Source organism: Neofelis nebulosa, chromosome 6 (assembly GCF_028018385.1).
Source record: "Neofelis nebulosa isolate mNeoNeb1 chromosome 6, mNeoNeb1.pri, whole genome shotgun sequence".
NCBI classification, from domain to species: domain Eukaryota; kingdom Metazoa; phylum Chordata; class Mammalia; order Carnivora; family Felidae; genus Neofelis; species Neofelis nebulosa.
Window position 1 is genome coordinate 25201291 of NC_080787.1, and position 133505 is coordinate 25334795.

Below are 133505 nucleotides of genomic sequence, written 5' to 3' on the forward strand. Positions count from 1 at the left end.
CTTGATTTGGGCTCAGGTCATGATCTCACGGCTTGTGGGTTCGAGGCTCACGTTGGGCTCTGAGCTGGCAGTGTGGACAGAGCCTGCTTTGGATTCTCTCTTCTTCTCTGTCTGCCCCTCCTCTGCGTGTACTCTCTCTCTCTCTCAAAATAAATAAACATGAAAAAAAAAAGCATCGGTTCATAATTTTGAATTTGTTTTTCTTTTTCTTTTTTTGGAACCAGATTCATTCACCCAGCCACATTTAACAGCTTCTGCTGCTGTGTGTCAGGCATTCTGCTAGTTGCTGGCATAGAGTGATGGAGAAAGTAAACATAGTGCCTGGTCTCAGGGGCTCCCAGACCAGCAGGGCAGGCTGACAGATACACATTTGCTCACACCTGACTACTACGCAGGGGCAACATGCAGAGGCCCATGAAGGAGGCGTTGGGCTGGAGCTGGGGCTCCGGGTGTGACTTGGCCCCTGCCTTTTGTCCGGACTGGATGACTCAGGGCAGCCAGGCCGGAGAAGCAGAAGGAAGCAAGGAGACTGATGGAGGAAATGCTTCAGAGAAGAGGAAATATGCAGAATGTCCCTTTTTCATCCCACGTGGCTCAGGTAGCTTTCTCTCCTATTATTCTAAGCTCTGCCTTGCTCATTCTGTTCCCCTTCCCTGCAGAGTTTAACCCTGTCTTTATTTTCTGTACTCTCATGCAGGCACAGAAACGTGCATGTGAACACACACACACACACACACACACACACACACACACACACACACACCACTATGGCCTCTGCTCCAGTTTTCGGAACGTCTGTTTCAGGGAGGGAGTGGGCTCACTTGCCTTTCTGATCTCAACTGTTGCTTTCACGGCAGCTGGCCTGCCTAGTGACGTTTTGTTCCTATTGAGACAGTAGAAACCAAATAGAGGCAAGCAAAACATGGAGTTCAAGGAAACAGAAGGAAGGGAGAGAGCTAAGCTGTTTTGCCCTTGTAGATAGGAAACCAAGTGCTTTGCTAACGATTACCTGGGGTAGGGCGGGGCGGGGGCGGGGTGGGGATCTGCCCTGCCTGATGGTTACATTCTATTTTCAAACCGAACAAGTTGGTATAAAAAATGAAACTCTCATAAAAGTTAAAATGGCAAATGTCGATTTCCTTGTTTTCCGGATTTCACAACTCAGGCAGAAGAGGAGTTAAATTGTAGTAGTGCAAGGAAATAGCAGAGCAAAAGTCACTGTGCTGTTTCTTGGAACAATTTCTGCCCAACCAGTTATCATTTCTCAAGCCCTCTGAAAGCGTGCCAAAAGCTGTCTGCATAAGTAGCGACAGGCTGAGCAGCCAGCACTGGGTGTTCTAGTCTTTGGGCGTAATGCTCAGCAGCTTTTACAGTTATCTCTTTAATTGGCCTCTGATTTGCTTTTATTTTAAGCAGTGCCTTTTGGTGGAAAGTGCACTGAACTAGGAGTCAGAATATCTGGGGTCTAGTCTTACCAGGCCATAGCAAACGACTGCCTTTGGGAAGCATCGTATTTTTTACCCATGAGAGAAGAAGCAATTAAAGCAGAGGTCTTTAAGGCTTCTTCCTACCTCCAAGAGCCTTTGTTCTAGGTCAGGGGTTGGCAAACGATAGCCCTACTGCCTGTTTGTGTTCTGTCCATAGGCTAAGAGTGGTTCTTCCATTTTTAATGGTTGAATGAAATCAAAAGAAGAATAATATTTTGTGATCTATCAAGATGATCTGACTTCTAATTCAATGTCCATAAATAAAGTCTTATTGGCAATGGGCCTCTTCACTTGTCTATTGTCTACGGCGGCTTTTTTATTGCGGTGGTAGAGCTGAGTGGTTGCAGAGACCGCATGGCCTAAGATGTTTGCTATCTGGTCCTTTACAGAAAAAGTTTGCTGATACCTGTTGACCACAGTGAAACATATATTCTTACTTTCTGCATTCGTGAAAATGATATACCTCAGTGAGTTACTGTAAGAAGTAAATGAGCTAGGGGCACCTGGGTGGCTCAGTTGGTTAAGCATCCAATTTCGACTCAGGTCATTATCTCACAGCTCGTGAGTTCAAGCCCCACATCGGGCTCTGTGCTGACAGCTCAGAGCCTGGAGCCTGCTTCAGATTCTCTGTCTCTGTATCTCTCGATGCCCCTCCCCGGCTCGTGCTCTGTCTCTCTCTCTCTCAAAAATAAATAAACATTAAAAAAATTTAAAAAAGGAAGTAAATGAGCTAATGATGTGTATTGAAAAAGGATGTCATGTACATAAATACCTCAGCACCTGCGGGTTTCTGGATGGAGAAGGAAGAAACCCTCATTAGTAGTTTGTACAAAAACAAGCTATATTTCTCATTCAGCAGGGTTGAAAATGTATAGGATTGCAGTTGTGTGAAATTATGTGTACATCTGTAAGGGAAAATAACAAGAACTTACTTGCTAGGTTGGTATGATTCTAGACGAAGGGGTGTGTGTGTGTGTGTGTGTGCCTCAATTATTTAAACTACTGCTAAAACTGTTTTCAAATAAATAAGAAAAAGGGGAAAGTATCCAGTCACCTTTACTTTGATATTAATGTTGAAAAAAAAGGTTTTGTTTTTTTTTTTTAATTTCCGGGTGAATGTTGAGCTTTAACAGAAGAGATTTAGTTATCTGTGTGTTCCATACTAAGTTGTCTGTAGGCGGCTCTCTCCTAAACAATTGAAAGATATGAAGAGTTAAATATTGGAAACAATATATTTTTTATTTTTATATGATTTTTTAAAGTTGATTTATTTTGAGAGAGAGAGAGAGAGAGAGAGAGCAGCATGAGCAAGGGAGGGGCAGAGAGAGGAGACAGAGAATCCAAAGCATGCTCTGCACTGTCAGCACACAGAACCTGACATGGGGGCTTGATCTAATGAGCCGTGAGACCATGACCTGAGCCAAAATCAGGAATCTGACACTTAACCAACTTACCCACCGAGGCTACCCAACACTATGATTTTAGAAAAATTACAACAGCCATGATTTATGGGTTTTGTTATAATACTATTAGAATAACCCCTCACCTGTTAAATAGGTCATCTTTTACTTAAGTGTTTAGCAAGAAAAACAAAGTTCTACTTGTTTAAAATTTAACTAACTCAGAAAGCTGAGAGGAAAACCGAACATTTTCAATGGAGATTGGGTCAGTTTCAGGTTTGGCAAAATACACAAAGATCAAAGTCTTTCATGAAAGGTTCAGAGCTTGAGTGTGCCAAAGAATAACCTAGAGATAGTAGAACTTGGATTTCACATCCTATTTTCTAATAGTCACTGTCTAGGGAGCTTCCAGATCCACTCAGTTAATTTCATTTGTCATTGGTATATAAATAGTGATGTCCTTTCTCCACGAAAGTGACCAGCAGTTTGGTTGAACTGGTGGAGTTCTCTGTGGACACAGCCTTACAGTGAGCTGTGTGCAAGCTTCACACAGAAAGTGGGATTGCCCCTCTCTCTTTCCTGAGGTGCAGAATGAAATTTCAGAAGGCTGGGGCACCCAATTCCCTGGGCTGGCAATGCAGCTTCTCTTGGTAGTAGCAGTGGGACCTTGGGCAAGCCACCTAATCCCGCTGAACCATGACTTCTTCATCTTATTTTTTAAATTTCATTTTAAGTGTATTTGTTTATTTTGAGAGAGAGTGAGCAAGCAAGCAGGGGAGGGCAGAGAGTGAGAATCCCAAGCATGAGCCCGCCATGGGGCTTGAACTCATGAACCATGAGATCATGACCCCAGCTGAAACCAGGAATCCAAGGCTTAACTGACTGAACCACCCAGGTGCCCCCACTTCTTCATCTTAAAAGAGGATGATAATAGAAGTCACTTCATAGATTGGTGAATACTAAGAAAATTTGTGGAAAAGGGCTTTCAATGAATGTTAGCCATCGTTATTATCATGGGTGGTCAGGGTAGCTAAAAAGCAAAAATGAATCAAATAGTTGCAGGGGGGAGGTTCAAGCAAATGCCTTTTCATTTTCTGCTAGCCCTGAGTCACGTGATAAATGTAGACTGTCCAGCTCACTGGTTTCTAAAGGATGGAAATGTCTGGCAGAATTTGTTATCAACTTTAAGTCTGTAGAATGCCTTAGGCAGAAGTTCTTTAGCTCTTGATGAGTGATTTTTTTTTTTTTTACATTAATATCCATCCAACAGAATGATGAAGTACATGCCGGCCATTGGATGTGTCAGGAATGGTCAATAAACAATGACAAAGGATCTTTCACATTCTCTCAATAAACACTGCTGCTCCTTCTCACCATCTTCCTTGATAAACACCAGCTGGAGTGAAGCTTTCACCCGAGAGGCAGCTCATTGCCATGATGGAGGATAAAGTCAGTGGCTGCCTGAATTTATCATTGCCCCTCTTTTTTTTTTTAAAGGCATGGTAACTGGTGGGGGCTGCCTGGTTTTGGACCCTGGATTCTAGTGGCTTCCTTCCTCACGTGGCAGACATTAAGTGTGATGACTTATTTATCTTTTTCTTTAACTCTGTCATCCCAGCCTCTTGCTGGGGTGGAGTGAGGAGGAAAGAGACTTCAGGGCAGTTGAGTGTGAGAGTGGCCAATAGGGGAGGGGAGAAAGAGGATTTGAAGAGTGTGTTGTACATAAGGAATGGGCGTTCCCCTCTTTGCTGTTTTCACGAGAAACAACAGAAAGGAACTAAATGTATTTTTGGATGTTGAACTAGTGTTTAATTGAATGCTATACTGGACCAAGATGGGGCCACCACTCTCAGCTCCTAGCTTACTCCCTGTGTCTAGGACAGTGCCTGATGATGGTAAGCACTTAATACATATTCGTTGAATGAAATACCAGCATTCTGGTTCCAGGTATATATCTCATGAATCCAATGCCATAGATCTCCAAATGTATACATTAAAGATAAACATCCTCTAAATCTCCTTTTTATGGAAGGATCCAGTTATTATAACTCTTCTTTTGACATTTCCCTGTCCTCCTCTAGAGGAAGATAGATGTGTGGTAATACCCCATGAACAAGCTATGATATAGAAGGGAAAGTGATCTAATATAGGGGAGAAATGGCCCCAGGTCACAATCATGAGTGGGTGAGGAAAAGAAGAGGCAGAGACACACAGAGGTTGGTCATGTGATTCCTGATATAAGCTTGGGCATAGGGTTGAGGGACATCCTCTTATATTTTGTGCATGTAGGGCAGATGGAAGGGGGCTACTCTCTTACCCTGGACTTTTACTCCTGATTCTGACTCATTCAGTAGAGGAGAGGGGCAGGTGTATGTTTGTGTGTATATGTGTGTGTGTATGTGTGTGTGTGTATGTGTGTGTGTGTTTGTGTGTGTGTGTTTGTGTGTGTGTAGCCTTGAGCCCTGTTTATAAGTTGAGCTTGAGGTCTGTACATGGGTCACAACTGTGCCCTAGTGGGCCCCTTCTCATGAGAGTGGGGGTTGGGAGGGCTTTAAAGGAACCAGTGACTTTGGGAATAGTCATTCATGTAAGAACATAAATCCCACCAGATGATCATCATAAATTCAAACGTATTTAATTGAGTAAACATGTATTGTGCTCCTATCATGTCTCAAGTGCTAGGGCTAAAAAGATGAACAAGAAACAAAATCTATTCCCAGGTGTCCCACAGCTCAGTGAGAGAATATAAAAGTGTAATCAGTATCATAATGAAGTACGCAGAAGGTGCTGTGGGAGGGGGGAGCAATCAATCTTCGGCTGTAAGCTAGAGACAGCAGGCCATTTGAGTTGAGCCATAAAGGATGGTTAGAAGGTTGTCACATGGATGATGTGGGGGAGGGGAAGGAAAGGACATTTTATGCGGAGAGAATAGCAAAGAACCAAAGAGGGGCCATGCAGAAATGCATGATCTTTTGTTGGCACAACAAAAGGGCAGAGATTCTAAAGTGTGTAGTTCTAAGGAGAAAGAAGGTAGAGGAGAAAATGGAAGGATACATCCTATCCCAAGGCCAGTCTGTTGCAGGTTGGGTTTTCCAGATGCTGAGATAGAGTTTGGAAGCATGATGTTTCTTAACCACCAAGGCTAATGAAAGAAGAGGAAACAGGATTGGGCAGAGAGAGAAATTGAATCCCAACATACACTCCACAAAACTTCAGCCACCCCAGTGGGAAGTCCTGTTCACCTCCTAGCTTTGGGCATCACTAGAAGAGTGGACCATTTAATGGCATACTTAGGAAGTCAGTCCCTGCCAGCCCATGTGTCTGCTCAAAGTTCTTAAAGGACCCTAGTTGGGGTAGTGGCATCCAATGAAGGGTTGGCTTTTATTAACTCCTCAGTGATAGTGAACACAGGTCCTACACCTAGACCAAGACCCAATTGTGGCCAAGAGAACCACCTTGAGAAATCTAAAAGCCAATTCATGGCTAAATGTGCTGTAATTATTGACCAGTCGTTGTGGGTTGCTATTAATACCTTGAGGGCAAGCTTTTCTAAGAAGATAGTAGTCAACAGCCACAGACCTCTCGGTTTGGTGGTGAACATATCCTTGAACTCCATGCTTCTTTCCCTCTGTTGAATGATGAGACAGGCTGTCATACTTGACATTGCCAATAACCCTTCAGGAGGTCTGTGAACATCAAATAAAGGGAACACCAGGTTGTGTTCCAGCTCCAGTATGAGCTGGAATAATGAAAAAATATGGCTGAGGGCTCTTTGTTTTGTAGGCTGGGTAAGGCTAGAGAATGGCAGGGAGAGTGGAACAGAGTTGTGGCCCATTTGTCTTATTACTTGGTCCTCCAAAGACTCATCCTTGTCTTTTTAAAAAAAAAATATTTGAGAGAGAGAGAGAGAGAGAGAGAGAGAGAGAGAGAGAGAGAAAACATGAGCAGGGGAGGGGCAGAGAGAGAGAAACATAGAATCTGAAGCAGGCTTCAGGCTCTGAGCTGTCAGCACAGAGCCCAACGCAAGCTTGAACTCTTGCACCGCGAGATCGTGACCTGAGACGATGTCCGACGCTTAACCAACTGAGCCACCCAGGCACCCTGACTCATCCTTGTTTTTAACACCACTCTGCCTTCGTTTAAATCCTGGTGCAGGCACTTCTAGCTGTGTGACTCTGATCAAGTTACTTAACTTCTCTGTGCTGCAATTTCTTCATACATAAAATGGCAACAATAAAGACAATAATTACATAGGGTCATGGAAATTGTTATGAAGATTAAATGCCTTGATGAGGCTGAAGAGCTTAGAACAATGTCTAATGTATAGTAAGTGTTCTGTAAGAGTTAGCTCTTACTATGATTATTGAAAGCCACTTAAAATCTATAACCCCAAACATTTGAGACCCTGGAGACCTTTGAAAAAGAAGAAGAAAAGAGGAAAACAATGTGGAGATGGGCATGACACTTCCTTCCTTCACTTACTTAACTAATATTTTGGCAATAAATATCCAGTGCCAGGTAACTATGTGAAGACATGGGGTAGCCTAAAGAAAGAAGACACAGTTTCTGCTCCTGAGGACTCACAGTTTAGCTGGGGTGGAGTGGGGGAGGCTTATACACTTAAGTAAAATATCAGAATATGACGTCCTATGTGCTTGATTAGAGGTATAGAGAGATGGCTATGGGAAGCGGCCAAGGCTTTGGAGAAGGAATGTCATGGGGTGAGGAGGAACTCAGTGGGTGCAGGTGCCACGGGAGGAGGATTTTGCTGGTGGAGGTCGGAGCAGAATAAAAGTGAGAAGGTGTGGAGGGGCTCAATGCTCCATGCAGGGAGAGCTGAGCGCAGCCATTGCAGGGAGAGGTGCAGGCTGATGACGGGGCAGGTGAGCCGATGCCAGGCTGCCAACGGTCTTGAACCACCCAGCTGGGGGTTTGAACTTCACTCTGACAGCCGAGTGCAGGGGTGAGATGTGATCAGAATCTGTGTCTCAGAAGTCTTGTCTGGCTTCACAGCCATCCAGAGTCCCTTATACTTCCTCCTGAGATCCTTGGTGCTTAGAGTGAGCTTTGGGGACCAGCAGGGCCCGTCAGCCATGCAGAATCTCAAGTCTTCCTCAGACCGACCCCCCTCTAAACTCACCAGACCATTACAGTCTGGGCTACACTGTGTATTTGGGTTCAGAGAGTTTGCCTTACAAATGTTGCTTTCTCCCTCATTCTGTTGCTGGAAGGCTGAGCTCCATGAGCAGCAAGAAGCTGGGGTTTTGGGGCTGAGGACTGCTCAGGTAAGGTGTCCTCTGGAAGGCTGTGGTTCCTATATCGCTGCCGGGGCTCCTCATCCGTGTCTGTCTCGTATGGCTTTTCTCAGTCAGAGTGTTTGCACTCAGCAGCAGGGACACAGACATGTTTCAAGACGTTTCTGCTCATCAAGGGCTTAAAAATTGTCATTATCAGATTTTCATGTCCAGCCCTTGAAAGTAATAATCTGTTCCCATAGTTGTCTGCCCTGTCAGGCTTTCTCCTCCATTACATTAACAGCCCCATTTGTGATATTTATTTTCCAAGTTTCTCTACCCTTCTAGAAGTTTCCAAAGTTGCCTCTGGGTCTCTCTCTCTCTCTCTTTTTTTTTTTTTTTTTGCAGAATAGGGTGTTTTTTCAAACATTATTTAATCTACCAGCATCCCTTCAGTGGTAAGCACCATGAGAAGGAAGCCTTCCTCCTTTTCCAGGATGTATTAACCTCAAAGAAATAAGAATGTGGATCTGGGGAGAAGGAACAGCCACATCCCAATATCTAGGTGCTGCCTGTCACCGGCTCATACCCAAAGGCAAATGCATATGAGTTGGATGCTGTATTGCCCCAAGTAGATGAGCCTCTATTCATCAAAGACTTTCTTTGAAAGCTTAAAGTATATCTTTTCAGTGCTGCTCCCTATTTTTCTCAAGCTACTGTAGGGTTGGTATGCTAGTTCAAAGTACAGGAAAAGCCAGGGAAATTGTGAGAGAATTCTTTTTTGCCTTTCAACCTCATGTGGTTACTGGAAAAAAAAAAAATCCGCAGACCTGCCTGGATGTATCTTACCGAATCAACTCTGGGAGCAGATAGCCCATAGCAGAACAGCTGAATTGGACATTCTGTTCTCACAGAATGAATGGTCTGCTGAGCAGTTAATCAGCTCTTCATTCCAACTCAGGCAAGAGAAAGAGACGAAGGAAGCTGGTGGGGAAGAACAGAACTTCACCTTGTGTATCAAGAGTAACTCTGAAAGGGATACTATTAGAATCTATTCCAACAAAGACATCCTACCAGATCCGAAGACGTGAAAACAAACAGAAAAGGATTCGAGTCCTGTCATATAGCACAGTGGTCAGACCAAGTTTGCTCAGCCTTGGCCCTATTAACATGCTGGGTTGGATAGTCTTCTGTGCAGGGCTGTCCTGTGCTTCATAGGGTGTTCAGCAGCATCCCTGGACACATTCCCTTGGTCGTAACAAGCAAAAAGTATCTCCAGACATTGCCACATGTCCCCTGGGGTTAACAACACTCCTGGCCAAGAAAAACTAGGCTAAAGAAAGGGCTAACTGGATTCATGACCCAACTCTGCCACCTACTAGCTCCATGATCTTGGATAAGTCTCTTAGTCTCTTGAGCTCAATTTCCTCATCTGTAAAAATGGGGCTACCTCACAGGATTACTATAGGATTAGGCACTTAAATATGCATAATCTAGCACATAGTACATGTTCAATAAACATCAACTATTTTTGTGATGATAATCACGTCCTCTCACCTGAGGTAAAATACTGTAACCTGTAAACTGGAACGACTCATGGATAAGAAGATTAAGGACAAAGACCACATCTTAGATTATCACATGGGGACAAGGTCTGCTGTAGTGGACAAAAGCACTGGTTCGCCCTACATTTGTGTTCGGCTAAAAGAAAAGCACTACACACATCGGATTAGCAGGGAAGCTCTGGAAATTCTGAAGGACTCAAACAGTGTTAATAGGGGTGCCGGATTTAACCTTGGAAATCTGGAAAACAACAGGGCACAGTGTAAACAGAGTAAAAAAAGAACAGAGGGCCTTTTAGAAGAGCTGTAAGGCTTAACCAAAATCCTTCCCCCTCCCTGTGCAACACCCACTGTCTCACTTAAGTGCCTCCCTTAGAAAAGTCCTTTGAGGTCTGAAGTAACCAGCAGTCCTTGCTGAGGAACATGGCAACTTCGCCTTCCACTGTAAGTTGCTCATGGTTCCTGAAGCCCGAAGCTGAAGCATCTGGTGTTCTCTGAGATGCTGAACCAACTCTAAGCAGAGCCTGGGGCTGGGGGTGCAGGACGGGGAGTCCCAAAGAATGGAGTTAAAATTGACTGAAAGGCCATTGCTTTTGATGGATTTTATGATGGATGCATAAAATCAAGCAAGATGTGAACTTTAAATTGATTGCAACATGTTACCTTATCACTGTGTTCCCTGATTAATTTCTGGTCTGATCTTATCTTGTATTTCCCAAGATGCTTCTGAAGGCTTTCATGTCCAGCTTAAATCACACTTTTCTTTTCTCCTGCCAGTATTCCATGTTCCCAGGGTGCTAGTAGATGGGGAAGCATTTTCTATAGGACAAGTTAGTGCTTTTGGGGGCCTCTCCCTTGCCTATAGCAAATTTCTCAGGGTGTGAAAGAAAAATCAGACTCCATGGAGTTCTTTTTGCTTTTTTTGGTATATCTTTAATCTGCAATCATTTCAAGGCCTTGGTTTATTTTTATATGTTACTCATCCACTTTTTTGCTTTATATTTCATTTTATCCTGTATTTAAATCTTCAAATTTCAATATCACCTTGAGTGTTATCAGGGTTATTCCTCATGCCAAAAGCTCAGAAATACTGGTGTATTTATGTAGGTTTATCTGCTCTTTTTTTTTTTCCTTGAGGTACTGTTATTAGTCAGAATCCTGGTAGAAAGAAGGTGGCTGAGTTGAAAAGAACATTAATGAAGCTCTTTGGGCAGAGTTAAAGGAAACAACTCCGGATGGCAAGGCACCTGGGAACCAGGAACAGCAAGGACCTGTGACCTCCCTGAAGCCTGAGGGGCCATGAGGGGTGGGGATAGGGTTGTCCGAGCCTGATAAGAAATGTACTGGAAGGGGCTCTCACAGGACGATAGCCACGTGGGAATACAACCACCAATAGCCCTTTGGAGAGACATGAAGGAAGCAGAGAGAATAAACACTCCAACAGAGAGAATAAACACTCCAACTGTCTTTTCTCCCACTTTTTGGTTTCCTAGTGGTGCCTCTGATTGGCCAATCTGGATAACCCAGTCCACAGAGATTCGCGTCCCTGACACAGAGAAGGGTAGTGAATAGATCTGGATTGAGGTGGGAATAAAGCACAAACAATAACCAACATCAACTTCTTCTTCACTTTTGGCTGTTGAAATTCTCATTAGGGTATCAATAGATGAGCAACTCTCAGTAGATTATCAATGGTGATGAGTACACATGAATGCATGCCAATTCTATTCTTGTTATGATGAAATCAATTTTTGCTCTTCCTAGAGATACGTATATAGTTTTGTTTGTTTTAGGAAGCTTCTCTTTCTCCTGCTTGATCAGTCTGGTGTCCCTGTACAGAGTGGACAACTGTCTTTAAAAACCTAAATGCCCACACAAAGAATATATTGGAAATGTTAATTCTCAGCCCCCACATGACATCTACTGAACCAGAAACCTGGTGGGGAGGGTGCCCACTGATTTATGTTAACAAGCCCTCCAGGGAGTCTGACGCATGCTCGCGTTTGAGAAGCATGGGGCAAGATGTTGTGCAGAACATCTCTGATACTTCTCTCACACCACACCTTTTTGTTCTGGGTGTTGCTGTGGCAACCAGCAGTGCATAGGTATAGCCTGACCACACCTCGCTTCAGCTGCACCACATATATCTTCTCTGCCTCTGGGCTTCTCTTCCACTGTGGTGTGGTATAACTGGGGGGAGCATGCTCAACTCTTCCTAGGCATGTGCAAACCTGGAAATGCTAAAGTGTTCATTAATAGTCCTGGGGAAGCCTTGTGGACCAATGGAGGTTGGGAGCCAGTAGATATATATCTCTCCCATGGTCCTGGGGTGAAGGCGCATTCGACATGGCTCCTCAGTAGTTTCCAGTGGAACTGAGCTCCATTTGCCCAAAGTACTAACAAGCTCAGTAATACTCCTTTGGATTGGCTTTCTGTCTTCCCAATCACTTTCTAAAATTAACCACTACATGCAAACCCTTGTCTCATGCTCTGCTTCTTGGAGGAGTCCAAGCTGAGACAAATCTTCTTTCCTCATCCTTTAGCAATATTTTACTCAATAGTGCTTATTTTTACCATCCTAGCAGTGGCTATAATCTCTCTGGCAATATGGTTCCATAGTTCTCTGTCTCCCCAGTAGGTTAGTATTCTTGAGGTCAGGGACCTTATTCAAGGAATTAATACTCTTCATTCAAGGAATACTCCCCACCCACCCTTGTCCTGGCAGGTTTTTGTATAGTGCTGAGCACAATAAGTGTTGAATTTAACAGACTGTCAGCCATGTCTGATGACTTGTAAAGTCACATTGTAATATTCTCAGTGTGTCTGACTTTGGATACTGTTCTCCTTTATTGTTACAATCTTGAAGTTATGGTCTTTCTCTTTGAGCTATTTTCAATCAAGTTGTTGCTCAAAAATGAGGTTGGATTGCTTGTGGATTCAGTACAGCCAGGCCCCACTTCATGGACATTGAGCTGTGAAGTTGTAGAAGGTCCTATGTTCAGGGGTGCCTGGGTGGCTCAGTCGGTTAAGCGTCTGACTTCAGCTCAGGTCATGATCTCGCGGTCCATGAGTTTGAGCCCCGCGTCAGGCTCTGGGCTGATGGCTCAGAGCCTGGAGCCTGCTTCTGATTCTGTGTCTCCCTCTCTCTCTGCCCCTCCCCCGTTCATGCTCTCTCTCTGTCTCAAAAATAAATAAACGTTAAAAAAAAATTAAAAAAAAAAAAAAGAAGGTCCTATGTTCAGAAGCGTCCCACCCTTGGATAATGCTTGGCTCTTGCTAGTTGGAACAACTTCTTCTCCTCCTCCTCCTCCTCCTCCTCCTCCTTCTTCAATGTTTACTTATTTTTGAAAGAGAGAGAACACGTAAGGAGGGGAGGGGAAGAGAGAGAGGGAGACACAGAATCTGAAGCAGGCTTCAGGCTCTGAGCTGTCAACACAGAGCTTGATGTGGGGCTGGAACTTACAAACCATGAGATCATGATCTGAGCTGAAGTTGGTCACTGAACCGACTGAGCCACCCAGGCGCCCTGCCATCTTGATCTTCTTAATAATTTTATCTTTGTGGTTGTGTTTTGTGAGTGAAGTTCAAAGGACGTTGGAATATACATGTGAGCAGAGGAGATAGACATAACATATGCATCTATCCTTCCCTACTCCCCAGTGTAGTTTTTCATGATGTTCCATGAGCACAGAGTCCCAAGCCGAACCACACGCAGGAAGCCAGCAACACTTAAAATGAATACTAGGCAAGTGTGTAATGTTCATGACTGAGTAATCTGAGAAGGGGAAGGTAAGTAAGGAAGGAAGTGGGGAGAGAGGGTAAGAGGCCATGCTTTCCAGGTGGAACCAGAACATGCTTCCAAAGAAAGAAGGCAACGGTGTTCCAAGAAACACTGGAGACCAGGGAACCCTATCATATCCTTTCTCGCTCATTTTACTTCCCTGTATTAGCTCACCACTTCTTCTGAAAATGATGATATAGAAGAATAGGAAAAGGTAAGGTAACTCCATTCTTTTCTTTTGGTCTTCCTTACCTATCAATAAGCTGAAGAAAGAAAGTGTTGGTAGAATGGGCATATAACAAGAGGTGCAATAAACACAGTTTGGTTAATTTTGTTCAGTGTCTCCATTGTTCTGATAAGAATAAAATGGATATATGAGCTATAAAATTCCAGTTGTTTAATTTCAGTGATTCTGCATATCAGCTGAATGCTGTTATGTTCGCACGTAAAATGATCATTGTATGAGATAAAGATGAATGGGAAGATTTAAATATATTCACATGTGAAAAGAAATATTCATAAAAAAGAAAAATAAAAAATACATTAAAATTTGTGTATAATGAGCCACACTGTATGTGTGTGTCTCAAGCATGTAAAATAAAATGCTTTAATAAATAAGAAATAATAAGACTAAGGTGAGCTGCTTCTATTCCCAGTTAGAATGTGCCAGGCTTTGGGAATAAAAAGATAAAAGCCATCGTCCTTGCCCAAGGACTTCACAGATTAGCAGGGGATTCAGACAATCAACTCAACAATCAGAGAAGAGGGTGGTGAGAGCTCTGAACATCTAGCTGCTTGGGGATCAGGAGCAAAGACGGCAGGCATGTCAGTGGGGGTCTGGATGCTGGCTCACGTAGCCCTGGTCACTGGTCACACACACACTCTAGCACGGCGCTTGGCACACAGTAGGCACGCAATCATCAGAGGAATGAATCTGATTCAGGGTAGCTTTCTGGAGGAGGTGATTTTTTTTTATGTTTTAATTTTATTTTTGAGAGGGGGAGAGAGAGAGAGAGAGAAGGAGAGACATTGCACGAGTGGGGGAGGGGCAGAGAGAGAGGGAGACACAGGATCTGAAGCAGGTTCCAGGCTCTGAGCTATTAGCACAGACCCCGACGTGGGGCTTGAACTCATGGACTGCAAGATCAGGACCTGAGCTGAAGTTGGCGCTCAACCAACTGAGCCACCCAGGCGCCTCTGGAGGAGGTGACTTCTTAACTGGAAGTTCAGTACCCTGAGCTTGCGGACACCCCAGTTGCTCCATTAACCTCCAAACATCATGTGAGTGATGAATATTTCTTTTCACGTGCAAATATATTATAAGTTGTGGTTGAAGTTACTGAAGAGAAGCCTAGGTGAAACGGTATTTCCAAGAGTCCCTTCTAGGATGATGACCTTTGTGTCCAACGTCAGGAGGGAAAGGAAACATTGGGGCTCTCATTCCTGCCTTAGGTGTTATTCTTAATTACAAGGACAGGGTTTAATTTTGCATTATACATTTTATGGTTAAGAATTAGAGAAGTCTTTGTGTATTCCTTATCCAGATGCAATGCTTTCATTTCATAAATCCATCCATATAACCTATTCTTTTTGCCTATGTACTTCATATTTCTTTGCAAGACACTCAACAGCCTTCATCCCTGAGAGAAAGAGTTGTTCCACAAGGCCCTCCTCAGGCAGCCCCAGAACCTCCGGAAGGTGACATGTGGCAATAACCATCATCCACAGAGCTTCTGAAGCATCTCACCTGCCCAACCTTATGGCTCTTCTGCTTGGTGTCACCGTTGTTCATGTATTAATTAGGCCAGGAGTTTCTTGAGAGTGGCTTTGTGTCTAAGTCACTCCTGGAATCCAGTACAATGTCTGGTCCATAGAAGGAGCACAAAAAAATGGGGTTGGTTGAATGAATGACCTAATATCATCTGACTGCTCCCAAGCTTCTTTAACTATGGTCTTAGGTGTCTCACCTCTTTATCTTATTTATCACTCTTTTCCTGACACTTTTTAAATATAGAACACACACACATTTGCACAGGCTCACCTCCCTCCCTCCATATACACACACTAGCTTTGGAAATGCACAGTGAACTTGACTGAAAGATTTTGTCAGGGCACTTACACTTGTTAGGACAGTTCACAGAAACATAAAAAGTGATGGATTGCTTCGTCCTGGCTCTTACACATCTTAGCTCGATGGAATGTCTTGGTGGTATCTGATTTCAGAGCACACCTGTAGACCTAGTGACAGCCTGTGCTCCTGAGTGGGTTTAGGAAAGCACTTATTTATTATAAAGTTAAAATTAAACTACACGTTTTTACATGTTGTTTAGTGGCAGGAGCTGATGCAAAACTTTGTCAACACAGAACTTTTCACACCTCTGGTTCCAACTTCAGTAAGTGGATTGCCGTGTAAGACTGGTGTTGGTTTTCGGCACTGAAAATGAATGAACTAACTTGGGAAAACCCAAAGGCATGGCCCTTTGCCTTTCTTTGAGTTAAAATCCTTTGATTTTAAAAGAATCTGGGTCACTTCTCTCTTTTGATACACTTCAGAGCTTCTTGGTTCTACTTCCGGATAAAAGTAGGAACTCCCAAGTGCCGTGGCAGTGAGGTGACCCGTCTTTCCAGGAAGTGCCCTCATCTGGTATGTGAGGGCAAGCTCCCATCTGTGGTGCTAGATGTAACCGTCTTCGCTTCCTAGCCGAGAGCTCTGCTGCCCACGGGGTTGTGCGGCCTGTGTGTCCCTTTGTCTGCTAGCCATGTCTCATTTCTTTCTTCACGACAAAACGTCCTACTCACAGTGAAGGGCCCCAGATGTGCCCGTGTGAAACTGCTCACCACACCGGGTTCTTCCCACCGCCACACTCCCATTGATGACAGTTCTCTGCATGCAATTTCTCCTAAAACTATCCACTTTTGCAGGGCCAAAGAAATCTCTCAGCATTTAGCATTACAGAGGCAGCTATGGTCTCAAAAATAAGATGGAAACTAGGATGTAGAGCAAGAGAAAGAAACAAAATGCTAATTGAAATTGAAAGCTAAAAGCTAATGAGACACTCACACCGTGGATGGGATGAGTTCCCTACAGGAAAGCCACCAATGGTAACATGGCCTGTATGATGTTATGATTTATGGTTATTATGATTATTACTTTATAATCCTTTAGGCCTTTAGATATTATAAGGTATTTTTTATACATGATTGTTGGTGTTTTTATTATTACTTTAAATGTTTATTTATTTTTTGAGAGGCAGTGTGAGTAGGGGAGGGGCAGACAGAGGGGAGACACAGAATCCAAAGCAAGCTCCAAGCTGTCAGCATGGAGCCCATTGCAGGGCTCAAACCCATAAACTGTGAGATCATGACCTGAGCTGAAGTCGGAAGCTTAACTGGACTGAGCCACCCAGGTGCCCCGATTGTTGATCTTTAACCATAAGTAGGTATTGTAATTTTTTTACAAATGAGGAAATTGAGGCTTATAGAAGGTAAGTAAGTGATCCTGTACCAGGACACCTGCCTAGCACCCAGAAATCAACACTTTCAAGGTGGCTGGGGGTCATGGAAACTGACACCACCTTTTGGGAGGCCACGTCTCAGTTTATTCTCAGGACAATGCTACCTTACTATAGAATGGCTAAGTATGATATATCTATATTATGGAATATGGGCTTGCAGTTTTAAAATGAAGTGGAGTCTACTTATTGTTTTGAAAGGATCCCTAAGAAGTACTTTCAATTAATAAAGTTGCAGAATAACACTTAAGGTATGATCATGTTAATATATACGGATAAATATCTGCATGTCTATCTATCTATCTATCTATCTATCCATCTACCTATCATCTATTTTTACGTATATATGAACATATAAAAACACAGAAAAATATACACATAACTACCAATATTCCTCTGCTCTGGGAGGAGAATGAAATAGGGCATGGAAAGGTGGGGACATAAATGTCGACTTTTGCTTTTAATTCATTATTCCTCAGGGTTGATTGTTTTAATTAAATGTGTCACTGTATTGCTTGTGTGATTAAAATCTAGTAATACAAATGGTACTGTAGTAAATAAACTTGGTTATCCTGTGCTAGTCATGTCAAAATCAGCTCCTTAACTAGAAGTACAACTGTAGTTGAAAAAACAAGTGGAGGAAAAAACTGGCTCAGTCGGTTAAGTGTCCGACTGTTGGTTTTGGCTCAGGTCAAGATCTCATGGTTTTTGAGTTCGAGCCTCACGTTGGGCTCTGCACTGAGTGTGGAGCCTGCTTGGGATTTTCTTCCTTTCTCTCTCTCTGCCCTTCACTCCCTCATGCTCCATCTCTCTCTCAAAAAAAAAAAAGGAATTTTAGAACCGCCATGGAGGAGGAAGAAGGAAGATTTTCATGAACTCCTCCCATTTTGGCACAGCACACACTCTCTGGCTTTCCGTGTCTAGTGCTGAGCTTCCTAGTAAAAGGGAGAGAGAGAAACAGGGACTGAATTCAAGAGTTCAAAGATGATTAAAGAAAGAGCTAGAAATTAAGACACGGTAAGAGCAGAATACAGCCATTCCAGTAGACAAAGAAGAGATCTTAGGATATTACAGACCCTCAGGGGCTCCTGGGTGGCTCAGTCGGTTAAGTGTCTGACTTCAGCTCAGGTCATGATCTCACAATTCGTGGGTTAAAGCCCCACGTTGGGCTCTGTGCTGACAGCTCAGAGCCTGGAGCCTGCTTCGGAGTCTGTGTCTCCCTCTCTCTCTGCTCCTTCCTGACTCGCACTCTGTCTTTCAAAAATGAATAAACGTTAAAAAAAATAATATTACAGACCCTCAGTGACGACATCCAAGGAATACCTACCATGGGTTCTCAAAGTGTGGTTCTCAGTCGAGCAGCATTATCATCGCGAGGGAACCTGGTAGGCATGCAAATTATCCAAGCTCGTTCCAGACCTACCAAATGTGAAACTGCAGGTGGGGCTAGCCGTGTTTTGACAAGCTTTCCAGGGAATTCGAATGTGTGCTAAAGTTTGACAACCACTGCTTTCCACCAGTGCTTCTCAAAATTGAAAATACATCTGCATGGCCTGGGGATCTGGTTATGCAGCACATTCTGACTTAGCAGGGATGGAATGGAGCCCCGAGACCCTGTACTTCTCACAAGATCCCTGGTGAGCCCCTGGTGCTGTGGCTCAGACCACATGGAGTCACTTCAGAAGGCAGATTGAGTGTGTATTCAATGACGAGAGTGTTTCCTAAGGAAATAATGCAAATCTTGTCAGCGTTTTATTTCATTTTTATTTCAAGGCCATGGGCGAGACTAATGCCGCTCTCTTTGAAGAACTTGCTCTCTGGGGTTCTGGGGACGCATTCAGGAACAGTGCCGTATTTGTGTATCTGTAGCTTTGCCTCCTGAAAGCTCCAAAACATTCGCTGCCACTCCTGACTTTTTGTGAACAGTTCCTCTTTCCAGTTGGAGAAGCTGAGGCTGGCCCCCAGAGCTATTTGTGTTCCAAGGTCAGAGAGACCTGGGACAGCCTGGGCTGGCGAAGCCCTCCTGACCTGGCTGGAAGCTCTTCCCACCCGCCCCTTGCGCCTCTCTCAGCAGCCTGCGGGAAGTGGTGATGGAGCTCAGAAGATTAGCACGGCCGCAGCTCAGTAGTAAAACCCAGAGCAGCTCACTCTCCAGGCTCGCTGGTGAATAAACAGGGATCTTTATCATCCTTTCCGTCAGAAAGCATTTATTTAAAACCCCTTGGCTAACTCACAGGGTGAGCTGGCCTGTCACACACCATCACATGGGATGGAAACTGGTAATTAAATTTAGCAACCCACCTCGGCAAACCCAGACGGAGATGTTTACAGGCCAGCACGAAAGGAGCCAGGAGTTTTCACTCCTAAATCAAGAGGTTTCCAGAGAAAGTGAAGTAAGGCTCGGTGGGTTATGCTGAATTATGGGCACCTGTTCCCATCAATAACTTGATGGCAAGACTCAGAGGCCAAGAATGTCCGCTCTGCACACAGCCTGATGGAGGGCTGTCGGCCTCATTGTTGAGCTGTGTGGCTCAGCAGCGGGGAGATGCCGAGAGGGAGGCGTTTGCTCCAAGGACAGCTTGTTTGTTTACCGACTCTGGGGGCTGAGGCAGACAGCAGTAACCAAAGAATAAATGTCATTTTCCCTACACACCCGGCATTAAGCACTGCAGTTGCAACATGGAGCAGCTTAAGTAGATTTTCGTGATGGCAAAGAGCAAGGTGGGCATATCGAGTCGGGAGTTTTGCTAGTTTGCAGGGTGCTGTCGGAATTCTAGCCTGGATGCCTGATGCAGCCCCTGCCTGCAGTCCAGGAAGCTTTTCTGTTATAAGACTCTACTTTCTGGAAAAGCCCTTGGGTTGAAAAGTGAGCAAAAGTGGAATTTTGTGTATTTCTGGATTTGGTGGCCTGTGTCGGGCTGTCTAAAGTAGAAAGGACTTCTCTCATTTTAGCCAAAGACTCGGCCAGAATCCCCTGCTTTTGTGTGCCTGGGAGCATGACTGTCAGAGGGAGGGGAGTAGCAGGCCTGTGCACAAGCTAGGCTCCAGTTACACCTTCTCCAGTGCTTGACGTGCCTGGTCAATTACACCTGCCCAGCTTCTGTAAGAGCTTGTCTTTGACAGGAGCCCAGATATGTGGGTGGGACGAAGAGGACCCTGGCAATCCTCAAGGAAGGTGGCGGGTGCCACTCCATCTGTGTGAAAGCATTCCACCGTCCAGGTGCAGATAAACATGTTTGAGCTTCAGCAACACCCACATGAGTATCTGTTCTCCCACCTTACACAATAGCACCTTACAGAAAAGGGAACAGGACTTCGAGTGTCGTCAACTGGGCCCTGCAGGGAGGAAAAGGCCAGCTGATAATGGAAGCCACCCCAGATTAGTGCGAGGGGGACTGGCTTCTTATTCAAGCAACCCCGGTGAATTTCCAGTCCCAGCGAGTGATGCTGGGAGGCATCGAAGCCTTCAGGGCTGGTAAGACCCTCACAAGCTGTAGTAAAGAGTCAGGGCAGAGTGATTTCCTAAGCTGCGTGTTCTTATCTACCTTTTCTATCCTAGCAGAGCTCCTTTCCTTATCTCTGCTTTCTCTCTGTTCCTTTTTCCTTGCCTCCCTTGTTTTCCTTTCACTTGTTTCTCCTCTCCTTTCTAGGCCTAATGACAAAAGCACGTCACCTACAGATGTTCCTGAATGGCACCGGGGCCCTTGGGCTTAGGAGGTAAGTGGTTCTCTGTGGCTCAGTTGAAGCAGGTCAAGGCTGACACCCCTGAGGCCTTGAATCCGATGCCAGCTTGACCCACTGTGCTGGTCGCTGTATACTTTCAGTGCCTGGGTTTCTCTCTCTGTAAAGTGCAGATAAAAGTCCCTCCCCTTCCTTCACAAGAGGATGGTCTGTATGACTAGGTTGGATATAAGATCATGACTCAGGAAGGGCATGGTGTGAATGCTGGGCATTGCCCTCATTGTACATTTATGTGCACAATGGTTACCTTTCAGTGTGCTTCTCCTGGCGTTCCTCATCATGTCTTCCTGGTCTTGTAGGGCAGGTTGTAGCAGAAGAATTGTGCTTGGCACAAGGTCACACAAGGTTGGGTGCCTCAGCTGAATCTAAACAAAGAGCAATTGAGTTCCTAACCTATGCTCAGCTCATTGGACCACAGTGACCTCTGCTCTCTGTACCTGGAAACCCAGCCCTGGTGGAGGCAATAATGCTCCTGCTTCCCCAGGTGGAATGGAAACCTGTTACACTGCCTCCTCCGCCCCATGGCTGGGTCAAATCCAGCTCTGTTTGCAACTGGTCCACATCTTACACCTACCCAGCACAGCCTGCTCCTTGCCGAGAGAAAGCATGGGGCAGGGCTGTTTGTCAGGGGATGCTCAGTCTGGCAAGGGGATAACCAGCGGACACAGATCCACTTTTGGGGTTCATAAGTGATGGGGTGGCCTGGAAAGTGTGAGCTTTACAGCTTAAAGTGTTTCCATTGTGTCCAACTTTAACTCAATTCCTTTACATATAAGGCACCTAAAGCAGAAATGGCAGGACAGGACAAAAAAAAAGTGAAAAAATCCACTCTAAGTCTGGGATGGTTGCAACATCCATGGCTGGATTGCCGGTCTTTTGCCTGGATTCCCTTGCCCTACTTTGGATTGCAACAGTCTGTCTTACAAACTACATCTCCCAGGCTCCCTTGCTGCCTGGTTTCCAGCTGGGTTCAGCCCAAGGGGGTTCAGTGAACAAGGATAAATCAGAGGGCCAGAGGAAGGGAAAGGCTGAGGTGTTTCCCTCTGTCTCTCTCTGAGCTGCCCAGGGTTCCATCTCCACCAAATGGTCCAGAGTTCAGGTGCTAACAACAGTCTCTCTCCAAACCTAGGGTTCTGGGATCCTGTTATTTCTGCCTGGGATTGGCTTTTTGGCTCTTCCAGCATCTGTAACCAGTCCCCCGACATTACATTTCCTCTATTTCCTGGCTAGGCACTGTTTCCCTAACTGATAAATGGATGGAATTTCTAGAGGTGCCTGGTCCCCTTTACAGATGAGGACCCTAGGGCCCAGGGGAGCCGTGGGCCTGCCTGTGGAACCTGGGGCAGAGGTGAAGCTGGAGCCCAGCCCTGCCCCTCACCCTCCAGTGTTGTGTACAGACAGGGTGGGTGAGCCTCCTCACGCAGGGGGCCCTTGAGGTCTGAGCCCAAAGTTGGCCACGCTTTACTGATCAGGAGAAACCTAGAAATAAAGCTGTAATTGCTAGCTGATGCACAGAAATGGACCAGATATTCTAATCAGCCAGAAAGTCCCTTCCTTTATAAGAAACTTGGTGTCAAGGTATTAAAGAGGGATCTTCTTATTTCTCCTTTCTATTTGCCTCTTTAGATTTTGAGGAGGAGCCATGGTCTGGGGAATCTTTCTTTCTTTTTTAAAAAAGTTTTATTTATTTACTTTGAGAGGTGGGTAGGGGCAGAGAGAGGAGAGACAGAATCCCAAGCAGGCTCCGAACTGACAGCGTGGAGCCTGACGTGGGGCTCAATCTCACGAACTGTGAGATCATGACCTGAGCCGAAATCAAGAGACAGATGCTTAACCGACTGAACCACCCAGGCACCCCGGGGATTTCTCTTTTGAAGAGAAACAGAGGCCCTTCAGCTCTTCTCTGGGAGGTCTGGGTGCTGCTGGGGGGCACCATGGCTCTGTCTAGAGCACCTTTTTCTTTGAGTATAGCTGACACACACCTTCCATTAGTTTCAGGTACAACATAGTGATTTGATAAGTTTATATGCTATGCTGTGCTCTCCACAAGGGTAGCTCCCATCTGTCACCATACAACGCGATAACCGTACCATTGACTATATTCCCTATGCTGTGCTCTTTATCCCCATGACTTATTCATTCCATAACGGGATGCCTGTATCTCTCAGTCCACTGCACCCACTTTGCCCACCCCCAATCCCCTCCATGTCCAGAGCATCTTGTAATGACTCCTCGGGGCGTGTCTAGAAGCCTGACCCTTGTTACCAACCAGGCCCCAGCTCCAGGCAGCCGGCGTTGCCATTAGATTGGAGCCCAGCACCTGTTCCAGCCATCCCCCCTCCCCCAACCAGCCCTCCCTGCAGGGCACTCCGCGGTCAGCAGGGCCAGCAGAGCCCTAGAGGGGGCCCTCCCTGACAACCGCTCTTTGACTCATGCATTATTCAGAGGTCCCTGCCTGCCGCCTGCATAGCTCCTGGAAAGGTTCAGCTCCAGCAGCCCAGGCAGATCCAAAGGGATTTGTGACTGGAGAAGTTTCTCTTTTAACTTTCTTTTTAATTGGAATAAAATATACATCACATAAAAGTTACCATCTTCGCGGGTTTTGAGTGTAAAGTTCACTGGCGTTGAGCACAGTCACATTGTTGTAGAGCTGCCTCTGCCATCCATCGCCAGAACTTCTTCATCTTCCCAAGCTGAAGCCTGCACCCATTAAACACTAACCCCTCCTTCTCCTCCCCTCCCCACCCCCCAGTCCCGGGCAATCCCCACTCTACTCTCTGTCTCCGTGAATTTCACCACCCCAGGAACCTCATTTAAGTGGACTCATCCAGTATGTGTCCTTTGTGTCTGGCTTAGTTTCACTGAGCATAATGTCCTCAAGGTTCACCCATGTTGTGACCTGTGTCATAAGTTCTTTCCTTTTTGAAGCTAAAGAATATTCCACTGCACATAGAGGCCACTTTTGTTTATCCATTCATCCATCGATGGCCACTTCTACCTTCTACCTTCCAGCTACTGTGAATAATGCTGCTATGAACATGGGGTACAAATATCTGTTTGAGACCCTGCTTTCAATTCTTCTGTGTGTATACCCAGAAGTGAAATCACTGGATCATATGGTACCTCTGGTTTTAATTTCTTGAGGAACTGGTATTTGGTTTCCCATAGCTGTGTGATTTTACATTCCACCAACAGAGCACAAGGGTTCCCTTTTCTCCACATCCTTGTCAACACTTGTTGTTTTCTGTTTTTTTTTTTTGACAATAGCCATCCTAATGGGTATGAAGCATCTTTTACCTTTATAATTTAATATTTAAAAAATGTGTTCTGTGTGTGAAATAAAAATTTCAACATCAATTTTTTTTCCTTTTCCCAACCTCTGTGTCTCTGTTTCTAGAGACAACCACTGTTTCCACCCAAAAGAATGCTTCTGGAGATGGTCTATGCATAGCTTATGTGTATATACTTCTTTTTTTAAATTTTTTAAATGTTTATTCATTTTTGAGGGACAGAGCGTGAGCAGGGGAGGGGCAGAAAGAAAGGGAGACACAGAATCTGAAGCAGGCTCCAAACTCTGAGCTGTCAGCACAGAGCCTGACATGGGGCTCGAACTCACAAACCATGAGATCGTGACCTGAGCCAAAGTCAGATGCTCAACTGACTGAGCCACCCAGGTGACCCTATACTTCTTTTTAAAGCAAATAAGACTATAGAATACACATTATTTTATGTTACCTTTTTTTTTTTTTGCCTTTTAAAAAGTTTATTTATTTTGAGAGAGAGAGGGAGAGAGAGAGAGAGAGAGAAGGGGCAGAGAGAGAGCAAGAGAGAGAGAATCCCAAGCAGGCTCTGCACTGTCAGTGTGGAGCCCAGTGCGGGGCTTGAACTCATGAGTGGTGAGATCATGACCTGAGCCAAAACCAAGAGTTGGACGCTTAACCAACTGAGCCACCCAGGTGCCCCAGGTTACTTTTTTGTTTAGCTAAACATGGCATTTTTCATGTAATAGATTATTCATATATATATATATATATATATATATATATATATATATATATATTCCTATATCTATAGGTGACAAGAGATTTAAATCTGTATAGGACATTGAAACTATAATTAGAATCCTAGAGTCCTCATCCTTCCAACTTAATACAGGAAGTTTGGACTTTGGGAAAATAACACACTCCCAGCCTGTCATCAAACACATTAATATTTCTGTAGCAAAACATAAAGATAAATTACACGAAGTGGGATAAAGATTCTAAATAGCTATGCACTGGTCATAGTCAGGTTTTGCCACCAAATGAGTTTAAAAAGCTTTCAGTTTTCAGAGCTCGTTGGATTTCACACTTGCAGATAAGAGATTACAGGCTTGTAGTATTTACAGAGTGCCAGATCCTGGATTGGGAGCTTTTTTTTCATCTTATGTTTGCTTCTTGAAATAATCTCATGAGATAGAAACTTTACTGGTGGGGAAACTGAGGCCCAGAGACAGAAAGTAATTTGCCCAAGCAAGTGCGTAAGCTGGTACTGGAACCTAGGTCTGCCTGATTCCCAAGCCCAGGCTCTTCCCGTTATGTCCCAGGAGATGACATAACCTTGTCTGCCACTGATCAATAGTGCCGCTTCACTCTCAAAAGAACTGAGTCTTGGGATATAAATTACAGGGTCATAGGGCGTCAGGGTGGCTCAGGAGGTTAAGCATCCGACCTTGGCTCAGATCATGATCTTGTGGTTCATGAGTTCAAGCCTTGCGTCGGGTTCTCTGCTGTCAGCTCAGAGCCCACTTCGGATCGTCTGTCCTCCCCACCCCTTTCTGCCCCTCCCCTACTGGTTCTCTGTCTCTCTCTCCCAAAATAAATAAAAGCTTTAAAAAAAATTACAGGGTCACACCCACCATACCTTTGGTGACTGAGCTTTTCGGCAGGTGAGACCTGGCTCTTGATTCCTGTAGACATTGTTGGAGTTTAAGACAGCCTTTCTACTTCCTTGGCCTGGACTGTCCATTTTTCCAGCACTTTATAGTTTATAAGAAAGGGGTGGACAACCAGACAAGCTCTTCCTCTTCCATGAAGACTTCCCTGAATTCTGAAACCTCAGAGGAGCTCATGGTCCATACCACACTGTTTACTTCTTATTTTGTGGGATTATTTGTTCTAATTTATTTTTAAAAATTGCGGTAAAATACACATTAGTAAAATTTACCATTTTAACCGGTTTTAAGTGTGCAGGTCAGTGGCATTAAGTACATTCACACTGTTATGCAACCATCACCGCCATCTGTCTCCAGAACTTTTTCATCCTGCAAAACTGAAACTACACCCATTAAAACACTGACTCTCCCTCCCCTGCCCCCGTTCCCCCCCTGCCCGCCCCCCCCCCAACAGTCCCTGGCAACCACCCTTCTACTTCCTGTCTCTATGAATTTGATGACTCTAGGGACCTAGTACAAATGGAATCATCCAGTATCTGTCTTGTCGTGACTGGTTAAATTCACTTAGCAGCATGTGCTCAAGGTTCCTCCACGTTGTAGGAGGAATGTCCTTCCTTGTTAAGCTGTTCCCTCTGCTTAAGTTTTATGTAAATGCTCTGAGGACAAGGGCATCCTCGAAGGCTACTGGGTCTCACACAATATGGCCATGATTTGACGGCTCAGTCAGTATCAATGGGTGCACGATGGGCAGATTGGAAACTTTTAGGATTGTGACTGCCCTGGGAGTGAGGCCAGAGGGGGCCCCAGGCGGGCTGTGGCTTGCTCTCTGGTGGCATTTGAGCTTTCGACCACACCTGTGCTTTAGTTTTGCCATAGATTAATGATTGACTTATTATGTGGAATCAAGGGGTAGATGTTACTACTGTGTCTCATCAGTTCAGCAGCATCGCCCTTCAATCAGGGTGTGTGAGTGTGAGGGTGTGAGTACATGCCAGTGAGTGCTTGTGTGAGCGTGAACATGTGCGAGCACGAATGTGTGTGAACTTAGGTGAGTGTGAATATGTGTAAGCGTGTGAGGAACGTGTGCAATTGTGAATAACTAGGAGAAAGTGTGTGCGTGTGGGTGTGGGCATGCGTGTGGGAGTGTGAATGTGCATGTGTGTGTGAGAACATGTGTGAGTGTGTGAATGCATGAGAAAGTGTAGGAGGTGGGCTGCCTGGGTGGCTCAGTCGGTTAAGCGTTGGACTTTGGCTCAGGTCATGATCTCATGGTTCGTTGGCTCTGTGCTGACAGCTCAGAGCCTGGAACCTGCTTCGGATTCTGTGTCTCCCTCTCTCTGCCCCTCCCCTGCTCACGCTTTGTCTTTATCTCTCTCTCAAAAATAAATAAACATTAAAAAAATTAAAAGAAAAAAAGCAAGTGTGGGGGGGGTCACTCTGCAGTTATAGGGTGGAATGGGGACAGTGGATGATCTGTCTTCCCATTCACCCGGCCTTAACAGGAGCACTGGGCTTAGAGAAATTATGGATAAGCTAAATTCTAGATTTGAGATTCTAATGGGGCTTCAGTGGTTCTAAATGGAAAGAGGAAACAGTTTTGAGTTTCTTTCCCTCACTCTTTATGTGAAGGTGTGTTCTCTTCAAAGGACAGGAAGGAAGGTGCTAGATCTGGGTCTGTGAGGTCTTTTGTCTTTTATGGCCAAGAGAGTCCTCATACCCTGGATGATGGATGGGTGGGTGGGGGGACGAGCTAGGTGGGTGATGGGGATTAAGGAGGGCACTTGTTGGGATGAGCACTGGGTGTTGTATGTAAGAGATGAATCACTGAATTCTACTCCTGAAACCAATACTACACAATATGTTAATTAACTTGAGTCTGAATAAAAAAAAAACAGAGAGTCTTCATACCCTGATCCTTCCTTCCTGTGGGACAGCCACTGTCCCATGTGCTTACGTCAAAACATTCAGGTGAGGGCTTTTATCATCCTGCTTTACTGTTCTGGAAAAGGAGGCACAGACAGGTTAAATGATGTGCACGTGATCACAAAGCTAATTCAAAGAAAAGCAGTCTTGCGTTGTGGGTGAGGTTTGATTAGGACCTAGTGTGGGGTTGAGTTTGGGCTTTTCAGCCTGGGAGGTATCCTGGTACGTCTGGTTCAAACTGCATCTGACTATAAGGAAGTGGCTGTAAAATGTCTGCTCTGGCAGAAGCCCAGGTCTGGCACAAGCCCACGTCTGGCACCTTGACCCTGCCACTTTCAGACAGAGGCCTGGTTCTGGCCATTCAGCTTGTTTTTCTCTCACTTAGCGAGAGGGCACCTACAGAAGGAGCTCTGCAAGATGGTCTTGCCAGCCTGCATATGCAGGGTCTCAGCGTCACCTGGCCGCGTGTCAGGGAGCTGGTTTGCTCTGAGTTTGACCTGGAGTTCTAGCTGGGCCTGGTGACCCTGACACTGTCCCAGCCCTTGTGTGGCATCAGTTCAAGTCCTGATATCCACCTGGTGTTGCTACAGCTTCTCAGAGGCCCACAGCTATGCTCAGCACTAGGAACACTGCCCATTCCAGAAGCTTCCCCTCATGCATGGTAAACACATTTTCCCGGGTGGAGGAGGGGAAGGTGGTGGCCATGGTCTGGGGTCATCATTTGGTGGTATTCTCTTCTTGTTACTGAGCTCTTGTGAGTTACTGAAAACCAACAGGAAGCCGGCAGAGTTTGAGCAAGGAGAACAGAGCCCCGTGCTAGGGCACTGCTGCCTCTAAGATGCCATGTTCTAAAAGGTGCATGATGCCCCTGGAGCTTTGTGACACAGGGGTCTGCAGAGGCTTCTCTGTGGAAATGCATGCAGGGCCTTGATCGATCACCCCAAACCAGTCAGAGGTGGGCACAAGATCAGAGCTAGAAGAGTTCATGTGTGTATGTATTTATGTATGTGTGCGTGTGCATGTGTGTGTGTATGAATGCGTGTCTGTTTGTGTGTCTACGTGTATATATGTATATGTGTATGTGTATATGTGTGTATGCATGCATGCATGTATTGTGTAAGTCTGTGCATGCATGTGTGTATGTATGTGTATATGTATGTGTGTATGTGTATATGCATGTATATGTGTATGTATTGTGTGTCTGTGCATGCATGTATGTGTGTATGTGTGTGTATTGTGTGTGTCTGTATGTGTATGTATATATGTGTATGTATACATGTATGTGTGCTTGTATTGTGTGTGTGTCTGTATGTTTGCGTGTGTGTGTGTGTGTGTGTGTGTGTGTGTGTGTGTAGCAGTAAGGTGTAGGTTCCAACCTTTCCTCAGATGTCGGGAAGAAGCCCTGCCTGCCTGTATCTGCTCCCAGCCTTTCAGGAGCCCCACAGATCCGGCCTGTAGCACAGGCTGGATGATACAGGAGGCCTCTGGCTGTCAGGCCTGGAGCTTGTGTGCAGGTAGAGGAGCCCTGGGCCTGCTGCTGTGCAGCCTGAGTGTGCAGGAGGAGGAGGAGGATGGGCGGTGGAGGGGGAGGAGAAGGGGAGGAGGAGGAGGAGGAAGAGGAGGAGGGCGGGGGAGTGAGCAGAGGCTAGGGTGGGGTGGGCCTGGCAGTAGCTTTCAACCTGCTGCCCTGAGGGCGGGGCTTGGGCAGATGGCCCCTTGGGTCCCAATCCAAGTTCCTTTTTGAACAGCACAAAATGGTTCTGAGACAGGCAGAGAGTCTGGTTTTACTCCTTCTGTCGCTATGTTGTGGAATCTGTAGTGCACATTTACATTCTAACCTCAGGCAGACATACTGTTTGTTGCAGAGGCTCTAAGTGCTTTCCCCGCACTCTGCCAGCCATGAAAGGTCATCTGAGGCTGGGCTCACTCACACAGTCCCCAAGGCTGATTGTGGGACATGGGTCATGGGCCCGCTGTGTAGCTGTCATGGTACCTGCTCAGAGACGTCTCCCAGCTGGTGGTGGTTGGTGCTGGGCCCAGGTCCCCACCTCTGCTGCCTGTTCAGTGCCCCCTTGAAATGCACCCAGAGGTGTCTGTCTTCTGGCAGGGCTCTGACCTCAGGGCAGTGGGGCTGGGGAGGTCTTGGGGAAGTGGGGGTGGCGGCCGTGCATGGCATGGCGGGGAGAAGGCCCCCATGAAAGGCTGTCCTCTGTCTATGGAGCCTGTGGGTCTCCAGAGCTCACTTGCACAATGCTTCCTGCGAGCGTTTTCATCATAGGCTTTAGCAACTGTCATGTCAGCATATGACCTTTAAAACTGTTGAAAAGGAGCCACTTCTGGAGAATGTGCTCACAAGGAGCAACCCTTCTCCCTGCCCCCTGTCTGCCGCTCAAGGACGTGCCTGCCTGCCTCATGGACTAAGGCAGCCTGCCGCTGGTGGCCTAAGTCAGACCTGGAGCGCATTGCTTGGTCACCTGGCATCTGGTTTTATTGTATTATTATTATTAATTGTTATTGTTATTTTACCTCAGCTGTCTTCTGTGTGTTTGGTAGTGAACTTAGCATCTCTTTATCTTCTTGAAGACCCAAGATCCACACCCTGTTTCTCCCTCTGACCCTGCTGTTGCCTCCAGGGACCCCCTGTCTCCAGCAGCTGTCCTCTGCCACACACATGCATGCAGACATTTTCTGAGCCTCAGTGAGGCTCCCTGAGTGGCCTTCTCCCAGGCACATAAGGCCGGGATTCAGGTGGAAAGGAGAACACAGGGCATCACTGATGGGATCTAGCACTGGACGGTACGGGGTGGGGGGGGAAGGGGAGGAGAGGGGAAGGGAACCCTTTTTGAGGAAGGAGAGGTCAGAGTCATTGCCATTGCTGTAAGACACCAGTGGGAGGGATCCCTAAATTCAAGGCAGACCCCAGAGCCAATTAGGGAGAAGGGTGGTGGGGAGACCTTTTCTCTTCGTCATTCTGATTTTGGTGGTTCTTCCCTGGGCCATTGTGCAGCTCTTTGCTGAGTTCTTGGGGTCCTCCAGATTGGAAATAGGGGATTCAGAGCTTCTCCTAGGTGGACCCAGGGTCAGCCTGCACCTATGCGTGTGCTGGAGTGGGACAGCTCCGGGTAGGGCAATCCCCTTCCCTCCCCCACGCCCCTTCCCCCCCAGCCTCTGGAGCTTCCCCTCCCCACAGCCCCCACCCACAGCCAATTAACTCCCACTTCTACTGGCTCTACCTCTCCATCATTCTTGCTGCACATCCACTTCTTTCCATTACCCCCAGTTCAAGAGTCAGCAACCTGCAGCCTGCAGCCTAGGTCTGCCCATCCACTGTTTTGTAAATAAAGTCTTATGGGAAAATAGCCACCCTCCTTCATTTGCATACCTCCCCTGCTTGCTTTTTTGTTGCAATTGCAGAGGTGAACATGTGCCCCATATTTACTATCTGGCCCTTTTACAGAAAACGTTTGCCAACCCCTGCCCTAATTCATCCTTATCCTCTTTTAATGGGATTATTGAACCATCTTTCCAACTGCTGTCCCTCTCCCCTGTCTGGCTCCCTTCCAATCCATTTTGCACTCTGGTGTTCCTAAAATAACAATCTGCTGATGGTACTTTGCCATTTGCTTCACTGGCTCCTCAAGCTTTCTGGAAGGATTCTTAATACCTTCTCCTGGTTTGCTGGGTTCTTCCACCTGGCTCCATGTTCAACCACATGTGGCTTCCAAGTGCACTACGTTCCCAAGGCACCTGGGCCTCTTTCCCAAGGTTGAGTTGTTTCCTCTTCCTGGACTGACCTTTCTCTCTGCTCTAGCCTGACCTGCTCTCATTCCACCTTTCTCAGGAAAGCCTCTTGACTTCTACAGACTGGGTTAGGAACCTCTTCTATGTGCTTTCATGGTGCTCCAGAACTCTTCCTTTATAAGATATATCTTGTTAGAGTGACATTGTTTATTCATTCACGCACACATGCATGCATGCATTCTCCATATAGATCAGTCATTCAACTAAGGGTCTGGATTAAAAAAAAAAATCCCAAACTCCCTGATGTTCTCAGAGCTTATAGGCTGGTGGAGGAAATAGAAATGAACCAATATTAAGAATTAAGATGGAGAATATTAAAGAGGAGAATACCCTAAGGTAGAAAAAAATAAATCAGGCAGGAGGAAATGAAATACCCTGAAAGTGTTGACATTCTAGATGGGGTGACCAGAGATGACCTCATTGTGAAGGTGGTTTGGGGTAAAGGCTTGAAGGAAGGGAGGGAGGGAGCCATATAGGTATTTAGGGAAGAGCATCAGAGACAAAGGAAACTTAAATACAAAGATGGAAGGCAAGAGAACATCCATCTTCCGGTGTGTTTCAAGACCAGACTGGTGTGGCTGGAGGGGAGACAATGGGAAGGAGGGTTGGAAGGCCTTGTAGGGCTGTGCAGACCTTGACCTTTATTCTGAGAGGCATGAGACCCCATGTAGCTCTCACTGTGTGGAGGAGTGGCACAGGCTGAGTTGAGTTATAATAGAGTCATCCTAGCTGTGTTCTTACTTTCCATTAGGCAGATAAGGTCCTTGAGGGCAGGTATCATGCTTGCGGACCTTTATTCTCAGACAGCACTCTGGCTCATAGAAGACCACAACAGGTGTTTTACAAGTGGGGAATGAACGAATAAATACATGAATAAATGCTATCTCTCCACAGCTGGGTCCTGACTCCTAAGGGCTTGTGAAGTCTTCTCACTGTTAAAGGGAAGCTCTGGTTGCAGATGCTGCCAACAGCCAATGTTAGCTGTCTGCTTGGACGTCACTATGGCAGCAACACACATCCAAACCAGTTTTCCTTGTTGCCACAGAAAGGACTGTTTAATGGATCCATGTCACCCTGAGGGAAGATTTCAGGGGTGTATCATATAGCATTGACCTTGGCCCTGCCCTGTGCAATGTTCTGCTCAGTGACAGAGATGAAGCTACAGAGAGTTATTACCAAAGTTAGAGATGGAGGTGGGAGGGATAGATGATTTGTTGATGGGACAGACTCAGGATTTAAAACGATCTTTGTAGGGGGCACCTGGGTGGCTCAGTCGATTAAGCGCCCAACTTCGGCTCAGGTCATGATCTTGCAGTTTGTGAGTTCGAGTCCCACGTCAGACTTTGTACTGACAGCTCGGAGCCTGGAGCCTGCTTCAGATTCTGTGTCTCCCTCTCTGCCCCTCCCCTGCTCGTGCTTTTTCTTTCTCTTTCAAATAAATAAACACTAAAAAGACATTAAAAAAAACCCCAGACTATCTTTGTAGATTCAAGATTCCAGCCAAGAGGCCCTATCTGTAGGAGAAGGTAAGTAGAGAGCCATATTAGGTTCTATGTCAAAGCCAAAAAAATCAACTGTAAAAATTGAATTGGGGATATGTAGCTTTGGTAAGTGATAAACACTACCTGAGTTAAAAGTGTAAAGCCATCTTCAAAAATCCTAAAGCAACGTTAGAAGCCATTCTAGAAGTGTATTCACAGATGCCAATTATCTAGAGTTGTAATCCTTCTCTGACTGGGTAAGGCCACGCCCAGGACTTCACGTCCAGGCCTGGATTAGACACCTAAAGAGTGCTGTGAACACGCTGGAGGGTGACAGAAGTATACTGAGAGAACAGTCGGTGTCTGGTGAAGAGGAGTCTGGGGGTGAGGTCCTGATAGCTCTCTTCAAAATGTCTGAAATATCGGGGCAAGAGGGCTTGGTTTTGAGAGTTTTTCTGAATGGCCTTAAGGGGTTGAAATAGGGCCAGTTATGTGAGTTCAACTGATGGAAACACTGTCCAAACATCAGATGGGTTGCCTCAAGGCCTCTTTCTGTGGGGGTGAGGCGGGGGGTAGGGAGGAACAACCGTGGGCAGAAATACTTAAGCATCAGAGAAGCACTTTTACTAGATAATTTAAAAACCCCTTTTCACACTGGGATTCCATGCTTTTTTTGCTTCTCTATTACTGTGTGTGGCAGAATCTGCTAGTTATTCCTTATATCCACTTTGTACTTTTTCTTTAGTACTAAAACCCAGTATTTTTAACATGCCTTCTGCATGGAACAAGGTCTACTTTCCACAACCTTCCTTGGAACTAGGTGGGGCCAGGGGCTAAAACTGTGGCCAGTGAACTAAAAATGGAAATTTCAAGTTCAACTTCTGGGAAGTAGTAGTCAAGAGAGGGGGTATACTCTTCTTTCCCCTTCTTTTTTGCTGCAGGCTGGAATGTGGATGTGGTGGCTGGAGTGCAGTAGTCATTTTGGGCCATAAGGTAGAAAGTCTACGTTGATAAGGAGCCTGAGTTCCTGATGATTGGGGCTGTTATTACAACTCTAGTCTGTTCACCTTTCTTCTTCACTATGTGAGAACATAATAAAGAACATAGTAAAGTACAAACAATGTGTTTGTAACAAACCACAGTTATTTTGGGTTTTCTGAAACTTATGAACCCACTCATAACTAATCTACCATGGAAAGTACACACACACACACACACACACACACACACAAAGGAACACTATTGAAGTGAAAGACATGGGCTTCCCAGTTGGATTGCTTTGCTCCAAATTCTAGCTCCACTACTTTCTAGTTGTGTGCCATTGGACAAGTTTCTTCACCTCTCTGTGCCTCAGTTTCCAAACTTATAAAATGGGAATGATATAACAATTATGCAGTTTTTGTTTGTTTTTAGAGAAGATTAAATTAGAGAATACATTTAAAAACATAGAACAGTGATTGACCCATAGCAAATATTTGATACATATTAGCTATTATTATTTTTAAAAATTTATTTGTTTTGAGAGAGAGCAAGGCGGGGGGGAGAAGAGAGAAGAAACAGAATCCTGAGCAGGCTCAGCACAGAGGCTGATGCAGAGCTGGATCCCATAAACCGTGAGATCATAACCTGAACTGAAACCAAGAGTCAGATGCTTAACCAACTGAGCCACCCAGGCACCCCTTAGCTATTATACAGACATAGTCCACATGTTTGTTTGTTTATAATTTGCCTCTCCATACTGAGACAACTGTAGAGTTGTACTGTTTTCTCTTATTCATTGGTTCATTTGATAACTTTCATTAATGTCACAAGAAGAAACAGTAGAAGAACATTCAAAATGTGCATACACAATCAAGATTTAATCTTAAGACAGTCTGCTTTAAGACATGAGGTTAAGGAATGAATTGTATCTAGAAGGGTGGGTCATTAGGATTTGTGTGTGTTCTGAATTTCTTCCCTGTTTGGGTTACTAATTTTTAAATTGTATACGAAATACAGATTTCATAGTGGTAAGCAATAATTGGTACCTAGAGAAAGAGTTTACTTCTCTCTTAAGGGTTGTCTTCCAGAGTTTCTTAAGAAACCCAAGTTGGAACTTTATTATTTATTTATTTATTTATTTATTTATTTATTTATCCATCCATCCATTCATTCATTCATTCATGGGATGTATAGGTGAACAAAAAGGGGTACACACCCTTAAGATGATCCCAGCTAACAGAGAAGGCAGACATACTTTCTGTAGCTCTCTGGACGTGCCTCTTCTTATGTCTGGTTTTCTGGACCGTGGGTGTCAGAAGGTGAGTAAGAATTTGCCAGGAAGAAAAGGTGGGGTGGCACTTCTGGGAATTTATCCCCCAGAGGCACCTGCACATGTGTGGAAGGATGTACATACATGGTTATTCATGGAAGCGTTGCTTATATATAGTAGGGGAATTCTGGAACCCGCATGTCCATCTACAGAGTCCTGTAGACATCCTCAGAGTGGAATACTATGCAGCTGGAAAAAGAAAGGGGTTGCTGTCTGTGCACTGCTGGAACACTTTCCAGAATATACTATTAAGTGAAAAAAAGGCAAGGAGCAGTGAGCATAGATAGTTGGCTACATTCTGTTTAAGAAAAGTGTGGTGGAGTTAGAGTATATATCTCTCTCTTTCTTGTATTTGCAGAAAGATTGGAAAGACAAACAAGGAACTAATAAAAGGGATCATGCCCTAGTAGGGAGGGGGGCAGGTAGCGGGAAAGGAGAGGACCAGGTCAGGATGTGAGCAAGACTTCTTACTTGTTCTTTATCATTTTGATTTTTGAACTATATAAATACATTATCTACTCCAATATATAAAATGCAGTGTAATAAGAAAAGGGAGGGGTGCCTGGGTGGCTCAGTCAGTTAAGCATCCTACTTTGATTCAGGTCATGATCTCTCGATTCATGGGTTTAAGCCCCGCGTTGGTCTCTGTACTGACAGCTCAGAGCCTGGAGCTTGCTCAGATTCTGTCTCCCCCTCTCTCTCTGTTCCTCCCCCGCTTGTGCTCTCTCTTTCTCTCTAAAAAATACATTAATTAATTTAAAAAAATAAATGGGAAGAACATTCTCCACAGAGAGATTAGCATGTGTAGAGTTTCAGAGGCATGGGACAGCACTACAAGGGAACAAAGTTCTCCCTAACTTTATTATTTTTTAATGTTTATTTATTTTTGAGAGAGAGAGAGAGAGAGAGAGAGAGAGAGAGAGAACACAAGCAGGGGAAGGACAGAGAGAGGGAGACAGAGGATCTGAAACAGGTTCTGTGCTGACAGCAGAGAGCCTGATGCAGCTCGAACTCATGAACCACGATACCATGAACTGAGCCAAAGTCTGATGCTTAAACAACTGAGCCACCCAGACACCCCTCTCCCTAACTTTAATCTAGAGTCTCTCTGGCGGGGCTTCCAGAACTATTTGTGTGTCTCTGTTTTTGATTTCTGGACACCTACTGGGATAGAAGTTCATTAAAAATATGGGACTTTGTCAATCTTGCTCACAACCATATACAAATTACCTTTGGTTGCCTGATATTGTGGACTGACTCTCTGAGATCTCTTGCTCATGTGTATCCCAGCATCCTCTGAAGGAATAACCCCCTCCTGTTTCCCTGACATTGTTCTGCTTACCACCTGGGGTCCTATGCTCTCCCTTTCCTTCAGTTTCCTGCACCAGGAGTCATTCCATCTCTCTTCAAGAAAACAAAAAGGTATGGTTGGCCAACAGCAGAGAAATTATGCATTTAAATAGAAATATATAGCTCTGAATAAAATTACACATCAACATAAATCTATACGCATACATGCATAAGAATATAGTGCATATGATTATACTTACACATCCACACAGAAAGCTACATGAGCTGTACAGTAGATATATTTCACCTGTTAAACAGGAACTGTATAGTGGGTTTTCTAGAATAGCAGTTTTCAAGAATTTTAGCTTGCATACCTCCTAAAGGATTTTTGAAAAAACCCTCCTTAACTTGTATAAGTCAACATCTTATGATAATTTTTTAATCATAAATTCAAATAATTGCCAAGGATGTAATTTTTGGCATAATGTAAAATGTTGACATTTTAAAATAAAAATATTGCATGTCTTTAAAATATGAGCCAAATGGAATTTAAATGTTGTGATGATTTGATACTTGCCATATTTTAAATTACACCAAGAGTTGTTATTGTTAACATTCAGACATTTTTTTGTCTTCCCCTTTTTCTCTGTGGATTCCTATCTCTATTCCATTTCTCTGTAGATATTTATCCTAATGTAGTAGGTTTTTATGTTTGAAAGTCTTTTATTGGTTTCATAATTGTCAAATCTATGTGTGTAAATTGCAATGTGATATTTGTTTTGTTTCCTGTGACAAGTTGCTAATGGTGAGTCTTATTTTTTTCTTCAGAATTAAATGAACACCAGAATAAATAGTAGAATAAGATATATTTGCTTTCTCTCACCTCAAGAATGGTGTGTAGCAATAATCACAGCCCTAAAACAGGAAGCTCAGGAGTCTGTGAGCTGGCTGAGTGGCTCTTTAGTCTAGAAGGGCTCAGCTGATGGGGCTGGGCTGGCTCAAATGTCCATAGCCAGCCATTTGGATGGCTGGAATGCCTTATTTCTGCTGCACATGATTTCTCACTCTCCAATGGGCTATCCTAGGCTTCTTCCTGGGGTTGTTGGGCAGGATCCCAAGAGTGGGTGTGGCCAAACAAAACCTCTCATGCACAGCTTCCAGGCTGACTCATTGCACTTCTGCCACTTTCCATTGGCCAAAGTAAGTCACAAGACCAGCCCATACATCGGGGCGGGGGAAATAGACTCAACTTTGATGTGAAGAGCTTCAAAGTCACATTGCAGGGACAGTATTTTGTTAGATTTATTCTAAGTATTTCATTGCGGGGGGTGCCAAAGTAAATGGAATTGTGTTTTTTATTTCAAATTTCACTTGTTCAGGGCTGGTGTATAGGAAAGTGATTGACTTTTATATATTAACCTTAAATCCTGCAACCTTGCTGTAATTGCTTATTGGTTCTAGGAAATTTTTGTTTATTTTCAATTCTTTCAGATTTTCTGCAGAGATAATCATGTCATCTGTGAACAAAGACAGTTTTAGTTTTTCCTTCCCAATCTGGATACCTTTTATTTCCTTTTCCTGCCTTGTTGCATCATCTAAGACTTCTAGTGTGGTGTTGAAAAGGAGTGGTGAGAAGGGACATCCTTTTCTTGTTCCTGATATTCGTGGGAAAGCTTTGAATTTCTCACCATTAAGTATGATGTTAAGTTGTAGGAATTTTGTAGAATTCTTTATCAAGTTGAGGAGGTTCCTCTCTATTCCCAGTTTACTGAGGGTTTTTTTTTTTAATCATGGATGAGTGTTGGATTTTGTCAAATGGTTTTTCTGTACCTATTGATAAGATTGTGTGATTTTCCTTTTTTTAGTCTGTTGATGATATTAATTATTTTTTGAATATTAACCAGTCTTTCATGCCTTAGAGGAATCCCACTTGGTTGAGTGTATAATTCTTTTTATACATTGTTGGATTCGATTTGCTAATATTTTGTTGAAGATTTTTGCATCCATGTTTATGAGAAAATTGGTCTGTAGTTTTCTTGTAGTGTCTTTTTCTGGTTTGGGTAATAGGGTAATGCTGGCCTCATAGAATAAATCAGAAAGTATTCTAGTTCCTCTTTTGGAATAAGTTCTTAATTATAAAGTTGGTAAGAAGATGTTTTAGGCTATCTTATTAAACAACACATCAAATCTGAAAGAAATCCCATGAAACTTTCATCCTAGGGCTTTAGCTAATGTACCTTGAACATTTTAGAAATTGTTTTAAACATTCCAATTGCAGTTAAAATGACCAGCATATGACGAAAATTATAACTCTCCAATAGTTACATGGCTTTAGCTATTTGAATGCGCCTTTCTTCTCAGCTAATGACACCTCCTAGGGATGAGTCTTAAGACTGGCTGCAAAGAATTTCTTGCATTTGAAATTGTGGAGAGAAAAAAGTATTTTTTTAGCAGTAAATAATTCTTACAGATGTTCTTCTTGATTTTTGTTCATAGGACCGACCTCAACAACAGTGATTTTTCTTTCTCTCTTTCTCCCCCTTCTCTTTCTCTCTTTCCTTCTTTGACAGAGGTGAGAAAGCAGAAGAGGTGACTGCTGATAAAAAGCTGTTTTTATTCCCATTTCCCCACTGTACCATCTAACTGAATTCAGACATCCAAACATGGGCCAAACACCCAGTTTGAATAATGGGCTTTCCCTTAACAAGCAAATGAACAAGTGTCAAAACCAGGGAAATCCCGAAAGCCCTGTGAGCGGACAGAACCTTCATTATTCATCATGGGAGGCTTCCCTTTTGTTGGCTGCCTTGGAGTTTTCCCATCACAGGATGATGAATCATGGTAAGATGTGTCAGAGCTCAGGGGCATGTCTTTTTTTCACAAAGTGAAGAAAGGCTATAGGGAACTCTAGCACCTTCTTAGCCCAAGAACTTGAGGAAAGAACACACGTGGAAAATGAGAATCTGGAAGGTGATTCTCAAGACTATGCAAGCGGTACCCATGGAAAGTCTTCATGTGCCTCAAAGTTAGGGGGTGCCTGGTAAATTAGGGGATCTTCCAGGTTATCGGAGTAAAGAGGGACTGTGCTGAGGGCAGACAGTTCTTATCAAAGAAGAGAACTTCATTATCCTTATGACTTGGGGATATGCAGGAGAACTGAGGACATCTCAGGCAACTCTGGGCACTTTCCTTGGACTTATGTGCTGAAAAGCCACAGAAGTTGCTTTTCTAAGCAGATCATATGCATTCTGAGTGCAGACGCATATCCTCTTTTTATTTTCCCCCCAGAAGGCCCAGGATTGTGCTGGGCATATGGTAGACCTGCATAAACATGCAGCAAATGGACTTCTCTGTATCACAGGAGTGAAGGGCTCGAAGAGACCTCTAGAATTTTTCAATTCACTCTCTTGTGCATCTGGTGAAATGGAATTCAAAGTCTCAAAGGCAGCTGAGAATTTGCCCACATCTTAAAAAGCAAGAGAAATATTGCAATAATATCACATGTTGACCCATTCCAGGACCTAAGAACCAGAGTACAAGAAATGTTTCCCTATGTGCAGCATAAATGGCAGCTTGCTTTCCATCAAAGCAAGAATGGTTGATCCCATCATCAGTGACTTTATTTATTACTTAAAATATTTATTTATTTTTAAGAGAGAGAGAGGGAGAGACAGACAGACAAAGAGAGCAGGGGAGGGTCAGAGAGGGAGAAAGAATTTTTATTTATTATTTAAAATATTTATTTATTTTTGAGAGAGACAGACAGACAAAGGGAGCAGGGGAGGGTCAGAGAGAGAGGGAGAAAGAATTTTTATTTATTATTTAAAATATTTATTTTTGAGAGAGAGAGAGAGAGACAGACAGACAAAGAGAGCAGGGGAGGGTCAGAGAGAGAGGAAGACAGAGGAGCTGAAGCAGGTGCCACACTGACAGCAGAGAACCCAATGTGGGACTTGAACTCACAAACCATGAAATCCTGACCTGAGTGGAAGTCAAATGCTTAACCGACTGAGCCACCCAGGAGCGCTGTCAGTGACTTTAATCTTTATCACTAAGCTGTGCCTTCCTCCCACCCTCCCTTCCATGGAGCGGAGAACCTTGTGCTCCTTTTATGTCTCAGAGACGTAGCATATGTTTGGAAGGTGTTCTCATTTACCTTCTCTTATTCTGAGCTGAGGAGAATTCTGGTTTAAAAGGAAAAAGAATATTAAAGTTACCTTTCTAACTTTAAAAAATCTGTGATATTCATGGAAAATGCTATGCATTTGCCATTTTCCAATCTTCCCTCCCTCTCAGAGTGCTGGTTCTTCATCCTGATATCAGATCTTCCATGGTCATTGCTGCTGCTGTTGCGAGCTGGGCACCAGGCTGCCCAGATAGAGACCACATTCCTTAACGCCCCTTGTAGCTTGCATCTTGTTTTGTGGTCCCAAACACAAAAACCAGCCATGTTGCCTGGAAGCTTATGTACAGTTCCATCAACAATAGCAGTGCACGTGCTTTTTGTCTCTTCTTTGCCTCCTGCTTGCTGTTATTTAAGTTTATCTATTGCTGTGCACCGATACACTCTAAAAATTAGTGGCTAAACCACTGCAATTTGTTATTTTTGTCATTCTGTGGGTTAGGAGGTTTCTTAGCTTGTCTCATCTGACTTCCTAAATAGGTCACAAGATCTCATATGGCCTCATTGTCATCTCTGACAGCTGGGCCTCCTTGATTCTTCTCCATGAGGTGTCTCATTCTCCCATAGGCTAGATGGGCTTCATCACCACGTGGTGTTCTCAGGATTTTAAGAAGGAGAGAGAGGAAGCGTCAAGATCCCTTAAGGCCTAGGTTCTAGAATTCATACAACATTAATTCTGCCAAATTGTAGTGGTCAACCTGGATTCAAGGATGGAGAAACAGACCCCAGGCATTGATGGAAGGAGAGGCAGTGTCCTTGACACTGCAAACATGTGTAGACACACATCATGCTTGTTGGCTGGGCTATGGATGTGATGTCTAGACGTCAAGCAGCTATCCTGGACAAGCTATAGAGACATGGTGCTGAGAATGGGGGAGCGGTGAGAGGGAAAGATCCTGAGTCTCTGAAACTTTGGGAAGGCTCTCTTTGAGCCACCAACCAGCTCCTTTACTGTTTGAGCCACTGTCATTTTGGACTTTCTGTCATTGGTAGTGAAATCTTTACATACTGTCCAATTTACATACTCTTAAATTTCCAGGGCTACTTACCACTACTTAGAGTTTTCTGCAGTTTCAGAGTTGGGGAGGAAGGGGGAAACCTAACACTTTGGAGATGACAACATGACATCGTGATGTAATTTCCTGTCCCACTTGGTGAGCCTGGGATCAATAAAATGAGGAAGGTGAACAAGAGGGATGCCACCATGAGGCAGGAAAAGGTTTGGAATTGTCAGGAGCCTAAATGTTGCCTGGCTCCAAGTCGTTCAACATAATCTCAGTGACTAGCCCAGGGGAGAGCCCAGGAACCACAGTGGCAGGACCAGGAACGTTCCAGGCAAACTGAAAAAGCCAAACTTGCCCATGCATGGACTTGCGGCTCAGTGGTTCATTTGGATGTGGTCAAAAGTGGGCCTGCTCCTTGATATAATGATAAGCTGTGCATCTCTGATTCCATCTGGAAACCATTCTTACATTTGCATTAGGAAGAGATGATTTTGAGCTGGGTCTCTCTTAGCTCATCTGTTTTGCATGTGCACAGGGTGGGTTTTAGGGATGAACAACAGCTTTTCTCCTCCCCATTTTTTTTCTTCCAGTTTTATGGTTTGGTTTGGGCTTTATTTATAACATGTCACATGTAGAAATACAGCAGGGCACTATCCAGAGGCCGAGCAGCATCATATCATTTTACATATTCCCCGCTCATAATTAGTTTAGGCTGTTTTAAGGTTGCATTTTTCCCCCTATAATGATATAGTACACACAAAGTGTTAACTAGAAACAGGAATATTCCCCTCTACCTCTGTCCCACCCTTAAACCATCCCCCTCCTATGTCACCTCCTTCCACCCCCCACACCCTGTCAGTATATCATTCACCCACCAGTGAAAAACAGATTGATCTGGAGGCTTCAGCCACTCTCAGGGGCCAAGAGACCTTGAACTCTTACCCCATCCCCTCTCTCTCCTCCAAACAGAATGGTACACAAACAAGCCTAAGCAGAGAGAAGGCATCTGTCTACAGACAAGGCTGATTCCGTGACCTTGCTTTGTTACTCAGCTCTGAGCATAGAGGCCTCACCGCCAGGGACTGTCCAGAGTTTCTGAGACCTCCAACAGTGTGTGGTCTTTTGGTCCCTCAGAGCCCATCAGTTGCTTCAGACGCTGCATCCTGCAGATGGTTGACCCGCCTTTGGCACTGTATGAAGGACAAGCTGGTAAGGCCACATATGGGAAAACCATGACATATGGCAGAATTACGGTCTAGTTAAAGAAAATGTACACATACATATATGCATTTTGTCTTCAGAGGTCTTGGTTTAGAAAACAAATTTGCACATATCTGGGCACAATTTACATACACGTGGGCATACTCTGCATACACCTGGCACAAATTTGCAATGTTATGTTCATAAGGCTCTACTTCCAGGTAAAGTAACAGAACAGCTTATACACTGTAATTTGTATTTTCTCCCCTAGACCCATGTTGGGTTTCATCGGTTGTATAACTAATGTATTGTCTTCCCCTAATTTGTCCTCCATTTCCCAGAATGTGTTCTAATTTTTAAGAAATGCATCACATTTTTTGTTATGAAACCCAGTCCTGAAGGACGTTAAGAGGCTTTTGCGAGCTGATAGCCATTGTCAGTTATTGTCTGTGGAGACACTGGGCTCCCTGGAGACACCCCACAGTGCCCTCCAAAAAGTGTTAGTAAATTGGACCTTTAGTTGCATTTATATAAATTATAACATTATATTCATAGTTGTATAAAAAAGATCATAATTAAAAATGATAACCTCTATAGAAAAGGACTTTACCAAAATACTAGAATCCACATCACAGTTGTTCTCAAATGCAATATTAGGGGATGTTAGCCATTGCTCAAGAACAAGATTATCAAACCTGCCAACATAACTGTGCAAACTTGAGAAAATCATGTCACTTCCCTAAGCCTCAGTTTTCCCCTCTGGGAAGTGGGGATAATGACAGCTATCTCCGTGTTCCCCAAATCTCAGGCTTGGAGACATTACCTTAAGAATTTTTCCCATATCCTTAGATCACCAGTACTATGATTTACTTCACCTTTCTGGAATTTAATAATTTTTTATCTTAATCAGGTATTATCTACCTTACCCTAGTCCTAAGCAAAAGTGTCTGTGAGGGGACACCTGGGTGGCTCAGTCAGTTGAGTGTCTGACTTATGTTCAGTTCATGATCTTGTGGTTCATGAGTTCAAGCCCCTCATGGGATCTCACTGCTGTCAGCACAGAGCCTGCTCAGGATCCTCTGTCTCCCTCTCTCTGACCCTCCCCTGCTTGCACTGTCTCAAAAATAAACAAACATTTAAAAGAAAAAGTATCTATGAAATGACAGGTTTGATGTATTCTTTTTTTTTTCACATTAAAGTAAATACATAACTCTCAGAAAATTTTTAAAAGATCCTCATCTGTGGGGCACCTGGGTGGCTTAGTTGGTTAAGCATCCAACTTCGGCTTAGGTCATGATCTCACAGTTTGTGAGTTCGAGCCCCGCGTCGGGCTCTGTGCTGACAGCTCAGAGCCTGGATCCTGCTTCGGATTCTGTGTCTTCTTCTCTCTCTGCCCCTCTCCTGCTCATGCTCTGTCTCAAAAATAAATAAAAACATTAAAAAAAATTTTTAAAGATCCTCATCTGTATTCATTTGAATTTTTTTCTGGTACCACTACACTTGAACTGTGGCCAAAAAACCGGAAATAACATGGATAAAGAGCTTGGTATAAGGCCCCATCATAGTCGTCAATGGTAGTCATATCTGTGATAGTCATATGGCGGCAGACACAGCTAGTTTCCTGCTTAAGCCTTCCCCTTCCCTTATAGTAACAGAATGCGGAATTTCATCTGGTCATGCAACAGAAAAACTACATTTTCCAGGATTCCTTGCAGATAGATCTAACCATGGGATTATGTTTTGGACTATGACACATCACAAAATCTTTGGTGAAATTTCTAGGAAGTCCTCTTAAGAGAAGTCATATACTTCTGCAATGCCTTCCATTTTGCTTACTCAGACTTGCATGGGAAGGCAGGCGTCTGCAACCATAAAGATGGGGGCCATCTCCCAGAGATAGCAGAACCAAGGGGCTGAGGATGGATAATTGTGTGGGAGCTCTGGATGATTTGCCTCTGGTCTTGTTTTACCTAAAGGAGAGGAGATAAACTTCTCCTTTCAACCACTATCTTTCAGGACTTTCCATCACTTGCAGCTGAATATAATCCTAATGGATATAATATTGTGCACATGGGTGGGTGGGGCATCCATGCTGAGCTGGGGCTGGTCATATAGGAGAGGGCCGACTTAAATTTTCATGAATTTTGTATGCTGGTGAATGTCACCTTGGTAGCTTGGAACTGGTTACGGTGGGAGTATTGATACCACAGAAATGGCAAATGCTGCACATCAGAGCTTTTTACATGTTTTCCTCCACGAGAGCCAGTTATTGAACATTTACTATTGACTGTCACATCACTGACAGGCTTAAGAACCATGAAAGTTTGATTATGTAGTGAGAGGATGTGAGTTTGGGGGAATGATCTGACCTCTCAACTTGTTCAAACTCTAAGTCAGGGACTGACTCTAAGCCAGACCCAGGAGCCTAGGCTTCCATATTTTCTAGTTCTGACCTTGAATGGAGGATGCTTGAATGCTCCTTGGGGTGGGGTGGGGAGTCTCCTGTGGGGAGGACTCAACAGGTTGATAATAAGAGAGCTTGCCTTCCCCTTGCTGTAGGGATAATGATTAGGGAAGATAGGAAATTAGCATTCTGACTTTGCCATCAGGTGCTCAAAATATTGAGGTGCATATATACCTATGACTAACCTATTAACCAAGTTTTTCTCTTCCTTTTCAAAGGTCAAAGTCTCTAACTTGGAAATAGACATGGCACATATTTAGAATTTACTGCCACTCCATAATTAATTATATTTAACAATATGTGCTATATGTCGATTAGGCATCAATGTAAACAGTTGTCACAAATGGAGCTAATGAGATAACTTTTCCATAGTCAAGTTTTATCCCTAGTTACCCTTGTCACTGTTTTGCTAGGAGGTTTACCTATTGCCAACTGTTGATTTCTTTGATATCCTTTGTGTTCAGTTGACCCTCACACACCATTTCACCCCAACCCAGTAGATAGTTCCACATCATAGAGGATAAATTAGTGTATCTTCATGGGAGAAAAGAGGCTTTGATATAAACAAGCTTATATTTAAATTCTGGTTCCTCTGTAATTTCGGCTGTGTGATCTTGAGCAAGTTATTTAATTCTCATGTCAGTTATTAATAGCTGGATAACAAACTACCTCAAAAGTTAGTGGTTTAAAACAAACACAAGTGTATTATTTCTTAGGACTGTGTGGGCTGACTGATATTTCTGCTGGTCTAGCCTGGGTTCACCCATGTTGCTGCATTCAGCTGGTAGCTGGGATGGAGCTGTCGACCACAGTCTTGGTTTTGCCCACATGACCTCTCTGTGTAGTTTCTTGGGCCTTCTCACAGTGGCCTTGGGATTTCAAGAGGGAGGAAACAGAAGCTGCCAGTCCACTATAAGGCCTGGGCTCAGAACTCCCCGAATGTTGTTTCTGCTGCATTGTTTGCTCAGGGCATGTCACAAGGCCAGTCTACATTCAAAGAGGGAGAAATAGTCCCCATCTCTTGACAGAAGGTGCTGCACACACACCAGGGCTGAGAGGGACTTTTGGCGGCCATATTTTCAGGTGACCTACCACAACCTCCCTGAAGCTCAATTTTTCCATTTGTCAAAAAGGGAAAATACCTATAAGGCAAGGTGATTCTGAAAAACTTCAGTGCAATCATGTGTAAGAAACTGCTAACATAAGCCTGATACATGAAATAGCTGCTCTATAAGTGGCAGTTCACTATTCCTTCCCCTTCCTTGGCACTGCCCCAATACACCCACCTACCAGGCATCTATCATGTGTGGTTTCTTTTCTGCTCCCCCAGCACACATGAACCAGAGGTCTTAGGTGTCTAACAATGGATGGATGAAAAAAAAGTCTGAGTATCACAGCTAGAGATTGTAGGCTTATTTGGGGGTGTTTGGGAGTGGAGCAGATATAGGGGTGGTGCAGAGGACAGATTAAGAATGGGTCTAGGAGCAGGGTGTGGAGAAGTGTGTGATAGAGTAAACGGGGGTGGAGTGGGGTGGGGGTGTTAACTCTGGGACTTGCCCCAGCACCATCTACTTCCTTCTGATATTAAAGAAAGTTCAAAGTTTACTATAGCATACATCTTCTTTTAGGGCCATAGTTATGGACAGGTAGGGGTGTGGGTGGGTGGATGGCGGTGAATGAGAGAGAGGGAGCAAGAGAGCACAAGAGAGCCTTTTGGGGACATGTTTGGAGACATTTATGATTGTCACAACTGGAGGGGGTGCTACTGGCATCTAGTGGGTAGAGACCAGGAAAGCTACTTTGCTAGAGACCAAACAACCAACTATGCACAAGATAACCCCAACAGCAGAGGATCACCGAGCTCCAAACATAAAATGCTTCTAGAGGACTATTGTGATTTCTGCTGGGCAAAGAGAAGGCACCCTGTTCCTCCCACCCTATCAAATGAGGTGGTTTCTTATGATAAAAAGCTTCTGCACAGTGAAGGAAACAATAAAAAAAATAAAAGGCAACTGATGGAATGGGAGAAGATATTTGCAAATGATATATTGAATAAAGGTTAGTATCCAAAATCTATAACAAACTTATCAAACTCAACACCCAAAAACCAAATAATCCAGTGAAGAAATGGGCAAAAGACATGAACAGACGCTTTTCCAAAGAAGACATCCAGATGGCTAACAGACACATGAAAAGATGCTGAACATTACTCATCAGGGAAATACAAATCAAAACCACAGTGAGATACCAGCTCACACCTGTCCTAGCAGAATGGCTAAAATTAACAACTCCGGAAACAGCAGATGTTGGCAAGGATGTGGAGAAAGGGGAACACTCTTGAACTGCTGGTGGGAAAGCAAACTGGTGCAGCCACTCTGGAAAACAGTATGGAGGTTCCTCAAAAAATTAAAAATAGGGCTACCCTATGACCCATAAATTGCGCTACTAGGTATTTATGTGAAGTATATAAAAATGCTGATTCAAAGGGGCACATGCTCCCCAATGTTTATAGCAGCACTATCAACAATAGCCAAATTATGGAAAGAGCCCAAATGTCCATCAACTGATGAATAGATAAAGAAGATGTGTATATATACAGTGAAATATTACTCAGTGATCAAAATTCCTTTCACAAGATATAAATTTTTTCATACTGTAAGTAGAGCTAAAAGCCTATTCATGTTTCTGTAGTGTGGTCCTCTGCATGCTTATGTTACAGTCAAAGGGAGCCAGAAGAATGAAAGGAGTATGATTAAGGATGGCATAGAATCAGATAATAAGGTGTTTGTTTAACAAGGTTTAATATTTATTAGGTCCTTCCTGCAGGTCAGACCTTGGGCCAAACATTTCACATTTCACATGTGTCCCTGATGTCAGCTGCCTGATGGCCCATGTTCTCTAACTCCACAGATCACTCTTGAATATTACATCGCCATTACTTTACCTTTGCTTCTCCCTCAGCGGGAGCTCCTGTCTCTGGGTTCACTGTTCTATAATCCCTTAGGATACTGGAGATGGGATGGAGCTTGCTTTTCTTCTGGTTACTTTTCTTTGGAAAAATTTATTGAGATACAATTCACAGCCCACACAATTCAGTCATTTAAAGTGTACAATTGAATGGTTTTTGGTTCTTAGTATATTCACACAGTTGTGCAACCATCATTACAATTAATTTTAGAACATTTTCATTACCTTAAAATAAATCCCATACTCATTAGAAGCCACGTCCATTTCTTCCTCTCCCAACCCCCCACAACCATGAATTACTTTCTGTCTACAGATTTGTCTGTTCTGGACATTTCATATTAGCAGAACTATACAATATATGATCCAGTTCTAATAATAAAATACGTGACTGCTTTCTTTCACTTAATGATGTTGTTGAGGTTCCTTCATGTTGTGGTATGTATCGTTTTCGTCTCCTCCCTTCTTTCTTTCTTTCTTTCTTTCTTTCTTTCTTTCTTTCTTTCTTTCTTTCTCTTGCCAAATAGTTCATTATATGGACACAGCACATTTGATTTATCCATTTGTCTGTGGATGGACATTGGACTGCTTTCACTTTTTGGCCATTATGACTAAAGTTGCTATGAATATTTGTGTACAAGTTTTTGTGTGGACATATGTTCTCATTTATTTTGGGTATATGCAGCAGTGGAACTGTTGAATCCTCTTATGTTTTGAGGAAGAGCCAGACTGATTTCTAAAGCATTTGCACCATTTTACATTCCCACCAGCAATGTATGAGGGGTTGCAATTTCTCCACATCCTTGCCAATTTTTGATATTATGTCTTTTTGATAGTGGTTATCCTTAGTACTTCTGGTTAATTCTTGTGCCATAAAAAAAACTGTTAATTTCCTAATCTCACCTCTCACGTCCAGTGTCTGTTGTCTTCTTTCTGCTTTACATCAACCCCACAGAATTCTTTTTTTTGCCTCAAAAGATAGTTGTATGTAGTAGAGTTTAACAGGTGATTTGGGTCTATGGGGATGGATGAGGAGAGACATCACTGCACAGTAAACAGACTAACATAAAAGTAAGTACAAATGATCCCTGATTTATGATGGTTCCATTTAGGATTTTTCAACTTTACATTGATGTGAAAGTGACGTATTCAGTAGAAACTGTACATCAAATTTTGAATTTTGGCCTTTTCCCGAGTAGCTGATAGATATGCTATAGACACTCTTTCCTGATGTGAGGCTCAGCTCCCAATCAGCATGCAATCCCAAGGGTCAACAACCAATATGCTGACAATCACTTCTCACCCACATAGCCATTCTGTTTGTCACCTTCAGGATAGCATTCAGTCAATTACATGGGAGAGTCAACACTTTGTTATAACAGAGGCTTTGTGTTAGAGGATTTTGCCCAGCCGGGAGCTACTATAAGTGTTCTGGGAACATTTAAGGTTGGCTAGGCTGACCTATGATGTCTTGTGGGTTAGGTGTATTCAATGCATTTTTGGCTTAAGATATTTTCAGTTTATGATGGGTTTATTAGATGTAACCCCATTGTAAGTTGCAGAAGATCTGTAATAGTTTCTGTATTAGCTTATTTATTTATTTTTGAGAGATAGAGAGAGAGAGAGAGAATCCCAATCCCAGTGTGGGGCCTGATCCTATGAACCGGGAGATCATGGCCTGAGCAGAAATCAAGAGTCGGATGCTTAACCGACTGAGCCACCCAGGCATCCCTGTATGAGTTCTTTAAAGTTCCTCAGTCATTGCAAACCTGAAGACTTTTACAGGAGCTGGTTTTCCTTCCCAGGATCTATGGCTTCCTTCCCCGTGCAGATCGTCTCTCTCCCTCCACTGTTGTTCACTTCCGGGTCCTGTCACCCTTACTCTAGGACTCAAAATCCTTCCTGTTCTACTACGTGGAACAAGTTAGCATCCCCATATTACCCTCCCCCACACCAGTCTGGCCCTGGAACTATCTTACCACAACAAAGATACCCCATGTGTGACTAAACTGGATAGTTTCTCTGAGAGGGATTTGCCACTAGCTTTTTTTTCCCCCTGAAAAATTCCACACACGCAAAAGCAAAAACAAACAAATGGTTCAGCATCCCACCACTAACAAAGTATGAGATGAAGAAAACGAATCTCTCACCTCACCCCAGCCCATTACCTAAAAGTAGGCTTGAGTAATTAGCTGCTGGGTATGTTCCACTATTTTCAAGAATTTCTATAAACATGAATACATGTGCATAGCATAAACCATGTTAGATATTGGGCTGCAACTACACTTTTTCATTTAACAATATGTTGTGGACATATTTCCATGTTGGCTTCATTTCTTTCAATAGCCATGGTATAAATTTATCATAATTAAAAAATTTTTCAATGTTTATTTATTTTTGAGAGAGAGAAAGCAAGCAGGGGAGGGGCAGAGAAAGGGAGACACAGAATCTGAGGCAAGATCCAGGCTCTGAGCTGTCCACACAGAGCCCGATGTGGGCCTTGAACCCACGTGCAGTGAGATCATGACCTGAGCCAAAGTCAGACGCTTAACCAGCTAAGCCACCCAGGTGCCCTTGAATTTATCATGATTTACACACCCATATTCCCTAGTGGAACTATAAGTTGCTCCCAAGTACCTCCTATTGCCATCAGTGCTGTGGTGAAATCTTTGACAGGTGCTTTTACTTTCTGGGGCTGGGACTCGACAGGTGGAGCATCTCAGGCACATCCAGGGCACCTAGACAGCCCTGGAAATGTGTGCCTCCTTCAATGTTGCATTCAAGGCTTACCTTCTTTGCCTCACCTTAATCCCAAGCCTATTACTTCCTATAATTCAGTTTCTTTTAGAAATACCTGGCATGAAATAGGGCTCTAATCTCCTCCTCAGTTTTCCCTGTTTATTGAGTTGCTTACCCTTTCTCTGGTGAATTGAAATAGAATCTTATTATATACTGGATTCATATCTATATATCTCTATCTATGTTTATTTCTGCGTTTTCTATTTTATTCTATTAATCCATTTATTTTTACTCTGTGTATATATGTATTTAAGTATGGCTCCACTTCACCCCCAGCCGTACTGACTGAGCCCTTCCTTAGGACGAGTTCAGGAGTTACGGACCCAGCTTGCTGATTTCCCTTACTTACATTTTCCGACATGCTAGAGGCTGTTTACCTGGGAGACCTGCTGTGAATCTGGGTATGGCACAGAGAGCCACGGTTTTGATTGTTATAACTCTACGATGAGCTGTAACACACAGCAGGCCAAGATCCCATTACATACTAACCCTTTTCCAAAAACGTCTTGGCAATTGTTGAAAATTTATTCTTCCACACAAATTTTGGAGTCATTTTGATCAGTCCCGCTAGCGTTCAAATTTTTAAAAAGTCATGCATCACCTCCTCTACTCCTCACACATATCTGACAAGGTAGGTGCCATGGATGAGGAAGGTGATGGCAAAAAAGGAAAACGCGGCACAGTACCTTGCATACTGTGCAAGACAGAAGTCAGGTGCAGTCAGTAAGTCACTTGACTCCAGGGCAGGCTCTCCAACACGCTTGCAAACTGCAGAAATGATGAGCGCACAATCATGGGGTCTCTGCGAGGCAAGAGACCTGTGACCAGGAGGGAGCATGCCTGACAGATGTCCTCGCTACAACTGGACTCCCAAGTCTGCCACTGTGTGCATGTTGAGGCCATGTTTCCCAGGCTGCTCCCACCCAAGGATCTCCTGCAGTGGAAGAGCAGACACAGCTGAGTTGTAGGTGGAAGTTCTCGTCGTTAGAGTCACTGACCTCCAGAATTGTGGGAATGCTCAGCCCATGGAAGTTCAGGGGCCTGGTGGGCAAAACCTGAGACCCTGAAGCATGGGTCCAAGAACCAAGAGGTGGAAGCAAGGGTGGCCTTGACATCCCTCCAGTGAGTCGCTAGGAGATTTTATGCTTCCTTGCTCCTGCACTGCAAGGCTAGAGGTCCTGGAGATGGTGAGGGTACCACTGAACTCTGGACCCAAGGGCACCTTGGGCTTATTTCCAGGGGCCAGCTGGTAAGAAAAGTCACCATCTGGGCAGGAGCTAGTGACCCTGACCAGCAACAGGAGGAAGGGCTCCTTTTACACAATAGGCAGAAATCCTTGTGGAGCCCAAGGATCTCCTTGGGTGGCTCTGGGTACCCCTCCCCCAGACAAATATGAATAGACTCTCCAAACAAGTCTGAACTGGGAAGGCTGTGGGACTCTCCAGGTCTGGGTCATGACACCAGGTCAGCCACTGCGATCTGCTGGGATGAGAGACAGCAGTGAGAGGAAGTCAGGCCAGGTAGTGGAGGAGGAAGAGGATGGATATGAGTTTAGCTCTGATATCAAATGCAGCTATGGGGGCTGCACACTGTCCCCTCTAGCTTTCTTCTGAATTTCCTCTGAGGAGGAGAGATGCATGGGAGCCATGGAGGGTTTGCTACCTGCAACTGAGGAGCAGCAGACATATTGTGCATTATGGACCGAATTGTGTTCCCCCCAAAACTCGTATATTGCAGCCCTAAATCCCAGTACCTCAGAATGTGATAGTAAATTTGGAGATAGATAGAGGTCATAGGGGTGGGCCCTAAGCTGGTAGGACCGCAGTCCTTGTAAGAAACGGGGATCAGGACACAGACACACATGGAGGAAAGCCCACGTGAGGACACAGGGAGAAGACTGCCATCTGTAAGCCAAGGACAGAGGCCTCAGGAGAAGCCATTCCTGGGACACCAGGGTGGCTCAGTAGGTTGAAGGTCCAACTTCGGCTCAGGTCATGATCTCACAGTTTGTGAGTTCAAGCCCCGCATCGGGCTCACTGCTGTCAGCACAGAGCCTGCTTCGAATCCTCTGTCTGCTCCCCGCCCCTCCCCCTCTCACACTCTGTCTCTCAAAAATAAATAAAACATGAAGAAGAAGAAGAAGAAGAAGAAGAAGAAGAAGAAGAAAACAGCCTTGACAGCGGCATCTCAATCTCTTGACGTCTAGCTTTCAGAACTGTGAGGCGATCAATACATTTCTGTTGCTTAAGCCACTCACTTTGCCGTATCTGTTCTGGCTACTGAGAGAAGTAACACATGGCAGAAGGGGTGGACCGTGATGCCCAAGAAAATGTGCTGGTCATGTCTCCTGGTGCAGGGGTGTAGCTCCCCCTCCCCCACTGCTCTGAGACCCACCTTGGAGCTCTGGGCATGCACTGAAGCGTCACATTCTTCCTCCCCATGCTTCTTTCCTTCCTTCTCTCCTGCACAGGGCCAGGCCTGCTTTGTGGTCTGCAGAGCCCAGATATTTTCCCTAGACACGGCTCTTGCACACCCAACCCTCTCTCAGCGTCTGCTCCCTGGAAGATCTGAACTATTAAGTTTGAGCCTCCTCCCTCCCCCCATTTCACAGATGGGGCTGTCAAGGCCTGCTTGAGCTGCATCTCTCTGCCTGCATGCACCGGCTTTTGCAGAGGCAGGTTCTGTTTGCTCAAACTGTATTTCATAGTTCATACTGCGATGAAGAGATCTTTCTAGCTTCTACTTTCAGAAAGCACCCTTCAAAAATAAATTCATATTCCCCTTTTCTGATTTATTCCATGTGTCATGCTCATCACTATCTCATATCCTCTCCTGTGTGACTTAGTTCTCTCATTTGTTGTCTGGCATGTAACTAGTGAACGAATGAATGAGAGATCTCAAAGTGCACCAACCTCGCTGCTCCCAAAGTTGGATAGCAGAGGTTGGTGAACATCTTTCCAGCTTGCTATTTATCTTGCTGCATCTTTAAGGGCTTGTGAACTTCTCCATCACCATGTCTACATTAGAAGCTCCAAGAGGATAGTTTAGAATGAATGAGTGAGTGAACCGGACTTTTCGGTGCATCTGACTTCTACTTTGAAGAGGTTGGGAATTCACATAGAGACCATGAGTGCTAGAAGGTCAGAACATCACAGTGGTCAAGCAGGCTGCTTTGCCTGCCTCACAGTCCCATGCCTCCATTTTCTGGTAAACCAAACTCTGCATCATTCAATGGGGGACATCCTAGCACCACTGTCATCTGCTGTTGAGCATCAGATGTAGTCCTGGATCAGCAGAGTGTCTTTGGGTCTCCATTCTTCCCAGTGACATACTCCACAGGCTGTCAATGCTCCTTAACTGGAGGATCTGCTCTGCTCTTCCTCCTCTCCTCCACTCCACCCACGGTGGCCTTGCTATTCCTGAAGCGTGCTGGGCCTGCTCCTACCTCAGGGATTCTGCAGCCGTTGTTCCCTCTGTTTGGGGCTTTCCCTGGATGACTACATGGCCCACTCCCTCCCTCCCTTTGGGGTGTCCTAGCATTTGTGCTGTACCTCCGGAGTCCCCTCAACTTACTCCACCAGTCACTTGGAAAAGTGTCAGTGGATAGCCCTCAGAGGTCATTGCTGAGGTTGAGGAGAGATCACTCGCTAAGCTCACACCCTCTCTCTGGGGGCAGCTCGCACCCAGGGGCAAAAGACTGGCCCTCTTGTCCCATGGGACAATTCTGAAAAGCCACTCTTATCTCAGAGCTCCCCAGCTGGTTGGCTGAGGCCCTGCTGAGCCTCCTCCCAGTCCTATTCCCCCTCTGCCCTGTTGATTCTTTTTTTTTTTAATTGTTTTTTAAAGTTTATTTATTTATTTTGAGAGAGAGAGTACACAACCAAGGGAGGGGGCAGAGAGAAGGAGAGACAGAATCCCAAGCAGGCTTCAAGCCATCAGCACCAATCGTGACGTGGGGCTTGAACTCATGAACTGTGAGATCATGACCTGAGCCTGAGTCTGATGCTTAACGGACTGTGCCACCCAGGCGCCCCCACAGGGGTTGATTCTGAAAGCACTTCCTAGCTTCTTGCCTGCAGTCTCTGTCTCTAAGTCTGCTTTGGGGAGCCCAATCAGTGAAAGCTTTCTATTCAAAAGTCACTTTCTCCTGAAGCTTTCCCTGGCCACAGGGAAAGGTTATTTCATTCCCCACTGCACCCCCACACCACTGATATCCATACCCCCTCCCCAGGTTTATTCTCTCCTTGGCACATACTGGTACCTAGCATCCCATAATACTTTACTGTCTGCTGTTGTTTGTTGTCTGGCACAGCCACTGAATGAAGGAGTGAATGGTCTCAAAATTTGCCAGCCTCGGCCGCTGGTCGAGAGGTCGGCGAAAATTTCCTCCCACTTGGCATTTCTCTTGTGGCCTCTTTTCAGTGCTTGTGAACTTCTCCATAACCTTTTCCACATTGGAAGCTTCACAAGGCACTTTGGGATGAATGAATGTGTGAACTGGATGTCTAGGTTCATCTTATGTGGTGTTTGGGTGGTTGGGGTGAATTATGAAAGCTTCACACTCCTAACGGTTAATTTGAGACAGGTGGTAGCTGCTGCCCCAGTGAGAGAGGATTTGGATTGTTTTTAGTGATTGAGGCAGCAGATAGCCAAGGCCTAGTTCAAAGTACAATGTAATGAGTGTGAGTCAGAACCAAGGTAGGAAGTGTGTTCACTGGGGCAGTCACCTAGTTCAACCGTTAGGATAGGAACAGGATATAGTTATATTTAAAAAAGAAAGAAAGAAAAGGAAAGAGAAAAGGAAAGAAAGGAAGGAAGGAGGAAGGGAGGGAGGGAGGGAGGGAGGGAGGGAATGATGAAGGAAGGAGGGAGGGAGGCAGGAAAGAAATAAACTCTGGTGCTCTCACCAGCCCAGCACCAAGCACAGAAATGACACACAAGGCTTCAAGCTGACAAGTAAACAGCAGGGCCTGTCCTGAGGAGGGATCCTGCAGGTTGGGAACTGGGGGCCGAGGTGGAGCTAGGAGGAAGGGAGGCCACTCCATCTCCAGAGAGCTCTCATGCTTCTCAAGGAGACGTGCTTAGGCTGTGGCCTCAGAGGTTCCTTGGAGGTGGCAGTTGACGGGGACATTGAGGGGAACTCTTGGGCAAAGGCCAGCACTGACCTTGGGCAGGTGTCGTAAGGAGGCCAAGCACCCTAGAACTGTGGGTGCAGGTGACAGCTGGGCTGGGGCTGGGAAGAAACCCCTTTGGGCTCCTCCACTGCCTTCCCTCCTTCCCCCTCTCAGAGAAGCAGGGCTGGTTTAGCGCCCGGTGCAGTTTGGGCCTCTGTCCCAAGCATTACTGGGCAACTTGGCTTTGGCTGGATGTGGGCGCTTAGTGACACATTTACTTTTTGAAGTCAAAGTACGATAAGTTTACACCATTTGGCCTTCAGTGAGCTCCCACAGGACCAAGGTTATACAGACATTTCTGCCACACTAAACCTGTATACCTTCTTTAACCCTTAAAAAAGAAAGGCTTAGTTTGGGATTTCAAAAAAATTACACATCACCGTTGGTAGGCTCTAATATTTAAATGATATTTTTAGATGGAATGATTTATGGGAATTAATTAATTAAATAATTCATTGTCTTAGTGCCTTTCAGGTAAGGTATCTGGAGAGATGTGAAGCCAGTTATCTACCTTCAGGGAAGATAATGTTGGAACAGCCAGCAGATAACAGTGTTCTGGAAAGATTCTCAGCTGTTGTGTGATTGGTTGGACCAGCTCTGTCCACTCCGGTAGCCGCTGGCCACACGTGGCTCTTAAGCACTTGGACTGTGCCTCATCCAAATTGACGTGTGCTGTAATTGTAACAAACATACTGCCTTCTGGGGATTTAGCATGACAAAGAGTGCAAAATAGTCCATTAATAATTTTAAATATTGATCACATGTTTTAAATATTGATTATTTTGGTTCCATTGGGCCAAATAAGATCTATTACTAAAATGAATTTCACCTGTTTTTTTTTACTCTAAAAAAACATTTAAGTTTTAATTTTAGAGAGAGAACAAGACAGTGTGAGCAGGGGAGCAGGGGAGAGGGGCAGAGGGAAAGAGAGAGAGAGAGAGAGAGAGACAGAGAGTCTCAAGCAGGCTCTAAGCTCAGCATGTCTGATGCAGGGCTCGATCCCACACCCTGGGATCATGACCTGAGCTGAAATCAAGAGTTGGACGCTCCACCCACAGTGCCACCCAAGCGCCCCCCAACCCACCTTTTTTTTTGCTTTTAATGTGACTGCTAGAAACTTTGAAATCACACACATAACTGCTATTATGTGGCCATTGGAGAGGGCTGGGGTCAGCCCCTCAAGACTCTTTTGGACCTCCAACTTTCTGTAGACACTCTTTATGTATTTAGATTCAAAATACTATATACAAGGGAACCTGAAAGAGTTTATCAATCTGGGGCTTTTTGTTGGAAAGTTGGGATTTTTCCCCCCAAAAGTAACAGATAACAACGGGTGTATATACAAGAGAGCTGAGATGGAGATGTGGGGGGAAGGGTGGTGTTGTCCACAGTATGGGGTACAGTCAAATAATCCAGAGTGAAAGGAAAGGACAGTGAGTGTGTGGGGAAAGGCCCTGCACCAAAAGCAAGAAATGGGACTTTGAGCATCCCTTCTGCTGCTTAGAGTAAGTCCTGAGAAAAACCACCACTTGTGTAAATGCAGTGTCTGTGCAGATAGGAGTCCTGGGGGCCCAATGGATCTCCAAGCCTTGGGAGAACAAGGGCTGATGAGTGCATTTCCATTCAGATTTTATAAGAAAAATAGAACTCCCTGAATATAATATCTCTCAACTCCTCTGAGCAGGGAGCTCACCAGATTTAGGGAACATGTTAAAGAGTAAAACTAAGGCAAATATATAGAGAGCTTGGTTACTGTAGTCTGGGATCCCTTTTTTCTTGCAAGGACTGAACAGGAACATGAATTACAGCCTACCAGTTCCCAGGCTGTCTCCCCACTGAGAGCCTGTGTGTAAAATAAACCCTCAGAGCACTTATGCAAGGTGTGATTAGCAGAAGTGCCCAGGATTATGTTTATGGATGTCTGGAGGATTCTCAAGCTGAGACTTCAGGCAACCTAGGGGAAAAATAAATTCTCTCTCAGGTCTCATTTTGGAATCATGAATCCAGACACTGGATCATTTAACTGCATTAGATGATCTTTTGGGTCTGATTTGAAAACTACAAAAAAGAGGAAGTCAGCACGAGGGATGAGGATATGGGCTAGGCTCTGACCCTGTGTAACATTCAAGGGACTTACTCCTTGGAAAAGAAGAATTTGAGTTCATATCTTTTCCAATGTCGAGTTTCTTTTTGTGAAGGGTTTAAGCCAGATTGTTGCTTTTACTTGAGTGGCATTGGTTATAAATAAAGTATTTTCATTTTCATTTCATTCCATAAAATAATTTCAATTTTCAGTGTGCATATTGTCCAAGTAGGAGAATTCCGTTCACCATTTTTTTTTCTTGTCCAACACTGAAGGCCTATTCCTACCAAAGCATTTCATAACTCTTCAATCGTATTTCAGCATATCTCCTGGTTAGCTTGTGTGGTTATCTAGTAATTTGAGTTAACTTAGAATAGGTGCTAGTCTGTTATACTTCATAAATAAAAAACAAAGGCACAGGGTTTGGCAAATTATTTACTACGTATTTTTCACAGAACACCACTAAAGCCTCAGGTGTGGTGGGGTGGGAGAACAACAGAAATAAAAGAAAAATTTTAACCTGGTGCAATTTAATCTTAAATATAGACGTTTTAGATAAATACAAAGGAGAGAGGGAAATGTGTGTCATACTTTCTTTTTCCTTCTGTCACAGCTATTTTTAATCTTGATTGTTCCAGAGGCTGTGGCAATCCCGAGACTCTACCGGGTCCAATTATAGCTGCATATACACCCTTCCCTTTGCAGAGAAACTCTTGGGTGTATGGGTGTCTATTTTACTATCTGACCTTTTCTCTAGTTGTCAACTTATAACCCCTATCAACATTTATTCCCTTGAGATTTCTCTTAATAGTTTGGGCACTGGAGTAGGACAGTTGAGTGCAAGTCTCACTTGTAAGCTTATGAGACCTTGGAAAACTTCTCTACTCTTTCCAAGCCTCATCTCTTAAATAGGCATAATAATGGTGCCAGCTCACAGGGCTGGGTGAGGATTAAAAGAGATTATGCACATAATGCCCTCAGCCCAGAGTCTGGCACTTAGTAAATCGTGGCTATATTTATTATCCCTCCCCTGCCAACCTCATCCTGGTTTCCTATGAAGCAGCACACCTCGAAGGGTGAGCCGGGAAGCCTCAGCACCTGCATCCCTGGGAGCCTGTGAGAAATGCACATTTCTCCATCCACCTCACACCATTGCCATCAGAATGTCTGGGCTTGGGACCCAGCGACCTGTGCGGACAGGCTCCAGGGGAGATTTGCATGCATGGTCAGTCTGAGAGGCACCCATCTGGAGATCCTACTGTGTGACTCCTCACGCTGACACTCACCTTGCTCCTTGCCCTGCCCCACCTCATTCCTGGGAACAGTCGAAGCTGCAGGTGTGGGAAGAAACTGAAGTGGGTTCTGGGAAAGGGCTGTTGACTCAGTACTTCCGGATGGATAGACAAAGGGTGTGGAGGGTATTGGCCCATCCCTGCCTTCGACACAGCCAGCGGAGAGGGGAACTGAAAGGAATTTCTGAGTATCCCTGCAGGAAGCCAGGGAGAATTAGGCAGGCCCTGCAGGGCAGAGCGCCCAACCCTTTAAGAAAGGGGTTGCGAACCTGCCAGCCTGAGTGCCACTAGACGTTCCTCCTACCAGATCAGCAGCTCTCCCTCTCTCACACCAGCCCCTTCCATGGGTCCTGGGAGAGAGTGCTCCATGGTCTGGCTGCTGGGCCTTTCTTCATGGCTCTACCTCTGAGAACCCCACCTCCCTTCTCCAGCAAACGTTTGCCCCTGGTTTCACCCATTTTGTGTCATAGATAACACAGTCACATATTTGATTCATCTGGGAAACTGTAAGCTCCCTCAGGCCAGGACTTTATTTCCTCAATCACTGTTGACCAATGGCCTACTGTGCCAAGGTTTTTTCTGGGGGCTGGCGAGTCAGCTGAGAACAAGGACCACAGCCAGTACCCCCAGTAGGGGTGACACCACCCCACTGGGGCTAACCCAACAGGTTCCCCAGATGACTTTACTTTTCTGCTTCACATCCTCTAATGGCTTCCAGTCATCCATACTCCTTTCTGGGGCCTGTAATGCTCTGTATGCTTCCCACTCTCTCCTCCCTTCAACAGTGATTCCATCAGCTTTCAGACCTATTCTTGCACAGGTTTTTGCCCCTTACTCCCCCTGAGATGCTCTTCCCCAAACTCCCAAGGCTTGCTCCTTCCTTCTCATCTGATCTCTCTGTCAAGTACAACCACGCCGCATTCCATCATCCCAATCTCCCATTTGGCTTTAGTTTCTTGGTAGCATTTATTATTGCTTAAAATTATATTCTATACTATCATATTACATATGCCTTCTTCACTTGTTACTGTCAGTCTCCTCTAGAATTTAGAAGTTCCCTGGAGGTAGAAACTTAATTTGCCTGTTCTCTGTCCTATCTCCAGTGCCTATACTGTGGTTGGCACCCAGGAGGAACTCAATGAGTATTTGGTGAATGAATGAATCAATGGACAAATGATTCTACTTGGAGTTTGCAGAATCTCTCATTAGATTCTGGTCCTCCTGTCAATTCTTTTCTCCCCTCTTCCCTTGGAAGGTGTCAAGACTTTTGAAATGTTCAGTGGGCTGAAAATATGATTCTCCATCCCACATTTACTTAGGATGTCAGTGACTGACCCCCAGTGATACTCCCTAGTCCTTGTAGGAGTCCTTCAGGATGTCAGGAAATAACAATGCATTATTATAAATAGCTTTAAGGGAAATCTACTATTGACTATCAGTCTGGGAATAATAAACATTCCCTAGTAATTTTCTTACAGTATAGATACTACTTTTAAGGGGGTTCAAAATTTTCTTTAGAGTCCAGACAGTAACACAGTGTGGTTAGGTTGTCTTGTCTTAGGTTATTTGTCAGAAAGTACCAAGTCTGGGCAGGTGAATTTTCCAGAAGTATAAAGCATCAACCTTCTTAATCCTAAAATTAAAACACAACTATGAAAGTCGTTTTGATAGAAGACTTTTCATAGATTAAAATGCTTATCTGCACCTACATATTGTGTTAACCTTCTTTGAGGGTGCTCTGCAGAGAGAGAGAGGAAGGATCTCTCTGTTGGAAATTAGAACAACAACAACAAAATGATTCCCAAGACACTTAAGTTGGAGTTTTCTTTCTCCCTCTTATTTTTCTCACTTTCCTTCCTCTTTTCCTCATTTGTGACATAGAAAAGTAAAAAGTTCCTTCTCAGCTTGGGGCTTCGAAGTCTCAAAGGGAAAAGTAAACAAACTTCTACCCTATTAGCAGATTCTGTGTCTGACAGATGTTCACTTAAACAATCAGATGTGCCAACAGACCTGCAGGATGTTCCCTTAGGAGCGGCCACCAGGGAAAGGACTTCCCCATTCCTCAAAAAAAATTTTTTTTAAAGTTTATTTTTTTTGACACAGAGAGAGAGAGAAAGTGTGAGCAGGGGAGGGACAGAGAAAGAGGGAGACACAGAATCCGAAGCAGGCTCCAGTCTCTGAGCTGTCAGCACAGAGTCTGACATGGGGCTCCAGCTCACAAACTGGGAGATCATGATGCTTAAGTTGGATGCTTAACCAACTGAGCCACCCAGGCACCCCTGGACTTCCCCATTCTTACTCCAGGGAAGTGCCTTGGGGTTTTGGTGGAACTCTTTATGCTTAGATAATATAAGGAAGATTTTTATAATGTACCATCTTAAAGCACTGTCAAATCACAACATATCCAAGGAAGCAAGGAAATTGAACAATTACATTATCAGGAGAGTGTTTCTTTAGCCTAACAAAGAAATCATTTTCTTTGCCATTTCTAGAGCCCTTTGAAAGAATTTTCCAAATTAGCTCAAGTTGTCAGTGGTCTGCATCTGTCTTATGAGGACATCTTCCTTAGGAGAAAATGAAGGATTACTGATTTCCTCGTACAAGAAGGAGCATACTCTCAGGAGAACTTTGTACCTCCTATCAGTGATAATACTTTCAGTTGCAAGTGACAGGAAACCCGAACGAAACAGGCTTCAGCCAAAAAGGAAATTATGCTGGCTGGGGTCACCAAGCAGCCCAGAGTAGATCGGGTGTGGTTTCAGGTGTGACTTTATTCAAACCTCAAGGATACAACCAGGCCCAGTTGTCTTTTCTCTCTCATGTGCCTCCCATACATGGGCTCTCCCCTTGCAAGATGGCTGCCAACAGCTCTCAAGGTGAGGGCTCCTGTCTTCAAAGACAGCAGAAAAAAGAGAAGACCCAGACAGACCCTCATGCATCTCACCATCTCTAAATGCCAACCAGGAGCCTGTCCCTCAACTAATCATAGTTCCAGCAGCATAGGATATCCTGATTGGCTTAGACTCAGGTCACATGACCCACTCCAGAGCCAATGAGAATGGAGGACTGGATGAGGACCTAGTGATCTGAGGACAGATCTCTGCTACTGAATAGCTGCACTGTCATCAACAAGACAGACTGGGGAAGTGATGGTGCATATATAATTTACAAGGAATCCTACAAATACCATCATGCTTTCTTTCAGTGAAGATTTATCTCACTGTTAAAGTTTCCCAACTGGTATATCATCAAAATTAGCGGGGGATTTAGATTCCATAGGCTTGGGTGGGAACCACCGAGTATAATAAATCTGTTAGTTTGATCATTTTTAAGATGATCCCAGACGACTTGGAAGATCAGATGGAGTCGGACACCCTCCTATGCATCCCTCTTGTTGGCACCTCAACTCCATCCCTATGTCTATGCCTGTATATTCTGCCTTGTACTGTAGTATTTCTGTATGGGCTTTTCTTGCCGTTTCAAAACAATAAACCATTGGGGGAAGCGGATCTTGCTGTTCCTTGAGCCCCAACCTTCACAGGTCCTCCTACCTTGCCTTAGGCATAGAAGGTGCTCAATTATTTCTGTTGTTTGGATCAAAGTATGAGTGAATGGAACCCTTACATTTCTCCCTTTTTTCTCCTTCTCTTTGTTTTTGGCATCCCGCCCCCCCCCCCGCCAACCCACCCCAAAATGTCTGTCCTTGGCGTTTGTCCTAGCAGACTCCAGCCTGATTTGCTACAAGGCCTTGAGATGTTATTTCTGCAGGGTTGCTTGTGTTTTAAGAAGAAATTGTTGGAAGACATGACATTTTAAAGTCATAATGGTAAGCAGAAGTAGAAAAAAAGACCTAGGGTACAGAATTTGGGGACACTCCCCTTTCTGAGAACTTTATTTTCCAAATTAGAAACATTAAAATGTTTTCTGTAATTTCTCTATTACAAGTGAGCCCAGAAGCACATGACAATAAAAATAGTAGAACAAAATTTAGGAAGACAGGCAGGGGTTCCTTTTTAAATAAGATAAGATACCCAGAAGTCATTACAAAAGAAAAAAAAACCCAGAAATTTGATTAAAAAATTAGAAATATCTTCATGAAAAGATATACCTTTAATTGACAGGATGACAGGAGAAAAAATTAGTAATACCACCACAGAAGCTTACTATTTGATAAGTGCTTACAATTTGATATGAGAAAGTTAACATCCCAACAGTAAAATGGGCAAAGGATATACATGGGTGTAAATAGGTGATTTATAAAAGAGGAAACACAAATGGCCAAAATGTATGAGAAGATGCCAACCCTCACTTCAGTCAGGGAAACAAATGTGAAATTAACCAGATGTCGGTTTTTACCCATCCGATTTGCCGAATTTGAAACAATCCATAACATCCAGAGCTGGGAGGTTTGGTGAAATGGGCATCTTATCCATTGCCCATGGGAGTATGCTTTGCTGTAAATGTTTACCAAAGTTGTTTGGAAACATCTATAAAATAAATGATGTTTATAGCCTTTGACTGAACCACAAATCCTATTTTTAGGAATCCAAGCTAAAGCTTACAAAATGAAAGCACCAGGATGTATCACTACAGGTATAAAGATTATTTCAGCTTTGTTTGAGGTAGGGCGGGATGGGGAAAGAAACCCTGCATATCCTGTCATAAAGGAATATGCATTCAAACTGTAACATCTCATGAAGCTAATAAAAAGAATAAATGAAATCTATAAATTGGGGGTGGGGTGTCCATGATATATATTATGTTATGTTATGTTATGTTATGTTTATATTTTATTATATTATATATTAGAATACCACTTTTTTATTAAAAAGTGATAGAGAAAGCAAACCCCTTCCATATGTGTTCGTAATTCTATATGATTATGGACTCATAGACAAAGGTGTGAGGGTTAGATAGCAAACTGTTAACATTGCTACCTTATGGGATGGGATTACAGTGGGGGCGGCAGGCCTGCCCTTAACTCAGAGAGGTGGTGGGCCCAAAGAGAGAGGACAGACGGAAGCTTGGCCTTGTCTTCCCCTTCACCCCCACCTCCCAGCTCTTCACTCTAACTCCCTGTGCACGTGAAGAGACTTTGTGCATATATGTGTTGGCACCCCAGCCTGCCTGCCCCCCACAGCTGTTCCTGGAATTATGAGAGCACCCATCCTGGGCCAGGCTGCCCCTGAAAGAACAAACCCCAGGGGAGCCTCACTTGCGCCCTGGAGGAGGGCTGAAAGTCTTTGGAGAGGGAATTCTAGTATCACTGGTACCTAGAATATGGTCTAAAAGGAGTCACAGACTCCAAGAGGGCATGCGTCCTGGGTCCTGAAGACTCCTAATTCACTGGTGAGGCTTAGGTTTCTAAAGCAGAGGGCTAGAACAGTCTGTCCTAGTGGCCCACTTTGAAGGAGGTGGGTACAGGGAAGTGGGGGATTAAATACTTTTCTTTATGGATCTCTAAATTATTGACTCATTACAATAAACACTCGGGAATTTTAAAAAGATGTAAAAAGTATCCCTTTAAACATTTTAAAGTGAAAACCAAAAACCTAACAGGGTTAAAGACACCCAGCTAAATTAATCTCTAATGGGGAAACGTCAGGCACCGTCACGTACATTTGGGTAAGAGAAGGAGTTGAGACCACCTACCACTTTCTCATACCTCCTCATTCCATCTCGCCATCCTGATCTGTTGTTTTGCTGTAAAGTCAAGGGGAGTCACGGCATGGGATCAAGCACACATAGGTATATACACATTTTTTGAGAAGATATATCCACCTATCAAATATTTACAAGGGCTCATATGTGTTGGGCATTGTTTCAAGTGGTAGGAAAATAGCAAAGAATAAAATAACAAAAAACCCTTGCCCTCATGGAGATAAGCATTAAACAAGAGAAATACATAAAAGTAAAGGTGTGTGAGAAGGTGCTAAAAATAAAATCAGGACAGAGTGAGAGGTAGGGGACTCCAGTTTTATGTGGTGTGACCAGGAAGGTCTTACCTGGGATGAGATGTAAATCTTTACCTGTAGGAAATGAGGGAACCAGGTTGGGAAAGGAAATTCAGTGAAGTGACAGATTTGTACACCTCACATTTCCCCCCCTTGGAATTGATAAAACAATAAACCAGACATGAAAGACATGGAGGAAACTCCCATGCATATTGCAAGGTGGAAGAAACCAGTCTGTACAACTCCAGTTATATGACATTCTGTAGAAGGCAAACCTTTAGACACAAAAAGGTCAGTGGTTGGAGGGCAGAGAGGTGGAGGGGACTAGGTTGTGCACAGCGGACTTTTTAGGGTGGTAAAATTCTTCTTTAAGATTCTGTAATGGTGGATACATGACATTACATGATTGCCAAAACCTATAGAACTTTGCAGCACAAAAACTGAACCTTAATGTACGGAAAGTAGAAAAAAAAGTAATTTAGAAGGTCAGAGGATCCCAGGGAGCAACACAGACTGTGACAAGAGATTCTAACCGTAATTAAAAAAGGGGTGCCTGGATGGTTCAGTCAACTGAATGTCTGACTCTTAGTTTTTGGCTCAGGTCATGATCCTAGAGTCGTGGGATTGAGCCCAGCGTCAGACTCCGTACTCAGCTTAAGATTCTCTCTCTCTCTCTTTAATTAAAAAAAAAAGTGTATGAAACAACCTCATGGAAGTGGGTGGTGGGAAGGGACTGGCCTAAGTAATACTGGGGATGAGCAGAATCTATAAAACTAAAGATTAAAACTATAAATCTACAAATCTATAAAACTAGAGAGGAACTGCATATAAGCACTGGGCTCTAATCGTAATGTTGTTTCCCACACTGCTGCTGGTTTACGATTCTGATGCTTATGTACATATATACAGGGATGGGGCATTAAACAAATGGATGGTGGGTGGTAGGAGACAGGTTTCTTACCGTGGGAGTGGGTATTCACAGATAAACAATGGGGGGAAACTAACGTGGTCTGTCTCTTAATAGATTAAAGTTGGAGACGTCAGTAAAAAAAATCATGTTTTACTTAACATTGATATAAATAGTTACATATAGAAGTGTTTGTAGAAATGTGTGCATAGAGGTTGGTATAACCTCATATATTTCTTTGCTCTGTCCTCTGACAGGGCCTAAAAACAAACAAACAAAAAAAGATACTCTGGTATTAATGAGTATACCTACGTCCTGACCCTGATGTTTTTTTTTAAGTAGGCTTCATACTCAGCGTGGAGCCCAACATGGGGCTTGAATTCATGACCCTGAGATCAAGACCTGAGCTGAGATCAAGAGTTGGACTCTTAACCGACTGAGCCCCACCTAGGCACCCCACAAGAACTTGATTTAAAAAAATTTTTTTTAATGTTTTATTTATTTTTGAGAGAGAGAGTGAGAGAGAGACAGAGGACGAGCAGGGGAGGGGTAGAGAGAGAGGGAGACACAGAATCCAAAGCAGGCTCTAGTCTCTGAGCTGTCAGCACAGAGCCCAATGTGGGGCTCGAACCCATGATGACCTGAGCTGAAGTTGGATGCTCAACCAACTGAGCCACCCAGGTACCCTGCCTCCCAACCCCCAACCCGAACTTGATTTCTAATACCATTCTCTAATAAAAGGAACCAAAGCTCTTTGGAAAGTTAGAACCTGGGTACGAAATATACAAGATGAGTCTAGAGTACCTTCTAATGCCAGAAATGCCTTTGACATACCCCTTCCTCTCTACCTCTTCCCCCAAATGAGGAGGTATGTCAAAAGGCACAGAAGCCAACCAAAGGAGCTCTCAATGGCTAAAGCTGGAACAATTTGAGCAATACAAAAAGATTACAACCCTAAGTATAACATAAATATCCATGAGTCCATTCTAATATAAACAAATAATTGAATAAATAAGCAAGTGGGGAGGATAGATAAATCTCTATGCACAAGAATTCCTAATACTTGTACACTTTACCTTCAAGAAAGCGGAGCAGAACTTCCCAGGTAAGGACCAACCTCCTTCCAAAGAGTAGGGTATGGAAAACAGGGTGGGTGGGAGAGCATCACTTGACATGGAGAAACATGACAGATATGGCCTCAGCCAGATGGTCACGGTCAGCATCAACAGTGATAAGTTATGTTGATGATATGTGATGAGAATAACACTTAACCTCTTCCTCCCCCAAACCAGAATACCAATCTAATCATAGAAAAGTATCAGGCAAATCCAACTGAGGGACATTCTACAAAATCCTTAATCAGTACTCCTCAAAACTGTCAAGGTTATCAAAAAAAAGAAAGTCTGAGAAACCGTCACAGCCAAGAGGACCCTAAGGAGACAGGATCATGGGATGTGATGTGGCATCTGGGGAGTGAGTAGAGGGAAGATAAAAACTCAGGGAAACAGGAAATCTGAATAAAGTGCGGATTTTCCTTAATAATAATGTATCAGTATCAGTTCATTAATTGTAATAAATGTACCATATGAAGGTAAGATGTTACTAATGGGAGAAAACTGGGCATCGGGAGTGTTGGGTATATGGGGACTCTCTGTGCTATCTTCTCTAATTTTCTGTAAATCTAAAACTATCCTAAAAATTAAAGTCTAGAGCGCCTGGGTGGCTCAGTCAGTTAAGCATCTGACTTCGGCTCAGGTCACGATCTCATGGTTCATGGGTTCAAGCCCCATGTCAGGCTTCATGCTGGTGGTGTGGAGCCTACTTGGGATTCTTTCTCTCTCCTCTCTCTCTCTCTGCACCACCGCTCCCCCCCCAACTTGTGCTTTCTCTCTCTTTCTTTTTTTCAACGTTTTTATTTATTTTTATTTTTTTTTATTTTGGGACAGAGAGAGACAGAGCATGAACGGGGGAGGGGCAGAGAGAGAGGGAGATACAGAATCGGAAACAGGCTCCAGGCTCCGAGCCATCAGCCCAGAGCCTGACGCGGGGCTCGAACTCACGGACCGTGAGATCGTGACCTGGCTGAAGTCGGACGCTTAACCGACTGCGCCACCCAGGCGCCCCTCTCTCTCTTTCTTAAAATAAATAAACTATAAAAAATAAAAATTAAAGTGTATTATATACTCTTAAAAACTTTGTAAAATTACAATAATGACTTTTTTTTTTTTTTAGGAGAGAAAGAGTGCAAGCGGGGAATAGGGGCAGAGGAAGAGAGAATCTTAAGCAGATTCCATGCTCAGCATGGAGCCAGACTTGGGGCTTGATCCCACAACCCTGGAATCATGATCTGAGCCAAAATCAAGAGTCAGGTGCTCAACCAACTGAGCCACCCAGGCGCCACACAATCATGACTTTTAAACCCTGGTTTTGTTTGAGGCAAATGTAAGCTATGAGCTTTTGTGCACATGGGCACCAGAAGGGCATTGTTAGTGTTTGAAAACTGGTGCCTGGGGCCCTTCACAAGTCATTCTGTGGCTTTGGAAGGCTGTAAAACAAAATGGGGCTCCCCGAACATGAGTGACCTCAAAACAACTCCTGGGAACCTCTCCTTAAACCCCTAACCTTCCTTAACAGACTTCTCTGCATCCAAGAAACTGTGAATTTCCTGACAAGGAAAGAAGGCTCACTCTTGCCTTCTGAGAGTGGATATTTACTAGTAAGACATGGGCCACCTCATATTTGGTACAATTACCTGGGAACATGTAAAGTTCCATCCCAAGTCTGTTATTTTAGAGATGGCCTTTGAACACTGAAGAATTCCACTGGCTTTGGATCATTTTATGTTTCACCTCCCAGGGGAAACTGTCAATAATTTACATTGCACAGCATTGGGTTATCTAATAACTCTGAATTTTCTGCTCTAAGAGAGGGGAATAGGAAAGTGGCTCTTTGTTTTTTAAGGGGGGAAAAAAAACATCACTGCTCTTCCTGGTTGAGGTGGTAGGGGTGCTAGAGGCTGGCCCTGGCCGGGCTCCAGAGGAGCCTTCCTGAGGATTCTTAGGTAGAAAGGAGATTGGAGAGAGGGGTGTTTGGGAGAGCTGGCCTGGGATGTAGAGGTGCTGGAATTCTCCCTCTCCTGAGGGAATCATTCCCTGTAAAGTGCCAGGTAGAGTGAAGAAGAGAGAATCCACTGACGGCCGAGGGACTGATCCTTCACCCCTTCCTAATGGCAGTTCCTGAAGGGATGGTGTTTGTTTGCCTTTAAAAAGGAACTGGAAATGCTTTCAGCATTTTGAGTGACTCATACCAGTCTGGTATATTTGTAAATATCATTCCTTGGACTGATTTAAACAGGAAGCCTGGGAAGTCTGTTTCCCCAACACATTGCACTAGTGGTTGGATTCTGCTTCTGGGGAAAAGCAAAAGATACACTGATTTCCAATTTCATTCGAGGTGGAACCCCCAAGCCATCCGTGTTGGCCATGAAGGAGGCGCCCTGCTTAACTGCGGTGAATTACAAAAGAGAATTCTGTCCTACAGGTGGAAAACCACTGCCTCTGTGCAGCCCCCTTCTTTAATTGTAACATCCCTCTGCTCCCATCCCATAATGCTTGGGCCATTTTTAAACCTCAGGGTGCTCCTAGATCCTTTCTTGCTGCCCAAGTGAAATGTGAGAAAATGTGTTCAAAGCCACAATTATAAACGCCCCAAAAGAAGGTGTGCGGCCTTATGTTGCTTTCTTACCTTTCCTGTAAGGCTTGCCCTATTGATCTGCTTTGTGTATACCAGACACGAGCTATTCCTGTTGTGCTTTTCTCCCTCTTCCTGGGTCTTTAACACATTTCTAAGCTTAAGCAGGTGGTAGGTAAGTCAGACCTGTCGTTTTGTGGAACTGTCCTGGCAGAGAGGAGGTGGTCAGGTTGTGGGCTGGGGTCTGGATGGGCCATGCATTCAAGTCCTCTGGGTCTGTGGGAACTGAATGGGCTGGGCAGCAAGGCAGCAATCCCCCACCCCCACTCCCCCCAGCGACAACAAGGAATGAAGGAGCCGGTTGCAAAGGCTTTGCTTTCTCTGTCACCTGTCTCTTCCCAAGTGCAAGCATGTTTTATGTTAAACGGTGAGTGGGGCAAAGTTGTGGTTTCTCCTAATTCCTTGTGTGATTTCCAGACATGACAGTCCTTCTCCTGGCAGGCTGAGTCTCTCCCCCGCCCCCCGCCCCCCGCCCCCCCGATTCTTGCATTGAATCAATTCCACTTTAAAAAGGGAATAAAAAATGAAAGAGAACACGAGGAAAAGAGAAACTTGTGGAAAATGTCTGCGTGCAGAGATGGTGCTTCTCTGTGGAAATGTTGTGTCGCCACATGGAGTTATTATGTTTTCAGTCACAGAGTTAGAGAGCAAGCAAGGACAGGGTTTTCCTCTTTCTCCTCTCCTCCCTACCTCTGTCTCTCTCTCTCTCTCTCCCTCTGTCTCTCTCTCCCTCCTTCCCTCCCTCTCTCTCTCTCTCTTTTCATTTGAAGAATTGGATGTTTGCCCATCCAGACAAAGCTGGCTCAGGGAGGAAGCAATGTGAGGAGACTGGAAATAGCAAGAATCCGGACACGCTTTGATTTCCAGCTCTGGACTGGGAGAGGAAGAAGCTCTTCTCCTGTCCGGGCCGGGGTCAGGGTGGAAGGGAGTGCCATTCGCCCCTGTGGCTCTGGGTGGCTCCCATAGCTGCACAGGGGCCCCAGAGCTGTCCTGCACCCGGCTGCGGGCGGCACAGGCCTGCACTGTTAGGGATTACGTGGAACATATGCATGTAGGACGCTTATGGCTATTTCCAGACACAAGGCCACTTTCCAGCCTGAGAAGCAGCTTGGAGGCCACAGGGTAATGAGATAGAGTCCCAGCTGAACCTGAGAGCTCCACTCCCCTGCCCTTCCTCTGGGCCTTCTCTCTCCTCCCCCCCTCACCCCCCTTCCCCCCAGTTCTTTCCTTTTTTGTTTCTCTACTTCCAGTTTGGTTTACTCTCTTCCTTCTTTACTTGTCCTCACCTTCTTTTCCCAGTTCCCTTTTCTCTTTTGTTCTTCTATTTATCGCCTTTTTCTCCTCCCTTCTTTTCCTCCTTAGTGTCTTCTCCTTCTTTGCCCTACACTTCTTCAAGTTTGTCACCATTTTGTTCCTGACTCCTCTGTTGGCTGTGGATGGCAGTGCTCATGGAGAGAAAATGCCCTCTGTATCCATTGAGAGCCGGTGCCTGCCTTCCTATTGCTACAAAGAGGCAGTGGCGTTTTAATACAAAAAGTGACTGCAACCATTGATTGAATACTGCTTTTAATTTTTGTAACAGCCCAGCTGAGCAGCATGAAAGTTTATGTTTTACAGATTGGGACACCCAGGCTTAGACTTACCGGTCTTGCACAAGGTCATCCTACATGTCAGAATGTGGCACGGGGCCCAATTCTGTCGAATTCTGAAGCTCCCCTTGCTTTATATATACAGTGGTGAAGGTAGTGGTTAATGTGGCCATGGATGCTGGGTGAGGGATGTGTTCGTGGCTCCATTCAAATGTGTAAAGAAACCATCTCCAATGTTGCTGTTACCAGAGTCACCTGCTGGGTACCATCCCGCAGTTTCCAATTTGGATCTGGGGGGTGGAGCCTGAGAATGTGTATTTATAACAAGTTTCCTGGTGATGCTGATGCTGACCATACTTGGAGACCCACTGGTCTGGAAGGCATTGGCTTTAGAGTTAGGTGGCTGGTCGGAGCTCAACCCCAAGTGGCGGGAAACATTTTCTAGAAGTGAGTGTGGGGTGGGTACAAAGGGAAGTACTTAAATAGTTTAACCCTGTCTCATTTCACACAGGGCTCAAAGCTGCCTTACAAAAATATTCACAATGGGCACTTGGGTGGCTCGGTTGGTTGAACTGTCCAACTCTTGATTTAGGCTCAGGTCATGATCTCATGGATCGTGAATTCAAGCTCCACATTGGGCTCTGCATTGACAATGGGGACCCTGCTTGGAATTCTCTCTCTCTCCTTCTCTCTCTCTCTCTCTCTCTCTCTGCCCCTCTCCCACTCATGTACACATGCTCTCTCACTCTCAAAATAAGTAAATAAGCATTAAAAAAAGAAATGGTAAGTAATTAAAAAAACAAAAAAACCACCAAAAACCACAAAAATATCCACAATAGAAAAATGATAAAGAGTTGAAGAAGTTAAATAAAGGTAAAATGAAGGTAACAGTTTAGTACAAATGGTTGGAATCCAAAAACGATAACGTTCCCTCTCTGTTGGCACAGTTGCATGAACTTCTCTTATTTTCCTGGTTGATTGCATCCTGTTTTCATTGTGGGGAGATTCACTTGAATTTTTTGCTTTGAGTAAAATTCTCCTTTTCCCAAACTGCCTTGTAGACAAGGTCTTCTTACTCAGACAGTTTACAAGTTGTGAACTGATTGATCTGTATCTTTTTTTGTAACCTGACATTGGCAAAATGGTAATTGTGTACCATGGATTAGTTGAGCAACTATACTTCTGGGGATATGTATAACTTGCTTTCCACAGAAAAGAAAGCTAAGAAATAGAATTGGGAGACCCACAAGAAATCTGAGCTAGGATTCCTGTCTTCAAGGCACTTACAATCTAGCTTGAAGAAAAAGATGTACATCTGAAAACAGCAAGAAAATAATTATGCCCACTAGCAGAGGCCAATAATTCTAAATGTAGCAATTCACGGAAAGGAAAGGTCAGACTAGGTTGATGCTGACCCAAAAGAATGAAATTTAAGTTGATAAAATTAAAGAGATAAAGATAACGAGAGGGGTGGCACTGGGTGACTCAGTGGGTTAAACAACCAACTTCTGCTCAGGTCATGATCTCACGGTTTGTGAGTTCAAGCCTTGCATCTGGCTCTGTGCTGACAGCTGGGAGCCTGGAACCTGCTTCACAGTTTCTGTGTCTCCTTCTCTCTCTGCCCTTCCCCAGCTCATGTTCTCTCTCTCTCTCTTTGAAAAATAAATAAAACATCAAAAAAAAATTAAAAAAAGATAATGAGGGGGGAACATTGAGAAAATGTCAAGAATTTTAGATATAAAAGTATAACTTCATATAGATGACACATAGAAGGCTGTGGTTTTGTAGAAAAGGAAACTGAGTTTGCCATCAGAAAACTCGGATTGAATTACAGATTTGCCACTTACTACTGCGTGACCTTGTGGTGGTCCTTTGACCTCTTCAAGTCTTCATTTCAGTAAATATAAAAATGGGGACTTCTGGTATCTATCTGTACCAACTGAGCCTCAGCCAGGAAAACAGAAATCAGTATTTGAAGCCAAAGGGCACTTGTTTTAATGTTTGTTTATTTATTTATTTATTTATTGAGAGAGAGAGAGAGAGACAGTGAGAGGGCATGAGCAGGGAAGGGCAGAGTGAGAGGGAGAGAGAGAGCCCGATGCAGGGCTCGATCTCACGACCCTGATATCATGACCTAAGCGGAAATCAAGAGTCAGATGCTTAACTAAATGAGCCACTCAGGTGCTTCTGAAGCCAAGTGCATTTAAACTGGGCATTAGGTGTTTAGAAACCACAGGACAGAGTGGGAGAATCGGAGCTAGGACTGCCACCGGCTTGCAGCTATGAATCAGGAAGCTTCTGCTTCCAGCCGGAGGCCAGGCAACAGGCTAGTGCTGGCCCAGTCATGCAGAGTCCTCTGGCCCCAGCAAAAGCGCACACTTACAAAGCCTGAGAGCTGGCTGCCACTACAGAAAGAATGCCTTCCATCTCCCTCTGCCTTCTGAATCTTGCACAAGGGCATCGTCTTGGCAGGAGCCCCACTGGAATGCAGCTGGCGAGGTGGTTGAGAAAGTGCAGGTCCCAGGCTTCTAGCCCTGGGAATGCAGGAAAGAGCTCAGAAGCAGGGTCGGGAGGAGAACGTGGGCCAACAGACCGTACTTGGCCCTCTGACTGAAAGGGTAATTGAGAGCTTAGATTACAACTCGTTAGCGTGTTGTAAAATCAAGTTAGAGGGTGGTGACCAACACTTAAAAAAAAAAAAAACTCAAATGGATAAAGTAAAAAATAACACTGTGTGCAGCACAGAGTCCTATTTGAGCGTGTTCACGAGTGTGTGTAGGTGTGTGTGTGTGTGGGGGGGGGGAACGTGCCTGATACACTGGGTTATGATGAAAAGCCGAGGTCTGAAAACCACAGAATAAAGAATCAGTGACATAGAAAGATTTGTGCAGTTTGTAAATTGTGAAGAACGAAGCACATATTATGAATTAATAACACATTTGCCTTTCCTGGCTATTCCATTTTTCCGTGTTCCATTTTCACTCAACCTTGGTTCTTCATCTCTGTCGTGTCCAGGTAACACCTGTGTCCCTGCAAGTATGTTCACGCTGCCCCCACTCGTGGAGGCCCATGAACTGACATCAATAGGATCAGAAAGTGGAAATTAGCATATTGAAAGAAAGAAAGAAAAACTGGCCTTCATGTTTGATTTCCTGAAGGCCCAGCCTAACTTTCCTGGTTAAAGTCATATTTAGCAAAATGGCTGTTGGTGTTTAGCTGGGAAGAAAAATAAGTCAAATGAGATGGCAAATAGCTTTTAGAAGGTGCCCTGAACACCGTACTCATCATCACAGAGCCTATTTCCAGATTGAATGATGTCTCTATTCAGACAGCAGTTTCCTGGGGTACCCTCATTACCAACATCTGGAAACGGAAATAATACTCCAGAGTCAGGTTCATACCTCAGCGAAAGCAGGCTTTGAAATTTTATTAACTGAGAAACCATTGTCGGCTCTTTCCTCATAGACCACATTATTTCAGGGAGTCTCATATCTTTGGGAATGGGTTGAATTTCATTTTGCTCAAGGGTAAACGAAATTTTAAACTAGGTACAAACCTAATCATTTTTTTTTTCCTGGTTTAGAAATTCCTCCTTATCTCTCCTTCCCTGAACTCCCTCCTTTTTTAATTGCTTGTAAGAGGCAGCCCACGATAGGGTAACTGGTTTTTCCTGGAATAGCGAATACATAATAAAAAGAGCACCATTTACTCCTAACAATTTACTGGTTGTTCTCTGAGCCCCCTGGGAGGTGGGTGAATGTTGTTACTCTTCTCTTTATAGCAAAGGATGTATGACAAGGTGATAGGATCCAGGTCAATGCCAAGTAGGAATTCAAAACCTAGACGTGTTTGCTCTATAGAGAACAGTATTTTCTGCCTCCCCACCAGCTCAGGTGAACAGAGAGCTGCTATCAGCCCAGGGCTGTGCTTATCTAAATGTACCTGTGCGTTTCTCTGCTGTGTTTGTCCCCAGGCGGCAGGGAGGCCAGGAAATGAGAAGGGGCTCTCTTTGCCACCCAGAAGAGCTAGAGAATCAGGAAGGGGGATGTGGATTGGGGGACTGTGGGGGGGTGGGATGGGAACTATTTGGGGGGAGGCCATGAGACACGTAAAAAAATAATTGGGAACATTGAGAAAAATGAGAACAGGAAGCATGAAGAGTAATTAAAGAAGTCACAGCATTTCTCCTGAAAATTCGTGTGGGATTAGAACGTAAGCCAGAAAAGGGAGATTCCGATCAGAATAGATTTGATCAGAATATCCTGTGCCCTGGGTAATTGTGAGGGTTGTCTGAGAATGGATTTAAGGCTTTGGGGGACTAGGGACAAAATGATGTTAAATTCAGAGTGCTGCAAAGAGCTGTCTTTTGAAATGAGAGTAATGGGATAAAGGAAGAAAGTTCCCATTTGCTGATAACATTTCAGAATCTATGTTAGATGTGTATCCTCCCTCCTTCTCCTCCTTCCTTTCTTAAAAAATAACCTCTCCCAACAGTCTTACGGCTGGCTGTTCCTACTTTAAAGATGAAATTTTAAGGTTCCAAGAAATTAAGTAGCTTGCCCAAGTTTATACAACTAAATGAAAAAGGAAGATTCAAATTGAGCTTCCCCTAACTCCCAAACCCACGTTCTTTCCAAAACACTACTCCACTCCCCCTCTTCCAGAAAATGGAATGGAAAATGTCTGTGGAAACCTGATCACCGTTCCAAGCTATATTACACAGCGAGACTGTGCTTATGTTATCTTCGTGTGTGCGGTCTGTGCCCAAAATTTCCATGAAACATTCTCTCTACATGGCTGGCTGTCTGTTCCAAGGAGAAGCTTTCATGGCGGTTGCAGCTCTACAGAAGTGAGGAGGAAAGGGTGTGATCCGAAGAGCACTATCCTTGGAATAGAGATTCTTTGGCCAGTAGGAGTTATCACTGCAAATGCCAGTCAGTCCTGTGGTTCAGGGGTAGTATCTTAGTTTCATTTGAGTTTCCTATAGTTCTGTGCTGTAGGATTTAGGCTGGGGCTCCCCAGGACCAGACTATGGGATTTGCAGAGCACTGTGCAAAATGAAAATGTGGGGCTCCTTGTGAAAAATGTATTAAGGATTTCAAGATGGTGATGGCAGAGTATTCCCTCCCGTACGTGCAGAGCCTTCTGAGTGCGTGGTGGCATAGAATTTTCGCCCATGAAGCTGACCCTGGAACTAAACCATGTAATGTGGTCCAACAAGATATTCACCGAAGGCCTGCATCCTTTGTGTGTTATGCCAAGGTTACTAACACAAACACATCTGGTGGGTTGGAAGGGAGATACTGTGAAAAAGCAAGTTGACAACGGCAGCTATCATAAACTCCTTATTTGTTACTTCATTCATGAACTCATTAATTCGAAAGGCATTTATCGACCTGCTACCATATTCCCGGCAGCGTGCTAGGTGTTGGGGATGTGAACGTTTCATGTGAAGCATGATCCATATGTTCTTTGCCTCTCCCAAACGGTAGCCATGGCCCTGGAGACAGAGAGCTGCTTAGACACTGGACTTGGAAATAAATGTCCACTGAGCCTCGTGACCAGTGTTTGTTTGTTTGTTTGTTTCTTTTTTTTTTTTTTTGGAAGAGGGAGAGAGTGAAAGGGGGCATGAGCAGAAGGGGCAGCGAGAGGGAGAGACAGAATGCCAAGCACATTCCATGATGTCACAGTGCAGAGCCTGATGCCGGGCCTGATCTCATGAATCGTGAGATCATGACCTGAGCTGTCCAGACACTTAACTGACTGAGCCACCCAGGTGCCCCTTGACCCGTGTTTGTTCATTGAGAAGGCTCTTTACGTCGGCCCAGGGATCCACACATTGATGATTTACGGGCTGTTTCGTGGCAAGCAACAGAAGCAGATTCTGCTACCTTGACGGAGTAACAGTATTTATTGGAAAAGTCTGGAGGGGCTCACAGAATTAAAGCCGATGCAGTATAGCCAGGCTTTGTGAAGGCAGAAACCCAGGCAGGCTTAGGCAGTCTGTGTGGAAGAAAGTAATAGTCCCATCACAGTGCAGCTTGTAGAAATGAACCGACTTCAGCTTTAAAAACAACAATAACAACAAAAAACCAGGGGCATCTGGATGGCTCAATCCATTAAGCATCTGACTCTTGATTTTGGCTCAGGTCATGATTTCACAGTTTGTGAGTTGGAGCCCCGTGTGGGGCTCTGCACGATCAGTGCAGAGCCTGCTTGGGATTCTCTCTCTCTCCCTTTCTCTCTGCCCTTACACTGCTTGCTCTCTCTCCCTCTCAAATTAAATAAACATGAAACAAAAAAAAACATTAAAAACAAAACAAAAATAAGTTATTTATTTATTTTGGTAAACTAGGATTGTTGCAGACATTAGAGTTAAGCCTCCTCTCAGTTTGTGGCACCAGCCCTCACAGGCAAGGCCCCGGCTTGTTTCATTTTCTGTATTTTCCCTGTTTGATCACTGAGTCTCACTGTCTTCCCCCCCACACAGCTACTTTAAGTGTGCTCACTGTATGTCCTGGATTTGTATGTCTGTACATGTGTCTAAAATAAATAGTGTCTTCGGTTTATGTGCACATCCGTGCGTAAAACTTACATTGTTGGTTTTGTACGGTAGATGCTGTTGTGATGCTTACTCTTAGGCTCAACAGACGGCCTCTCTCTGTTGGTGTATATAGTGGTTCTAAGCTGCACATCGTGCTTCCTAGAATTATCCACCATGTTCTAAAGTCCATTTTCTTGGAGATGGTCACCTTTCTTTTGTCTCCGGTTCCCCACAACACAAACTTCTGGTGATGAACAGTCTCCCATATGTCCCCTGTTGACCTGCGTGAGAGTTTCCTAGAACAGAAGTCTTGCCTGGTTGTAAGAATCACTTTGTATGGAGATGGGGGATGGAGGTGTTACTTATTCAGATGCAGATTCTTGAGCCCTTCCTCTGGAGATTCATCTCCAGAGGCCTGAAGGGGCCCTGGAATCACCAGGTTTAATAAGTGCCCCAGGTGATTCTTTCTTTCTTTTTTTTTTTTTTTAAATTCAAGTTAGTTAACATACAGTGCAGTCTTGGCTTCAGGAGTAGAATTTAGTGATTCATCACTTACATATAACACCTAGTGCTCATCCCAACAAGTGTCCTCCTTAATGCCCATCATCCATTTAGCCCATCCCCCACCTAACTCCTCTGTAGCAACCCTCAGTTCTCTTTATTTAAGAGTCTCTTATGGTTTGTCTCCCTCTCTGTTTTTATTTTTTTTATTTTTATTTTTTTAAAATTTTTTTTTTCAACGTTTTTTATTTTATTTTTGGGACAGAGAGAGACAAAGCATGAACGGGGCAGGGGCAGAGAGAGAGGGAGACACAGAATCGGAAACAGGCTCCAGGCTCCGAGCCATCAGCCCAGAGCCTGACGCGGGGCTCGAACTCACGGACCGCGAGATCGTGACCTGGCTGAAGTCGGACGCTTAACCGACTGCGCCACCCAGGCGCCCCTCCTCTCTGTTTTTATATTACTTTTCTTCCTCTTCCCCTATGTTCATCTGTTGAGTTTCTTAAATTCCACATATAAGTAAAATATATGACATCTGTCTTTCTCTGACTTATATTGCTTAGCGTAATATTCTCTAGTTCCATCCACGTTGTTGCAAATGGTAAGATTTTATTCTTTTTCATCACCGAGTAGCATTCCATTGTATATATATATTCCATTGTGTATGTATATATATATATTCCATTGTACGTATATTCCATTGTGTGTATATATACATATATGTATGTATATGTATATATACATATACATACATATATGTGTATTCCATTGTGTGTATATATATATATATATATATATATACACACACACACATCTTCTTTATCCATTCTTGTTTGGGGGAACCTGATCTACACAACACGCCCTGCATGGGGTCTCTGGGCCAAGGGCACACAGTTCTTAATTTCACTCTTCTCCTGAAAGACTGGTCATTTGGCTTTCACCGTCTATTGATTCTTGGTTCCGTCTCTGATTGGTTCTCATTTATGACTACTTGCTCTTTACTTGACTGCATTCTCCTTTATCTATTTGATTGAAGGCATGATGCTTATTTCTATGTTCTGTTTCCCCTGGTCATTACTGTGAATTCATCTAGCATCGACTCTTCCATTTTCTTTGATCTCAGGCAGCCTCCCCAACTGTTACTCCCTCTGAGCTCCTGCCTTGCAAAATATTGGGTGCCTTGGCTGGTGATGTGAACCTCTAGGGAAGGTCTTTAGTTCAGGTCCTAGATTGTTTCACTCCTGCATCTTAGAGAAAGCGAGAAAAATGTGTCTTGTATGTGCGTGTGTGTGTGTGTGTGTGTGTGTGTGTGTGTGTGACTTGAAGAAGTGAGTGGTGCGGGAACCAGGGAGAAAGCCTCAGAGAGAGAAAGAGAGAGCCTGAGTTAATTTAAGTCCATCCTTCTTATACTCCTGCCTTGGAGGTTTGTTTTGGCTGTAACCACCTAATACTTGAGATAGGTTGGGGCAGGGACGGCATTTTTGATGCAATTGTGGAACCCTCGTAGGGCTCCAGCAGTGTCCTGATGTGTCTGTTGCCTGTGGCCAGGCCTGAGTGAGCTGATTTTGTGTCCCCAGGAGCAGTGGCAGTATGGGCAATGATACACCTGTGACAGGTGAGGGATGGGAGGCAGCATAAATGAAACACTTTGTATTTATGCATCCTTGTGCCCAGTCCTCTCTCTCTATGCTGTGTACCTGGCTCCCTCTCCTTCTTTCACAGGTAATCAGGTGTTTCCCACCAATTTCATATCAGTTTTTCAGATCTTTCAAGCTTCCTGGGGCATCTCGGGGGCCGAGCTCCTGGAAGGCCCCTCTTGTGTCCAGTTTCAAGCTGTTTTCCAGGCTTAAGCTGCTCCATTCAGTATTCATGGGGATAGGGTCTTACGGGCCTGGCCTAGGCCATGTGGCCACCCCTCAGCCAGCGAAGGACATCTTGACTTCGCTGACAGGTAGAACAAGACTAGTGAAATTGCTGGGGGAAGGGAAAGTAGGCAATGCAAGATGTTCCCTCGATCTAGACGTTTGCCTTTTAAGGGAGAAGTCAGAGGTTTGGGCAGCTAATCCGGAGAGCCTTGAACCAATGGTTTTGTTCACACGGCTGCCCACTGTGCTTGGATTACAGTCTCTCCCAGGGCGAATCTTGTTTTGAGACCATAGGAGCACTTTGTATAGTTGATGCTTAACATCAATACAATGCCAATAGCCGACCAACCCCTCACAAACCTTGTTTGGTGGGTGATCTTTGCTCTGATCTGGTGCCAGTTTAGCAGAGGCTGATATTCAAAGACACTGGCACACAAGTCCAAACACCAGCTTCCCATGGTGACAGTAAAGCTAAGTGAGCTCAGCTTAGAATTCCCGTTAACACTGACATTTCACAATGACTGGGGGAAGCCCTTGCTTTTAAAGTTTTTGATTTGGAAATATCAAGTGTTCTAAGCATGATAGCTACCAAAGATGAAGCCGGAAAAAACTCTCAGGGGTGCCTGGATGGCTTAGTCGATTAAGTGCCCGACTTTGGCTCAGGTCATGATCTCATGGCTTGTGATTTTGAGCCCCACGTTGGGCTTCACTCTGACAGTGTAGAGCCTGTTTGGGATTCTCTTTCTCTCCTTCCATCTCTACCCCTCTCCCACTTGCTCTCTCCCTCAAAAAACAAAACAAAACAAAAAAAACCAGAAGTCCCCCAAACTCTCAGGATGTATGGCAATTGTTGGCATATAGAAAGCAGTGGTTAAGGTCACAGGCTTTGGGGTCAGGAATTCTGGGTGTTCTAGTCAAGGCTCCACCAATGCATTATCTGTGCTACCCTGGGAAAGTTACTTAGTCTCTCTGTGCTCAGTAAATTTTATTTTAGATCACATATTTAGAGTCTTAGTCATTACACACATGCAGAATATTTAATATTAGGATATACTGTATTATTCATATTTGATGTATTAGTTAGGCAACTAAAAATCAAAAGAAATGCAAAGTTTTTGTGTTTTGTTTTGTTTCGCTGCTGCCATTATCTTCAAAATATCATTACTATTGATTTTCTTACTACTCAAGAAAAGTTATACGGAACTGATGTAACTATTCCAGGAAAGTAGTTGTGAGCCTTGAGCTTTCCAGGACTATGTAATTTCTACCTTTTCTCCCCTTAAAAATGGCAGCTAAACTAAGCCAGTCCTGTCCCAGTGGAAACTTCACACAAACTGCAGAAATATAAAATGGACAAAAGCAATGCAGTGGAAATGTCCAGGCAGGTTAAATTGGCATTGATTGGAAGAAACCTATCTGTTTTTGTGGAGTTATTAATATACTTTCATGAATAACCAGTACTTTATGTCTTAAGTTTTTATTTAAGTAACCTCTACACCCAACATAGGGCTTGAACTCATGACCCCAATATCAAGAGTCGCATGCTCTTCTGACTGAGCCAGCCAAGCAACCAGGATAACCAGAATTTTGGAACACAATTTGAAAACCTTTACAGCATAAGGCATTCAATGAAAGAAAAACCTGTAGTAATTGTAAGATATACACATAGCCATGTGTGCATTTATACACACACATGAACCCAACAGAGCATGAGGGTGCAGTGCTAATGTTTTGTTCTATTGAATTATTGTAGTTTGAGAGAGTTAGCCTAGAGAAGACTTTCTTCTCCCTCTGTTTAATAAAGACCAGCAATTGTTTGAAGGCCTTTTATATCCTGTTCCTGTTTTGAAAGCACCTCGTGTTCCCATGTGATATAGCCCTGGGATATCCTTCATTTTCATCATTCTGGATTACAAAGACAAATGTGTCAGGCCAAAGCCAAGGGATAGTTGTTGAGGAAGGTGGAGTTGGGCCCTCATGACGTCTCAGTCTTGCTCAATAACAGCCTTAGCAGAAGCTGTGAGGGCCCAGTCTTTGGACCTTAACCATCTCGTTATGCTCTAGGGACTCCTAGCTGCCAGTGTCTATGTTCCCTGCCTGAGTCTTTTTCTGGCACTGGAGAAGGTCACTCTGCCCTCATGCTCCATGCAAGGTGGAAGTGCCATAGAATTAATCCCACTTAGGGATGGCCCTCAACCAAGGACTCGCGAGAGTTGATGTGAACCCAAGCTCTTGACGCTGAGGTGGAATGATTTTGGGGTGTGTAGTTTGAACTGTTTCTAGCGTTCCCTTCCAGAGTTGTCCATGGTGGTAGCTGCCTCATGAGGCATATTCATGGTGCACTTCCTCTCCCTGTGTCACTTCCCTGTCCTCTGATCAGTGTGGCTTTTACTTCCTGAGTAACCCACTTGCTCCGTAATCCTTGTCTTAGGGGCAGCTCCTGGGTGAGTGGGGAGACCCAAACAAGATGCCATTAAAAAAAGTTTTTTAAATATATTTATTTTTGAGAGACAGAGAGAGATAGAGAACAAGTTGGGGAGGGGCAGAGAAAGGAGACACAGAATCTGAAGTAGGCTACAGGCTCTGAGCCGTCAGCACAGAGCCTGATGCGGGGCTCGAACCCACAAACTGCGAGATCATGACCTGAGTGGAAGTTGGACGCTCAACCGACTGAGCCCCCCAGGCATCCCACAAGATGCCATTTTTAGCTTCATCTCCCTCTCTATACCTTCTTCAACTTGCCACTCTTTCAAACTCTAAGTTGGGGCTCTGGGTAGCCCTGTGTGTACAATATGAGCCTGTCCTACAGGCTTTGGTTGATTGGACCAGGGAGGGAGAAGAGCTGAGCCAATTGGAGTCCTGTCCCTAGGAGTCTGGAGATTGGTAGGGATGGGTGGGAGTTGAGTAGTGGTGGCTGAGAGAGACAGAGAGAGACTGAGTGAGTAAATCTTCCCCAGGGGGTATCTGAAGCATGCACACTTGAGAGCTGTGAACACATTCTGCCTGCATCTATTGTGGGGATCTGAGACTGCTCAACTGGTCCACAGAGAGCAAAATGGAGCAGGTGTGCACTGGAAAGCATAGGTGAGGATCACAAAAAATAGTGCTGTGGTTTTGGCAAACTTCCCATTTCTGGTTTCAATCTTTTCAGAGGCATGGCTCCATTTCTGCTCTGACAGGAAACTTTTTTTTTTAAAGAAAAATCCTTGCTTTTTGTTTAAGCCAGGAGGAGTGGCTTCTTTTGCTCAAAGCCTGAACATCAACAAATGCACATTTTGTATCATAAGCTATTCCTATTAAAAATAGTGTTTTTAAGGCGGTTGCCCTCTCAGCTCTGGAATTAAGATGTTTTATTTTATATTTGTTCATCCCCTTCCCTAGGAGACAATGTAGCAAAAGTAAGAGGTAATTTCCTTTCCCCCTATAGGGAAAAACAAGGGGCCTCCTTTTGTGGAGTTCTTGTGGTCTCTGCCCTCCTGGTACTGAAGACAATCCCCTCTTGCATCCTGAGATCTTGTGAGGGCAAGAAGCTAGATTTCCTGAAGAGGTGTAGGCTGTGTGTATGGGGGCTGTGTGGGCACTGAAGGTTAGGAGGCTAGATACAAGCTGGGGAAGAGAACTGGGCAATTCGTGGGTTTGCCGGACCACCCTTGCAGTTCTTGGTGGCACATCTGAGGACCTGGGGTGTATGTGAGGTTGGCCACCAGGCCCTGTGGCCTTGGCAACATTGATAAAGCAGAGGGGACATCTTTTCAGGCTGCCAGGATGGCAGAGAATGCTGGATGGGAGAACCAGCTCCTAGCGGTGGCACTGGGCAACAAAGAAGAAATAGTGACCACTCAAGACTGAAGAAAAAGTTCTTGTCCATCTCTTTGAAGCAAGTGAGCCCTGGGATTACGATGTGCTACAGGTGGGGCACGAATATTGCCTAATATTGGCCATTCTAACCAACCTTGGCCAGTGGGCTGTCTTAGTCAGTTTGGACTTCTATAACAACAATTACCATAGACTGGTGGCTCAAACAAGGATCGTTTATTTTTCACAGTTCCAAAGGCTGGAAGTCTAAGCTTAAGACCTCAGCAGATCCAGTATCTAATGACCACCCTTTTCCTGGCTTGTAGATAGCTAGCTTTTTGGTTTATTCTCCATATGGGGGTGGCTGGTGCAACGTAGAGACTGGGGGATGGGGAGGAGGGAGGGAGAGGGAGAAAGAGCACACTTAAGAGATCTCTCCAGTTACTTACAAGGACACGAATTCCATCATGAGGGCTCCACCCTCATGACCTAATTATCTCCCAAAGACCCCACCTCCAAATACTATCACATTGGGGATTAGGGTTTCAACATATGAGTTTTCTTTTCTTTTTTTTTTTAAATTTTTTTTAACGTTTATTTTTTTTTTGAGACAGAGAGAGACAGAGCACGAATGGGGGAGGGGCAGAGAGAGAGGGAGACACAGAATCGGAAGCAGGCTCCAGGCTCTGAGCCATCAGCCCAGAGCCCGACGCGGGACTCGAACTCATGGATCGTGAGATCGTGACCTGAGCTGAAGTCGGACGTCTAACCGACTGAGCCACCCAGGCGCCCCACATATGAGTTTTCAAGATGGGGCACATTCAGTCCGTAACACGGTGGGGGGGGGGGGGCTGGATTTGGATTTAATTTAATTTGAGTAAGACATTTTTTATAATACTCCCGATGTAGTGGAGGATTTCATATCTGTTTCATTTATACATTTGGATAATTTTTATAATAAAGGATAACCATTCTTTATAAACGTATTTTGCCCCACAATAAAATTTCAAAGGCGATTGTTTCTTGCTGATGCCTAAAGGGATGTCTTACTCTACTGTAAAGGTTAGATAGGCATCTAAGGAAAACAGAATTATTGAGGGGATGGTATATTATTGTTGGATCTCTCAGAGAGCCAGGTTAAACAAGAGGAACTGACTCTAGAAAAGGAGAGTTAGGGGAATGTATCAGGAAGTCACTGAGCAGACAGAAAGACCAGAGAACAAGATTAAGAAAATGGGTGGAAACCAAGGGAATATGGGAAGCCAAGAACATGCCTCAGGTTAGAAGGTCACTGCTGTCAGACACTGGCCATGGCCACCCCCTGACACCACAGGGCACTGATGGTGTTGCCATGGGTAGAATCTATCCAGTGCTGTCTTGTGCTTTTGCATCACTTGCTATAGGCTCAGTGTCCCGGGGGAGCCTCAGGTTGGCCAGGCACATGCTGTTTGCCCATGCTTGGCCTCCAGGACCCAGGGACTGTGAAGATCTGACTTTCTGGTTACAGTAGTGGAAGGTTTGAATCCTACGGAGTTAATGACAACTTCCCCAAAAATGGCAGTGAAAATTTCCCCCAATAAAGTCACTGTGACATGGTGCATGTAGCAATGAAAAGCATCCAATGCTTGGGTCCTTGTGGGTGGGGTGGCTGCCCCCATGTCCCTCTCCTCTTCTTGTGTGGCACAGTCTATCTCCCTTAACTTGTCCACTCTGGTGGCTGCAGTCCCACTTCTGTGCCCCCGAAATGTCTAGCTTCATTGTTGTTTTTCTTCTGAGTTTACCTGTTATATTCAGCTGACCACTCCAGGTAGTCTCTCGGATGTCCCTCAAGCTCAACTGAACACATTACCTCTTAGGAAGGCTATCTCTGGAATGGTTAAGGTTGTAGGCTCTGGAGCTGGACACCCTGGGTTAAAATCCTGGTTGAGTCACAGCTTAGTTGTGAAACCTTGGAAAAAATTACAGGCCTCTCTGTGGCCTGGTCTTACCAACTGTAAAATGGGGATAGCACCTGTCTCACAGAGTTTTTAAAATGATTAAATGACTCAATATGCGGAAAACACTTAGAATATTGCTGTGTACATAATAAGCCCTCAATTAGTTATTATTGTCCAGTATACTGGACCTCCCCTTATTTCCTTTTTCCAATTAATACTCCTTGATGGGGGGCACCTGGGTGGCTCAGTTGGTTAAGTGTCTGACTTTGGCTCAGGTCATGATCTCACAGTCTGTGGGTTCAAGCCCCATGTTGGGCTCTGTGCTGGCAGCTCAGAGCCTGGAGCCTACTTCAGATTCTGTGTCTCCTTCTCTCTCTGCATCTCCCCAGCTTGTGCTCTCTCTCAATAATAAATAAATAAGCTTAAAAAATTATTTAAAAAATACTGCTTGATGATACAGGCAAGAAAGTTCTAGATCACACATGGCTGCTTTTCCCTTTCTCTTCAATGCCCGTATTATATCAGTTCCAACGTCTTTTGATTCACTTTTTCAAATGCCTGTTAAGTTCTTCTTATCTGCAATCCCACTGCAACTCTCTTCCCTTGCTTGAATGATTGATATAGACTTCTAACTAGTATCTGAGCTTCCAGTTACTTTCAGGTTAAACAAAGACATGTCATTGTCTCATATGATAATAAAAACAGCTAACATTTTCGAGTTTTTACTATTAACTGGGAAATGTTTAGAGCTTTACATGGATTAGTTAGTTCTTTAAATTGCCACACCCAGCACCTGAAGAGGTACTTGTATTATTTCCCTTTTGTAGATAGGAAAATTCAGCACAGAGTACTTAGGGGACTTGTCCAGGGCCACACAGCCATAATGGCCCAGGCAGGACCTGAACACAGGCTCTCTGTCCAGGCACTTCACCGTATATTCTCCCCTATGCAGTTGCACCCCGAAGGAGGCACACAATCCCCAGAGTGTGTCACTGGTGAAAAATTTAGAACTTCTATTTACTTTTATTTTAAACTAAAATTATGAAATCCATTAAGGTTGATTAATGTAAAATATATGGATTAACATTGGCAGCCTCACTTGGCCTGTCAGATGGTCCTCACTGCACGTAGTACCTGAGGCACCTATAAGGGAAGAAGGAATTTGACAACTTGAGAGGTTGACAGTGACATTTTCACACAGGTTTGCTGCCATTGACTCATTACATGTAGTTCACGTGCTATGAGGGGGTCATCAGGGCAGGCACATGCTTACAAAGTTGACTTCTAAAAAGTACTATATTACAGTACTTTTAATGAAATGAGAAGTGGATATGAAATACTGATCCCGAATGGAGGTTTACTCAAGGCAAAGTGTTGTCAAACCTATAGATGAATGTATTAAAAATGTCTGACCTTTTCTATCTGGTAAATGACTATTAGTTATAAGCTGTTAGAAAATAATCTTGATAAATTAAGAATATCCTAATATGCACCTTCAAAGTAAAATGGACAATCTAACAATGAGGGAAAGAATAATTGATTTTCAAAAGGAAGTCACGTTGTGGAGAGAGCATGTTAAAAACAGATCTTTGGCAATATTTACAGTGCTGCAATTTTCTCTTTTCTTTTTCTCTCCCTCCTTCCCTCCGATCAGCTGAAAATGATAGGTGTTAAATATAGAACCTGCATTCTTTGAAAATATAGAAAAATAATTTTCTATTCTGCCCCTATTTTTCAAATGAAAAATTTCAACAGGCTTTGAACCCATTTGGTAAAAGTATAAAGTACAACTTCTGATTAATTTCTGGTAACAGGCAATCAACATTAGGAAAGACTGATCCTTACCAGCCAAATTTCAATAAAAGCTTTGCCTCAGTGATAGCATTTAAAAACGAGTACCAAGAGTATCAGAATCCTCATTTGGACCTACATACCCTGTAAGACAAATACTTTGTGTATGACATTGAAATCATAAAATCATTAAAATCAAGTATCAAAATAAGACCTTCAAATCACTGTCATGAAATGCTAAACTGAAGTTGAAAGTAATTGGGATTATTCAATCAATCATAAGACATGTTACTTATAAAACATTTTTACCATAGATAAATAAAATATTTTAAATTATTAAAATATTTCAAAATCTTTTGCTTTTAAATGTCATAATGTTTCCAACAAATTAATATGAAGCCAAGTATATAAAACTAATCAATACAATAATATCAATATATTAGCGCTGTATAAAATGTTTTGACAAAAAGTGTGGAGATTACTGCTCAATATTAATATAACAATGTTTATGATTGCTGTCTACCGTTTAGAATACTTTATTTTCAAAGTGCTTATTCCTACCACTTTTCTGGAGTAAAAATTATTGCTATAATTAAATGTTTAGGGGCACCTGGATGGCTCAGTTGGTTGGGCATCTGACTTTAGCTCAGTTCATGATCTCATGGCTCATGAGATGGAGCCCTGCGTCAGGCTCTGCGCTGGCAGCTCGGAGCCTGGAGCCTGCTTCAGTGTCTGTGTCTGTCTCTGCCCTTCCCCCACAATGCTTTCTCTCTCTCTCTCTCTCTCAAATATAAATAAACATAAAAAAAAATAAATGTTAAGTTCATGTTTTTTACTTCTTTTGCTCACATATGTGTGTGTGTGTGTGTGTGTGTGTGTGTATGCAAATATGTACCTTGTTTCTAACTGGCCACATTTTTTTTCCCTTCAACTTTTCAATTGATTCTTTAGATTGATCTGACCTAATTTCCTTGCTTTGCCCCTCTGACTCACCTCCACGTCCCCCCTTTCTTGTCTGGTCTCACTGGGTTTCTGGTTTCAGGCTTTCTCCTTTTCTCTTCTCTCGTCTCCCTCCATTATTCCATCCTCTCTGGAACCCAATCAGTACTCTAGGAAGTATGGCAGTGATAGACAATCACAGACAAGTAAGTAGGGAGTTCACCAGCTTCCACTTCCATTGCGGAGGACAAATGAACTGGCCATCAGCATTCCCCAGGATAACTTAAGGGCAGGACTGTGGAAGGTTGGGTGGCTGAGCAGAGGTAAGAGGTGGGTGCCCCACATGTGGTGCATCTGGATCTTGCTACCCTGAGTTCAGTGCTCTCTCTCATCTTCTACTGAGAGCTGGAGGGTAACAGCAGGTGACATCAGAGAAAAACTAAAAATCATTAGTTGTGTGTGGGAGGACCTATAGCTGATTTGGGAAAGGCAGAAAATGGTGGGCATGTGGACCTTCCAGTAAGGGGCCAGAGCTTTGCATGTCTCAGAGGAGTTGTGCCCCCAGTGGATTAAGATGGAACTATAAAGGCACCTAGATACAACACTATTTGTTATAGGGCAGAAATCAGTGTAAGTCCTGCCGGCCCTGGCTCTTTTCCAAAGGATTTTATTTCCTGAATCACCAAAACCATTTCCTTTGCAGGCTGCCCCATGGCCCTCATGCTCAGCACGGAATTGCAAACAGTGAGGCTCCAAGGCCACTGACTGCCCTCTGGCCACACCTGCTGGCGTGGACTTTGTCCCAGTTAGGGGCTTCCTGTACCTTTGCTGCACATCAACCCTAACTGCCCTGGGCCATCCTTCCTTCGTCAGCAGCAGCCTTGAGGTGCTGCTGCCTCAGCGAATGTCCAGCCCCCGGCTGAGGAGGCCTGCAGTCACGTCCCAGGATAGCTGGCTGTGTGTGCGTGATGTGAGGGCCTGCGGCCACCCGGAGCGGAGGCTGGATCCATGGGGACACTGGGAGAAGACAGGGTGCACCGGAGCCACATTAGGTGGTGTGACCTCTGGGGATGTCTGTCCTGCATCCTCAGGACCGCTCACCATCTGATTCCTTGGCCGGCTGCACCCCCCCCCCCACCCCCCAGTCAGTAATCTGAGTCCCCGCGGGGCTGGTAGCTGCAGCCACTAAGCCAGGGCTGCTCTGTTTTTTCTCAACGGTGAACACGTCCCAGCTCTTCTTCAATGTCAAAGTGTTTTCCCATGAACGCCAGGGGTAGCATTTCCCAGCCTTATCAGCCCTAGCAACCAGAAGCCCGGTTTCCAGGAAAGCAGCCACTCGATCCAACCTGGTGAAACCCACTCCCCAGCTCAGCAACTGACATGGCATTTATGCCCCAGCACTCAACAGCCCAGTGTTTTTTTAGCTGTGGCCACATGACATCATTTCCAATTGGCCAGCCTTTCTCCTCCTCCTCCCCCGTACAGCCTCACCCCACCCCACCCCCTTCTCCTCCCTGCGGCTCAGGGTGGTATTTTGTGGAGTAGTGGGAAAGCTTTGGGCTTTTTTGGGGGGCTCATTCCCTTTGTTTCTCAAAATATCCCTGGCCCTGACTGCTCTAATCTCTTCCCTGAGTAGAGACAGCGAGGCTCCAGGAACACAGCCTGCTCCCTGAGACAGCACTCTGGCTCAGCCCTGGGGGGCCCAGCCTGGGTGGCCCTCAGGAAGACCTTCTCCTTGTGGGGGTGCCTCCCTCCCTGGTGTGAAATGGAACACTGTTTCTCAGAACCCCGCATCCTGTGAAGCCCTTGGGAAAAAATAACCTCGATGCCCACAGGCGATTGTTCAGTACTTCCCACGCCTGACACTTGTCTTTGAGTAAGTCTGGTGGCGCTCTGGCCGGCCCCGCAACAGCGGGACTGTGTCTTGTGATATGAAGAGGTTCTTTTCCTAACCATATATGTCTCCCCAAGAGCACCAATAAATAATGTGGTTGCTCTGCCTGGGTTGTCTTTCCCTAGTTGGCCCAGGAGCCCTCTGGCCCCTGCTCGCGGCTTCTCCTGTTTCAATTTCCATGTGCTCTCCGATTTGTAACTCAAGGAGCTCCCAGGCTTAGGAACAGATGACGAGCTGGCCACTCCTGGCTGTGGCACCTGGGGAAGGGGCGATGGGCAATGACTTGCAGGCATGCTCCCGGCTCCCTGGCCCCGGCTGCCGTGACACACTGCAAGGTGAGCAAGGATGTGTGCTGGGGGGTGGGGTTCTCGGGTGCCAAACCCAGAGGATGTGGCAAGGTTAAGCAAGTGAGTAATGAGATGGGGAGACGTGGAAGAGTATTTCTCACAACAGAATCTTCCAGGCAGTCCTCCCAACACACCCTCATATTCCACCTGCGTCTCCTGCCAGAAGGGGGGCCGCTGAGTGAATACTAGAGCTTGAAGACCTTTCAAACCCATCACATACCAGCTCTTTATTTCACAGATGGAGACACTAAAGCCCAGAGGAGAAAGAACTTGTCCCAAGTCAGGGTAGAGCTGGGGTTTGACCCAGCTTCCTCCCAGAGCTGTTACTCCGCACATGTAAGAGCTCAGGGGCTACCCCTCTGCCCACCCCAGCCCCCCACCCCCCCGTGTGTGTCTGTACCGCGCCCAGGAAGGGGAGTGCACTCTGAGACGGGGTGAGGGCGAGCTACAAGATTAAAGGCCGTGGAAATCATGGATTTCGTCCTTCAAGCCTGGTCCCTGTACCCCCAGCTCTAATGACCCATTCCAAAGTGATGGATTTTTTCTTCTGGTTCAAATTAAATCCCCACCCTCTTAGACCTGGGGGAGAGCACAGGCAGAGCTCCAGGTTTGGGCAACTGGGAAGAACACTGTGGGCTCTTCATTGCCTCCAGCTGTTCTTTTATCATTGAGTGCCTGGAGTGGAGGGAGCCAAAAGGGCCATGAGGGCGAAACATGCCATTTGGGAAGTGGCTGGCAATGCTGTTGTTGGTGGCCAAGCGGTTACAGTGACAGCCAGTACATCCCTAGGCTCTGATTTATCCTATCCCTGAGCACTGGAGTGCAAATTTCTGAGAAGGCCCCTACAGGTGACAAAAGCTGAGAGCAGCTTTGGGCCTTGAGGGGCATCTTCCCTCAGAGCTCTGGAATGCAGCGTATTTGTTTATCTCCAGCACAGTTCGTGCCTGCCCACCCTATCCACCTCTGCTTTCTCCTGAGCTCAGCATGCCATTGGCATTTAATAAATGTTAAAAAATAGCAACATGGGAGCCACTGACCTTCACATAAAGGCCTTTGAGACCATTGCCAGAACAGTTCCTCCTTCACGAGGCCAGACAACGATAGCCTGGAAGGGGAAAAGAGAAACACGCCCCCAGCACTGGGGCCACGGACGCCGGGGTCCAGGAGTGGTGTGGAGTTTGCAGCCAGGGCTTAAAGGCCACAATATGTGGAATGGGGCCAAATGCTCTCACAGAGATGCCTGGGCTCTCTGCCCTTTGCAAAGCAAGGACGGTGGCTTTGCTCCACCTCACCCTACCCCTCCAGACATTTCTATGCTCTGCAGGCCAATGGGAGTCACGCACGCGTGGTGATCCAACATTTCAGATCCAAGCACTGGATCAAAGCTGGGGCACTTCTGTCCCCCTCTCTACTGTGCCTGTCTGTCCTTCACAAAATCCCTTCCACCATCATTAGGCTGAGACTTCCTTGTCTGGTGGTAAAGGCAGGGGGTACTGGGGTTTTCCAGCCAGTCTGAGTCAGGTTTCGATCTCTTCCTTTTTTTAAAAAAATTATACAACCTTTTCTTTACCCACAAGTCCTGGTCATGGAGTCTAGGCAAAGTATTCTTTTTCCACCTGCTCTCTCCCTTCCTCTTTTTCTTCTTCCCTAAAGACTGGAAAAGGTGAATATTGTAGAGGGAGGGATCTGTGCCTACTGAGGGCTTGGAATTAGAAGGCCAGCTTTATGTAATTTATTTAACCTTGCTTTCTAATTGAATTGACAGGCAAGGCCATTGAGATTTGGGGAGAGTAAGTGGGCAGCCAGGGTCAGCAGCTGGCTGGGGGACAAGGCTGCATCCCGGCCAATCATATGGGGACTCACAATGTCACATGTGTGACTCGCTAGATCCCTTTTCTTCTCAATGACAGTGTTATAAGAAGAGTGGCCGTGGTTAGCCCTGTTTTACAGGTGAGGCAACTGAGGCTCAGCGAAATTACCTTCCTAAAATTGTCACTTCAGTTTCTGAGCCACTGTCACAGCAGCAATGGCTATTTTCCAGGAACCCTGGGCATTATGGATGGCTGGACTGTTGGTGTGACCAGCCACCCCTGTTTGCCCAGGACACTCCCAGTCTCAGCAGTGAAACTGCCATGTCCTGGAAAACCCCTCAGTTTTGGCAGGCCGGACAGGGAGGTCCTCTCACTGACAGCTCTTCCATCATTTACTCTGTCCTCTTGCCTCCCCACGGTGCATCATCTGTCTCTCTTGATCTTCACAGCAACACACTGTTAACTTCCCTTGTTGTCTTGGGAAAGGCAGAGGGGGCTCTGGAGGTGGAGAGCAGGTGCTAGTTCATGGTTTTTTTCCAGGATTACAGGGAGAGACGTAGCACAGTGCTGGGAAGGCAATGAATGCCCATGACATGGCCACTCCTGGCACTAGCTTAATGCGATGCAGACGATGGAAGGATGGAAGGGGCAACCAAGAGTGACAGCAAAACTGGGGACTCTGGTGCAGTGCAAGGGAGCTCTGAGTGGGCCGCCTCTGTTTGCTGAGTTCCTCCTCAGGAACTTCCTCCATACCGGGTCCTTGAGGCTGTGACTAGGTCCAAGAGGCAGGCTGTAGGACACGGGTTGCAGTGAGGAAACCCAGGCACAGGGAGGCCAGCAAGTGCCTAAGCAAGGATGTGGGGAGCGAGGAGTTGAATCCAAAGCTATGCTCTTAATTGTGGGATGGGGCTGCCTCTTAGTGGGGGAAAAAGGATGGGGAGGAAAGTGCTTGAGAGGGACCTTGAAAAAAGCACATGCAGGAAGAAGCAGACAAAACTGAATCTCTGTGGGAGCCGGGAGTATGAAGAGGGCTCTCTGTGCCATGAGCATTCCCACCTGCCAGGCATTGCTCTGTGCCTTCCCATATATTAACCCCATTTCAAACCTCCCCAGTTCCTGTGAGGTTGCTATCATCATCATCACCATCATCATTTCTAGTTTACAAAAGAGAAGGATGAGGCACAGAGGGGTAAAGTCACTTGCCCAAGGTCACATCTCTAGTAAATGACTTAGCTAGGATTCAAACTTGTCTAATGGTGAAGGGCTAGTGGAGTTTTTTCCCCTCCTCTTCCTCCTAATTTTTTTTAAGTTTATTTTTTTATTTTGAGAGAGACAGAGACAGCATGAGCAGGGGAGGGGCAGAGATAGAGGGAGAGATAGAAAATCCCAAGCAGGCTCTGCACTGTCAGCATAGAGCCCGATGCGGGGCTTGAACTCACAAACTGTGAGATTATGACCTGAGCTAAAATCCAGTCAGATGCTTAACCGAGTGAGCCACCCAGGCGCCCCTCCTCTTCTTCTTCTTTAAAAATTACACAACATTTTATTATGTACTGGCAAGGTCAGTGGAGTTCAGGCAAAATCTTCTTTTTCAGACAGCTCTCTCTCTTCCTTTTTTATGTTCTTTTCTAAAGGCTGAGAAAGGGTGAATATTTCAGCCCCTCTTCTGTGCTGCCTTTTTTCTGGCTCAGGCCCACCATGGAGCAGGGCTTGCATGTGGGGGTGGGAAGTTGGTGACTGGTAATCCCATGTGTGTGAGTGAATGTGTGTGCGTTCAGATCAAAGTTGCTCCAGGAAAACATTTGGATCCTGGAGCTGGAAGGTCAGCCCCGCCTCGCCTCACCCCTTTGTCGTTCATCTCTAAACCTTCATCAAGCCTTCATGGTTAGTCTGCTTGCAGGAGCACAGGGAAAGTGCCAAACCCTGAGATCACCTGTTGGCTTTGTCCCAACTCGCTGCTCAGGAAAGTAGCCTTTGTGCATCCCCTGCACCTGTGTCTGATGGGAAATGAGGGGTGGGAGGAACACATCAGGAAAGAGCCTGTGCTGGTTGTGGGTTCCATGCCCTAGGGGAAGCTCTTGCTCTGCCCCACCCTTCTGGACAAAGGGGAGCCCTGCCTCACCTCTTCTCAATGTTACCCTTGCAACCACCTCTTCACTCTGGCCCATTACTCCCCTGCCTCCACCTGTTCCCCCTCCCTAAGTCTGCACAGGGCTCGTCCTGGAACCAGTGGAACCAGCCCCGCTGTGAACAGCATAACCATGAATGAACCACACATCAATAGGTTGAAATGGATGAACGACAAAAGCCTGATACCAGCCACAGTTGATGGTCTACCTTGTAATGAAATACAGAATCACCTTCTGCATAGCGGGGAGTCCTGTTTCAAGTAGCTTTCACCCTGGAAGCTCTCTTCCTGCCAATAAGTTAGGTAATTAGATCTATACCAGAGCGATGGAGAGAAGCCATTTCCAGGTAGAATGCATTTTGCAGAGCAACCAGTAAAGAAGAAGAAACTGCCTAAACTGGAGCATTGCATGGGTATCTAGTGATTATGCTTCATAACAATACAGAGAATTAATCTTTACAGCTCATAGTAAGTACCCCATAGAAAGCTTTGAATAAATGAGTAGAAACTCTGTTTTTATATCTGAAGTTGGAGCAAGTAGACTGAGAAACAGAATTCTATGTGATCAGAATATCAACACTGTTACAAAATTGTGATTATTCTAATCTAGACTGACTTGAAAGGTAGAGCAGTTTGAGATACAGAAATAGATCATGAAACCAAGGTAATGAAAGAAAAGAATCAGCCATTGATATACATCACTTTGCGGGAATTGGCTAAAAGCAGGTGCTGTGGATTAGTGCACAGGTTATGTACTGCCCAATGTCAGAATGTACTCTTCACGGTGACTACAATATGCAGGGTGTTTTGCAAGGTTATGGCTCTGGATAAGCGTTTTCCCAATCTCTTAGTGAAGGATATTTTAGAAAATGAGTAGCAGAACAAAACAGTGCATGTTATTTGGTTTGTCTACACATATATTTATGTTTGTCTTAATAGTTTAACAAATTGTGTATAATTCACTCATGTGGATTCGATAATTAAATTTTTTTTTGATTATGAAATAATTATGGATAGATTTACAGGAAGTTGTGAAACAATGTACAAAGAGGTCCCATGTACCTCCAGTTTTGCCCAGTGGTAACATCTTGCAGAACTAGACATAATATCAAAATCAGGAAACTGACAATTGTGCAATCCACCAAATGTATTCAGATTTCAGAGGTTTTACATGTAGTCATATATGTGAGTGTGTGTGTGCTTGTGTGTGTGATAAGATGTATGTATACTTGTGTGATACACACACACACACACATACACATCTTATACACACATCTAATGTCTTATCACATTAAACAGGTGGTAGATTTTTGTAATCACTACCACAATTAAGGTACAGAACAGGTCCATCCTCAAGGATCTCTCCCATCCCGCTATACCTTCCTCCATCCCTAACACCTAGTAACCACTAATCTGTTCTCCAACTGTATAATTTTGTTATTTCTTTTTTTTAAGTGTTTATTTATTTTTTAAGAGAGAGACAGAGACAGAGCATGAGCAAGGGAGGGACAGAGTGAAAGGGAAACACAGAATCTGAAGCAGGCTCTAGACTCCAAGCTGTCAACACAGAGCCCAATGCCAGGCTTGAACTCACAGACCGTGAGATCATGACCTGATCCTAAGTCGGACGCTTAACCAACTGAGCCACCCAGGTGCCCCAGTTATTTCAAGTATGTTATATAAATCAATCTTTTTTTTAATGTCTATTATTTTAAAACCAATTCTTTTGCAACAGCGTTCTGGCATAGGGATTTCTACACAAGTGTTTCTAAGGAAAAGTGGTTGAACTTGAGAGACTCAACTGATAGAGAAGTCAAGAATATGGTAGTTGGAGGGGCGCCTGGGTGGCTCAGTCGGTTAAGCAGCCGACTTCGGCTCAGGTCATGATCTTGCGGTCCGTGAGTTCAAGCCCCGCGTCAGGCTCTGTGCTGACAGCCCAGAGCCTAGAGCCTGTTTCAGATTCTGTGTCTCCCTCTCTCTGACCCTCCTCTATTCATGCTCTGTCTCTCTCTGTCTCAAAAATAAAATAAATGTTAAAAAAAAATTAAAAAAAAAAAAAGAATATGGTAGTTGGAGATACAGGACAGGAAACCAAGAGAGCACTTTGATTTATTAAGCACTTACTGTGTGCCAGATGCTGTTCTAAGGTTTTGTGCGGGCTGCCTGCAGAATGGAACCTGGAGGGGCTGCCTTCTCTTTGGGGTCCTTGCCCTACCCTCACCCAACATACACTCATAGGTCCTTTGTGTACGCACTTCATATTGGGTCACCATCTGCCAGAGAGTAGGAGTGTCTCTTCCTACTCTGAGAGCTAGGCATCAACCATAGGGTCTCTGGCCACTGAGTTGTTCAGGTTTGAGTTTCCCTCCCCTTGGGTTCTGAGCAAGCTCTGACTGCCCAGGGAGCTGCATGCCATTCCTCTGTTTATGGTCCTTGGATTGTCCTTGCTTCTACCTCCCAGCTGCTAGAACCAAATGCTATCTGGCAGCTGGACGCAGGTGGCCTTCACTATTGGCATTATGTCCTGTAGCCACTTGACTGCCTCAAGGTTCTCACCTCTGAAGACCTAGAGAGAAACACACAACCATTCTTGACACCCTCAGCATTTACAGGAATGAAAGATTAATGGAGAGGAACTCATTGTTCTAAATCCCCAGCTGGATATGAGATTTAGGAAATTCCCTTCTTGGGGTTATTAAGTCTCAGTGGGTTGGTGAGTCTAAGTTTCTAGTGACATAACATAATTGGCCTATTATCCAGGAACTTGGGGCTGAATTAGCACAAACTGACATTGAGGGACTTTAGACCCAGGATGGATTATTGGCATGGGTGGTTCTTATGTTGGGAGATCTTTGAAAACAGAAGTGAACAAGGTGGGCCTGAACGGTTGGGTGCCATCTTGTCTGAAGTAAAGGCATAAAGTAAATATTACCTGAGAGCCTTTGTTGCACTTTGATTTTGCAAAATACCTACTATATGTAAGTGGACCTATGGCCTGAGGCAGAGAAGATACAATCTTGGTGTTCCAACTTTGCCTGGACACCAGTGAATATACTACAGCTATTCTGTAGGCCGGATCCTCTGGTATTATACTCCAATGGAGATCTGAGTACTAGATTGGATATTGACAACCATTTTGAAGTCGGGACACTTGTCACTGTTTGATTAGCCCTGTGGATAAGTACCTCATGTTGGCTAGCATTAATATTTTATTTATTAAGGCAAATAATACTTGATCGTGTTGTGAATTGCAACAGGAGATAGTCTGCATTTAACCATCCTTTCTATGTTAGAATCTGAGGCCATGAAGCTGGAAGTCACAAAGTCTGGTATTTGAGTTCACAACTCATATACGGAGAGAAATGGTGCCACTGCGCACATTAAAAACCATGTGATCACTTTCACACCAAATGGTAGGCACTTTGGTGACTTTGGACATTTACTGGTGACTCATTAAACTATTTGTCTTCAATCCTTTGCCTTGGAAACCCCCTCTTTCTCCGGCCCCTCCTTATTGTAGTTAAAATAGCTTAAAGTCCTTGTGAATCCTTCAAGGGCAAAAATGGATGGATTCCCTCTAGAGTAGATTCCAAATCAAAGCAAACAACATTAAAGCAAAGTCCAAAGCATTTTGATCAGAAATGAAATGTTGAGGAATATTTTGTTTATAAATGAAAGCTCTGTGATGCATTGGCAGTGTGGTTTATCTGTAAAGAGAAGTCCTTGGATTTATAACTCAGACTCACTGTGCACCCCTTTTATTTCATGGCAAGTGTCTTTCTGGCAAGAAGTACATTAAAGACTCCCATCTCTTATTTACAATCCTAAGATCCAGAAAGCTATGAAAACCAAAAGCATTTTGTATACCTAATACCACTTGCCAACAAAATCTGACCTGAACTGACTTGAAACTATTAATAGGCTTTATTTATCTCCCTTATCATGAATCTTCATGTTTCATTGCAGAAATATTGTTTGCATATGGGGCAGTGCTCCTCTGTGAGTGTTGTTATACAATATGGGGTATATACACCCCATTATCTTTCTAAAAATCGGAAAAATTCTGAATTCTGTAACACAGCTGCCCCAGTGGTTTTAGATAAGGGATTGTGGACTTGCAGCACAATCATTTTTTTTCTTTTTTCTTTTTTCCATGCTACACAAATATCAGATCCTGTTTTTGATAGGTGATGGGACCCAACCAGATGGCCGAGCTTGTCAGGCTTCTAGTCCCTGTCACTGACAAAGTCTAAGGCAACATGATCCCATGTTAAACCCCAGGGCTCCAGCGCTTCCTCTGCCTTCCTCTGCCCTGCCCAGAGTTCGAGTACTGGCAGCATTGCCTTTAGGCTGGCAGGACACAGAGGTGGCTGCAGCACTGTGAGCCTGCATTTCCAGGGGGCCTTTTCCAGCCCCTCCCACAGCTTCTCCATCTGGAGGCAGGGAGTAGGTGGCGAGTGGCAGGCTCACTGCTGCCAAGGCTTTCCCTGGAGTGCGTGAGACCTTAATGGTAAACCCACAGAGCCACTCATTCATTGATTTGTCAATGCATTCATTAACTCAGTTAACATTGTGCACCTTTCGTGAGCTAGGTGTATTTTATTGAGATCCTTGTACAAAGTGAGAGAGAGAGAGAGAGAGAGAGAGAGAGAGAGAGAGAGAGAGAAAGTGAAGCTTGGACTCAATTAAGATTTTCCTAGGCAATGTTTCATAGAATCCAAGAGGTTCTATTAAATCTTTATTAAATCTGTTAATGGGTTTTAGAGGAAAAAGATTTCCATGACCAAGTAAGTCTAGAAAGTGATGAACTAAGCAGAGTGAAACAGGTTTCTGTAAAGTAATGTGTGTGCTAAACATCCCAAAGGGGGCATTAGCATTGACCAAGGAATGCTATGTATTTCCCAGCTCACGTTATTTTTGCATTCCATGGAGGTGTAGGAGGAATTCTGTAGGTGACAGAGCCGAATGACTCCATGAAGCAATGTGAAAAGTTTCCACCATGCTCTGTCTCTGCCATTGTGCCTCTTCCAACTACTCTGAAACAATAAAAAAGTGCAGGTGGCCACCTGGGCTAGCGTTGCAAAGGAATGCTCTTCTGGGATCATATGATCTTGAAAAGTAATAGTCCTCTGAGAGCAACTTCCAACTGAATCTCTTTGAACTTTTTAAAATTCCCTGGACAGCTTGCCTTCCATGGTATTGAACAACACAGCACAAAAAACCATTATTGCTCCCTGACCTGTTAGCATTTTAGGAACCAAGATTTCTCATGATCCAAGGCTAAATGGAGGAGGACAGAAGGAGTCCTGTGTTCATGACTGGTCTTACAGTTAACATCTATCCTAGGAAAACCGACAAACGTGCACCGTGTAGTATTTTAGGAGATTCTCCACAGTTAAAATGTTAGTTTTACTGATGGAGTTAGAACAACAATTTATGATAATGCATGGGACAACCTTTTGTCAGAGATAAGGTGTATGTAGTCTTGAGTAGGATGGGAGTAGATTAGATTCTTTAGTGTTTTCTTTCTTTCTTTCTTTCTTTCTTTCTTTCTTTCTTTCTTTCTTTCTTTCTTTCCTTCTTTCTTTCTAAATATTTATTTATTTATTTTGAGAAAGAGTGAATGTAAGAGGGGCAGAGAGAGAACCCCAAGCATACTCCATGCTCTCCGCATGGAGCCTGATGCAGGGCTCAAACTCATGAACTAGGAGATCATGACCTGAGCCAAAATCAAGAGTCAGATGCTTAACCCACCGAGCCACCCAGGCATCCCAGCATTTATTTCTGAATTGAACTTGGGTTCTTTTACCATGTTTGTGATTGTAGCTGTTGTTATACTTATTTCTGCCACTGACTTGCTCTCTGATGGGAATTATGTCACTTTATTTCTGTTTGATTTTATGGTGCCTTAGTTTCTCCAGAGGCAAATGAGGATTTGTGAGTATTTATGGAGAAATCCCTGTGAAATTGGGAATACTCGTAGAGTGGAAAATTGTAGCTAGTATGAAATGACTTTTTTTTTTTTTCAGGGATCACTGTGTAGTAGAGCACTCAATAAAAATGTGGCAGGAATGTAAGAATGCTGGTCCACTAGGGCCAGCCTCTTCTGTCTCCTCACCTAGTGAATCTCTCAGTGGTCAATGGAGATTTGTAGCACTTGTTGAGTACATAAATAATTGCTTAATGACCCTCAGAAGGAAGGAAGGAAGGAAGGAAGGAAGGAAGGAAGGAAGGAAGAAAAGAAGGAAGGAAAGAGGAGAGGAAAGAGGAGAGGAAGGAAGGAACAATGGAGGAAACCATCTTCTGAGCTAGCAGGTAACAGAGTGTCACCGTTATTCTTTTCTCGTCATGGAATTCAGGAGACGCGTGAACTTTTTCCTTCACAATTCTTTCCAAATATTATGAAATATATTTCAATATTATGGAATATTATTTGATCAGGACTTTCGTTGGTTCACTACATTTTATAAGAATATACATTTCCCATTTTTATTCTTTGTGTCCCCGAAAACCTGTGTCCTTTAGTAGTGAGGTCAGCCCCCATTTGGCCTGTGGGTTAACTGACTTGATCTGCACACTACTAATATTTAAATCACTTGATCCTTTCGAAATAGTCTATGCAAACCCAAGTGACCTCAGTGCAGCAGACATTTTTCTTCTCTAATTGTAAGAGAGCCAAGTTCACTCTGTTCCTGGACCCTCCGCCTCACATTGCCCTGCATTTCCTTCTCCTTGAGGGGCCATGGCATGGAAGTCAAGGATTTGTGGTCCACAAAAAAGAACACCACACCTAGAGCCAGGAGACGAGAGGCTGAATGCCACCCTAGCTACTCACTCATCCTTCATGGGGTCTTGGGCAAATCTCTCTGCTTTTCTAGCCTTACATTACCCCACAGGACTGTCCTGGAATGCAATAAGCTCAGTGTGGCATGCTTTGCTTTTCCCTGGTAGAATGCCACAGAAAGCCCAGGGCAGGGGCAAGTGGTTCTAGGTCTACACTGTGGCCACACACATCCCCAGTCTCTAGGAGTTCCCAACCCTCTGGGGCTGAGGATGCATCTCTGAGCAGCCTGAGCCGACTAGAGCCCACATCTTTTGCCACAACCCCCGCTTTAACGGAGGGGAAAAAAAAGTATTGCCACCTAGTCGTCTTTTGATTGGTTAATAATAATAACTCCAAACCCGCTATTCTGGGAGCCGCGAGATCTAGGTTCTGGACTGGAGTCTGAAGTATGTTAGTCCCAGTTCTCTGCATTTCATTTTCTCTATCTGTAACCTCAGGAAGGTGGACCTAGTCATCTTTAACACTGAGTTCTTCCACATCTCCTAAGCACTGTTTTTAATACTTATTGTGTAATAACAGTACACAGGTACAATCTGCAATGCCCATTTTCCAGAATAAGAAACTGAGTCTCCGACTGATTCACAAAGGCAATAAACAGCGGATCCCATTTTTAGCCAGGAAGTCAGACTTGAGGCTGCTGAGTACCGACTTCACTGCCTCCTTTAAGTGATTTTTGGGGCAGATTTACCCGCCCCCCCCAATCAGGGACTCCTCACCCCTGGGCTTTTGGGATACAAAATAATGAACCCACTTCTCAGGGAACTTCCTGAGAAGTTTTCTGAGAATTGTTGTTCCTGCATTTACTTAATTAATCAGGTGCCCCAGGCCTCATGATGGGATGTGCCTGGTCCTTTTCTGGTCTTCGCCAGTTAGCTCTAAAAGTCCTTGAACACATATTGGTATAAAAAGGCAACCTTTTATCTTCGGTTTGTTGTGCTTTTCCTTTAATTTCTGAGCATAACAATGAGTGTAATTAAAGACAAAGATACTGGTTTTATAAACCACCAGCTTATGAGCCATTCTGCTGTGGTCCTGTTGCGTCTGATAAAGACGCATTTGAACATCATTTGAACAACCAAATCTGGGCATTTCAAGAGACAGATGTACCAGACAGCTATTCAGAGCTGAGTTGTTTTGCAAGGAGAGGCTGGATCCTTTGAAGCCAGAGTGCCCAATTCTGCTTTCTGAGGTGTGTGCACGGTTCCTCTAAATGCCAGCTTTGTGTGCATATCTGAGGGCTGGGAAGAAGATGTGACGCTGGTGATGAGGGCGTGCCTTGTGCACCCAAAGCTGAGCTATTTTCCTGTCCCTGCCCACACCAGGTCCTTTCCTCCTCTGCGGGATCCCCCTGTGCTCACCTAGAGATAAGGCAGCACCGATGTTTCCCCGGAGGCTAAAAGACCACCTTGTCTGTACTCCTGGCAGCCTGCAGGCTGGTGACTGGACCTGCTTGGCCCCCAGTCCCACCCTGGGTGCCCAGCTTCTCCTATTTCAAAAGAAACCCTTGCTTGAATAAAGCCCAGGAGGAAATGAGTTCAGAAGGAGGGAGGTGTCTCATTTCCAGAAAAGGCTTCAGATTCAGACTCTGACCTCACCTGTCCGTCCACCTGCAAAGGGCCCATTGAAATCAAGGCATCCTAGACCTTGGCCCAGCCTCTGAGTCACTAGGAAACTCTTTCCTTGTCTTCACTCCTGGCCCTGGGTACTTTTTGTAGGGAGAGCTTTCTCTTGCTGTTTCCAAGCTAAAGCATCTTTTTCTTATACTCTCTGCCTTTCTGTAGCAGGAAAAGACTCCAGATCGCAATGACATGATTTATATTGGTTCCCAGTCAGGCATCAGGAACTTCTGAGTGGAGGGTGGAAATCCAAAGGGAGGTTGAGTGCCTAGCCCCTAAGTGTCCCTGATTGAGAACCACTGCCCCCAGAGCCGCGTTCAGCCATTGTGAAAGTGTCTCTCTCACAGAGGTTGGGTACTATAAATTGAGACCTCAAATCCCTGACTTACTCCCTTCAGGCTGTGTTGTGTCAGGGTTGCAGTGCCCCCACATCTGTATCCAGCTGAGCTGGGAGTGCTTATTCTGACAGCCTCAGGTGAATGCTTTCCCAGGGAGAAGTCGGTGCATGGCCTGCAGAGCAGAGCCCGTCAGGGTGCAGATCTGGATCACAGCCCCCACTTTTAGGCTCTTGGTTTCCTTAGATGCACAGGGAGTTCATACTCATGATAAGATAAAGACTAGGGGGGCCTGGGTGTTTCAGTCAGTTAAGCATCTGACACTTGATTTTGGCTCAGGTCACGATCTCACAGTTTGTGGGTTTGAGCCGCACATCCGGCTCCATATTGAAGGCAAAGAGCCTGCTTGGGATTCTCTCTCTCCCTCTCTCTCTCTGCCCCACCTGCTTGTGCTCATGCACTCTTTCTCCTCTCTCTCAAAACAAATAAATATTTTTTTAAAAAGATAAAGATGAAAACTGGTAATAGCGAATATTTGCTGAGTATCAGGCATTTGACCCACTGCTTCATGTTCATTTTCTTCTTTAATGTGCACAACTCCATGAAGCAAGCACTTCTTCTGTGCCCATTTTATGGACGAGGAAGTGAGGTGTACACATAAGTTACGTGTCAGCCTCACACAGCTGGGAATTTGTCAAATTTAGATCCAAAACATGATTTTTTTTGACTCCTTGTGATAACCTCACTATATTATTTTTGGAATCAACCAAAGGTCTGTCTATCTATCTATCTATCTATCTATCATCTATCTGTCATCTATCTATCTACCTATCTATCATCTATCATCGATGTATCTATGTACCAAGCATCTATCATTTATTTGGAGAAGGATCTACTTTTCACTTCCTTGAATCCTTGAGGTCACCTGACGATAGAGGGGTTACTTCTAGAGCTGACAGGGTAGAGGGGTGGTGGGCAACCTGATCCCAGGTCCTCTCCTTGCTGGAAATCCTTGCACGACTTAATCTGGGGTGAGGCTATCCTGTTGCCGATCTACCAGTTAAGGCCCTGAGATCGACTAATACAGCCACATCTGCCCAGTTGGGGAGGAGTAACATTTTTTTTGCTCAGGGGACTCCTCCCATCCCCCCAGTCTTTACACCAGCTCTAACTCCCCACCCCTACCCCTGCAACTTGAGTGTCTCCCTTCCTCCAACACCTCTTGGCTCTCACCTGACCTCACTTGGGGCCACATCTGGATGATCTTCCAGTGTCATCCATCAACACGGAGAGATTAGAGTTCTCTGATGGTGCTTTCTTGTCATCAGTCTGTGTGTGTGTGTGTGCGCGCGCATGAAATAGCTTTACCAAGATAATTTACGTACCACAAAATTCACCTACTTAAAGCCCACAAATCAATGGTTTTTAGTATATTCAGAGGTGTTCAACCATTGCTACAGTCCATTTTAGAACATGTTCAACATTTAAGAAGAAACCCCTTTAAGTATTCCCTTTACCTGTCCTCTTCCTGTCCTGGGGCAGCAATGAGCTGCAAATCTACTTTCTCCCTCTCTTTCTTTGTTTCTGTTTTAATTTTCTAAGCAGACAGGGAGAGGAGTTAAGTGAAGGCCTCTTCTCTTGCCATAGAAGCTATGATCATTTGCATGAGAATGTGGACTTGCCCCTGGTATAACAATCCCTCTCCAAGAGGGGGCTCAGCAAGGTGGGAGGTCAGAGGTCACGTGGCCATTCACCACCCAAGACTAAAGCTCCTGCTGTCTTCCTCTGCCCATTGGACTGGAGGATTCCAGGAGACACCTCTTCCCCAGGGGTGTTGCCAAAAAGCCAATGGGAGTGCAGACACTGGGGCCTCCAGGCAGCATTAGAAGTGAAGGTGGATGGTGCCAAGGCTGGAAGGAAACTAAGAAGTCCTTAGGGCCCATTTAGGGCCCATTTCTGGATCTGGGAACTGAGGCTCAGAGAACTTAAGACGGGACTGGCATCCAGGTGTCTGGAAATCCTGGGCTTGGCTTTCTTGCAGCAGAATAGGCACACAGCTGGCCAAACCCGGTCAGGAGAGGTTTTTTTTTTTTTTTTTTTTAAGTTTATTTTATTTTTTTATTTGCAGGGCCAGCGGGGCAGAGGGAGAGAGAGAATCTTAAGAAGGTTCCATGCTCAATGCAAAGCCCAAGGCTGGGCTCAATCCCATAACCCTGGGATCATGACCTGAGCCGAAATCAAGAGTTGAATGCTCAACCTACTGAGCCACCCAGGCATGCCTGGGCTGCGAGAGTTTAAAAGGAATCTGCATGGGGTGTGAACTGAACACGGGGAGAAAGGCACCAGTGCCTTGTGATTGGAAAGCAAAGCACTGTCTGGGAGGGTCTCCCCACAAAACTCTATCGGCTACTTACTGACTGAAAGCAGGGACTGATTTTATGAGGGAAAAACCCAGCCACCCAGCTGGCCAGCAGACCAAGAGCACGATACCGCAGGCGGGACATGTGGGCCCAGGGTGCCCCAGAGGTGCTCCAGGACAGCTGGTGTCACTTCCGAGGCTGGCTGGGGAGGAAAGATTGGGCTGAACCTGCTGGGGCTCAACTAAAGAATGAAAGGTCATGCTCTTGAGATTGTAGGGGACAAGAGAGGCAAAAAAAGAAAAAAAAAAGGCTGTGTGGTTTCTGTATTGATGGAGTCTATATACAAGGCATGATCTTGGATTGGGTTGTGAACCAGAAAGGGAAAGGTAACATGGTGGGGACCAGTGGTGGAAACTGAATGGGGTTTCTGGTTTGGAAGCCAGTGCCATTATCGAAGTCCATTTCCTGCTGTAAATGACTGTACTGTGGTTATGCAGGAGAGTGTCTTTGCTTTTGGGAAATACACACGGGAGTATGTAGGAGGGATGGGGCATCAGGTTTACAGCTTGCTTCCAAATAGTTCAGAAGGGGAACCAATGGAGATGGGGCGGGGGGAGGAGAGAGGGAGGAAGGGAGAAAGAGAAAGAGAGAGAGGGGGCAAATGGGGTAATCTGGGTGAAGGGGATATGGTAGTTCTTTGTACTACTCTTACAACTTTTCTGTAATGTGGAATTATTTCAAAATAAGAAAAAAAAAAAAAAAGGAAACAAGAGAGCCCCCTCCCAAAACCCCAGTCCAAACCAAACCAAGAAAGCACAATAAAAATCCTCAGGAGACCATTTAGTGCCCTCATCTTTGTCATTAGAAAGATTTCTAGGGAGGGATTTTAAAAATATTTATAAAAATAATATTTTTATTCATATTACTTAAAATTTCTTATTATTTCAAAATGTATCTTAATTTAATGATTTTTTTTAACGTTTATTTATTTTTGAGACAGAGAGAGACAGAGCATGAACGGGAGAGGGTCAGAGAGAGGGAGACACAGAATCTGAAACAGACTCCAGGCTCTGAGCTGTCAGCACAGAGCCCGACGCAGGGCTCGAACTCATGGACTGTGAGATCATGACCTGAGCCGAAGTCTGCCACTTAACTGACTGAGCCACCCCGGTGCCCCAAAATGTATCTTAATTTAAAGTCTCCAGAGGAGAAATTTCTCTTGGATGTTCTCAGGTTCAAAGGTGTACTGGGAGGAGGGGTGCCTGGGTGACTCAGTGGGTTAAGCATCTGACTTCCACTCAGGTCATGATCTATCTCATGGTTGAAAGTTCCAGTCCCACTTTGGGATCACACTGCTGTCAGCCCAAAGCCTGCTTCACTTTGGATCCTCTGTTCCCCTCTCTTTCTGTCCCTTCCCTGCTTGTGCAGGGGTATATTCCCTTGAATATACCATTATTCAGCTTGTTTTTAATAGTAAAAGTGCTCTGGGAACTGGGAGTGACGAATTGTGTGTTCACTCCTCGTGAGCATAGGGAACACTCATGCTTCCTCCGCTTGAGCTATTGGAAGGCCCAGAAAGGACCAGCTGGCCCATGGGAGTTGGGTTAATGAGTAGTGATTTCTAGACTGAGGCAACACATCTCCCTGGGTGGTTAGGATGCTATTATTTAGCCCAACGACATAACTGAAGCAGTTGTTTTGAGACATGTCTAGACTGAACCAGGAGCATGTAAATTTAATAATAATCCCTTGCCTCTCAGACACAGGTGTGTGTGTGTGTGTGTGTGTGTGTGTGCACTCACCTTTACCTATACTGGTGTACACATGTGTGCACACACATTCTCATCTGTTGCACAGAACCTGGAGACCCCCACACTATGGTTGTGCCCAGGACCTGTCCCACTTCTCTCTGTTCCTACCCCTTTGTGCTCCCTTCTGTAGTGCAGAAGCTGAAGTTTGCAAATTACATTGTCCAGATTCTCTTGTCATTTCGGGTCCTGTCAGTGTCTGCATGGCAGGTGTTGTCCTGTGATTGGAAGGAGACAAGACTTTTTGTCTTGTTGCCTCTGGAAGTGGCAGTGGCAGCAAAATTGGGGCTTTTTGGTTCCTGCCCAGGCAGTGCACTTTCAACAACTGTGGCAGCCTCAGGAGGAGAGCTTGGGGTCTGAGCTCCCACTACATCAGCTGAGTGTGGGGTCCTGGCCTGCTGCATGCTGCAGTGGTGGGTGGTGAGGGGCAGGCACTCCAGCAGCCACTGGGGGCAGCCCTGTGGGCTCTGGTGATCCTACTTTTAATCTTTGACTTCAGCCCTAGACTTGGTAGCAGATTCCTGTTATTTATCTCTGGATAACCTTACCTTTTCTCCTCATTTTCTCAGCTCTTCCAATATTTTGTTGATCTTGATCACTCCCTATATTGAATTCCTTCTGTTTGAAACACCTGGAGTGGTTTCTGATCCTGCAGGTTTTGAGGACTAGATGGAAAATTTTTGTCTTGACACCTTGATGATTACCAAATGGTTAGTAGCTATGGAGCAAGACAGTTTGGGTGAGGAATGTCTTGTTTTTGTGCTTATTTCTGATGCTAATAATTTAATGGGGTAGAGCAGGTCTGCTGTATTTATCTCTGATTTTTTTCTTGTCCTTGTGACATTTGATGCAATTAAATACTTTTTATTTACACTGTCACCCAAGTACCTGTTTCCAGCCAGGCTCACAGCAGCATTTCTTACCTTCCACAATGTTAACAGAACCTCCATCACACTTCAAAGCCTCCTTTTGGCTTATAATTTGGATTTCAATTCTTTATCTCTCTTTGACTTTATTCCTCCATTGATTTACTCATCCTTTTGTAATTAACTATCTCATTCAAGCAACAAAAATTTCAACTCTAAATAGATGTTACTGTGAGCATCTAGTATGTATTATTAAACATAGTAGACTAGTATGAACCCCCAGTATGAATCTGGAAACACAGGGAACTATATGAACACACTTACTGTCCTCATGAGCCTCCTGGTTGGTGTAGCTGATGGGCCAGGCAATTTCTAGGTGGTGTGAGGAGGCCTTCAATATGCGGCACACTAAGCTTTCATCCACTTTTTCATTTAAAGGCATATCCTTGTTGGGGCATCTGGGTGGCTCAGCTGGTTGAGCTTCCCACTTTGGCTCAGGTCATGATCTCACAGTTCGTGGGTTTGAGCCCCCTGTTGGGCTTGCTGCTGTCCGTGCAGAGCCTTCTTTGGATACTCTGTCCCCCTCCCTCTACTCCTCCCCACTCACACTCTGTCTCTTGAAAATAAATAAACATTTTTTAAAAAGGCATATTCTTGGTATTCCCCCATGAAATGCACATGAGTCTCCATGATCCACTGTACCTCACACACAAGAAAGCACTGGTCTGGTCTGATGTAGAACATAATTCAACAAATGATTAATGTAGTTAAAATAAAAATAAATAAAATCTGGAGGCAATAGTTTTTCAAATAGGGTATGAGAGTCTGAGACTAACAGGCAACCCAAGAGTAGAAGAGTTGTCAGTGGCCTTCCAGCTGCCCTGATAGTCTGCAGACCAAGACAGTCCACCCTCCTGCCCTGAACTGAGGGGCAGGAGTTGACATGTCCCATTTTCCTCTAGTGCCCAGAATTCCTGGCACTACTGAAATCATATCTATCTCTTTTTCAAACACTCTTTATGGTTCAGCCCAGTTAGATAACTCAACTGTGCATTGACGTAAGTCCACCTAATGTATTTGGTGATATTATTTTCTCTTTCTTACTGTTTCTTGTATTGTGTTTTTGTTTTTTTTTTTACTTTACTGAAAATTACCTTTACTTTTGAGCTGACTGCTCTTCTTCCCCCCAATACTCCTTTTCCCCAAAGAAGGAGACAAGAGTGAAAGTGGTACAGGAGACTGGATGTGCCCACTTGGGTGAATATGGGCTAGAGGTTGTCCCTCTACTGTGTCCAGCCCTCTGTCTAAGGAGAGGCATTGGTGAGGAAGCAGGCTTCCCTGGTCAGTGTGATAACCTGGGAGGAAGTGGGTGCTCTGAACTCTGTCTTGGAAGCTCTAGAGGCTCAAGGGAGGCAGCTGATTTCTAAATGGAGATGGAGTGTAAGAAAAGAGGGCATGCGAGTGCATTCCAGCCGAGTAAAGTGTGAAGTATAAGGACCCCAGGTCAGAGAGCCCAGGACATTTGCCAAAGTCCTATAATAAATCTTGGTCTCTGGGGAGGGGAAGGTGGGAGTTGGGGTTGGAGCAAGTGGTGAGGGTCTTATATGATATGCTAAGGAATTTGGATACCATCGACAGATTTTCAGGAGGGGTCTTGCCCAGTGAAATTTGTATTGTAGAGCAAACACATCATACCAGCCAACTATCCCAGGTAGAAAATGGGGAGTAACCTTGTCAGGCAGGACACAAACTCGGAATCTCTCACGATAATCCAGCTGAGAGATGACAGATGACAGTGGCTCAGGACAGAGGTAGTGGAACTGTGTGTGGGCTTTTCTTTCAGAGATTTTCTGAATTTTGGTCAGTTTTGATGTTTTTAGTCTTGGAAAGATCTTTTAATTTTCCTTGGACACTCAGATAAGCTTGCAAAACACTTTCAGTGCCAAGGACTCAGAGGCATGTGGGTCATTTCATCCCCCCCAAAAGAAATAGGTTTAGAGTCTTTTGGTGAACTGGTGTTTGGCAGCAAACAATACCTAGAAAAATTATTTTGCGTAGAGTAGGTTGTTGATGCTTTGACCCTTGACATCTATTCTAAAAAATTAAGATTAGAAAATAGCCTTGGGTTCAACCTCCACGGGAAACGAAGCAGAAAGAGTACTTGGTGAATAACTATCAGGACCCCAGCAAAATCTTTGTGGGGAGGAGAGCATGGAAATAAGAGGAAACAAGGCTTGATTCTTGTCCCGTGTGATTTACCATAAGGTGGGACAATGAAACATCACTCGTTATGTTATGTAATTAAGTGGTAGAGATTTTGTGGCCAGGATGGAGCTAAGTGACTGGAAGCTGCTGCATGAAGGAGGGCTTGCAGGAGCCCTCAGGGGCTGCAGAGAGAGACAGGAGAAGGTGTGCAGACAATGAGAAAGTGACGCACAGGGGCTGGGCAGGAAGACACCTGCCCCAGGGGCTCTGGGCTGGGCCAGTGTCAGCTCCAAATAGAGCTGCTGCGCACAAAGCTTTCACAAAGATCACGCGCTCAAAAGAAGCTGGCATCTTACTGTTTTGAGTGATGATTCCATGTCCTTCTCAAAGTGTTTAATACTCCTGGGCCAAGGGTTTGGATAGGAAATGAAACCCTGATGTTGGCATGGCTTCACAAGAAAGGGCGGGCTTGTGCTGGGCTGCTTGGCTCCCCATGGAGGCAGATTCTCTCTTCTCATCCTCAGATACGTCCATAGTCACTGGAAAGGGAATCTGTGGACTCTTTTTCTGGGAGTTGTGCTGGTTCCAGATAGGTTGAGGGGTTTTAAGGAGGAATGGATCTAAGGGGTGCCTGGGTGGCTCAGTCGGTTAAGTGACTGACTTCAGCTCAGGTCATGATCTAACGGTTTGTAAGTTTGAGCCCCACATCGGGCTCTGTGCTGACAGCTCAGAACCTGGAGCCTGCTTCAGGTTCTGTGTCTCCCCCTCTCTCTGTCCCTCCCCTGCTCGTGTTCTATCTCTCCCTGTCTCTCAATAATAAATAAACATTAAAAAAAAATTAAAGAGGAATGGATCCATTTCTCCTTTTTCCAGCTCTCTCCACCCAGGGGGCAGAATGGCCCAGGAGTTGATGGGGTTCCGAGGGGAAGGCTTCTTCATGGAATTGGAGAACACGAGACATATTCATTGCCCTTGTTGGGCCGCTTGTCTCTTTTCAAGGATAAAACTATAAATTCCTCGCAAGGTACAAAAACAGTTTTTAAAAACTCATTCTGGGCAGTCAGAAGGTCTAACCCGACCATCGGTTACGGCAGGGAAGCCGTTGCATTTGACAGTAGAAACCCGGAAATGGCTCTGTGTGGTGCAGGCCTGTCAGCGCTGAGATGGAAGCACGTCCTTGGCTTTCATCTCCAGGGTTTTCCAGAACTCTCTCTACAAATGCTTCAACTAACAGACACAACCTCCTGAGGATCTCAGAGTTGTCAGAATTTGAGATCTTTGACATTTTAATAATACTGGCTTTGATTTGTCCCCTCTGAAAACAAATCCAAATGAGCCCAAATCTCTGGATGCGACCTGCCCCTTTAATGCGTGTATTAGTCAGGTTGGGCTGGGTTATGGTGCAGTGAACAAGCATCCCCCAATCTCAGTGGCTTAAAATCTGAAAGGTTTATTTCTCTTTCTCATTACATGTCCACTGTGAGCAGGCTGAGGCCCTGCTCCATACCTGGGCCTTCAGAGTAAGCACCTTCCCTGGGTCTACTGGTCCCCAGGCCAGATGTAAAACCAATGCACCTGGGTGGCTCAGTCGCTTAAGAGTCAGACTTTGGCTCAGGTCATGAGCAAGCGGTTCGTGAGTTCGAGCCCTGTGTCAGCCTCTGTGCTGACAGCTCAGAGCCTGGGGCCTGCTTCGGAGTCTGTGTCTCCCTGTCTCTCTGCCCCTCCCCCACTCATGCTGTATCTCCCTCTCTCTCAAAAATAAATAAACATTAAAAAAAAAATGCCTGGTGAATCATCGCTGTTTTCTAGAGCTTCTTTCTGCATACAGACCACCTCTGCAGGCATTGCTTTGGCCTCAGTCAGACACGAGGCCACTTCTAACTTCAAGGGGGAAGGAAAGGCAGTCCGTGGTGTGCCTGGAAGGAGAACAGGAGATTTGCCGACTCCCCAGCTGTGTGACCTCTGAAGGGTAGGGATGAAATGGTGGTGCAGTCTGGTTTAATGGCCTGCAAGCCAGATTTTCTCTTATTAGTTCTCACCATTAGGCAAATCCTATACTTCTAAGAGGTACCATTTCCTTATCCTTTTTTTTTTTTTAATTTTTTTTTCAACGTTTTTTATTTATTTTTGGGACAGAGAGAGACAGAGCATGAACGGGGGAGGGGCAGAGACACAGAATTGGAAACAGGCTCCAGGCTCCGAGCCATCAGCCCAGAGCCTGACGTGGGGCTCGAACTCACGGACCGAGAGATCGTGACCTGGCTGAAGTCGGACGCTTAACCGACTGCGCCACCCAGGCGCCCCCTCCTTATCCTTTTAAGAGGGAGTTGGGTGGGAAAGGTGGCAAATGGAAAGGAATAATTATACCTGTTCCATTTGCCTCATAGGAGTGCTGTGTGGATCAAAATAAGTCAACGCCAGTGACAGTGAAATATGAAGAGAGAGGGACACAAATATTTTAATGATGGGCTATGCACTGCTCCAGGGAATTGGAGCTCAGAAGTGGTTGTCATGAGCAGCTGCATTTATTAGGGGAAGGTCGCAAGTGACCAAAAAAAAACAAAACAAAACAAAACAAAAAAAAAACCACACACTCAAAAACCCACCAAAATAGTTGTAGCTTAAATACGGTAGATCTTTGTTTGTCAGATAAAAACTGAGAGTGTGCAGCCAGGATGGGGATGCCAGTCTCACAGTCCTCAGGGCTTTGGATCCCTCCACGTTGCTTCTTTACCATCCCCCATGTGTCTCCCTAGTTTAGCCCAGGTTCCCCAGAAACCAGAGCTTGAGGCAAAAGCAAAGGCACTCACACTTTATTGGAGAGTACAGCCCCAGGAAGCAAGATGGAGGGGGAAGGAGAGTGAGGCAGAGGTGGACAGGGTGAACTACAAAGGACTGCATCACTAAGTTCATCACAGCTTTTGGCAAATGCAGCCAACTGTTGGGTCTTGTGGGATGTTTCCAGAAAGGTCGATTGGGGCTTGGACCAGGAAATGTGGGAGGAGGAAGGGAGAAAAATTTGTCTGACTGGTCCTCTTTGGTCAAAGTTGACTTTCGCAGGGTCCCTGGACTTCGAGGTGCTACTGTCTGGCATCTCCTTCAAGGGAAAGCCAGATCTCCAAACAGCGGCAGAACCAGGAATGTAGAGCCCAGTGAGTGACTAGGAGTCAGTGGGGCTCTCTACCTGCCCATCTCATCCAGGGCACAACAGAGCCTGGCCTGGAGGACAGTGTCCCCGCTCAGGTAAGCAGGTCCTCTGGTGTCTTGCTCCTCAGCAGCAACAGGGAAGCCTTGGGGCAGGAGGTGAAAGGGATGTGATGGGAGGCATGAAGTAATGTGCTGCTGGGCTGTACCTGCAGGCAACATGAGGAATCGGGAACATCCACAACAATGGGCCCGGCCCCGCCAAGCAGGTGAAATGTCACGGCACCCTTACCTCTGCCACAAGATGGCATGGAATTCAACTGGCCTCCCTTTAGAAAATCCAAACCCTTCTCCGACTTACAAGAATGTGGTTGAGGTCAGGTGATCCTCTGAGAGGATTATTAGTGGCGTTGAGCAGAGAAAGTTTGTTTGAGTAGATCCGGAAGATACATAAACTGGCTGTGATATATTCCACAGGCCCAAATGTCTGCATGAGTTCCAGCCATCGTGTCCCTATACCTAACAAGGAAGATGAAAGGAAAGTTCGCACATGACACCCTTGCTGACCTCCCTTTGGCCAGAACTCAGTCCTAGCAGCACACATAGATACAAAGTGTCATCTTTATTCTTGGTGGTCTTATGACCATTTAAAAACTGGCTAAAAGAGGGGCCCTGGGCCCCCCCCGGGTGGCTCAGTCGGTTATGAGTCTGACTTTGGCTTAGGTCATGACCTCACGGTTCATGGGTTTGAGCCCCGTGTTGGGCTCTGTGCTGACAGCTCAGAGCCTGGAGCCTGCTTCTGATTCTGCGTCTCCCTCTCTCTCTCTGCCCCTCCCCCACTCACACTCAGTCTCTTTCTGTCTCTGGAAAATAAATATACAGTGAAAAAGTTTTTTAAAAATTAGCTAAAAGAACAGACTACTAGGGTCAATTGGCAGTTTGTGCCACAGCGGCCAAGGTTGAGAGGCCCTGAGTTAGCACAGCAGAGTGTCCCCAAAGTGGGTCATCATTTTAAACAGACATGAGCTGGGATGTGAGAGAGGTAGGGATAGGTGAATGCGGGTGGGGAGCATTCCAGGGGAACACAGAGATGTGGAGGAAGGAAAAAGGGGGGAGCAGGGCAATGGGAGAGATGAGAGGGTGAACGGAGAAAGAGAAAGAGGGGCAGGAGGATCTCCAACCCTCAGACTGGGCTCTTTTAGTTTCTATGGATACCACAGGCTCTTTAATAGCAGCAGACGAAGATGAGCAAGAAGGTGGGTTCCTGTTGACAGCAGGACTTCCACCCAGCCAGGGCTGCACACACCTCATGCTGACCTTGGCCTGCACCTCATCATCCCCTGCCCCTTGTCCTAGAAACCTGGCCAGCTAGCCTGCTTCGGATTCTGTGTCTCATTCTCTCTCTGTCCTTCCCCGACTTACGCTCTGTCTCTCTCTGTCTCTCAAAAATAAATAAATGTAAAAAAAAAAAAAAAATTAAAACAAAAACCTGGCCAGCTAGATACTCCATGCTTAGTCTGCCTCCTTCTCCTCCCACATTCTTAGATAAGAAATCAGATGAGTTCCTTCTAGGATCGCGTGCTCCAGTTTTACTCCGTCAGTCTGGCATCAACCTCGGGACCTTCTGTGGCTCCCCTGCACTCTGAAATGGCCCTTCTTGTGTCTGAGAGGCTTCCAGGGAGACACAAAAAGGATCCAGTTTGCAGGACATTAAAGGTCAAACCAAGAGCCTCCCCTCCCCCTCTGCCAGGGGGCACTTGGTCTCCTAGGAGAACAGACCCTTCAGAGACATTTGATCAGGATGGGCTGGTTTGGCCTCCCCTAAGCGCATTGGAATTGTGCATCGTGCATCGGGACTGAGCCAGACTGTGGAGGGAGGCTCCCTCCCCACCTGGCTGGTCCTGAACTGAAACTAGTTGGTGCCTCCCCAAACCTGTGTGAACTGAAACCACCCAGTTTCCTCAGACAGCCCAGCCTCGTGCGTCATCTTGCTGCATTTTCTCCTGCCCCGAAGGAGGAGCCTGGCTCCACTGTGTGTCTCAGCACTGTGAGATACTTGGTTCTGGCCTTGGCCTTGATGCTGTCACCAGAGAAGCCTCCACGCAACCTTGGGACATGTCCTGGGCGTGTCCTGGGTGTGTTGGGCACCAGGAAAAGATTCTGCACTCTCTTGGTTTCCCTTGCCCGAGTCGGGGTGGGAATAGTGAAGGAGCTGTGAACCAGAGGTGGCTCTGGCCTTCCTTCCCACCTTCTTCCCACACAGTTCTAGAAGCTGCCTGCTGAGCCCTCTGGAGGGCAGCATGGGTGATGCAAAGAGAAGGGGTTCAAATCTCAGATGCCCCAGGTACTGTGCAAGGTTGTCATGAGGCTCATAGAGCCTCAGTTTCCCTGTCTGTAAAATGAGGGTATTACTTAGACCTGATCGGGTTGTAGTGAAAGGCCCTGGCATATCCTGAGTCACTGTTCTTCCCAGCCCCCTCTGCCCCAGTTCCTGGGACCAGAGCAGCTCGCTTTGCCTCCTGTATGAGCACCAGCACGTGCATGCTAATTTAACACCAGCAATGCCCAGTAGGTGCTTCCTCTGAGCTACATTCCAATGAAGGATGTTTCTGCATCCTGGCCGGACCGTGGGGCCTCTGCAGTCTCAGTGGAGAGACCATGGGGGTTTGTGGTTTCTTTTTTGTGTATCGGTGTTTGCCACAGTCCCAGGAGCCAGGTGGGTGGGTGCTGTGCTGGACATGAGAAAGTGTGAAAGCATCAGGCCTGGTGCACAATGGTCTCCATTGTCAGCCACCACACTCACCTTCAGGGCAAGCCTCGCCTCGCCCTTCAGTTCCCAAGGGGATCCCTGCACTGATGTTATGGGAGGCAGCCCCCCATCCCCAGGGCTGGCCTGGTTTTCCAGGTGCCACTCTATAGCCTCAGAACGGCTGTCTCCAAGCAGGCCCTTCTCCACTGCCCTCTCTGAATAGCACCTTGACTAAAACTTCCCCCATAGCCTCATTTCCACCTCCTTCCCCTCCCACCCCATCACCGTCCCTTGGTATTCCCTCAAATCTTTTCCCTTTAAATTTTATATTGAAGAAGGGCACCTGGGTGGCACAGTCGGTTAATTGTCTGACTCTTGATCTCAGTTCAGGTCATGATCTCATGGTTGGTGAGTTTGAGCCCTGCATTGGACTCTGTGCTGACGGTGCGGAGCCTGCTTGGGATTCTGTCTCTCCCTCTCTCTGCCCCTCCCCTGCTTGTGTTCTGTCTCTCAAAACAAAAAAATAAACTTAAAAATAAATTAAAGAAAAAAAGTTTATATTGAAGAATAATATCGTTTGACTTTTTTTTCCCCCAACAAAGAACACGGTCATAGCTAAGGATTAAGAGGACATCTTGAGCATGCAGGCGGTGATGACCACTCTGTCACAAGCTTCCGGTAACCCTGAGGAACCCCAGCAGCCTCCTGGTGTGGGTTCTGTATTGATTCCAGGAGCTGTCAGGGTGACATGCTCTCGGGGAGAGGTGGCAGCGAAGGGGCCCAGCATCCACGTGGATTAAACAGTGACTCCGAGTGGGGAAGAAAGGTGGGAGGTGGTGAATTTCTGCAATTCCCCCTGCAGGCATAGGCGGAACTGAGCCACGAGTCTACAGGGGCTGGTCTGAGCACAGACGCAGACGTGGTTACAGACGTGGTTACAGAAGGGAGGGATTTCGGTGAAAAGAGGTAGTGAGGTCATCGCTCTCCCAGGTGTGTTTTGGGAGAAGCATGTCAGGTGGGAGTTGGAGGATTAGGCTGCACTGAGTCAGTCTGCTTCGGAGAAGAGGTGGCCAGCCGGGAGTAAGGGGGTGATGAGAAGTGAGGTGGCCAGAAGGGCTCTGAGACGTTGGCACTGGCTTTGCGCCGGCAGCTCTGTCTGCGCATGCGCAGCTGCCCACCTGAGCCCGTCCCCTCCCTCCACTCGCTCCGCCTTCCCACCCCCAGGCTGCGGAGTTTTCGGCTGGATGAAGTGAAGCAGGCGTCGCTCCAGACTGAAGGGAGGGGAAGGCAGCCCGGGCTTTGTCACTACTTGGTTAGTCCTTCATTCATGCCCAGATCCAGCTCTCCTCAGCCCCCGTGGTTCCTTGATTCGTGGTGGCGCTTCTTTCTAGGTCCTTCCCTAACATTTTCCCCTTTCCTCCCTGGAGCCTGGGCTCTTGGCGCCCCCTCTCCCCAGCCCCAAACTTCAACCACACACTAACGCTTTTTGTCCAGTTTATATTCTTCTTCTTCTTCTTCTTTTTTCTTCGCTACCCTTTGGCACAGGTCCTGGGTCGGGCAGGAGCAGGGCTGTTCTGCAGAGCGAGGAGAGGGGCATCCAATCCCCCCTTTTCCTTTTGTCGCCCCGGAGACCAGGGAATTCCCACATGTAACTGAGCGCAGCCTAGCTGTCCAAACCGCAGGACGGGGCTGCTGGCAGCAGGGCGCTGCAGGATCAGGGTGGGGGACTGGCAGCCCGGAGCATGCTGTGGCAGGCCCCAGCTCCTAGCCAAGCCCCAGGGCCCGCGCTCTGCCGCTTAGGCAGGCAAGTGGTGCCTCCCTTCCAGTCTCTTGTCTCTATTCCAGTAGTTGAACCTTGAGGCCTGAGAGTGCTGTAAAATTTGACATGGTCAATTCTGCTTTTAAAATGAAAACCCAGGCTCAGTTGGTTAATCATCCCACTTTGGCTTAGGTCATGATCCCCTGGTTCTTGAGTTCCAGCGGGTGTTGGACTCTGTGCTGACAGCTTCAGAGCCTGGAGCCTGCTTCAGATTCTGTGTCTCCTCTCTCTCTGCTCTACCCCCCCCCCTTTCAAAAATAAAGATATTTAAAAAATTAAAAAAAAATAGAACCCCAAACAAAACCCACTGTCCATTGAACTCCCAATCAGAGAGCAAAGCACTCTGTGGGGTCAGGGGCCTGGCCCAAGTCCTGGCCCTGCCACCAGCTGGCTGAGTGACCATGGGCAGGTCACCTTATCTCTCATGGCCTCGATTTCCACAGTTGTAAATTGGCAGGGGTGGATAATATTTCTCTAAGGCTTTTCTGGTTTTCACTATTACGGCTCTGAGTCTCATTATTGTGAGCAAATAATATGGTCATAAAGTGAGTTACAAAAATAAACATAAAAATAAAAAGTGCTACTCTAATTTTTTAGAATGTGAGTGTTATTTTCAAAGGTGACTTGGAAAATGCAGCTGTCCCAGAGAGGAGGAATATTTTCCTGTGCCATAAAAGGGGTCAGAACTGGTGTGGCTTAAGCTCAGTATTTATGTTTCAGATAGAATTGGAAACTCGCTTCTCCCCTTTAAGCACTGGAGGGAATTAGTCACACCTCCCTGTGGAAGTGGAGAAGAGATTCTCTGGGCTGCTCAAAAGGCTCTTTCAAAAAGTTCTGGGGACAAGCAATGCTCTGTGTGTGTGTGTGTGTGTGAGAGAGAGAGAGAGAGAGAGACAGAGACAGAGAGAGAGAGGGAGAGACAGAGACAGGGAGACAGAGAGACAGACAGATGGAGAGGCAGAGAAAGGCAGAGAGAAAGATTGGAGAGGAAAAAGGTACACAGAGGGAAGGAAATGATTAAGATATCAATCAATGACCCGAAAGGTTTGCTGTCCAACAGAAAGACCTAAAATGCTAACATATAGAACAATATACAGAGTATAATACGGCTATAAACAAAGGCTTCTGGGGAAAGTGATGGAAAGGGTGGTTGATTCAGGCTGGAAGGATGCCTGGAAGACTTTCTGGAGGAGGTGACATTTGGCACAGAATTTTCCCTTAGGGAGTGAACTGAATGTCTGGGGGGTGAAGAAACTGGGGAGGGCATCTAAGCAGGGGAAACAGCAACTGTGAAGGTAGGCCCTCTGGCAGCTCTCTCTCTCTCTAAGCCTTGGGGCTCTTGGCCCAGACCTTCTTCTTACACATTTCTCCCCTGGGTGGGGCAAGATGCATAGCAGGTCAGCATCCTGGTGCTCAACTAGGGTTCCTCCTCTTCTCCTGAGGTGCCATAGGGGAAGTTGTTGGCAGTCTGCAGGCAGCCATGGGAGGACTTCCACTTTGCTTAGTGAAATCTTTCCTTAGAACCACAGTTGGTTCTTGCAAAAATTTCCGGTCACATAAAAGCCAAGAAGCCAGTTTCTGAAAAGCTTTACCCAGCAGGAAAGGAATACCCAAGGAAGAATGTTGTATCATTGATGAGACTCGTTCCATCTCTATGTTCCTTTACAGTCAAAATGGGGAGGGAGAGGTGAGGACGAGAACACAGACCATCTGTGAGCAAAGTCCTTGAGTGGACAAAAAGTTCTCACCAGTGCGGAACACTCTACCATCCCTCCATGCCTCATTAGTTCATCGGACTTCCAGTAGCTTCTTTGGCCAGCTGCAATGTTGAGTTTTGAAGGAGAGGGTGAGGATCCCAAGGATGAATAAAGCGAATGGTCTTCCTTGTGAAGTTGAGAATGAAGGATCACACAGTGAGCCAGGTGGCTACAAGATACAGTGAGAAGTGGCTGTGTCCTGGGGGCTCAAGGAGGCATTCTTTGTGCGTAGTGTGGAGGGAGAGTGGTTTACCCACAGAGACAGACAAGAAGGATGTCCGAGAAACAGCTGAGTAGCAGAAGCTCCGAGTCCCAGTGGGTTGCTGCCACTAAGTGTCACCCCACTTCCCAGTGCCTCCACTCAGTGGTAATAATTGTTTACGAAGTGCTGTGTCACCTTTTGGGGAGAGGGGGAGCTCTGCAAGAGAAATCTCTCATCATCTTACCAAGCACCACTTAGCTGGTTTCCCTGGGGCCTCAGCACACACCAGAAACCTAATCAGTGCTTATTGTCATGGAAGCAAAGAGATGTCATCCTGTGACCCATGTCCCTGAGATGTGCTTTGTCAAGTAGGAAAGTGCACTTTCTGTTACCTTGACCATATTCAGAATGGAATCCTCTAAATCTATTGCTACTGTGTTTGTGAGGTTTTAGTTTTCTAATTAAAGACAGTGTGTTAAATACATCTTAACGATAATGTATGTGAGCTTTAAATGTATGGAATTGAACACATCTTTTATTTTATTATTACTATTTTTTAATGTTTATTTTTGAGACAGGGAGAGAGAGCAGGGGAGGGGCAGAAGGAGAGGGAGACAGAGGATCTGAAGCGGGCTTGATGCTGACAGCTGAGAGCCAGATGCAGGGCTCAAACCCACAAACCGCAAGATCATGACCTGAGCCGAAGTCGGACGCTCAACCAGACAGCCACCCAGGTGCCCCCTGAACACATCTTTTAAAATCAGGCACAGTTACCATGATTTTAGTGGCTGTTTATTGAGTAGGGATATGGGGTTTTGCACTTTTTTTTTCTAACTGTTGTCAGTTATTTTGATTTTTCTTCTCAACCTCCCTGTGTCACCTTTAGAGCATGTCCAGGGGTCGACACATGGACTTGATACAAGCGTCTACAAGAGCAGGCTTGAGGGAGGAAGAGGAGGAGGCTGTAGGACTGTGTACAGCAGCGAGAAAGAAAGTAGGGAACCCCGGGTCCCAAAGGAGAAGAGGTGGGAGGCAACGAACTTGGCAGGGCTGGAGGCTGAGCAGGGAGGAAGCCAGGGTTCACAGAGGGGTGCGGCACGGACGCCGTGAGGAGGGTTTGAGGTGTGGACGAGGTGCCTGTGGCGTTTCAGGCTAGTTCACCATCTCCCCTGGAGTGAGCCCCAAAGTGAAGACTGTGGGCCCTTTTAGACCCGATTGTCCCCAAGTGATGGCATCTGGAGGGACCTTCTGTTACTAGTGATAAACCAGGTGAACCCTAGAGCCTGCCTGCTTGGGAGAAAATCCCACCGTTCCACTTGATGACCGTGTAACATGGGCAATTGATTTAACTTCTCAGCACTTTCGTTTTCTTGCTTGTAAACGGCTCAGAAAGACCACCTGTCTCCCAGGGATGCTGTGAGGTCCACGGGAGATTAGGCCTGTATGAAGTTTAGAGTAGTGGCTGATGCAGAGCTACAGGGCTCAAAGGACTACCGATGTTCTTCTTCTCCCTTATCTTTCTCCCTGTGGACATCCTGAAACACCTTCTGTGCCCTCAGCCTGATTTCTGGGTATGAAAGACCGGGGTAAGATCACTTCTTGTGTTTGTGTTAGCTAGGATGTCTTTAGCAGCAAAGTAATAAAAAGTGACTTCTTTCATGAAGATGTTTATTTTTACATAACAGGAAGTTCAGCAGTAGATGGTTCATCCAGATATTTCCACATCTCACAATCTTTTGCCCGATTTTGAGCAACTTAGGTGGTCATTAGCCAGTCTATCAAGGTTGAGCAAAGGACAGAGAGATGGTCAAAACCAAACAGGTCCATTTATGAGGTGTGGCCTCAAAGGAGAGGAGCTGTATTTAAAAACAAAAACAAAAACAAAAACATGCCAAGATGTATGTTTTCACCTGAGCGTTGTCCTTTGAGGTGGTCACTTTGGAAAGCATGGCACTTCTTCCCATGTGCTGTGCTGCTCAAATGTTTTTAACTCTTTTACTGGAAACTTCCCCAGAGGCAAATTATGAATCACATAGAAAGGTTAATATTAATTTTATAGTGAGATCCCTTGTTGGACCCTAAATAGGCCTCCTTTTTGATGTATTCATTCATGAGGTTCTCAGTTGGACAAATCTTTTATGACTGTCCACTGTATTCAAGCAAGAAAAAAAAATCACCATTTTTATTAATCAATGATTACAGCCTGGGGACTTTAATGGGTGATCTCACTTACCACACAATGACTCTGAGCAGTTGGCAGTATCCTCTCCAGTTTAAAGATGACTGAATGGAGGTTCATACTAGTCAAGTGGCATTTTGAAAATCACACTGAACAGAGCCACACTTTGAATCCTGTGTGCTGTGACTCCACCTTCCCCACACTTGCTCCATAGGCTTGGTAGTTGTTCTCAAGGGTTTACAATTAGTAGGGTATATAGGAAATGCACAAATATCACATGGTGGCACAGATTGTAATAAGTGTCCTAAGAATGTATAAATATTTTAATAAAGGGATGCAGAGTCAGGAAAGATTCAGTTTAGCCCAGAGTACCAGAAGACTTCATGGAGGTAGGCTGGAAAGTAGGGCAGGACAGTGGGAAGGGGCAGGGGTAGGAAAGATAAGAAAGAGCCTTGTCTGGAACACATGACAGGTGTGGATGAGGGCATCGGGAAAGGGCTGGGAACTCAGGTTGGAACTAGTTTCTAGAGGTCAAGGACTTTCTATTTTATTTCATAATCCTTGCAAAGCCCTTGGAGACTTCAACAAGGAAACATATTCAAAAACATTTTAGGGAGATTAACTTGACAGTGATGGCCAAGGTAGGTGGGAAAGAGATCTTGAAAGCAGAGACACCATGTAGGAAGCTATTCAAATAGTCAAGACACAGTATAATGTTTCTAAGACATTCAGATTTCATGAGCCAGCCATGTTTACCCCCAAATTTAAGGGACTGAGATAGGCATCCCAACATTTTATTTTTCTAAATAACGGCACAAACAGCCACAACAACCGTCTAAGCCACTACCGTTTCTTAAGTGCAAAAACATGTCAACCTCTATAAGCAGAAAGGACATTATCTCTGTGTAAAGGACTGTGTTTTCCAAAAAGGACATCTGAAACCTTATATAATATATGATCCCTCTTCCCAACATGTGCTCACGTGCATGCACACACACACACACACACACACGTTACTTTTCTCATTTCATAACAGACCAGTAAAAAATTGGTTCTGGATATGCCACTAGTTTGTAACCCACACACAATTGTTACTTTTAGCATTTCATAATTTCATAACAGACAGGTAAAAACTTGGTTGGGACATGCCACTAGTTTGTAACCCAGCTTCCGGGAACCACTGTGGTAGAATTTTGTGGGGTACATTTCAAACAACCCCTTTGTCTGGGAATGGTCCTCATCAATAGACACTGCTGAAGGAGCACACCTAGAGACCTGTGTTAACACCCATAATTCTACCTGGACTAATTCAGATGCTGGAATCAAAGCTGGATTTGTGGCAAGTCTAGAGGTTAAATCTCCTGGCTGGCTGGTTTAGTGGTCCATCAAATCTCTCTTTAGAGTTTGAACCAAATGACAGAGCCTGCATTTAGTCTCCAGAGCACATGAGGGGTTGGGACAATCATTTGGGGACATAAACAATCTAGGTAAAGACAAGCTGGACAATGGCACAAGTCTACAGAAAGGAATCCACAGAAGCACCAAATGGCCCGAGAGGGAAAAAGGAGCTGGAAGCAGCAACAACCTTATCCCTAAAGCCTTCCAAGTCTAACTCCGTGTCCAGCTGCATTTCCATTTTTGTGTCTGTGAGATCCTCTTGTGCCTTTTAATAATCCCCTCGGGTTGACTGGTCATTTCTTTCTGGCAACCAAAGAACCTTGGCTAGGATTGAAGTCAAGACAAAAAACAAAGCTCATGATGTAAAAGAAAGGGACACACAGAGAGAAACAGGAAAGGAGAAGTGAGTAAAAATTGGTAAAGGATGGAATGTGGGGCCAAGAGGGAATGTCAAAGATCACTCCAAGGTCTTGAACCAGGGAAACCAGGGGTGTCAGAAACACAGGTGAGGAGTGCGTTGAGTTTTGGCATGTTGGGTTGGAGGTGCTGGTGTGGGGTGGTTGGTTGGTGTAAAGGTCTTGGACCAGGAGAGAGACTTAGGAGTCAGCCATAGCAAGGAGACATTTGGAACTTTGCGATCAGATTGGCCACAGAGGAAAGCATGTAGATGAGAAGGGAGGGGGAGTGAAGAAAAATGAGGGTGGGGGTTGGGTCTGGGTTGGATAACTCAAGAGGAGTGTAAGGGATTGTGGGATTCTCCCGAGGACAGTCATGAAATGGTGAAGGTAAATGGAGGCAAGAGAAGCAGAAGAGGGTCTTGGAGAACAGAAAGGATTGAGACACCACTGGTTTCCTTGCCCCTGGAAATGAGACACCACTGGTTTCCTTGCCCCTGGAAAATGCTCTGTAGATGTATGTGAGCTTACCTGAGGAAGAGTGTGTGTGCTTCATACAGACTTCTGGAAGCATACATTCTGGTGTGCTAAAATAACTCTCAGAGTTCTCACTACATCTTAGTAATTCTGGTTTAGGATTTGGAGATGGAAGAGGTGCGTGGGTATGAGGGAAGGCAGGGACGAAGGAGAGAGTTGATAGACGAAATTAGAACACGAAGGAAGGAGAAAGGGGATGAGTTAAGATCTTTGCCAAAAATGGAAGTTTTTGGATAATCTGTGGGTTTCAGTGATTTGTAACTGTTTTTCAAAGGGTCTGAGGGCCTTCTACCGAATGCCATGTGGGTTTATTTCGAAAGGAGATTCTTGGGCCCGAGCCCAGACTTCCTGAATCAAAGCTCTAGAGTGGAGGCCCAGAATCAGCATTTCATTTACTTTTTATTATTTTACTTTATTTTATTTTATGCCTTTTACCTTGTTTTTTAGTAAGTTTCTAATTTTAATTCCAAATAGTTAACATACAGTGTTATATTAGTTTCAGGTGTACAATATAGTGATTCAATGATTCTATACGTTACTCAGTGCTCATCATGACAAATGTACTCCTTAATCCCTTCACCTATTTTATCTATCCCCCACCCACCCACCTTCTGATAACCATCAGTTTGTTTTCTGTCATTAAAAGTCTGTTTCTTGGTTTGCCTCTCTCTCTCTCTCTCTCTCTCTCTCTCTCGTATGAAATCATATGGTAGTTGTCTTTCTCTGACTGACTTATTTCATTTAGCATTATAGTCTCTAGTTCCAACCATGTCATTGCAAATGGCAAGATTTTGTTCATTGTGGCTGAATAATATTCCACTGTATATACATACACCTCTTCTTTATGCATTCATCTGTTGATGAACACTTAGGCTGCTTCCATATCTTGGCTACTGTGAATAACACTGCTGTTAACAGAGGGGTGCTTGTATCCCTTTGAATTAGTGTTCTTGTATTGTTTGGGTAAAAACGCAGTAGTGTGACTGGATCATAGGGTAGTTCTATTTTTGACTTTTTGAAGAACCTCCATACTGTCTTCCACAGTGGCTGCACCAGTTTGTATTCCTACCAACAGTGGTTCTTTTTTTTTTTTTTTTTTCACATCCTCACCAACACTTGTTTCTTGTGTTGTTGATTTTAGCCATCCTGACAGGTGTGAGGTGATATCTCATTGTGGTTTTTGATTTGCATTTCCCTGATGAAGAGTGATGTTGAGCATCTTTTCATGGGTCTGTTGGCCATCTGTATGTCGTTTTTGGAGAAATGTCTGTTCATGTCTTCTGCCCATTTTTAAATTGGATTATTTGTTTTTTGGGTGTCAATTTGTAGAAGTTCTTTATATGTTTTGGATATTAACCCTTCATTGGATACATCATTTGCTAATATCTTTTCCCATTCAGTGGTTGTCTTTTAGTTTTGTTGATTGTTTCCTGTGCTGTGCAGAAGATTTTTATTTTTACATGGTCCCAACAGTTTGTTTTTGCTTTTGTTTCCCTTTCTTCAGGAGACATATCCAGAAAGATGTTGCTTTGGCTGATGTCCAAGAAATTACTGCCTATGCTCTTTCCTAGGATTTTTATGTTTTAATGTCTCAAATTTAGGTCTTTATTTCAAACTTATTTTGATGGGGCAATGAACAAATAAATGGTGGTGATTCATGCTGTGAAATATTATACAGCTGTTAAAAGGGTGAATTAATGCTATACTAATTGATGTGAAGTGTTAAGTTAAATAAGCAGGAAGGAGAGATGTGTGTATATAACATGGTCACATATTTATATAAAAATAATGACAAAAATAATACTGTCTTTGTTCCAGTGATTTTAGTGTAGTTCCGTCAACAAGTGGAAAGTCTGGAGGGACACATACCAGAATGTTAACACTGATTTTCTGGGGAAGGAAAGGCAAACTAAATAAATAAGAATTTTTTTTTATATATATAAAAAGGGCATCTAGGATAATAACCATTTTTGCTGACTTTTTGTAAATTAATGCTTGTGGGTGCATATAAATGCTCAGAAAGGCAAACAGAGGGACAGACACCAACATTATCATGGTGAATTTTCTCAGAGTAGGGGGATTTCTGGTGATTTTAATTGTCTTTCTTTTTGCTTTTCAGCACGCTTGAAGTTTTGCAGTGATCAACGTTATTTTCTTCACTGTGGGGGAGAAAAGTTGTGTGTGGGGGTCAGAAGTGGCATTTTAAACACACTTTCTATGTCACTGTTGTGCCCACTGACATTTGAGAACTTGTCTCCATTATTCTTAGAGGGTTGGCTGTGTTGTTTCACGTTAACTCCTCCTCTGAAAGACATAGGTGCCTTCTATTATCCACCTATTATGAAGGAAATCGACAATTCCAAAGCCTGCTGCAAAATTCTAGAGCTTTCTATGGTACTACTTATTCTATCTTATAAAGATGGAATGCAGGCAACATCTCTCTATAAACACAGGCCAAGATGGCACCTGGCAGGGTTTCTGGTTCTCCTCAAAAGACTCACCAGTGAGTCCCACCTCTGTAGTGTCTGTTGTCATTGTGGCAGGTAGGAGATATGTTCCTCTTTTTCCACATAGCCTGGAACGCCTCTCTAGAAGACATCTCCCAGCGTCATAGGAGCCATGTAACTCATAATTGTGGAATGTAGTGTAGCATCAGGTCTGTTGGCCTTAGGAAGAAGGCAAGTGACATTGACCCTGTGGTCTATCAAAATGTGCAGTATCTGGGCTGTGAATGTGAGGCATGATTATGTCAGTTCTTTTGATGGTACAAGTTTTTTGATTCCACTCACAGACCTAATAGTTGTCATTGCAAGAATGCCCCCAAGTACCAATGTAAAGTTGAGTTTTGAACAAAAAGACACCCACACTCACTCAGACAGTATGAAACAGACAAAACTTACTCTCTAATCTCTATTAATGGCATACACATTGCATCATTTAGGATTGTTTTGGCTGCAAGTGACAGAAAATCCAGTAATAGCTTAGACCATTAGGAGGGGCCCAGGGACAGTTTTGTGACTCACTGATCTCATTGAGGGTGTGGCTTTTTCTGTCTTGCTCCTCTGCCATCTTCAGTGTGTCAGCAACATCCCACCTTCCAATCAGAGATGGCCGCCTCAGCTGGGGGTTGTCTTGCCTCACACACCTGGGAATCCTGGGCAGGAAGCAAGGAGGGCCTTAGCAAAAGGCCTCCTCTTCCTGCAGCTCTCTTATCAGGGAGAGAGATCTTTCCTGGAGGTAGACTCTGGACACATGTATATTCCTGGACCAATGATGGCAAAGAGGAGGCAGCCATTGACAAGGAGGAGTCACTACCATATTAAGGGCTCTGTTAGCAATGAAGAAGGACTGCTCACTGAAAGGCCATCAAAAAACGTGTCCCGCGTTGGTGAATACTATTAACAAATACCAGTTTCAAAGGACTTTGTTTTCTCCAGCCAGACCATCGTGTCTCGTGTGGGCAGCCAGAGAGCAGCAAGAAGGTGACATCAGAATCCTTCCTTGGAGCATTTCTCCAAGTGTGAGTAGGTGAAGGCAGGACTGACTGACCCTGTGACATAACTACAAGAGCCTCTTCTCCATACCATCCGTGGTGCTTCAATCCTACCATCCTCATGTTATCTGTGGTATGTCAATCCTGCCATCACTGTGTTAGAAAAGCACCGCTGGGCCTCCGTTTCCTGCTGTGAAGCCATTGGTGGAACATCAGCAGCAGAGCTGTTCTAATGGACCTTCCCCCACTAGAGGGTTAGCCCCACTTGCTCCACAACCTCACAGAAGAGACTCCAAAGTGCAGAGGGCAGACAACTTGATACTTAGGCTGGGGGAGAAGCTTTAGGGATGGAGGATGAGTCTGAGAAGCTCCACATACAAAAAGGATTAACATGGCATAGGAGGCTGCCTGCAAGGGGTAGGCAGGGGCTGCAGGGAAGGTAAGCTGGAAAAATCAGGGGATTGAGACTGACTGCAAGGTCAAGGTCAAGGTAAAACCTTGAGAAACAGATCAAAAGGCCCTTGGATTTGTCCTATTACATCACATCAAGGAGAGAGGCAGAAAGTAACACTAGCAGTGTTGTGATAGAACACTTCCACAGATTTTTACCCAGCACTTGACATTAGCCAGACTCTGTTAGATGCTGACGTTTCAGGAGAAGCTGTAAAAGACAGAACTCAATCAAGTATAAAGATACTGTCTTTTAGCGACTTTAACATTCTTGCTCCCTCTCTTTATGGCTCTGGGTATCCCCCCTTCTGATTAGCTAAGGACTCATCCTGTGTCACATGTTTTATACACATTGTGTCATTCAAATCTCTCCACCACTCTCTGAGATAGGGACTCTTTTTGCTTTTCAGCTGAGAGAATTGAGGCCCAGTGACAAGATTACCTAGGTTCCCACGGGCAGATTCAAAAATCAAAGCTGGTACATTTTCTTCTCCTTTATGCCTACTTTCTTTTCTTTTCTCTCTCTCTCTTTTTTTATTGGTCTTTTTTAACATTTTGCAATATTTTATTATTTTTTATTTCTAATCAAGTAATAGAAACAAATATTTAAAAACTCTAATCATTCTAAGCTTGATCATGAAAAACAGTGTTTTCTTGTACACCTTCTCTCAATCGCTTTCCTGCTTTCCAGAGGCAACCCAGAGGCAACCACTTTCAAAATGTTGGCTAGTTCAATTCTAAATAACAGGCTAATGGTACTGTTTTTTGATGTGTTAATTTTAGACATTATTGTTTTCTAGTCATTAAGTTTTACCTCTCTGCTGAACACCGTCTACCTCTTCTAGATGTACCTCTTTTTACCCAGTCGGTTCCCAGGGAGGCTGACCTTTGTGGATGAAGTGCACAGGTTCCCTAATCCTCTGGCTTTGGGTTGCCTCTGGTTAATGGAGGCATCAACAAGAGATTGGATTGGAGGGATGTAAAGGAGATGAGATATTTATTCTTCTGGATAGGACCCCTCCTCCCCTTCTGGCAGACAGCCCTATCTGTACAGCTGCTCTCTGGGATTCTGATAATTGCCCCTCCCCTTGCCCTTGAACATTCAGGCCTAGAAATGGCAATGACCCCCTGTTATTGCTAGCTCAGGGTACTTCCCTATCTTTGTTTTCCTAAGCCCTGTCCACACTTTGAAAATAGTTTCTGTGTTACAGTTTCACACCACTTACCCCTCCCCACCCCCACACAATATACTGTTTACTTCATTATTTAAAAAGAAAAAAAAATGTTTCTTTATTTTTGAGAGAGAGACAGACAGACAGAACGTGTGCAGGGGAGGAGCAGAGAGAGAGGAAGACACAGAATCTGAAACAGGCTCCAGGCCCTGAGCTGTCAGCATAGAGCCTGACGCAGGGTTTGAACCCACAAACAGTGAGATCATGACCCTAGCCGAAGTTGTACACTCAACTGACTGAGCCACCCAGGTGTCCCGTTTACTTCGTTATTAAACTACATAAATATTGCTGACTACATAGCCTAGTAGTAAGTTATAAATTATGATTACATTTTCTTTACTGAACAAATTTTTGTTTTTCCTGCATTTAATTGCCTATTTCTAAAAAATGCCTTAGTTTTCTGTATATCTGCTTTTAATTATTTCTACCTGCTTCATCAGATCTAATAAATGCCCTTAGGTGTTGTTTCTCAAAGGCTCAAACATTGTTAGCTTTTTATATCTTTTTCTTGGGGGGGAAGGTGTGTAAAGGAAGCCAGCCTTCACAATAAACAGAACTTGATCTATGCACTCTGAAATTATGACCATAACTAACCCACTAACAAAGTGATGCGAACAGTTCAGGATTGTTTCATTGATCTTAAAGGTTTTACTGTCCTTGGCAAATATTGTGACGACTTGTAGAGAATAAATGTTTTACTAAACAAATAGCTGAGACCTCTTTGAGGTGTGTCTTATCATCACCCCTTCAATAGTGCATTTTAAGTTTGCTGACGTTTAGTTATACGGTCTGACTTCTGACCTGCTGAGGACCACAGGGTTCCTCTCTGCTGCCCAATCATCTCAAGGCCTAGCTAAGCACAAAGCAATTTTCAGATGTACTTGTCTGTAAATAAAAGTCAGGAGATTTTCTCTGGTCAAGAATTGATGTGCAACACGCCTCCGCCTCTGGCGGGTGAACATATTCTTATAATGTATTTCTTTTAAACATGAGATCTCTATTTAAAATTCAGAAACTATGATTTTAGTTTTCACAAGTTTTTCATAGAGACCCTTCCCTGGAGCCCTCTGTTAGCCGGCCACCATGCTGGGACTCTCCTTTAACATCATCTGATACTTCCCTTTGGCCCTCTTGTGCTGGATTTCCTGTTTCCTGGAGTTTATATTTTCCTATTTTTTAATTTACTCCCTTGTTTTGCTGGAACACATCCTTTAGCAGCTTCGTAAGAAAGAAGACACATAAGGTAAATTCTCTTGTGTCCTTATGTGTCTAAAAATGTATTTACCCTATGCTTTACTTGATTTGTGGTTAGACAAGGATAGTTGGTGTCATAGGAAGATCCTGGACTCACTTGCTCCCATGGACACAACAAACCTGCAGCTACATACGGGAAAATTCCCTCCAAAAAAGGCCTGCAAACTAGCTGAAGAGCTCTTCCACAACAAAAGATAAAACGACCACATGGACAGAGGTAGGAGAGGAAAGATGCGGTCTTGCAAAAACCCTACTTCTGGTGCCATAGCCCACAATCAGAATGGACCTTACAAATAAGGAGCTTCTCCTTCATTAGTTAGGAGTTTGTGCTCCACCTCAGACACCTCAACCTTTGGGACCCGTGCTGGAGAGACAAGGCCCCAAAACACCTGGCTTTTGAAAACCAATGAAACCTATGTCCAGGAGACCCACAGAGAACAGGGGTTCCATTCTTAAAGGGCTCATGCACAAACTCACTTGCCCTGGGACACAGTACAAAAACAACAGTTTGAAAACTGCCTAGACCATACATGAGGGAGATTCATTTGCTAATCTTTTTTTTCTTAATTTTTAAATGTTTATTTATTTTTGATAGAAGGGGGGGAGGGGCAGAGAGACAGGGAAACACTGACTCCAAAGCAGGCTCCAGGCACTGAGCTGTCTGCCCACAGCCTGATGTGGGGCTCGAACCCACAAACTGCGAGATCATGACCTGAGCTAAAGTCTGCACTCAACCGACTGAGCCACCCAGGCACCCCATTTGCTAATCTTATAGCATTTAGAGGGGCAGTAACCTGCTTGGACTCAGGTTGAGGACAGAGGTGCTGACAAGCACCATTTTTGCATTGTCCCCTCTACTTTGCTAGTGCCGGCACCAGTGGAGGCCATTTCTGTACTTTCCTTCTAATCTGTTAGCACTGGTGGATGTGTGTAGCCCCTGCACTGCTTCTTTGGCCCTGCTGGAGCTACTGGGTGAGTGCCCCCTCCTGTGCTGCTCCCCTAGCACTGCCCAAGCCATCAGGCAAGCATCCTGCTTCTATACCACTCCTGCAGCGCTATCAAAGCTTGTGGGCATGTGCAGACCACACAGGGGATGCCCTTTGAGCTCCTGGGTATGGTGGCCAGTGGGATTGTGTTTCTGGGCCCTATGGGTCTGCAACAATCAGAGAGATAGTTCTTGGCAGGCCACCACACCCAGAGCACCATAGAGACAGCAGAATGAGATGCACCCCTAGTCTTAACTTGAAAAAGGCCTATTTTCTTGCCCTGGAGCTTCATCCTGAGGGGCAAGCTTCAGATTCATCACACATCTAGAGGCTATGGAAATGATCTCAAGGAATGTATATTCTGCCTGCAAGATGCTCACTTCAGATGGAAGGTCACACACAGATTGAAAGTGAAGGGATGGAAAAAGATGTTTCAGGCAAATGGAAATCAAAAAAAGCTGGGGTAGCCATACTTGTATCAGACAAAACAGACTCTAAAACAAAG

General features: G+C 44.9%; 2 long non-coding RNA genes across 3 annotated transcripts in view; both read left to right on the forward strand.

Moving 5' to 3' along the window:
* Positions 1-228: 228 nt before the first annotated feature.
* Positions 229-70286, forward strand: LOC131513828 (uncharacterized). Of its 2 annotated transcripts, none has more exons than XR_009262813.1 (4): positions 229-598; positions 20627-20693; positions 32861-32900; positions 68713-70286. It is a non-coding gene; the product is annotated as an uncharacterized LOC131513828 (long non-coding RNA). The 2 variants fall into 2 exon arrangements; XR_009262814.1 differs by lacking the exon at positions 68713-70286 and adding an exon at positions 33797-34186.
* A 20725-nt stretch (positions 70287-91011) lies between these two features.
* LOC131513829 (uncharacterized) overlaps positions 91012-133505 on the forward strand; it is a 49335-nt gene continuing 6841 nt past the window's right edge. The window contains exons 1-2 of the long non-coding RNA XR_009262815.1: positions 91012-91420; positions 114453-114648. This is a non-coding gene — a long non-coding RNA (uncharacterized LOC131513829). The remainder of the gene's footprint in view (positions 91421-114452; positions 114649-133505) is intronic.